The sequence below is a fragment of the Bemisia tabaci genome, unplaced genomic scaffold (assembly GCF_918797505.1).
Source record: "Bemisia tabaci unplaced genomic scaffold, PGI_BMITA_v3".
In the NCBI taxonomy this organism is placed as follows: Eukaryota; Metazoa; Arthropoda; class Insecta; order Hemiptera; family Aleyrodidae; genus Bemisia; species Bemisia tabaci.
In genome coordinates, this window is record NW_027311749.1 from 3,424 (window position 1) to 147,602 (window position 144,179).

The following is a 144,179-nucleotide window of genomic DNA, read 5'->3' on the forward strand; positions in this document are numbered from 1 at the left end:
ATTCCGTGACAATTTTGAGAACGGAGAAAAAACTACGTTGTTTTGAACGCAAAATAAAGTTCTGCGTTGATTAATTTTTCCCCATTATCATCACATTATAGACGCTCTTGTTTCTGGAACATTCTGGAACAGTTCATTTAGAAATTTCCTCTCTTTTTCGCCCCTCCCCAAAGGGTTTTGGGTTAAGTATTTTTCTTTTGTTTTGAACTTTTACGGACTTTTACCCCTCCCTTCCCCCAAAAAATACATCCTCACAGCGTTCTTTTCGTTTCTTATTGTTTACACAATTTAATCCTTTTTCATTGTTTTGTAGTCTCGAAGTTTCTCGAAGAACAGAACAGGGATTTTCAAATCCTGTTTACAATAAAGAGGTCCCTCCACCTCAATGGAACAAAAGGGATGCATTTTTGTCCTTTTGTTCCGTAAAATTCGGGTTTCCCGCCACAGGACAACGAGGAAATAGTTTCTAAATTACATCCTAATTGCAGGAGGGGTCAGCAGAGGGGGGTGGGAATTTTGGAGGTGGCTACAGACCAACCGAGCTTACAAAAGGGAGACCCCTTCCCTAAAGTTCAATCAGTGTGAGTTTAGAAAGCGAAGAAGTTCCATGGGTGAACAGGTCAGAGGGTCAGTGGTTCAGTGGCTTAGTTGTTTAGTGGTTCAGTGCTTCAGTGTTCAGTGCTTCAGTGCTTCAGTGCTTCAGTGCTTCATGTTCAGTTTCAGTGTTCAGTGTTTCAGTGTTTCAGTGGTAGTGATTTAGTGGTACACTGCAGTCAGCAACCGGAATTCCAACATTTGTAGTAACTCAATTTGGATTAAGCTCCTAATATGTAAGTGAACCTTATAGCTTACTCATACCTTCTATTTTTATACACTTGAAATTTTGATAGTTTTAATTTTAAATTTTTTATTTTTCAAATTTTTATTTTTCCAATTTAAACATTTCAAATTTAAATTTTTAATTTACAAATTTCAAATTTTGAATTTTCAAATTTTTAATTTTTATTTTTCAAAGTTAAATAAAGCAGTCATTTTTCAAATTGAAATTTTTTCGCTTATAAATTATAAATTTTAGGTATATTCTATAGTATTTTATCATTACTACGGCCGTACCAGGTTTAAATTTTTATTAATCATCGTTTTAGGTACTCGTATTCTCAGAAAAAAGATAAAGGAAAAAAGAAGGTAAATAAATAAAAAAGGAAAAAGGAAAGTAATAATATTTTATTCCAATTCATTCGAATTCTATGGATCAACAGTATATTAAGGTGATTCGATGGACGCCATATTTTGTGTCAGAACGGCATGCGATATATCGCATCAATTAGTTCCATTTTTTTAGGTACTTGTCATTTTTCTCCAATTTTGAGATCGCAATTCTGTTGTCAGGAGACTAAAGTACTCACTTACCAATTTTAACAAAGAAATTCAACGTAATAAAGGCGTGGTTTTTTTTTAGAGAGAAAATATCGCATTCGAAAGCAGTTTCGATATCAGTATCGAATGCGATGTTTTCTCTCAAAAAAAACCACGCCTTTATTACGTTGAATTTCTTTGTTAAAATTGGTAAGTGAGTGCTTTAGTCTCCTGACGACAGAATTGCAATCTCAAAATATAGAAAAATGACGAGTAGCTGAAAAAATGGAACCAATTGATGCGATAAATCGCATGCCGTTCTGACACAAAATATGGCGTTCATCGAATCACCTTCATTGTTTTCCTGCAATTTGCACAGATCTACACAACCAAAAAAACCCTTAGATTGTGAAAACTTTCTTGAATTCTTGAGTAATTTTCAGCGCTTATTCTGAAAAAATAAACGAGAATCAACCCTCAAAATCGCAGATTTTTTAATAGAAGTGAACATTCGTTTGGTTAAAGTTTAAAAGTAATCAATCAAAGTATTTATTAATTGGACTGCATTTTGCAATATGGAACTATAAATTCTAGCCCGGTTTAAAAACAACGTATGTGCCATTAGTGTGCACTATGCACATAAGTGTTTTTTCAGATGAGCCAGAATTTATAGGTCCAAATTGCAAAATGTAGTCGAATTGTCCAATCGCTCTCATGCTTTTTGACTTATATTATTGCTATTTTTCTTTTAGGTCATTTTTTTGCATTCTTGAATCTTGAGTAATTTTTAGCGCCTAGTCAAAAAAATAAACGAAATCAAAATCCCAGAATTTTTAGAAGAAGGTCATATTTGCTAGGTTAAAATTGATTAATAATCAATTCAATTATTCATTAATTTCCCAATTATTTTCATGCTTTTAGACTTTTAATAATTCTTTTTTTTTATTTTTGTTTGTTTCAGGTCATTATTTTGCATCCAGAATCGCATCAAAATACATTGATTAAATAAAAAATGCGCAACTACACCTCCACGTTTGAAAATCTCCGATGGTGTTCCACTTTCAGAAAAGAAAAGTAACCGAGGAATCTCCCTCAAATTCTCCGTAAATATTATAGAATGAGTGAAAAACTCATATTAATGAAAAACTCATATTAATGAAAAACTGCTGATTAGTTCTGGTTGAAAATAATAAAACAAGAGCAGAGATTTGCGACGTCACAGTCAAAGATAAGTATTTTCAACCTTCAGCTATCGATATTCGAACTCTCGTTAAAGTTTTAGTAAAAAAAAAATTGCGCACAGGCTATAATTTTAATTTACATTAGATCTTTAGCAGCTCTGCTTCCTTCATTTTTCTATTTTTCCAGATCGGCAAAACAGTAATGAAGTTTCCGGCATTTTGCTTTTTGAATGAAATCAACTTATTTTATGGGACTAAATTTTTATTTTTCCTCTTCAAAGGCTTCATGCTAATTTTTCTTTCTCCTTTCTCGTGTATTTATCTCTTCTAAATTGACAAGAGACAGGGTCAGAGCACAAGCTACTTTCAGCATACTGATCGCGGATAAAATTGCTTTACAGAATTGGTAGTTTTTCTCAAACATCATATTACTTTTTCTCTCCGTGTTTTTTTCAAATCTTTATCATGTTTTTTCTTTATCTATTTCTTTTTACATCGATAAGAAACGAACACAGTGAAAGTTGTTTCATCTTCTTTTATTTTTCTTTTTTTTCTTTTATATATTCTAAATACCTCAAACTAATTTTCCATTTTTTCTTCTTCTTTCAGATTGGCAAGAAACGGGTGCAGTGAAAGCAGTTCATACCTAATTTTATTTTGCTCTCTTCATTTTATTTCGTAACTACCTCTTATTAATTTCTCTTTCTTTATTTATTCTTTCTTCCATCTTTCATTAGCGTCTCCTCTGAAGACCCAGATACACCTGCGAATTAGAAGCGCTTGTTGAAAGTGAAACACCAATAGGAAAGGAAGATTTTGATAGCTAGACGTCGAGCGATTGAAATCCCGGTTTCCTATTGATGTTTCACTTTTAACAAGCGCTTCTAACTTGCAAGTGTATCTGCCACTTTACACCATTTGCAGTTGAAGTACATATTGTAATTGGACGTATTTCTGTCAAACGGAACTATGTGCCTTAAGACATGAGCCCTGAGACCCATAAAAATACATGCATAACAGGGCTCACGTCATAATGCACATAGTTCCGTTTAACAGAAATACATCCGATTGAAACTACTAATTCTTTTTCCCTCACAAAAGCACTTATCTGCAAACTGCTAATATTTCTGAAATAAGACAAATTATCAATTCCTCTACTGTACAGCATGGTCCAATTTAGACGTATCATAAAGTCACATTTTGATCATTGAATCGCTCATTAATGATGTTTGATATTTTAAGTATTTAAAATCAGAACAATTATAATTGGACTGCATTTTGCAATTTGGAACTATAAATTCTGGCTTATCTGAAAAAACACTTACGTGCATAGGGAAACTAATGGCACATACGTTCTTTTTAAACCGGGCCAGACTTTATAGTTCCAAATTGCAAAATGCAGTCCAATTATGCTGCGTTCAAAAAGCCACTTGAAATGACTAATTATTTGCTCACAGAATAAATAGCTCAGGAGAACAAATAGCGTAAAAACAATTGCACTAAGGTGATTCGATGGACGCCATATTATGTGTCAGAGCAACATGCGATATCGCATCGACTGGTTCCATTTTTTCAGCTACCCATTATTTTTCTCGAAGTTTGAGATCGCAATAATGTTGTGAGGAGACTGAGGAATTCACTTAACAATTTTGACAAACAAATTTTACTTAATAAAGCCGTGGTTTTTTTAGAGGAAAAATATCGCACTCGATACTGATATCGAAACTGCACTCGAGTGCGATATTTTCTCTCTAAAAAAACCACGCCTTTATTACGTTGAATTTGTTTGTCAAAATTGGTGAGGGAATTCTTCAGTCTCCTGACAACAGAATTGCGATCTCAAAATTCGAGAAAAATGACGAGTGGCTGAAAAAATGGAACTAATCGATGCGACACAAAATATGGCGTCCATCGAATCACCTTAAGTTCCAAATATTTGCACGGAATGAATTTAGCATTAGAAAAGAGGAGGTATGAGTTTTGACAAATATATTAAGCAAAAATCAAAACTAATTTGTTATAAAAGTTTTTATTTTCAAGTTAGGTTTAGGTTAAGAACTAATCATTCCTTTTTTTTTCTTCTTAGTCTGTTTCAGGTCGGAAAGAAACGAAGAGGATGGATGCTCCGCATGTTGAGTCATTGAGGACGGAAGTAGTGCCCTCCTAAATGTGTATTATTTCCATATAATTTAGAAAGTAGTAATTACTAGTATGATTGAAATTTTATCCAATCAATTTTTAATTAATTTCATTCATAAAATCCATAAAAATAATTATATTTTAAACGTGTCGTATCCTTAAGATGATTCAACGGACGCAATTTTTTGTGCCAGAACGACGTGCGATATATCGAATCGATTCGTTCTGAAATTTCAGCTACCTGTCATTTTTTTCGAATTTTGAGATCGTTCTTCTGTTGTCATGAGTCTGAAGAATTCATATTCCAAATTTGACAAACAAATTCAACGTAATAAAGGCGTGGTTTTTTTAGAGGAAAAATATGGCATTCGATACTGACATCGAAACTGCACTCGAATGCGATATTTTTCCTCTAAAAATACCGCGCCTTTGTGAAGTTGAATTTCTTTGCGAAATTTGGTACATGAATTCTTCAGTCTCATGAAAAGAGAAGTGCGATTTTAAAATTCGCAAGAAATGACGAGTAGCTGAAATTATGAAATGAATCGATGCTATATATCGCACGTCGCTCTGACACAAAAAATGGCGTCCGTCGAATCACCTTAACTTGAATGCCCTCAGCTGTTTAAAGGGATATAAGAAGTATTTGCTATTCCTTCCAGTTCTGCGCATGGTTCTCATTTAATTCAGTCAAATAATATTGCATTTAACTGGGAGAAATTAAACTGCATTACGCAAAAATAAATTATCTTTTTCGGTTCACCGTAGAAAAAACACGAGTTTCATTTTTCCAACATAAGTAGGTGAATTTTGAAGAGCCAAGAATATTAATTCCTTTTTGCGTAATGCAGTTCAATTACTACAACTGAATGCAAACTTGTAATTGGATTACACTTTGTAATAAGGAACCATTATTTCTTGCCAATTTTAGAAATAACACACATGCCATTGGTTTCCCTATTCAGATATGTGCTTTTATGAGAGCTAGAGATAGTGGTTTCTCATTGCAAAATGTGATCCAATGATGTTGCAAGTCCAAAGAGAGTATGAAACTGCAATTCAAATTAAAGTTTGGAAAAATAAACGTTTGATTCATTATGGCATAATGCATCGACTAAAATCTTGGCGAGAGAGAACTGGACACATTTAGGCTAGAAGCAACTATGTTGCAGGCAAATCCTAAGCACATAGTTCCTTTTAGCATACATGGGTCCAACTAATTTAATTGCTGATAACAAGAAAATTTCTAATTATAATGAGGGGTTTTAATAGAGAATTCTGAAAAGCCAGTTTTGTCACCCATTGCAAACCATACTAATAACTCTCGATTTATCTTGTTTGTTCCAGAAGATGCGGCAGAAGAAGCGGGGGTTTTGGGGGAGGGCTCGCTGAGGGGGGAGATTCCCGGGGAACGGGGGGTTCGTGGGGTTGGGAAGAACCGCGAGACGAGGATTCCCAAGGGGGGGAGGATTCCCGGGGAAAGGGGGGCTCGTGGGGTTGGGGGCGGAATCGCGGAGTAGGGTTTCCCAAAGGGGGTTCCCGGGGAGAGGGGGGACTCCGTTGGGTTTATGTAGGATCGCGGAGCAGGGTTTCCAAGGGGGGAGGGGCCGCGGAGTAGGATCACGGGGGGAGGACTAGGGTTTTTTTTTTTTTTTTTTTTTTTTTTCTCCGCGACTGGCTTGCTGAGATCCTCCGGGGCGTTACGTCCCGGGGTCTGCCGTCGCCGGCAGGGGCGCCCGCCGGGACCCCGTGGGTCCGTTGGGTGCCCCTGCCCCCGACCCCCCGCGAGGGGGGTCACTTTGCCCCCCCGCAAGGGGGGGCTTTTTGACCCCCCTCGCGGGGGGTCGGGGGTGGGGGCGCCCAGCGGACCCTTATGGGGTCCCGGCGGGCGCCCCTGCCGGCGACGGCGGCTCCGGGGCGTTACGCCCCGGAGGATCTCAGCAAGCCACGAGTGGAAAAAAAAAAAAAAAAAAAAAAAAAGGGAGGAGGTGGGAAAGGAACCGGGACGCTGGAAGCCGGGGTTGGGGGAGGCCGCTGCTGGTGGACACCGTCGTACCGGGATCGTCGCATTTTTTTTTTTTTTTTTCCCTTCTTTTCTTTCTTTTCTTTTTTTTATTCTCTGTTGCAGGTGCTGCTGCTGGGTGCCATCGTACCGGGATCGTCGCATTTTTTTTTTTTTTTTTTTTCCTTCTTTTCTTTCTTTTCTTTTTTTTATTCTCTGTTTCAGGTGCTGCTGCTGGGTGCCATCGTACCGGGATCGTCGCATTTTTTTTTATTTTTTTTTTCCTTCTTTTCTTTCTTTTCTTTTTTTTATTCTCTGTTCCAGGTGCTGCTGCTGCTGCTGGGATCTTCCCGCAACCGAAGGTAAGATACTGTTTTATTCCTCCTCCATAATCAGTTGCGGAGGGCGCTACTTTCGTCTTCTGCGGGCACAGCTGTTTTTAGGAGTATCAAAAACGGCATGGAGAAGTGACAGGTGGAGATGCATCGGCGTTGGTGAGTGTATTTTTTTGTTTCCTCTTCCCCTTTCCCTCTTCCTCTTTCCTCTCCCTTTTCCTCTTCCCTCTCCCTTTTCTTCTTCCCTTCCCCGTGGATTAGGGCTCTTGGCGACACCACGTTAAAAAAAACGCGCCGTAAGCTCTACCTCCAGGAGCAGCACCGTATCCTCTACCTGATCGGGCTTTCCTAAGGTGGTGTGGAAACGAGCTTGTCAAAATATGTTCCTCTATTCCTCCTCTGAGTAAGTAAAATCAAAACCTGAGAATCTTTTCATCAAGTGCTTTTTTATCTTTTTTATAGGGAGAGCATAAATTCAAAACCTGGCAAGTGCCCCCAGGTGTTGCTACGATTGAGCACCAGTTTCTATAAGGTCAAAGTTCATAGAACATTTCTTCACTAAAATTTAATGAAGGGAAGTATTCAGGTCCTTTTACGCTACGGAGCAAGATGCACAATTTTAGCAATACCGGATGACACTTTCCAGATTTTGAATTTCCACTCTTCACGTATCAATGGCTAAAGGCGAAAAAGTAAAACCTCAATTGTAACGCTTAAGGTGATTCGACGGTTGTCATTTTTTGTGTCAGAGCAACGTGCGATACATCGCATCAATTCGTTCCATAATTTCAGCTACTTGTCATTCGTTTCGAATTTTGAAATCGCACTTCTATTGTCATGAGACTAAAGAATTCATGTATCTAATTTCACAAAGGAATTCAATGTATTAAAGGCGTGGGTTTTTTAGAGGAAAAATATCGCATTCGACTGCACTTTCGATATTAGTATCGAATGCTATATTTTTCTTAGTCTCCTTAGAATTCTTTAGTCTCATAATGACAACAGCAGTGCGATCTCAAAATTCAAAAAAAATGATAAGTACCTTAAATTATGAAACGAATTGATGCGATATATCTTTCGTCGCTCTGGCAAAAAATAGCAACCGTCGAATCACCTTAAAAAACGTCCGACTCGATCTTAATCAAAGAAAACTAATTGAAATGTTTCATTGCAATTGGCTGTGATTTATTTAGAGAAAGCGATGAAAATATACAGAGAATTTCAATAGGATCTAATGGTTGGTTATCCTTGAAAACATTAAAAAACATTGAAGACTTTTATCATCGTAATCTGAAAAACGCATTTCCGATTTTTATCAATGCGTAACCGTCAATAGAAAGCGAAACATTAGTCGACGAAAACAAAATGTTTAGTGGAGCAATTTCTGTAGAGTTCCGTTGAATGATCAAAAATGGAGAATCCCACATATAATTTGGTTGAAAATTGAGAATCCCGCATATAATTTTTTTTTTTTTTTTTTTTATTAAACATATCAACTTCTGTACAGAAATAAGATATTTAGATGTAACTTAAAAATAAATAACGGTTATCGACTGAAAATATATACAATTATACAGACTTTTTCCTAACTTGGATGCCCTGGGAAACGGTATAGTTCCCGGTATCTGCGGTGTCCGACCCCGAACAACCGGAACAGCATTATACTAACCACACAGTGATGAGTATAAACCTAACATTTAACAGTGAAATTTTGATACCATGTACTTTGTACAGGAAAAAGAAGAAAAAAAAAAAAAAAAAAAAAATTAAGACATACTAAGAATAATACCAAACATATCACTATAGTTTAAAGCCACCCTCAATCAAGGGATTTTACGATGATATATGGGGGTTAATCGGGTACTACGGTTGCCAGCTCAAAGGGTGCATATAATTTGAAGACATCTAAGAGCACAAGTATCTACTTTCCATAATATAGCTACTTTTTTTTTATTTTCTAAATTTTTATAATTTATTTTTCTTAAAATATTTTCATTTTGCTACTTGGGTATGTTTTTCACGTAATAATATCACGAAGAGCACTGGAGCTACATTGAAAATGGAAGTTAAAATCACGAGTAAGATACGTATCAACGTATCCTTACTCTATCGATGCAGCTCATTGTCAGTCATCCGGCTCTCCGCGTGATGACCGATGATGGTACTGCCGTGATAGCGAAGAGAGCCGTAAGTGGAAAATTTTCGAAATCGAGTTTGATTCAAAATTCGTCTAAACTCTTTTAGATGAAATTACTGAGACAGCTAAAACAGCAAAGTTCATCCTAATTTAATGAAAACAAATCGTATGAGAAAGCCGTAAGTGCACAAAAAATTACATAGTTTTTTTCCAATCAGCCGAAGGTGCATATGAGAGCCAATGAAAACAGTGCTTTCCAGTAAAGTGCCGCCCTCTTCTGCGGGGATGTGTTTGTTGTGCGTCCAAAACGCAACCACGAAAAGTATGCAGAAGAAAGCACTTACGGCTGTCTTGCCTAACAATAACCTAGCATGAAAATGAAAAATACCCTTTTTATGTAATGGAAATAAAATCAGTCGATTTTTAATCATCCGGGAGTCTTCCGGACGATTAGTGGCAATTTGACAAAGAACGGAGGCTTCTTTCAATAAAATGTTCTTGTCAGAAGCTTCTGAGCCCGTTTTCTCGAAACTTCATTTTTGCACTTACGGCTCTCTTAGCTATCACGGCAGGGTAGTCAGACGACCAATTAAAATTATTTCAGCATAATTCATAATCCATTGGTTCGATCTCTCAATGCAATAAATCCTTTTTGTGACAAATCTGAAAATCCAGTGTATTAAAGGAAGACGATGTCTCGAAACCTGGCTACGGGGTGCTTTGTGGAACGTATCAATTTATTCTCAACGGTCAATTGGACTGCACTTTGCAATTTGGAGCTATAAATTCTAGCTCTTCTGAAAAAACACTTATGTGCATAGGGAAACTAATAGCACATACGTTGTTTTTAAACCGGGCTAGAATTTATAGTTCCAAATTGCAAAATGGAGTCCAATTGAGGGGCTTCGAGGACAAAACGCATACGTGCAGTTTTTGAAAAAAATGGAGATATTCATAAACTCAACTAAAACTAGTTTTCAAGTATATTCTGCGGTGGCGTGGCGTGAATTGCGATGTATCGATTGTTATGCCATTTAAACCTATGGTAAAGAATCGATTATTAAGGTGTTCGCTGCCAACACCCAGTTTATCGATCATGTGCAATTTTTGTTCAACATTTTTCTGATTTTCGCGTGAGATTCGAAGGAAAATCAGTGAAATTATCAGTTAGAAAAGCCAAAGGTTCTCAATGTAATAACGCAGTTTGTAAGGTTGAATTTTGTCACACTGAATTACGCTCTATCGTGAGTAGAAAGACGATTTATGCTGACTCAAAAATGGAGAGCGTTTTGCAATTTGGAACTATGATTTTTGGCTCACAGAACATGAACTTTCTATCCTCCGTAAGGCTTAATGTAATTTAGAAAATTTAAACACGTTTTTCTTGAAATAACAAAAACTGCACTTATACGCCTTGTCCTCTAAGCCCCGCAATTATTATTTTATCTTATTTCCGAGAAATATTTAAGTCCTTACAAACCAAGGGTCCTAAAAGTGAAGTTAAAAAAACATATATTTTTTTACTGAAAGTATCAAGGGCCAGGGTCTTGAAAGTACAGAGAGAAATAGTATTTTTTACCAAGAGTATTCCTTCATAAATGTAGATCACTTCTTCGTTAATATATTATGCCTTTGAAGTAAGATGGTAACTTAGAACCCACTTAACGTTAGCTGTCGGAATTGAAGTGCACTCTGTGAACCGAGAGATTTTTACGGAATTGCGCGGAAATTTTATAAATGATTACTTGAATGCATTTATTCATTTAATCTTGACATGCTCATAGAATTTTTTTTTTTATCTTCGTCACTGTTAAATTCACCGGTGAACAGTTGCAAAATCCTCCGTAATGATCTAGCCATTCCGACAAGTTTGTGCTTTAATTCATGACTGAAGACAAAAATAATTCATTTATGTTTGCAAAGGATGTTAGGTTCAATTGGACGTATTTCTGCCGAACGTAACTATGTGCATTGAGACATGAGCCCTGAGACTCATAAGAATATATGCATAAAAAGGCTCACGTCATAATGCACATAGCTCCGTTCAACAGAAATACGTCTAATTTATAGTCCGTACTTATATGTTTGAATTCGATTCAGGTGAAGTGGCTCAGGTGATACGTTCGATAATTGCACGTCGATAACCGTTATTTATTTTTAAGTTACATCTAAATATCTTATTTCTGTACAGAAGTTGATATGTTTAATAAATAAAAAAAAAAAAAAAAAAAAAAAAAGATAATTGCACGTTTGTACACTGTTTTGTACACTGTTTTGGACTGATTTCAAGAGCAGAAATAATAATAAAAGGGCATGTTGAGTGGCTTCGTCGGTGAAATGTATACATTAGGTAAGGTACATCACAATAACGCACACACGAGACAACATGCTGTAGTGCCGCAGAAAGGAGGTGTTTGCATCTTGAGGATTGTGTACCCTGTGACGTAGGTTGGTACAACCTGGCCAGCAAAATCCGGATTTCGAAGTATGAAAAACGGACCATACAGTCCGTTTTTGTGTGCTTAAATCAACTCATGATAAATGTCAAACACTTTATGTAGAATGCATTTTTTCCATAAACTACACCATTTCCAAGAAAATCGATGATAAAAGTCGCCGTACCGACCTACGTCATCAATAAAAGTCCAAGATGCCCGAAACGCAAACACCTCCTTTTTTCTCTCTATGGTTCCGCAGGTTGCACATGAAATTTGACAAAGAAACACTTTGAACTATCTCTGGAAATACGCACCGAGTGAGTACCGCAAATCGTTTTGTCTTTCGATTTGCGTTATTCACTTGGAATGTAGGTATAAAGCTGTTTCAACATTTTTCTCCGCTAAATTTTGTGTGAAAAAACCTGACGCTGAATGCGCGTAATGTGTTGCTTAGAAATTCTTACGAAATAGTCTAAGAGCTAGAAATGATCAATTAATCGTAAATCGTCGATTAGTCGTTAATTAATCTCGCAAAAATGCTGAAGAACCACCCAACAAAACGAGGTAATTTTTTCGTTTATTCTGCGTGGAGAAACTGCAACACATCACGACGCTATCCACAAGAGAGATAATTGTCTCCACCAAAATTCCTTCAAATGCTGGTGTGGACCACCTGCTGATGCACGTGCACGAATAGTTGTATCTGTGACTTGAACCTAAATCTACAACATGTAAGTACAATTGGACTTAATTTTGCAATCAGGAACTATAAATTCTGGCTTATCCGAAAAAACACGTATGTGCATAAAGAAACTAATGGTTCATACGTTGTTTTTAAATTGAGTCAGAATTTATAGTTCCTAATTTCAAAATGTAGTCCAATTCTGCCGTGCTAAGGAAGAACGTCGTATGAACATTCGAGAGATGCCTAATTTCCCTTGATAAAACGTGTATTTTTGACGGCACTCATGCACATTTTTCTTTGAAATTTTCAGATATTGTAGATTAAATTTCGTACAAAATTGTCTAAAAATTTTGGGGGAAAATATTCACATCTTTCCCAGTAAATTCGTTTTTTATCGACGGAAACTTGGCAACGTCTGAAGGCTCATGCGGCGTTCCTCCTTAGCATGGCAGAATTGTACATATCCGAAGAGTACAGCAGATGATAGGAGATACTTCAACTCTTTCAAAGGCGCTATATTAATGAGGGCCACTGGGCCAACATATTTCGATGGTGAAAGTGCAGAAGTGCGTATCTCGATTTTTGACAGTTTTGAGTTAGCTGCATAAACGATTTGTTACGAGCGACGACGGAAATAATTAATGAATAATGTCAAAACCTGGGAATCTTTTCATTGAAGGTGGTTCGATGGACGCCATATTTTTTTTGTTAAAACGACATGCGATATATCTCATCGATTGGTTCCATTTTTTCAGCCACTCGTCATTTTTCTCGAATTTTGAGATCGCAATTCTGTTGTCACTTTGTCAGGAGACTAAAGAATTCACTTACCAATTTTGACAAACAAATTCAACGTAATAATGGCGTGGTATTTTTAAAGGGGAAATATCGCATTCGAGTGCAGTTTTGATATCAGTATCGAATGCTATATTTCTCCTCTAAAATAACCCGCTTTCATTAAGTTGAATTTTTTTATCAAAATGGGAAAGTGAATTCTTTAGTCTTCTGACAACAGAATTGCAATCTCAGAATTCGAAAAAAATGACAAGTAGCTGATAAAATGGAACTAATCCATGCGATGTATTAGTAAAAATATAATTATTTATTGATTATTGTTATTTATAATTAAATATAATTATTATTTAAGACCACAAGAGCTAAAACCTATACTTGCACGCATTTAAGCACTTTTGTATTTTCTCGATTTGAAGGAAAGATTCCGACTTGGCGAAAAATTCTGATGAGGAATCCAAAAGAATTCAATAAGTTCACTCATATCACTCACCACAGAGGACTAATAAATCCTATTTGTCAAATTGAGACAAAATTTTGAACAGAAAAATTCTAGTAACGTGTCATACAAAAACAAAAGCCGACAAAAGACATACCTCTGATGGAAAGTGTAAACCAGTAATCATTTTGATTTAGCATCCACGATGGATTTTTGTTTTAGAGGGAAAATAACATTTTGAAATGCAGCTTCGAGCTTTGTGCATAAGTGTTATGACTGCTAGCCAAGTCAAATAGTTTATTGAATCGCCTTCAAATCACGAAAATACGAAAGAGCATGCACGCATGCAAGTGGCTTATCCGCTGGCACATCTGGCACCGCTCGAATCAAAACAAAACGGTTCTAACCTCAAAATAATATTGCCGTTGTTTATTAGCAGCATGAAGACCGAGATTTTCCTTTAGTATATTCTTGAGACCACTTTGAAAAGAATCGCGTTTCATTTTGTGCCTTGAGAAATTTAAAATAATCGTACTCCTTTTTTTTGCAAATGAAATTGTGTGCATTTTTCTCTTGCAAGATATGGTGAAACTTCTGTTTCAAGTTGTCTCGAAAAGTGTCCCTGCTTGCAGATTTGTAAGTGTCAAATGGATGTACTTATTCTCTAATTAATTTAAGCACGTCAGAATATGAATTTGGAAAATACAAATTTTAAAGGAGCACCATTTGTTCCGATTTGAGAGGTAACTTTTCTGAATTTCTCGGAACATGTGAGAGAGAGCAGAAAAAAAAAAAATCTGGAGATTCAAAAGTTTCTAGCAAAATCTAGTGATTTGTTCACCTCTGGTAAACACTCTTACTGCCAATCACTATAGTTCTATTTCTCTTACATTAATATTGTACTGTAGATGCCAACTTTTATGAAAGTGAACCAGTCCCAACTGGACAGGTTTAGACCGTTGCAGACATAAGTAACATGTATTGCTGCTATCATGGACAGGCAAAATCCACTGTTTACTACTTAGGTACTTAGGTACTTTGGGTTATCTTCACATCTGAAACCGTTGCCTACAAGAATGGAGAGGCCATAACTAGTCAGTTTTGTGACATCAAGCTAGTAGATATTTACCGAAAACAACAAGCATCTCCAGTTCATCGGTGCATCAATGAGTGAGACAATCGCTGCGTGGACCAATCAGAGTGGCCCTTGACAGCAGAACTTGCGTGATCGGCACAATTGAATCTGAGTGGAGTAATGATTATTAACTTTCATTTCCTCGATTAGCAGACAATGTCATAGGTAAGTGGATTAGTTAGTTTTCTGGAGTGAAATTTCATCCTCTTTTGAAAAGGTTCTTATGAATATTTGCATCAGATCAACTCCCAAGAAGATATCGGAGCGAAAGGAACACGTGCAAGCGTTATCCCATAAGAACACATGTTAAACCGTGGTCGAGTTTCATCCACTAGTGTGACATCACAGGAACGTAGTTACGGCCTCTCCATTTTTGTAGGCAACGCTGAAACATGCAGAAGTTTGTCATCGTTTAAATCTAAACTGATGGTATCAAATTGAATAAATCTCAAGTACAGCATCTACTGTACCACCGATTTAATTATTTGATACCTGCCTGATGATATCAGATCACATCAATCGAAACAATATCATTACCTCTATCAATGTTACTAACAATATCTAACTTATGCATATTGAATAATTTGTCTCAGGCTTGGAAAGTAGGTCTGAGTGGGTCTAGTATTGCAATAGTCAACACTGGAACCAACGCGTGTGCGTTGTGCTCCCGCTTCGCGAAATGTTTTCCTGAGTTAATTTGATAAGTTAAATATAAAATTGCTACCCAAGTGTGCGTTGTGAAATTCTGCATCTTTTAGTACTAAAATTGTGACTGTGTGTGGTGATTGTGCTGTGAATCTGGGAAATTCTTAATTGCACATCACTGCTGGTCCTCCGAAAGAATTTAAAAAATTTCAATCATTCTCATCCTAGCTTGTAAACAATCAAGAACAACGCTGCCATGTCAATTGAAAATAAGCTATCACCTCGTGTCACACGAGCCAGTGTTTTGAGGCAGGACACTATCAACAAATTACGGGATAAACACCAGACCAACAAGAAATCTCCCAACCCTGACATTCTGAAAGGCGTCCGAAATCTCGCCCGTCCACCGACTGATAAAGCTGGTGTATCTCGAGCTAGTAACAACAAGAGATGTCATCTCACTGTGCACAACGACATGTTGCCAAATCAACGGAAGAAAGCGTCAAAAAGGGCCGTCGGGATTGCATCATCTTCCCTCCCCAACAAGAAACAATGTTCCACTGCACAAGGGTCAACATCTCCGTCTCGGTCCCCCCCGTCTCCATCTGACTTGCAAAAGGGAATCCAGACTGATGTTTCTTTTTGGGACCTTACCCCAACTTCCGGTACCACAATATCATCAACATCACCATTGTCGGACTCCCCTCAGATTAAAGACACTGATCACGAAAGGTTCCTACATCGGCAGGTGGGTGTCCAAACTGATGCTAGTCTAGATCTAACCACTCAAAGAGACGCTTTAATCTGTGAGCTTGTTGAGACGACAGGAAAATACAATGCAGCAAAGTTAGAGATAACTAATATTTCTATTATTAACAGATCTCTTGAAGAAAAAGCAAGATTTCTCAGTGAGGAGCTACAGAAAGCCAAGGAAGAACTTCTCTACCTCCAAAAAGCTAAAAATTACATGCTTACTAAATTAAGGAGAAAAAATTCAGATAAAAAAGATATCTGTGACTTTAGTCTCAGAAATACTTGTATTTTTAAAAAATTTAGAGGCATAGGTGAACAGATCTCCTATAATCTGGGTAAACCAGAGATCGGAGAAGGTACTATTGTAAGGAATTATAAAGAAGTTACTACCGTAAGAAAACGTAAAATCTTAATCTTAGCAGACTCTCATGGCCGCAAGGTCTCAGAAATATTGAAAAGTAAATTAGGCAATAATGGAGAATTTGAGATATGTTCCATCATAAAACCTGATGCACCTCTTAAGCATGTAACTACGCACATCAAAGGCTTGTCAAAAAATTTTTCCAAACAAGATATTATATTAGTTTTAGCAGGCTCTAATGATATTCCCCCTCATCCTCATGTCGGGAGAATGACAGACTATGTATTATCAAGAGAATTGCACCGACTTGCCATGGATACATTGCACACTAATCTGTTTATCCCAAAGCTTTTCCACAGATACGATTTACCAGGCTCGATAACTGTTAATTTTAAAAGGTACTTTGACTCACAAATTGAGCACGTGGCTGGTAAATTTTCACATATTACGGTATTTGACGTAGACATCTTTAAAAGAGATATGTTCACTGCTCACGGTTTTCATCTAAGTTACTCAGGCAAAAATGAACTATTGAATATTTTTCTAAAAAAAGTAAGTTCCTCTTTAAACTTATTTTAAATGACGCAGCAGGTCTCGCTGAATGTGAAGAAAAAAACGAAAACGAAAATGTAATTTTTGAAAATTTAAATCGCAAAATCAATTTTAGCAACACTAATGATATCGGTCAAATATTCTCACTGTTAAACTTCAATATTAGAAGTATTCAAGGCACTGTAAAATCCCACCTGCTGCACTTGGAAATCTCTAAGCTGCAGAAACTTCCTGACATAATCTGTATCACCGAACACTGGTTTAAAAACTTGGCCCCAATACCTATTAAAGACTATGTTTGCGCAAACTTCTATTCCAGAGATAAAAAGAGGGGGGGAGGCTCCTCAATCTATTTAAGAAACAGCCCCGGAGCACCAGTTATTCTGTTCTCACCCTGTGAAGAATTGACTAAACTCGCAATAGAGTCAGCTTTTGAAATCAGTGCAGTTATTATAAAGAAAATCGACCAATGGGTCCCAAGTGCCCCTTTCCTTATAATCAATATTTACAGCACGCCCTCTTGTGACACTGAACTATTCTTTCATAAGCTTGAAGAACTGCTTTCTATAATCGTTAAAAAGAAAGCTCATTTTTTAATATGTGGTGACTTCAATATTAACTTATTGGATAAAAATTGCAAAGAATCTTCCTATTTTCTTAACATGCTTTCTTGTCACAATCTTGAGCCTGTATTCAAAAATACTCCATCTCGGATCTCCAAAGACTCTAAAACCTTAATTGACAATTGCATAAGTAACTTTCCAATTTCTAACGCGATAACTTTTGATCCTGGTCTTTCAGACCATAGGGCGCAAGTAATATCGATCGAAAAGAAAGTAATTGCAGTAAAATCTGAAAAAAATAGGGGCTACCGCTCCTGGACAATTGTAAATAAATTCAATCTCAGAAGTCTCCTAATTTACTGTATGTCAATTCTAATGTTATGTAAAGATAATGTATCACTTGAATTTAATAAGTTTAACTCACTTCTGTACAATGCAATGGAGACCTGTTGTCCAATCAAACCCAATATGAAGGATAAAAGATCAAGAACTTTCAAATATAATGATGAAATTTTAGCTTTAAGTGAGAAGAAAAAACATCTCTATGAGAAATACAAGAACACTGGCTCTAAAAAGTTCAAAAAAGCTTGGAACGTAGCAAATAAACAATGTAAAAAGTTATTGTACACTTTGAAGAGAAATTCTAATGATTTTAAATTAAAGAACTCCAAAAACAAAAGCAAGACAGTTTGGAACATCATTAAAGAGGAAACAGAGAGGTTTCAATCTCCCTTAATTGACATTGTTGAGTCCGATGGTCAGATATTCACTGATCCCTACGACATAGCAAACTCTTTCAATAAATTTTTCACTGGTCTTGCCTCAAAATTTAATGCTAATGCTGACATTCCTGCAGCCATGAACTTATTGCGAGACACCATCCCTATAAGTACATCATTAGAATTTTCCTTCAAACCAATTAGTTTGGAAACTCTTTCCACTGTTATTAAGGATCTTAAAACAAACAATCAAGATACCTTCGGAAACATTCCCACCAAACTACTGATTGAGAACTTTGATGTAATAGGAGACCCTCTCTTGAAACTTGTAAACCTCTGCATTACAGAAGGTGTCTTTCCTGAATTCATGAAAAAGGGAACTGTCACCCCTCTCTTTAAAAAGGGTAATCGTAAGCTTGTAACCAACTATCGTCCAATTACTATAATTCCAACCTTAGCTAAAGTTCTAGAAAAAATCCTTTATAATCAGCTTTACAGCTACTTTGAAACCAATCAGCTGTTTGACGACCACCAATTTGGCTTTCGCAAAAAAAAATGCACCACTCAGGCTATTCAAAAATTAGTGGACAACATTTATTCGGCCTTTGAAAATAAATCCCCTATAGCAAGCATCCACTTCGATCTATCTAAAGCATTTGATACAGTAGACCATAGCCTCCTTTTATACAAACTTCAACACTACGGCCTAAACGAATCTTCAATAATGCTTATACGATCATACTTATCCAACAGGTTTCAATCGGTCAAAATAGAGACTGTGGATGGCCCTGTCTTCTCTGAGACATTAAATGTCAATTTAGGAGTTCCCCAAGGATCATGTCTCGGACCCCTGCTCTTTATAATTTTTATCAACGATCTCCCAGGTTTTCTAGATGCCCTCACTTTCTTATTCGCAGATGATACCTCTACAACAGTCAGAGGGGAAGATGTACTTACTCAGTTAAAAACAACTTATAACCAAGCACACAATTGGTTCAAAGCGAATGGCTTGTCCTTGAATGAAGATAAGACTCAATTAATTTCTTATGTTCCGTCTAAAAGAGTCAAACAACCTACTGATCTTACTTATGGAAATACATTTGAAATCGACGATAACACCCAACTTAATTTTCTTGAATCCACAAATTTCTTAGGAGTATTTTTAGATCAGTACCTTACATGGGAATCCCACATTGATAATATAATTAGAAAACTCCAAAAGAGCAAATGGGCAATAAGAAATCTTGTGAAAGTTGCCTCTCTCAGTTCTGCTCTCCTATATTACCATGCTAATGTAATGTCTCACATCCGCTATGGAATCGCTGTATGGGGCAGGAGTAGCTTTACAAAACGTGTTTCCAAAGAACACCTCAAGATCATTAGAATTATATACAACAAACCATATGGAAGTGACTGTAAAGAAATAATGTCATCAGAGAGACTGTTTACAGTGACCTCTTTATACATCTATGAATGTATTAAATATGCAGTAGAAGGAGAAATAATAAAGCCGGCTGATCTATTTCCCACACACAACTACAACAGCAGACACTTCTTCATCCCCAACAATTCCACCAAGTACAAAATTTCTGAAAACAGTGTTAAGTTTGCTTCTATTCAGCTGTTCAATGCTCTCCCTCTAAATATTAGACTTCACTTTAAGAACTCAGAGATCAGCAAATTTTTTTCACATTTGAAATCGTTTCTTTTGGCTGAATCCTTTCAAGATCTCTCTGAGTTTTTCACCACTGCTTAACTTCCTAACTTAATGTTCTAGTATTGATAACTCACGGTATTCACTCTCTCTGTTTTCCAACTTGCTGTTATTGCAGGTTATAAATTTATTATAAGATAAATTTGTTTTAACGTCTTTTTTGTAACTAAATACCATGTTGACTAGTACAATAGCCCCATATGGTGGCTTTATGTATGTTATGTAAAAAATAAAATAAAAAAATAAAATAAAATAGTCTCTTGGCTAATAAGTTTGCTCAGGTATCTTCAATTGACAGCCATCAAGCACCTATTATCATACCTATTCACATCCGTGACCACCTAAATTTTCCAAACAGTTTGCAATATTTGGACGATGTCAGTCCTAGCATATGGTTTCAAAAAGTAACAGCCAAGTTGTGAGATGAAATCTGTGTAGATAATCTCCAGATGATTTTGTAAGACTTGTAGTTCTATGTTCTTGCCAGTAAGCTCTTGAAATTCTAGAATATAGCACTCATTTTTGACGGAGCATTAAAGTAAACTCGAGGTTGCCCAAACAAGTTTTAGATTGGGTAGGGTCGGTTGGGTTAGTTCCGGACGCAGTCATAGCCTATGCTGCGACAGCTTTGTCTAAAGTGGTCTTGATTGAGCGTCACTCTCAAAATTCGATTTTTACCGAAAAAAGAAGAAAAAATGAGATTAATTTCAGTTATTTTGCTTTGCATACTAGATTAATCATTCGACTTTACACTATTCCTTACTTACCTCCAACATCTTGCAATTTTTTTTTCCCCGCCCCTCTGTTTTGACTAAATTAAGCTGTTTGTGCTTGTCAGTTACTTTTTTGTTTCATCAGTCAAGTTTCAGTTTGATGTTTTGTCGATAGTTTTATCATCACCTTTCGGTTCTTGAATGAAGAAGGAAATCCCAAGGGAGGTAACTTTTCACCTTCATTAGTCCATTGTATTTTTTTTCCTCCCCAAATATACTGATTAAAATTATAAAAAAAAGTACAAAATTAATTCTTTTCAAGAAAATTGAGCTGAGAAAAGGAACAGTTAGAGTGGAATTGACAAAACCAATAAATAATGGCGGTAAATTTGAGTCATAAGGCATAAAAAAAGTAAAACAATGAGAAGGTGAAAAATTTACCTCAGCTCCGAGATATATTTATTTTTACTTAACTCGGCGAGGCTCAGCAACAGAAAGAGCACCAAAAAAAATAAAGAAGAAGAAAAAAAGAAAATATATTAAATTGTCAGAGGTATCTCTCCACATATTAATTTCTAACATTTCCAACCGGTGCTAGTGAGTGATGCTTCAGAGATAGAAAATAAATCAATCAGGGATCAAGCAACAGACTCTAAAGATGACCAAAGTTGTAGCAAGACACAAAATAATCAATCCATAACAAATGATAAAATCTCACCCATTTTGATTTTTAGTCATGATAAGTGAACTAAATCCCAGGAGAAGCCATCATAACACTGTTATGTTTCTTAATTCATGCACGTTATTGGTGATCTTAGTACCTACTGGACGTAAAGTTTTGTCAACAAGAGACCATTCTATTTGCTTCAGGATTTTTATTTATCGACCCCTCCCCCCTTCCCCCCAATTTACCACCGTCAAGCAGTTATTGTTACATGTGAAACATAGAAAGACGTCCTCTATTATTTTCTTTTCCAGATATTTGACTCATCTGCAGCATGGTGTATTAGAAGGAAGCATCAGTTTATTCCTGCAAAATATCTAAAATCCCAAGCTGAAGCAAGGAAGGAACCTGCCATCATGAAATTGGATACACCAGAATTTCATTCTATATTCACTCCAGAGCTTGAAAAATTAGTGTCAATTTTTAACAAGCATTCCTATGAAATTCGCATCGCAGGAGGAGCTGTAAGGTATTTTATTTTTTCATTTAAAAGATGAACCATTGCGTTTGATTGTTACTAAGGATTGACTCAATAGTGCCAACCTGCTCTCATCAGCAGTTTTAGTGCCAATCATTCTAGCAATTTAAAATTGGATTACTCAGGATAATCGATGTGAAGAATAGAAATATCTTACTGAAAAAATCCGCTCTGGATTCTGAAACAGAATTGAGTCAGCTATTCTGAAGCCAAAGACCATGGTGTCCTTTCAAAGTAAGTGAAACAAAGGTATGCTCTTCTGCGATTCAAGCACCCAAAATGACAAAACCCTCAGTCCCGTTAGTTTTTTTTTCAGTCTTTACAGGAAGTTTGGCCTAGGCATTAAAGTGGACCGATGAGAATTGAATATTGCAGAATTGGAATCCTGTTCCCAACTTCCTGCAAAGGCTGAAAAAAAAAACAATGCGATTCAGCCTGGCTGAGCATATCTTAGTTTCACTTACGACCTTGGTGCTGCTTTGCATTCAATGCAAAACAGAGTTTCTTCTCCGTTGAGGAAAATCTTACTTTTTACATGTATTCCCTCCTCAGCAGTATGCTGTCTCCCTTGTTACAAAGCCTGTTTCTACTCTTTTCATCTGCCTGCATTATGGTGTCTGTAAGTGGATGGAAAAGGTAAACTTATGTGACACAGGGTCCCCTTGCTTGTTTGTAAACAGGCAGCTGATGATATAGTTTTGGCCAATTAGTTTTTATTGGTCTATCATCAATCAAAAAAACAAAATTCAAACTTTTTTTGTACTCATTCTAAAATACTTATCCCAACTTCACAGAGATCTGCTCATGGGCAAAGCTCCTCATGACTTGGACTTCGCAACTGTCGCTACTCCTGATGAAATGAAGTCCATGTTCACCACTGAGAACATCAGGATGATTAACAATAGAGGCGAAAAACATGGAACTATAACTGCTAGGATTAATGACAAAGCAAATTTTGAAGTGAGTTTCAGATTGAAATTTTTTTCATCATATCAGTTCAATTCCATCAACTGTATTTTTTTTTTCAAATCATAATTTTAGTACTGCAGTTGACTACCAAGATGTTCGGAATTATTTTTTATTGTATGTCTATCTGACTAGCTTGGAGCATTTAATGAAGTGGTCTGGAGGTGTTAGCAGAAAGGAACCAAGCCACATGAGCCATTACCAAATTTTACTGGGCAATTTAGTTTTTTACTAGAGAACGTTTGTGCGGATTAAAAATGTTAAAGAATTTGCTTTGTACTTTGCAGAAAATTCACCGACATTTGCACCAAAATCTGTATATCTGTCCTCATGTAAGAAAGTAAACTACCCAATTAAATTTGGCTATAACTGATGTGGCTTGGTTCTTTCCTGCTTAACGAGGTCCAAGTGATGGCACTTTTGACTGATTTCATTTTGTCCCTTATTTTGAATTTCGATTTTTTTTTTTTTTTTTTTTTAAATTAATTTGTAATTGAACTTCAAAAAATTGTGCTGCAAGCCTAATTTATTGTTCCTGTAAATGAATGCATGCTCTACCATGAAATTTTTTCCATTGACGGAACAATAAAAAGTATCAACTCATCTCTCTTGATAAAATTGAAACATGCTTGCAGATCCCATCTTTTTTCATCCCAAGAGATTGTAATTTTGTTTTTGTTTGTGTAGGTTACAACTCTAAGAATTGACATTTCCACAGATGGAAGGCATGCAGAGGTTCAATTTACCACCGATTGGAAACTAGATGCAAATAGGAGAGACTTGACCATTAATGCCATGTTTCTTGGTACGTTGGCTTTTCTTCTTTCATCTTTGAAGGAAATAGTTATCATGTCCTCTGTTTTCCCTGATGAATGTCAACCAAATCGTGTACAATAATCACGAGCAGTAGTGAGAAACTCCAGTAAAATTTTTGATAGTCCAGATATTTTCTCCTTATTTAGCTTTTCCTGCGATAGTATGTATCCCTCAAAATAAGTGTTGTGCTTATACTGACATCCTACTAACATTCTTGCTAGAGTTCAAAGCATTTAATAAATCGTAGAAATCATTTGTCAACATATCCCTTCTCAAAAGATGCACTCAGTTAACTCTTATCCTAAAACTATACACTTATTAAATCGTTAAATTTTTTCGTTTTCCAGGTTTAGATGGAACTGTGTATGATTATTTTTATGGATATGAAGATCTGCAAAAGAGGAGAGTAAGATTTGTTGGGGACGCTGTTCAACGTATCCAAGAAGATTATTTAAGAATGCTTCGATATTTTCGGTACACTTATTTTTTCACCTTATTCTCACCCTCTGGATATAAATGAAAGACTTGCGTAGTTAAAGGGAGATCCAAGGGTTATCTTTTGAAATTGAACAATTCTTTTGAATAATCATGTTTAATGGAAACAATGGTTTTGAGAAAACTGAAATTCTTGAGCTTTAAAAACGGCAATAAAAGGCACCCTCTTCTTCATTGATTGGTACAAAGAACAATATTTTAAAGAGATTACTTTAGAATTTTTGGAGATCATTTATACTGTTGATCCTGCCTAGCTGTAAAAAATAAGATGAAATCTGGAAAGAAAACAATAAGCCTAAATAGAAATTTGAAGCTCACAAAAGTTTTAGTTATTATCATCAAGTCATGTCTTATATCTTTGTTCCAACTATAAATTTCCCGTACTGAAACAGGGTTGCCACAACCAGGGAGTACCAGAAAATCTTGGAAATGTCATGGAAACATTGTTACGCCACCCTTATTTGCTTTGTAGAATGGGTCTGACGTCTTTCAGAACAACAGAGTTTGCGTAAAAACTATTTCAAATTGTGTCTTTTGAACTATTTGGCATATCTTCACGCTCAGGGAATTTTACCTTAACGCGTCAGAGAAATCTTGGAATTTAATTTTCCATTTTCTAAACTCTGTAGCAATCACGTAGAAATTATACGAAAATATATGTTTGCAGTTTATTTTTTTAGATTCCCAGGTATTTTCCCCTCTTATGAAATCTCATCAGGATTGTATATTGGTGTGGTCTGTAATATTCTTCTTCTAATTTTCAGATTTTATGGTAGAATAGCTGAACATCCTGATGCTCATGATGGTCCGACTTTAGAAGCCATGAGACAAAATGCATCAGGTTTAGATAGAATTTCTGGAGAGAGAATCTGGGCTGAACTATCAAAAATTTTAGAGGGCAACTTTGGAGGTGAACTAATGGCGAAAATGCTAAGTTTAGGAATGGGTCCTCACATGGGTAGGTTTTTCTAAAATTTGTCATTCATCAATCAATATTCTTGGAACATTCAAAAGAAAATGATATAAGCCATAATAATTGTTTAGCTTCTAATAATTGTTGGTGTTCTTCAATGGACTGATTTCTCCGCCAGTTCATATTTACGTAATGAGAACTTAAGAAATACCCATGTTATACTTTTAACAAGATTATTTAGCAAAATTATTTTGTCACAATTTCAGTGATTTACATCATTTTTAAGAATTTTTCCCGATAATGTTGAGGGATAGTGCTGCCTGCTTTCCTTCCCTAGAAAAGTAAATTGAGATTGGAATAGTTATGTGTAATTTTGCAGGGATATTAAATCATTGATTTATATTTTACATAATTGTCATTTTCATTTAAGAAAAAGAGATCTGCATACATGATGGGAAAGTCAATCAGTTTTTTGGAGTTTTAAGTTTTATCTTTGGACCCTAATTCTAAATTATGAAAATACCTACTTTAATAGTTTATTGGAAGGAACTTTGTCTTGTGAGAATCGCATCTAAAGTTCTAACTCTTTCAGAGGCATGGAGTTTTTTGCAATGAATCAATCTATCTGTCATTTAATCCTATGGAGAAGAATCAATTATCAGAGTGTTGCAAGGACCACTTTAATGTTGGATTTTTTACCATAGTTTCGAATAGAATATTATTGATAGCAGATGTTTTATGCTTCGCCACTGAACTCTTCGTGAAGCAAAGCTATGCACTAATTGAAGCATACACTAGCCCGTGCATTCTCTCCTCATTTTTTGGAAATTATTTATGTGCTCAAACTAAAATTTTACTCAAAATTCTATGTTATCTAATTCATTTATTGGAGAATCATCTTATCTGAACACTCATTGATACCAAATTAATCAAATAAAGATTCTTTTGAGCAAGGTTTTTTGCCCCAGATCAACTTTTAATAATTATGTTTGTAATATTCTCCTTTTTTCCTAAAGTTTGGTTAAGTTAACACAGCCAAAAGTATTTTGTTTTTGTTTTTCTCAGAACTGACGTATCAGTTACTGATTTTCTCACAGAAATAGGTCCATGTTCATCTTTTTTCTTCTGCCAACATTAAGATGTTTCATGGTCTATATTGCCCGCAGGTTTTCCAAAAGATTCTAATGTGGATGAATTCATGAGAATCTGGAACCAAAGCAAGAATATTAAGTTGAAACCTCCTTCATTAATAGCAGCTCTCGTGAGCAGTATAGATGAAGTAAGATATCTTTCCAGTTTTCCTTTTATCTACATATTTTATTGCATCACCTCATAGTTTTCTCCCTCATATTTTTCATTAAGTATGACATGAGAAAGTTAAGTTTCTCCAATACTTGGTGCTGTCTGATGATAAAATGCCCCCTACTTTTGGTGCAAAGTAGGTTAGAGTGAAGTCTGTCAAAAATATTGCAGGGTGAAAATATCCTGAAGCCCATTTCTCGCTCACATTTGATAAACTCATGCTGCTTGACACTATGTAAGAGGAAGATAAACCCAAAGCCCTTCCTCCGAGCAAGTATTTTTTTAAAAAATACTATTGATGGTGTCAGATGTCGGTATCCAACAGCAGTTTTAATTTTGGACGCTTAACAGTACCAATGTACTTGACTTATAGAATGATCAGTCGGTTGAATCACAAGTAATGTTTTTATACTAGTGCACTAGTTTTCGTGACTAGTGTTGCACCGAACAGCACATCTTTCTGGGAAAATTGTGCTCGAATGAGCTTTTTTCCCCTTTGTATTGAAATGTTCGGTCTACTGAATTGTGACACACGTTGGTTACATTTCCAACTCTCTGCCTAATATTTTTATACACAGGTATTCAGTCGTGGTAGCAAAGAGAGCTTCCAGTAAAAAAATGAAGTTTTTAGAAAATGGGTTCAGTAGCATCTGAGTGGAAAATTTCATTGAAAGAAGCCTCCGTTTTTTGTCAAAAGGGCATCCAAAAGACTCTCAGAAATTTTTTGGATGATTAAAAGTCGAAGAAAGTTTATTTCAACCATATATGGAGGGTCTTTTTCATTTTCATGTTAGGCTAGTGTTAGCCAAGACAGCTGAAAGTTATCTTCTGCATGCTTTTGTCATTGAGTTTTTTACACTTCGCAAATGAACTTTCAGGTTAGTAATTGGCAGAAAAAAGCGCCATTATTTTAGTTTTAAGTAAAAGTAAAGTAAAAGTTTTAGTTAAAGTACAAGTACAAAGTATGCAATAAAACGCCCAAGTAAGCCATTTAAAAGTATAACTTTCATTGACTCTTCAGCGGAATAATACCGCTTACAGCTGTTTTGTCTGGAACAGTACCAATTTTTGCGTACTCATAGCTTTCTCGAATGTCTCGTTTTTGTATACAAATAAGAAGAATTTTGGCAAATAAGGCAAAGGACCCTGCACACCTCTTATGGGAAGCTGCACCATGACCGATAGCCTTCTGACTTATATCATTCGATTCTCCTCAAGATGCTGATCAAAAGTTATAAATGCGCCAACTTTCTACGATGCACCGTTTTCGTAAAAAACCCAAAAGAAGATTTAATTATTCGGCGATAAAAAGCCAGAAAGATTCCTCATTTCAGTACTCGAGTGAACAAGTCAGGGGAACTCCCGCACCGACCGGCAATTTTATCTCGGATTCCGCACGCCGTTTTGCTCGACCATCCAAATCAGATTCTTGAGGAGCATAAGAACAGGAAAGTCGGAACGTCAACCGGACGAGAGCGGGAGGGAGATAGCCCCAGAGTCGGCAGGTTTAGATATGAAGATGGACACGCGCTACGTTTTTTCCTTATTTACATCGGGCCTGTTCTCAAATGCTTTGTTAGTTTTTATTCATTGTCGCCGAATAATTGAATCTTCTCTTAAATTTTTTGCGAAAACGGTGCATCGTAGAAAGTTGGCGCAATTATAACTTTTGATCAGCATCTTGAGGAGAATCCAATGACATTAGTTAGAAGGCAATCGGTCATGGTGCAGCTTCCCATAAGAGGTGTGCGGGATCCTTTTGCTGTTTTAGCTGTATCAGTAATTTCATCTAAATTAGATTAGATTGATTTGGAAGGAAACTCAATTTTGAAAGTTTAAGACCCGTGATTCTCTTGGCGATCATGGCAGTATTGTCTTCATACGAGGATCATCCAAAAAGTAAGGTTCCCTACCTTGTATCTTCCGAACGAAAAGAGATAAATCAAAGTGGTAAAAACATACATATTAGGCATACTCTAAGCTTTAAAACATGCTCAAGTTTTTGAAAATCGGCCTAGGAGTTCGCGAGAAAACTTAATTTTACTGAGACAACCTCCTATCTCTGCGTGCCCACCTCTGGGGTCAGGATGCTTGGAGAATCGATTATTTCAGACTCGGCTTATTGCCGCTAAACATCAAATCAAAAAGGAATTTAAAAGATTTTATTGCGTAGGCGTTACCTTACTTTTTGAGATAGTCTGCGCATCTTTTTTGACATTTCTGGTATCATTACAGCAGCTTTTTCATGCCTTTCGCATAGAAGCTCTGGTCTTGGCTCCAAAACCAGTCATTGCCAGAGATCTGCATATCCAAATCAGTTGCCTTGCGTAGTAAAATTTTTCCCCAAGCCTCCGTACTCTCTCAATTTAGCCTCAGGTGACTTTCATCTGTTCCCAAGATGAAAAACTTCCGCGGTGGAAAGTGATTCCCAACCGATTCAGAAGTGCAGATCTATGGTAATGACTGGTTGTGGAGCCAAGACAAAAGTTTCTACGCGGAAGGCATGAAAAAGCTGCTGCAATGATACCAGAAATGTCAAAAAAGATGCGCAGACTATCTCAAAAAGTACAGTAACGCCTACTCAATAAAATCTTTTAAATTCCTCTTTGATTTGATGTTTAGCGGCAATAAGCCGAGTCTGAAATAATCGATTCTCCACGCATCCTGACCTCAGAGGTGGGCACGCAGAGACAGGAGGTTGTCTCAGTAAAATTAAGTTTTCTCGCGAACTCCTTGGCCGATTTTCAAAAACTTGAGCATGTTTTAAAGCTTAGAGTATGCCGAATATGTATGTTTTTACCGATTTGATTTATCCCTTTTCGTTTGGAAGATACAAGGTAGGGAACTTTACTTTTTGGAGGACCCTCGTAGATTACTTCAGAAACATATTTTCTGGTTTTCATTCCCTTTAAATCATGATTCAACCGTCCTTCCTTGTTTTTCAAAAAGTCATGCCCTTGTCCTTAAGTTGAGCACCAAGGGCAAATGTGCAGGGTTTTCTTGAAAGTAAAATCCTTTTCATAGCGCTTCTCAAATTATTTAACAATCGACTAATTTTTTAAATTTATTTTCAGGTAACTGAGCTTTATGGCCGATTAAAGTTTTCTGCGCTAGAGAGAGATTTATGCTATTTTATTGTTGAACATCGAGGAGCTCCAGAAGCCGTCAATCGTTTAAGGTAAAAGCAACCAACATACCAATTTTTCTACTAACTTGTTTCGCAATGATTTTTATTTTTGTTTTTAACACCTCAACAAAATTTGTTACCTATCAAGTAATGACTCACTCTCAAATTTTTTTTTCAGGCCTTATCAGTTATTAGAGTTGCATTCCAGATTCAAACCAAATGTAGCTCATGATTTTGTTATCGAGTTATTGAAGTACAAAAATGATTTGGAATTGTTAAAAGAGTTTGAGCCGTGGCGATGTCCCAAGTTCCCTGTCAACGGTATCATCCTTCGAGAAAACGGCGTTCCAGGTATGTTTACTTCATACACTTAACCTGTCCAAAAAAGCCCTTTCATGACTAATGTCTCAAAAGGACCTAGAGTGCCTTGGGACTATCAGATTCGGATTCCTTTCAATTGATAACCTTTGAATATACATACTGTCTGGATCTCTCCTTCAATTTAGTGACCTAGCATATTATCTAGGGTAGCTCTGTGTTCTAACTTTAAGGGTCAACATTTCAGGAAGAGACAGGCCCATTTTGGACTTAGTTAGGATTGTCACGGTCAAGGAATACCAGGAAATGTCAGGGAATCTTAAAAAGTTCGGGAAAACCTGGGAATGTCAAGGAACATGAAGGATATGTGAGGGAATAATCGTTATGTCACCTTTATCTGCTTTCTAGAATGGGTTTGACGTTCTGACCAACAATTTTCTGTAAAAACTATTTCAAATCATGTCTTTTTACCAATCTGGGACATATTCAACCGTAAGGAATTTTCACAAAAATATGTTTGGAAAATGCAGCCCTGCTTAGTGGTATTAACTCAGTCAAAGTTTTCCATTCTATCTGATTTTGATCAAATAATTTGAAAATTGTGGTGAGGACCCTGCTTTTCTAAGTCAGAACCCACCTTTTAGTTTCGAAGGGGCACAAGGGGAGCTTCAAGATCATGAAATTCAGATTCACTGGGGTCAATTCTTTGTTTATCCCTGAGGTACCTGATTTGGTCCAACTACCCAACCAACCAAAAAAAAAAACACCGAGTAAAAAGTCTGGTTCAATAGGGCCTGGTAAGTCTGGTCTGTATAGGGTAACTCTGTACGGGGATCATTCTGTTAAGAATTTTATGCTCCCTTGATAATAATGTTAAATCCATTTACAATTTTATTAATTTCATTCCCAGGTGGACCATCAATGGGTATGGCCATGAGCAAGCTCAAAGCTTATTGGGCAGACCATGACTTTAAAGCCACCGCGGAAGATATCATCAAGCAAATTCCAAGAATCTTAGATGAAATGGGTGTGGATCCTTCTGCGGAGCCACAAAAAAAGCCGAGTCCTAAAAAGTCACGTAAATCTTAGAATATCGAAGTCACCATTTCAAAATATCTATCATAAGATATCTTGAATTCCCAATTCAATTATTATTTTTACTGTTGTAAATTAAATGTATATTTTTTTGTTAGGTCGTAAGTTCAAACATTGTTTCTGTTACCATCCAAGGAAGGAGAAGCAAAAACAGAAATAAATCATTTTTTTTTTAAATTCAGTATCTGTTCTTATTTATTTCCTTTGCATTTGCTCTCTCTTTTTAGTGGAAAATATCGAGAGCGTAAAATTAAGTGAGGAACTAAAGAGGGTAGATTTGATGAAAAACAGATCGACTGATAATCTAACAAACACCACCAGTAGTAAGAATAACTATATTAGGTGAAGTAACAAATTCCCAAGACCTTTATCATCATCAGATTTATTTGGATTAGTGCAGGGACTCTTTTTAAATTTGTACACTACAAAATGCTGGAGACTTTAATTTTATATGTCAGTGAAAAAGAATGCTGCAGAAGATAATGTATATGTGCATCAAAATACGTCCAGGGAATCTCAGTATAAGTGATAAATTGCATATTTTCTTTTTTATTCTAATAGATCAATTGCGCTAGTGGCAGAGTCGTGCTCTGATGGTTTAAGCTCATAGATCAGCAAGAAAATAATGAAATCCGCTCAAATATCAAGTTTCCATGTCAATATCAACAGAGATATTGCTTATCAAAAAACACATCCTGACATTATCCTCTGCAGTAGTGCATACCATAGTTTCTTCCACCTTGATTATATTCGCGTTTTAAGTCATGCGGCCTGCGCAAATGAGTGTATCACAGATGGATGAAACCAAAATGGAAAAAAAAAAACTATGGTATGCACTGCTGCGGTGGATGACGTTACAAGCTGTATTTTTCGATGAGCAATATTTCTGTCATTATTGGATGTCGAAACTTGGCATTTGAACAGATCTTATTATTTTTCATTAATCTGTAAGCTTACATCATCAAAACTCGAATTTTTGACCAGCGCAACTTACCCATTGCATTGATGTGGAATGAATGGAAGTGAAAGACAGAGTCTCCAGCAGTCTAGAAAACCTGAAGTCAGGAAGTGTATGCGACTTTGAATAGTCGGGGTATTATATGAGAAGCGCATTGGCTCAGGAACTTCAGCTGTTGCCATTCAAGAACAGCTTATGAGTGCCTTTTTCCACAATTTGAATCTGTAGAAGTGGAAATATCGTTGAAAATTCTACAGAGGCCAGCATACTCTGAAGAAAGTAATCCAAATGAAAGGTTTGTTCTCAGGGAAAGTTAGAGAATTCGGAAATTTTGAAGTGAGGAGAGGCAAAAAAATTCAGGAAATTGGAAAATTAAGAAATTATGGCAATGTAAGAGAAAAAAGAAAATTCTGAAGAGAGCTCTGTTTTCAATGGCAGTATCAATGATATTCCTTTGCATTAGAATATCCTTAAAAGCGAAGTTATGTAAGGAAAAACTGGAATTTAACCAAGAGTAATGAATAAAAGAATTATCTTAAGTACCTGTGAAAATCATCAATTTTACTCTCATATGGACGTATGTATTTCTATCAAACGGAACTATGTGCATTATGACGTAAGCCTTGTTATGCATATACTCTTATGGGTCTCAGGGCTCACGTCATAATGCACATAGTTCCGTTTGATAGAAATACGTCCATATTATATTAGTTGTTCCAATTCATGTTGAACCAAAATGTTTCGTTAATCACAATGTAGAGTGTAGATAGATTGCCCTGTGTTTGCCCTCTCTGAAAGCAGGAGCCAGCTCTGACCACTTGTCATGAATGGAGGCTCTACGAATATTTGCCCAGTTTTTCCCACCATTCTAGCACCTAGTCATCAAATAAAATACCCTGCAAATTTATCCATGACTTTCATTTGACTTCTCAGGAAAGCAGTGGAAGTCAGCCTAGTCCATGTCCAATTCAGAGCTGGTTGCTGTAAGTGACTCCAGCAGGTCGATTGTTGAATCTTCATTAAATGACCTTGGTCGGTAACTCCCTATATCAACAATGCTACTTATCGATCTAGGCCATTCAATAGCAATTCAACAATCACCCGCAGGTCTTCGCCCTTCACTAGCTCCATCTATAGGAATCAATGAATCCTAAATATTGGTCTGAAGTTAAGTTAATACAATCGTATTTCTTTGAAATTTTAATGGGATTCTGAGGTTTGAAATTTATTTTCCAACACTTGTGGATGTATAAAAAAAATTTATTCTGGTTTTTTCAAGAGTATCAAAAAATCTCTTTTCATAACATACTACATACTTTTCCTCTACTACTAAGTATTGTTTCAAAATTGATCTATCAATTTTTCAAAGCTAAGAGAGTCTACAAATGTTCCCATGATTTAAAAAACTGAACTTTCCTTTTGTGCCCTATAATAATCTATTATGTTTTCCATGTCTCAGGTAATTAAAAACTCATTGCTGAGGAGTGTGTCATTTCTAAGAAAACTTGATTTGAATGACTGCGCGATGAAAGTATCCTCTCCCAAGGAATGACATCAACAACCGATTGCTCTTGTACATAGTATTTCGATTGCCCACTCCTCGGAACATCAAACCTTCAATCTAAATTGTGCCAAATGGCTGAAGTTCGTCCTCGATTGCAGCATATTTTCTTGACTGGTCCTCCGGGTAAGTACCAAAACTCAACCACTCAGTTTTTCTTTTCTAATTTTAATGGCCTTTTCTCCTCGGGATGTTTCATGGGATATGTCCCAGGGAAAAATCTCACTTGCGAAGTTGGGAAATATATTGAGTTAGTAAATACTAATTGCACTATCAAGCAGAGTCCTTGTGGGGTCCTAAGAGCGACTCAGAGAGTAGGAGATGAAATTTTATTGCTGTGTTTAAGGGGAATGAAGCTTAGAAGTTTCTTTCCTGCAATTCAAACCTCAGACAGATCCCATGAAACGCCCCGTGGAGACTAGGCGTAAGGTTTCATGCGTACGCAGAGTTTGAAGGGTTGAATGATAATTGAACCGCATTTCGCAGAAGGGAACCAACAGGATTACAGTGTTTTCAAAATTGCACCATTTTTTCTTTGCTTTAAAAAATACTAAATATACAAAGATACAAAGATAAAATTAACACAATAGCTTCCCTAAAAATTAAAAATTTCGTTGGAGAAAAAGGAAACCTATTTATCACTCCATAGGATGTCTCTTTTTTTAAGACTAAGATGAAAATGTTTCATTTTAACAGCTCCGTAATCGCTTTGGTTCCTTTCTGTTAAATGCAATCTAATCTTGAAACTGTTAAGTAACATCTACGTCTTTAATAGCATCATCTTTTTCTTTCAGTTTTGTTATGTAATCAAATTTTCATTTTCATAGTCCAATTTACAATTCCTCTCATCCATAATACATATATATAAAGTCGCTCTACAACGCACTCTGGCGTCCTGCGACACCCAAACGCCACATATGCCTGTCTCATCCATAATCAGTTTCTTTTTATTCTGTCTAGGTGTGGGTAAAACTACTCTAACTAAAAAAATTTGTGAAAGGCTCAGAACTAACAGAATCAAAATTCAAGGATTTTACACCGAGGAAAAAAGGGAACATGGATCTCGCATTGGCTTTGATGTTGTAAGTTTGGACGGAAAAAGAGGACCACTTGCTAGAATAACGTAATTATCTTTCATTGTTTTATTTAAAAAGATCATTGCGCAGAGAAGGACCTCATCTTATCTAATAAAACGCCCTCTGGTGTACTCATGGATCAGTCAATTTATAGACCAATTTGTTTTACATTCTTCAGGGAATGGTTTTTATCTCAACTTTAAAATTTTGGAATACAAGATCTCTCTCTGCACCTTTACAAATCTGTACACGAAATTATTTTTGAAGCTGCGTTGTTGCGAAACAAAGCATTGAGATGAAGTAGCACGTTTAGTGTTTAAATGAATAACTTTCTTTGAAAATAATCCATCTGTGACAAAGCAAAATGACTCTCAGTGCATATTGCTTGAGAGTAAGTGATGAGAAATTTTCAATCGCAAGAATGAAGCACATCTGAAAATTACAACAATGCCATCGAAACATATTGTTTTCTACGCTAGCTTATAGGAAGTCCATGGATAAGAACCAAAATTTTTCAATTTGTCCAAAAAAATATTCATCAGAGACAAGTTTACCGTATGTTGCAATTGTTACTATGTCTTCTTCAAATTTTTTTCAGATCTCAACAATGTGGGAACTTTCCGAAAGTTGGGAAGTATGCTGTCGATATTCAGGCTTTTGAATCTATTGCTCTGCCCATTTTAAACAATCTTCAAGTAAGACTCAGATTTTATTCAGTCCCAATACTACTTTTTGGTACAGACATTTAACAATAGCTCATGCAACAACAAGTAATATTTGAGAGTAGTTTAGCATAAAGATACTGCACAGCAATAAAATAGGATAAATTGGTAAATTGACTCTGAACTTTCACAATGAAATTATACACTTTGTTTCTAAATTCAAAATAAATGTGTGAGTACAAACGACCGGGTAGTCTGTAACTTATCTAAATGGTTAGAAATAATTGGTTACTAAAATTAATGGTTCAAACCAAGGGGCTGGCCAGTTCCCACGGTTTCACCCGTTTGAGGCGTCTAAACTCATTTGAGTTGTCAAGTAATAGTAAAGCCTCGGTGTTAGGATGGTGATGGAGCCGTCTCTCATAGTTGGTTGCAACTTTAGTTATAAATTGCGAGACGGTCTCCATCCCCAGGTCTCTATGGATATCAGAGTTACGTTCATACCATCGTGCTCCGACTATCTGTCTCAGAGCACGATTTTGGACTCTTTGTAAAATTTCTATATTGGACCGTGCTGCACACCCCCAGATTTGAGCTCCATATGCCCATGTGGGTCGTACAATTTGTTTATATAATAGAAGCTTATTACTAATACTTAACTTAGATTTTTTACCTATTAACCAATACAATTTTTTAAGTTTGAACAAGCATTCTTCTCTTTTGATTTTTATGTGTTCCTTCCACTTTAACTTAGTATCTAGGTGTATACCTAAATACTTGGCCACTTCTGAAGGTTTTAATAGGACTTTATTGAATATAATGTTAATGTCCTTGATACTACGGTTAGAGAATATCTTATAAATAGTTTTTGCACAATTAAGTTTGATGTCTTTTTCACTCGTCCAGTTATAGAAATTTTGAAGGTTATCTTCAAGTTCAAGTGTAGCTAATTCCTGACTTTTATTGCTAGACAAATACGTAGTATCATCAGCATACTTTCCTAAGAGGGATTTTCTGGTTGGAGCGGGAATATCTGAGGTAAACAGTAAATATAGCAATGGGCCTAGAACTGAGCCTTGCGGGACTCCTGCCAGAATTGGTTTTTCGTCCGACAGTGCCTCACCTACTCTAACTCGGAAAGTTCTGTCAGAGAGATACGATTGGATTAATCTAACATGACAAGCAGGGAGAAGATTTGCTAACATTTTAATAAGGAGTTTATGAGAGACTTTATCAAATGCTTGTGCAACGTCTAAGAATGCAGAGACGCAATATTCTCCTTTTTCAAGGGCTTTTTCAATAAAATTGGTTACTCTATGTATTTGTTCAATGGTAGAGTGTTTAGCTCTAAAACCGAATTGAATATCTGGCAGTATGTTTTTAATATTGATTACTTTTAATAGTCTAGGAAGATAAAGTCTTTCCCATAGTTTTGCTATGGATGAGAGCAAAGATATTGGACGATAAGAAGAGGGATTTCTTTCGGGTTTGCCTTTTTTATGAAAAACTATTATTATTGCTTCTTTAAATTTGCTAGGGACATATTGTAGATTGATTATTGCATTAAAAATTTGGACTAATTTATGAATTGCTTTATCAGGTAATTTTTTAAGGATGAGGCCAGTAAGTTGGTCTTTTCCTGGGGCTTTTTTTGTTTTGCATTTGCTTATTAATTTGGTAACTTCCCCAAAAGAGAAATGAGGTATTTCGTGCTCTGTTTCTATCAGATCTGTTTCATTTAGATGCAGGAGAATATCGCATTTCGTAGCATTGGGTAGTGAATTGGGTTTAAATACTTTTTCGAGGTGGGTTGCGTGTAAATTTGCTTTATGGAGGTCAGTTTTGGCCCATTTCCTTGTATTATCATTAAATAAAGGGGCATTATGTAGTGGTGGACGTTTTATGTAACTGATCGCTCTCCAAAGGGAGTAGTCGGTTGCAGGTGAGGCATCTAATGTTTTAATAAATTTTTCAAGTTGATTATTTCTAATAGTCCAAAGCTCATTTGTTAGTTCTCTTGAGATGGAGTTAAAATAGGCTTTATCTTCGGGGTCTCTGGAGCGCAGCCATCTTTTCCTAGCTTTTCTTTTTTCCTTTATGATTTTGAGGATGTAGGGGGGGGTTTTATATCCGGCTTTAATGTGTTGAATAGGGGGAGGGGTGGCATTTTTCGCCGCATCCTGTATGATTTTAACAAGATTTTCTAGTTCAGAGTCGATTTTTTGCGGAGTGTCTAATTTAGGGTCTGCATAAAGTTTAATTCTTTCATTAATGTAATCCTTAAAACATTCCCAATCAGTGGCTTTATTTATAAGTCCAGTAGGAGGTGTTGTAAAAATTGGAGAGGCTGCTAAATGAAAGTGGACGGGGATGTGGTCAGACGAAAGTTCATCTTCTATTAATGACGTATGTATATTTTGCTTGGAAAAGCCTTTATAAATTCCAAAATCTAATACATCGGGGTTCTTAAGTGGGTCTGTAGGGTAATGCGTAGGGCGTCCTTGTGATGCAATGCTCGCGTGAAGCGAGTCAATTGCTTTCAATAAATGTCTGCCTTTGGTATACACAGATTTTGATCCCCAGGCAAAGTGCTTCGCATTCCAGTCTCCGGCTATCAGGAAACGCGTGCCTAGTCGATCAATAAGATTAGCGTAATCTATCTCTTGGGGATTATGATGAGGTGGAGAATATATAACTGCGATTGTTAGATCCTGTTGTTGTAAACTAATGGTGATTGATACAGACTGAAACATTTCCTTTACAATTGAGTCGTTTAAGAAATGCTTAATTCTACGTTTTATCAGCACGCCTGCGCCAGCGTGCGCTGTGTTGTCAGGGTGCAATGCATGATAAAAAATGTAATTAGGAATAGAGAAATACGATTCTTTTGTGAGCCTTGTTTCAGAGATAAGCATGACGTCAATATTATAATCATTAAGAAATTGTATGATCTGTGCTCTATGATTTATAATGCCATTAGCATTCCACGCAACTATTCGGAGTGTAGATGCATTATTTAATAAAGATACATTTGAAACATCTAAAAAGAAATTTTTACTGGCTTTACAGGAAATCTGAGTCGGATTTGTCATCTTGTGTGCGAAGTTGAGGATCCGCCCAAAGCAATATCATGAGCATTTAATTTGGTTTCAAGAGTGGTCATACGACTAAAAATTTGATTTAATAAGTCCATGACCTGTGTTAAGTCATTTTGAGGGGTGGAAGCAACTGATGCATAGGATTTTAAGTTACAATTCTTTGGAGATTTATAAGAATTGTTGGCGTTATTGGCGCCAGTGGGTTTATTAATAGGTTTAGCATTCTCTTGTGAAGTTATTTCAGTTTTTTTCTGGAATCTCTCCTCAAGAGCAGCTTTCCTAGCAGGGCAATCCCTAAAACTGGCTACGTGGCCAGCGTTGCAGTTAGCGCATTTTGGGTTCGAGTTATATCCAGGAATAGTGCATTGAGAGGATGGATGATTACCTGCGCATTTGACGCAAGCCCAGGGCTTATGACAGTAGCTTTTCGAATGCGAAAATCCCTGACATCTGTAGCACTGCATGATTAACTTAGGTTTGGATTTACAAGCTTCAATTTTAACCACTTGATTACATATAGTTTTTAAGTTAAATACTCTTTCGGGGTCTTCCCCTTGAGCAAAGGTGATTTGATGTAAAAATAAAGGTTCTTTTTTTACGGGACCTCCCTTGCCATTTTCGGGTTGGATTTTCTTAAAAATATTGACTACACTGATAACATTGAAATTTTTTCCCTTAAGTGAATCTAAAATATCCTCCTCCGAAGTCTGAGGAGACATGCCTTTGCACATAACTCTAAAGTCACGTGTATTTTTATTTTCGTGAGTATACCAATAAATTTCTTTGTTATTATTTAATTCTTTAGTTAATACACGATAATGTTCTTCTTTCATAACATTCACTTTCCATACAGCTTTAGTACCCACAGTTGTAATCGCCTTCAGCGAAAACTGTGAGTCATCCTTAATTACATTTTGAATTAAAGTACGTAAATTGTTGACATCCTCGACATTACAGATTTTAATGGGCGGAGGCGGGTTTTCCTTTAAAGCTGCTTGTGCGTCCTTAGGTGTTGAGCCAGGAATTAAAGTTGACTGTTTCTTCTTGTTCGGTTCTGAATCATGCTGGGTAATAATTTTGACTTTCTTACCAGGGGTAGAATTATTGTTGGTGATAGGTTTAGAGTTAGGGGATGCGGAATCTTCCCTCTTACGTTTGTCCTTCCTGGACTGGTTGGAGGCGCCTTTGTTCCTTTTCACCTTGGTTTTCCAGGCCAGAGTTTCAATGTCAACTATGCGTTCTTCCTCATCCGAATCGGGTAATGCAAATGTAGTTGTGTCCATATTCTCCTCATCATTTAACGTAGGTTTTAAGGTTGATTCACTGTTCATAGGATTGCTATTATTGGAATTATTAGCATTAATATTTGAGTTGAGATTAGTTTGAAGTAGGTTAATTTTTTCTTCCAGAATTCTAAATTTAGCATCTGTCTCTTCATCTTTTTTAGCTTGATCAGCTTTAACTGATATAAGTTCGTGTCTAAAATTATTTGTCTCATCAATTGATTTCTGAAGAGCATTAGATAGTTTGTTTGTGAGATTTTTATAATCAAGAAGTGCTTTTACAGTGTCATTTCCTAAGTTATCTGTAGGTATAAGGGTAGCAATAGCTTTGTTTGCTTCTAAAAGTACCTCATTATAGTTTATACAATTAGAGTTAGTAGATGGAATTTGATTTAAAGTTTGTTCACTTGTGATGTTTTCAAGGTGAGGCTGAGGAATTTCACCTGATTGTAGCCTTATCACGTGTTTGTCCATGGTGCCACACCGACGTGGGCACCAGGGAGTTGGTCACAATACACTTATCACATGTCCTAAAGTTGCTTGGAGCACGATTTGGCACAATGATTTTAGGATACACTCAGTACTAGATTAGATAGGAGTTGAGATTAGAGAGAGCAGACGAGCGCAGGAACGACCGTCACGGATCACGCCGATTACGCGACTGTAATGACTCTTATTGGAATTTTGCGTAGTGTATAGCTAATAGAATTTAGAGGGCAGGGAAGACTATCTTTCTAAAGTTATCAAAAGAGAGGAAAGTAAGTAAATTAAAAGGGTCTTGTGACAAAAAATTTACCTTTCTAGAGGTGTCAATGATGAAAATTATAAAATGTCCTTTTAGCATTGTAAGGTTTAGAGCTGTTTCATCCTATCATTTCAGTCAGTCAATACATGATTTAGCCAGTGAATTTAAAATGTCCAATTCTTCTAGCTTTGTTATCTTGGGTTTTTCTTTTTCTTTCCTTTTTTAGGGTTCGCCTGTCCTAATACTGGATGAAATTGGAAAAATGGAATTATACAGCAATAAATTTAAGCAGAAAGTTAGTGAAATATTTCGAAACTCGGAAACAGTGATTCTTGCCACCATACCCTCTCGACCAATGCCAGTTGTAGACAGCTTACGAAAACTTCCATCAGCGAAAATTTTTACTGTAAGTCATCTGCACCTATTTTGTTAATTGCTCATCTTTATTTGCGCCAATACTTCTATGGGTCAGGTGACCTGAAGTTAAATGGAAGCTCTTTTTAAGGGCTAAAAAGTTGCAGGGCAGGTGGGGGTAAAGGCCGCGAATTTCGTAAAATCCATTTTCTCAGACTGAATCACTTCTTTACAGCAAAAAAGTGGTGGCGCAGCAATTTCTAACCCAGGAGCACAAATTTTGATGATTGTCCGACTTTAGGAATGATACCAGCGATCAAGGGATTTTTTTAAAGAAAAATTTTTAGCGGCAGCTTACCCCATCAAATTGGTCATAAAGCTGCAAATTATAATCATTTGTGTTTGCAATGGGTGCTGCAAAAAGCCATATATTTTTGTTTATCGCCATTTTGTGCAAATTATTTATTTCTTAAATGGTAAAAATTTTGACAGACTTCCGGAAAGGATTTAGTCGGAAACTAACGGTTTCTTATCACTTAATTAAAATGTAAAAGACGATTTTTGAACTTCATCTTTTGCCTCACTAAACCACCCTTTTCAAAATAATCCTCTGGCAGATTGTAAACAGCAATGGTCCTGAATCAACAGCAAATTAAACTCTTACTTAACTCATTCATACCCTGTATTGATATTCAGCATTAAAAGCTTAGTAGTTAAGTTTAGAAGGCTGTGAAAGAGTTTATTAATAATGATTTTTTTGTCGGAAAAGCAACCTTTTGCCTTGCAGAAAGAAATTGCCTTACCATTTAAAAAATTTTGTTAGTGTTTTTGCAGCTCCCACCATTGATGAAATTCTGTATGCCCATCACAACTTATGTGGTTTTGTCGCCAATAGAACGTTTTTTCAACAAAAATGAGAAAATGTAACTCATAGCTCTATGGGGCCTTTTACTTTTACTCCCAACTGATCGAACATTAGCCAGAAAATACATGGAGACCGCGCAAATTGCAAAATTTTACTGCTTAAGCGATGGAAAAGATATTTTTAATTATTTCTTTTACAACAGACGGCAGTAGCCACTTGCCGTGGCCCCTTGAGGGCGCCTTGCCGGTAAGCCCGGCCTGTACTACTACAACAGACGGAAGAAATAAAAAATTTAAAAGTGCCGAGGACAAGTGGACTATCACATAAAAAAACATTGCGAAGAAAATCGTCGACGAAGTCAAAATTTTGAAGTAAAAACCCTGGGGAGTCTGGGGCCAGACAGGTTGAATGTTGTGCTCTGCTCAGTAAAACGCTGTTTCATGAAACATTATAATGAGAGGCATCTGTATGGATTTATCCAAGGCTATAGCTCTTTTCTTACTTTTACTTTCTATTACTATTAGGTATCCATGACTTCATTTTTTTTCTGTTTACAGCTGTCGGTCCAAAATAGAGACGATTTGGAGGATGAAGTGATGACCCATTTAATGGCTCCATTGGCTACAACATGATTCTTGGAACATAGATAGGTTACAAAATTAGTGGATCATTATCTTCCAAACAAAATTCTGTTACAACGCAGTTTTGCCTATTTAAAAAAAAATGTTTTTACCGCAGTTTCCAAATGAAAACAAGTATATATAAGAAATAAAAAAAATTGAAAAACTCAGGAAGTGATTCATTTCTTTTGATACCTATGTTGATATTAGGGTTGCCACAAAAATGTATAACTCAAGATGTAAACATTTAGTAAAGGATAACATTTTTTTCACCTATTCTTTTATACTTAGACTTTTTTCCTTTTAAAAAATTACAGCCATTTCAAGCTTATGCCCATCGTCAGGTTTTAAAACACAAATGACGTTTTTTTTCTTCTTATTTTTTTTTTATGAAAAAAGGAGCCTCAAACGGCCATGGTTTTTTAAAAGGAAAACAAGTCAATAAAAAAATTGGTAAGAAAAAGTTTTATCCATTCTAATATGTCAATCCACTCATACATCTAAGAATGCTGATAAAGTTACACCTAACTCAAAGAAGTTGTGAAAATATTGACTTAGGTCAAATTCAAAAGAATCCTGCTTTCTTCTTGAGTTGGTTAGCTTAGCAATCAATCCGCAACTCTGAGTGCTACTCAGTTTTTCGTCTGTCATTAGGTAATGAAAAACGAAATTTAGAAAAATACTGAAATAATTCAAAAAGACGAACTTTTAAGTATATGGCTATAAGTGACGCTTTTGGTAGTCAGAGTAAAGTATTTTTATAAGAGGATGCTCCTCGTTTCTGCTACATGAGTTTTACTAGCGTGCAAGAATTTTCTTAAACATGAAATTTTCAAGGAAAAATCTATGAAAATTGTTGAAAAATAAAAAAAAAAATCTTCGTTTGATGTTATTCTGCAGTAAAATTAACGGCTTATAGAAGACAGCAGTTTAAGGAAGCTGCTCTTACGGTCACCACCTTTGTTAAAAATCACCTCATCATAGAGGATGAGTTCAAACAATTTTTTTTCGGTCGTCCCGTGCATGTAAAAGTTTTTCCTAGATACTTTCAGTGCAATACAATACTTATGCATTTGAATGGTCAAATTCCCAAACAACGTATCTCGGTTTGTGACATTGTAGACTTCCTGTTATACTTTATTTTCTAAACCAAAAACTGGTCAATGGCAATTACTTAAATCCTCTAGGATTTTTCTTCTCTGTTGTAAAAAAAATTTTGTGAAAACTTCACAGAATGATGTTGAATTGATTGCCTTTACGAAAATAAAATAGGAGCAGATATATAAAACTCCGTAGACAAGATACTTACATAGGTAGTCTGGGAGTTTCACCGTGTATTGGGATCCAATGCTCCCTTTTGCTGTATTGTTAACACAGGTGATTTACAAGGGGATAAAAAAAATCTTGTTTTCTAATTTGTTTTTTAAAAACTTCAGATACTTTTCTGGAAAAACTCTTTATCAAATATTTCATTTTTTCCTCTTTTCAAGCAATGTTTTGCCCTACACGAGGCAGTACTTGATCCCCTCCCCTCCCCCTGCAAAGTACCTTTTATCCCCCCCTCTCCTCTAGGTGCCTTGCCTTACGTAAATTGTCCCAACGAGCCATAGAGAAAAAAAAGGAGGTGTTTGCATTTCGGGCATCTTGGATATTTTTTATTACGTAGGTCGATACAGCGACTTTTATCATCAATTTTCTCAGAAATGGTGTAATTTATGGAAAAAAGTCATTCCATAAAAAGTGCTTGAAATTATATCATGAGTTGATTTAAGCAAAAAAATGGGACATTAAGTATGGTTCTTTTTTCATACTTTGAATTTTGGATTTCGCTGGCCAGGTTGTACCATCTACGTCACAGGGTAAACAAACCTCAAGATGCAAACACCTCCTTTTTTTTCTCTATGCCAACGAGCCTACGACTCGCTAGACTTGTGTAGCCTTTAGTTTTTGATAAACCAACAAAAGAAACAGATTTACGGTTCGACGCAAGAGAGGCTCCCGCTTTTTTTTTCAAAGAGGGAGGGAAAAATTCAAGCGGTTCTATGTTTCGTCTGGTTTCGTCGCCATCAACCAATCAGAATCGCAAGTTGCATTAGTTCACGAGTTCTCCGCTTAACCTACAAACAACAACAACAAGCCCATGAGTAATCTAACCTCTTCCTCGAGTGAGGCACGATTCTGAACTCGGTGATAATGATATTGATAACGTCTCTCATTTCTTAAATTAATTTTCCATCGGTTTGAAGAAAATTTCCTCGCCGTTCTTCTTCTGATTCGAATTAATATTATTATTTTCCAATATGAATGGTGTCGATAAGCCTGATATTTCGCCGGAAGCCAAAGAACAGGCTGAGAAATTCAAAGCTGAAGCGAACGAGCTGTATAAGAGTAAGTTTTTACACCTCATTTCCTCTCATTCCTAAAATCAAAACCATTCACATCAGTAGTCAATTCCGCTCTTTACCATTGAACATAATCTGAGTGTTGAGGGTGTTCATAGTTTGTTGTGAAGTCTTGTTCTGTAACACTACTCAACTCCCCGAAGAGCCTCTATTCTTCGTGATTATTTTCCGCAACAGTTGAGTGATGCTTCTTCTCACCTTTTCACCATTGCTTCTAGACAACCACTTTCCTAAGATGAGATCCTGATAATTAAATTCAATGGTTATTTACTATCCTGAATGACAATGGGAGAAACAACACAACGATAGCTCTGTAGCCTGGTTGCATGTCAGCGGACCCTAGGAAGGGATGCATCTTCTTGGAACTTATTGTAATCCAATTAGGTTTTTCTATGACCCATAGTAGGGAATCCTCTTGATAGGCAGATAGAGGTTGAACAACTACATTTTGAACGGACTTTTGTCCAGCAACGACCATGTCAGAGCAGAGGAGAAAAAAGTGGCCAAATGATGTATATGATGATTATTACAGAGAGTTACTTTCTTGGATACATTTCTGGCAGTGTTAATAGATTAGGAGATGTACACCTGTTGGAAGCTAGCTGCGCAGAGCCGAGTTTTGCTACAGCTCTTCTGCTGCTAAGTACTCAGGAACTAATGAGAAGATAGTTGGTCTCGAATAAAATAATAACTATTTTTATGAAGGTTGAATCATGTCCATAGCGATTTTACACTAAAAAATAACAGTATACCAGGAAGTATGCAATGCCACAAGGCCAAATATGCTTTTCTGCAGTTTCACCATGTATATGTTGTTGGCCTCCTGCGGTGTTATTGTCGTGCTACCCCTGCAATCAGAAGGTCCCAGGTTCAATTCCTGATCAGGCAACCTGAGCTGGATGGTCTCAAGTAAGAGTCACCTGGGGCTGGGTGCAGAATAGGAGATTGAAGGATTAAATGAAGGGTTAGCCTCCTAGGGATCCATGAAAATGGTAAAAAACAATTTTCAGCCAAAGCGAGTGATGGGTTTTACATGAAAGGGATTAAGGTTTTTATTTTTCCGAAAAAACAGTGTGACTCTGAAGTTTGAAATCACAGGAACTTGAAAGAAAAATGTTGTCTTTAGCTGTAGGTTTGATCTCAAGTATCATTGCTATATTTTGATTGATTCATGTACGTAAGTAATAATTGGGCGGAATCAAATATCCAGACTGTGAAGGGTGTTTACAATTAGTTAAACATGATTGACTTTACTTATAATTGTTAAACAATATTTGGTTTTGTTTGATCCTAAGGTAAAGTGTGAAACATACTTTCCATTCAAACCAAGCCTCTAACCAATTTCAACTTGTTTTAGAAAATTATCGAAGCAAAGGCAAGACTCTGAAATCTGGTTCGTCTTCATTTGGAATTGGTCAGTGAAGTTCTCTAAAATTTAATCAGATGTACTTTTGGGATTTTGTATTGATTATCCACTTAGTGGTGGTGCAGTGCCATCTGATTTTGCCAAATTTTTCCCATTACCTACTTCTGTTTTTTTAAAAAAGAAAAAACAAAGAAAAACGAACCTATCGTGCAAGTAGGTATCTCTGGTTGTTTTCAGAAGTTCTCACGAATATGATTTTCCTTTCTTTCAGAGCAAGACTTCAATGGTGCTATTGAGCTCTATACCAAAGCAATAGAAACAAATCCTTGCTCAGCCATCTACTATGCCAATCGAAGCATTGCTAACCTCAAGTTAGAAAACTTTGGATATGCCTTAAATGATGCGTCGAAAGCAATTGAAGTAGACCGCAATTACATCAAGGGTTACTACCGGAGAGCAGCTGCATACATGTCTCTGGGAAAATATAAACAAGCATTGTCTGATTTAGCAACTGTGAGTAGCAATGGAACTATGTGTAACTTTTAACATTTTGATCAAACTATTTTCGAATCACAAGAGAGTCTACTCTCTGGCAGTTCTACAGCCCAACTCCCAGGAAGAATTTTTTCCAAGGCTTAGCTTTCTGATGTCATAATGATATCCATTCAAGTAAAATGGTTATATAATGAAATAGATAAGTGCCAGCTATCATGAAGAAAACATCGCCTGAAATTTTTAGAGATGGGTTTCATGGTTACTTATGCTTTTTATTTTGTTATTACTCAAAACCACTTTGGATTTTTTCGTTATTTTTAATTCCATAGTCTGTCGCTTTTTTTGTGTTTTTTCTTCCCCATAATGTTAATGTGTGTATATTTTGTTATAGGTTACTAAGTTTCGTCCAAATGATAGTGATGCTAAAATGAAATACAATGAATGTAATAAAATAGTCAAGAAATTAATGTTTGAGAAAGCAATAGCTGTAAATGATACAAGAAGCATTGCTGATTCCATCAATTTCGAATCGATGAGTAAGTAATGAAAATCCCTGGGATTTTTTGTTTCGTGTGTGTGCAAGTTGCAAGTGTTTTTAATTGTATATAAGTATTAAGGTAAATTTTAGAAATCATAATAAGTGTTTTTGATCAGGAAAAAATTGTAATATCCTTAAAATATAACTCAACAACACTTCAAGAAAGGAGGACAACCTCAAATGCTTTGCTTCTAAGAATTTTAACATGCAAGTTGATATTGTATGAATTTTACACATTATTACAGAATTATCTCACTATTCATTTTTCCAAACAATACTTTCAATGTTAAGTTTCAAGGGGAACAAATTATGATAATCTCAACTATATTCCTCACTGACTTAGGTGCCAGCCATATGTATGGTAGACTCAGCTAGAGTACTTAAAATTGAATCGACCACATTTCTGGCTGTCCAGTGCAACCACACCTTTGCGTGGCACAAAATCAGCGAGAATTATAGTTAATATTGAATGTATTCTACGGAAAAAAACTTCGTAAAAAGAAATGAAAAAATAAATAAAAAAATAAAAAGATAAATAAATAAATATTGACGCAAGTATGATCACTGTCACACTTGGAATGAAAAACAAATTTTCTTATTTTTTTAAGCTATCGAAGACGACTACTCTGGGCCTGCTCTCGATAATGGGAAAGTGACAAAAACTTTCATGGAGGAGTTGCTGAGGACATATAAAGACCAAAAGAAGCTTCACAAAAAATATGCTTATTCAGTAAGTTTTTTTTTTTATTTTAGCCAAGCGTTTTAAAATTCCACCTAACCCAAGTTTTATTTTGCTTCACATTTGTCTTCCATCTATGCACAGCGTTCACAAAATGCACAAATGAACTTAAAAAACAGTTTTTTCCTCTTCTCTTTTTCAAGTATATCTTCAAAACTCTTACTCTGAAATATATCTCTAAGCTCTAGCACAAACATTTTGGATTATTTCCGTTTGAAAATTGTCCGTTAAGAGATGATGGTTAAAAGAATGTAGCAAGAGGCCTCAAGAGTATGTCATCAAATGTATTTACTCAGTTTTTTAATCAGTTATATTGGGTGGATGGTTGGTAATCGGAACAACTTTTCATGCTATAAGTCACCTGAAGAGACCATGTACAGACTGGCTCATCATTGAAGATGAAGTTGGGATTATTTCAATTTCATTTTTAAATATTTGCTTCCAAGAAATAGTATGTCCATGTTTTATGAACATGTTGCCTGCCCTGTCGGAGTCAAGGGCTCGACACTAAAGTATTCATATTATGATTCATTCAGCTCATAAGACCAACATGGGAAAGCTGATTTCGATTGACACTAATTAAATGGTAACCATGGTTCAAGAGCTGTTTTATTATTGCTATAATTTTACCTTCATTTTGGGAGGTTTTTTACAGCGGGGTAAAAACAATTTTACTGTCAATGTCGGCAGGCAGTGTATTAAATATTAGTTTATTTTTGCCATCACCCCTTGTATTTAAATTCGAATGATTACTTTCCTTCCTCCTCTTTTTTTTGTATGTTATCATATTTTTTAATTTTTTATTTTTACAGATCTTGCTGCAAGTAAAGAGCTTATTTGAGAAACAACCCACCCTAGTAGATATAAACATTCCAGATAATGAAAAAATTACTGTCTGTGGTGATATTCATGGTCAATTTTATGATTTACTCAACATTTTTGAAATTAATGGTCAGCCTTCCGAAACAAATCCGTATCTATTCAATGGTGATTTTGTTGATCGTGGTAGTTTTTCAATTGAATGTATATTCACCCTCTTTGGTTTCAAATTATTGTATCCGGACAAATTTTTCATGGCTAGAGGAAACCATGAGTCAGACAATATGAATCAAATTTATGGCTTCTTTGGAGAGTGCCGAGCAAAATATTCATCAGAAATGTGCGACCTGTTCACTGAGGTTTACAATATGTTACCCTTAGCTCATTGTATCAATAAAAGGATTCTAATCATGCACGGTGGACTCTTTTCAAAGGATGGAGTAACTCTGGATGATATCAGGAACATTGATAGAAATCGGCAACCTCCTGAAGAAGGTAATTAGTCCATCTTTTTCATCTGTCTCCCAAAAATGTTCTTTACCATTTCTAACAGTTCACAGAAAAGTTTTAAACATACTTATTTTTCATTAGATTTGACTTATCAGTTTTCAAGAAAACTGCGGAGATTTTGATGCCAAATACCACATTTTTTGCTCCTACCTTGAAGTTTTTCTTAAACTAAGCATATGGGTTGTGCTTGATTTAAACCATATTTTCCCAGATTCATATCTGCTCTAAACTTTGGAGGGGGGGGGGGGTGCAAGGGAGGGTCAAAATTTAAATCTTGGTAGCCTAATTACTTTTGAATGGAAAAATATAATGATTCCAATTATACCAACAATCATTTACAATTGGACGTATTTCCGCCAAACGGAACTAAGCGCTACTTTGAGTTCCTTTTGAGGAATGTAGAATCCTGGATAGCGCGTTCCGTCAAACAGAACTAAGCGCCATGGAAAAGCATTGCGAGTATAGGAACGAGCCCGACGCCCGGTTCCGCCGCCAATCCAAGCCCCCCCTCTACCTTCCTCCCCCAATGGCGCTTAGTTCCATTTGACAGAAATACGTCCAATTGTGATAATAAATATTACATGGCCTGAACATGGGCCTAACGGCCGGTTTTGGTGAAGAATGCTAGTTCTGAGGGCTTGCGATCAAGGACTGGAAAATCTGCATTTCTCGCCAAAATCTGTCCTCAGGCCCATGTTTTGGTCAGGATGAGACCTATGAATAGATCAGCAATGATCAAATCTTGATGCATTGTGTAAGCTATAAACCTTTAATGAGCAAAAATTTTTAAAGTTGAAGGAATTCAGGTAGGGTAGGTAGACCCAAAAAAGGCCCATATCCATACCTCTCCTTTGAAAATCTTGCGAGCTTTGTGAGAGATTGAGAAATTCCTCTGGAAAAATAAAAAATCATTGCTTCCTTTGTATGCAAAATTATGCTTTGTCTCAGCAAAATTCCCCAACAATCTCCTCATTTCCAATACAAAAAAAAAGAGAGAAAAAACTCCTCTGCAGCCAGTCAAGCGCAGTCTTTTTTCTGTTCTATTTCAATGTTAAAATATTTTTTGGCTGAAGAGTTTTGGAAGCAAAAGTAAAAACCCCTCTCTCAAAAGCTGTGTGAATTACTTTAAAATCTTAATATATTTTCATCATACTTTCCAGGTCTAATGTGTGAGCTTTTGTGGTCTGATCCTCAAGATGGTATGGGTCGAATCCCAAGTAAACGTGGAGTCGGAATTCAATTCGGGCCTGACGTGACGAAAGCTTTTTGCGATCACAATAATCTCGACTTCATCATACGGTCGCATGAAGTCAAACAAGAAGGATACGAAGTTCAGCATGATGGTCGATGTATCACAGTCTTCTCCGCTCCCAATTATTGTGATTCGGCCAACAACAAAGGTGCATTTATCAAATTGAAAGCCCCTGCTCTCAAGCCCGAGTATGTTGTCTACAATTGTGTGCCTCACCCCCCTGTGTCAGCGTTAATGTATGCTCATAATTCATTTTTGTCTTTCTTCAATTAAAACGTTTCTGGGGTTGTCGCACGTTTTTTTCCATAAAACGTGTTCTTCCAAGGAGCAGAAACCAAGTGTGCTTTCTAGGAACGCATCAAAGATGTTTCTTTCTTTTTTATTCAGTGCTTTGATCCTCTCACAAATCTTGAAGATACTCATGACTGCACATACAAGCCCTACGCGCATTTGTTGAGTTCGTCTGTTTCCTTTTCAGCTGCTTAGATTAAAAGACTAAGACTTCTATTTTGGTGAATTTGTATATACTTTTTAAAATTTGCCTTTAATCAAGAAACTCTTTTTATTTTACTTTCTCAGTTTCCATAAAATTTTCTCAGATTGCTTTTTTGTCCTCTCGTTGGTCTCTCAGTTTGAAATTATTCTTTATTGTTTAATCATAGTCAGCTTCAATTTGAATCCCAAATTCTCCCAAGATCTGTTAAATATCAACACATTTTGTTTAATTGTGAGTAGAGAGCTTAAATTTGTACAGTCTGTTTCATTAGAAACGAAATTTCTAGGAAGTGAGATAGTAGATAGTGTTAGATTAATGATTAATTTTACTCGTGGTATACGTACCTGTGTGAATGGTGAAAAAAAGAAATTTATACCTTATCAACCGCTATTTCATGAATAAAATATTCAATTTTTACTGCCTCGTACCTTATTTCAAAGGACAAGACACACTCTTCAGTTAGATGTCTCTCTCTCTTTATTTTTAAGTTTACACAGTTTTGCACTATCTAAACAGATAAGAAACCAAGCACCCAAACAAGGGTGGCTAAAATCTAAAAACATGAATCTCAAAGTGTCATGTTTTGCAATTTCCTCTCATTTGTATTTATTTTTTAAAAAGAAAAACATCTTATTATTTCTTACTTTTTTTTTTATTTTTCTTTACCCTCTTATAACTATTCTGAAAAAAATTGAAGCTTTTCTTTTTAAAAATAAATACGATCAGAGATTTTGGAGACTTTTGAGTTTCAGGTTTTCAAGTTTAGCTACTAGGATACGTTTTTTCATGAAGTATTTAGGTATGTAGAATATGTTAGAATTATCAAAAACTTCCAAATTTCAATGAGATATGAAAATAAAATTGTGGTACTTGTATGTTTTTCTCTAGATCAAAGCATTTTATGAAAAGAGTCTAAGAAAAGGTGAGAGCTTCGCAAATTTTGGGGGAAAAAAGGCTTCTTAAAATGAGAAGGCCAGTTCGAAAAGTGGGATGACCAGGAACTTTTTGCAGGCCCAATTATACGTAAAAAAATTAATGTACACAAAAACTTAGCTAATTTTTTTATTAGATACAAAATAATCTACAGAAATTATCACAGACATTTTTGTAAGGTGATGCTAACTTTTTCATATAATTCAAATACTTTGCGTACGATTATTGATGGGGAAGAAACTATAACTTGGTTCTCCACTAAATTTTAGTAAAGTAGGTCCTTATCTTGTAACTGATTAAAACAACAGTCACTCTGAATCACTGGAAACAATAATGATTCTTGACTTCTTAGGTTTGATAACATTTTCATTACACGCCACTCCCCCTGATCGCTTAGTGGAGACACCGGTTGCGTTATCAGGTTTATTTTTGGATTGGGTATGAGAACCACTGTTGCTTTTTGAAGCAAAAGAATCTGGTACCCTGTCATTTTTGTCATTTTGTGAGGAAGTTGACTCAGATGAAATCCCTTTGATGGGCATGGTGACTTTTTCTCCTCGGTGTAATACTGATGCGTGTTTTGGACCTGAAAAAAAGAATCATGACTTTAGTGAGTTGAAAAAGTTAAGTTAGTTTTAAATTAAGTAGTTAGTACTAAAAATGTGTTTCCTCTGACCTTAGAGCACTCACATAAAATTCTAAGTTTCTATCTAAATTTTTCCAAAAGTTACAGGAGTATGCCTGATGCTGGTGTGATGGGACTTTATAGTGATAAAACCTGTATAGTGATAAAGATTATCTAAAAGTTGAAGATCGAATCACTAGCTCCGTCTAAAAGGAAAGGCTGGTGTTCAGAAGACAAGAGGCCATCAACACAGCTGTGGTAATCACAAACCGAGCCTTTGGGCATCAGGATCGTAATCATTATGAAAAGACACAGAAAATAGTGCTTTTTAAAAGCTAAAAATTTAGCCCCTTTGGAGTTAAGGCGATGCACCTGTGCATTTTGATGGTTCAAGAACTTATCATCCTTTCTATTATAAAATAATTATGTAGAGGAATTGTCTTTTTTCAGGATGTCTACCAGTTATGAAGAACCAAAATGGGGGACTTTTTCCCCTGCAATAGTAAGAGAAAGGGAGCTAGTTAGAGCGTTAAAAGGCTTATATTTTACACGTCATATTGAACCCATGAAAAATACGAAAAACTGAGGAACACTTCAGCTTTTTATTCCTGGATATACTGCGCTGCCACCGCTGGCAGGAAAATTTTAAAATGCCGGTGTTTAGGACGATTTTTGTCATTTTTTGGGGACCTGAACAAGAAAATTGGGGACTTTCGGGGATATCGGGGATAACTGGGGACTTTTGGGGACCGGCAAACACCCTGTAAAACCAAATGACTTGAGATTAAAAATGCTACTGCAATTATTTTAGTAAAAAAAATACACTTTTTATGCTCATCTCCCTGTGCCCAGGCCCTGGGTGCGTCTCGAATAAATATCATTAAGGATAATGAAGATTTCAATATTTGATTTGCAGAATCAAACATTTTCCCATTATTTTCGTTTTTAAGCAAGACGTGAGCCGAGAAGCGCTTCCAAGCGGAAGATGGAAAAACAGAGAAACCATTTCATTGTAAATTGACTGTCTCAAATACATATGTTATTGGAATATCTATGAAATGTTTGAAGGATACATCTGTTTTGTGAATGGTTGGAATAAGTTAAAGTGTAGGCAGGTTGAGAAGAAGGAAAATTTAAGACTATACCTGCTTTCATGTAACTAATTGTAGAATACGGTGTGAAATGGAAATCCTCTTTAAGAATTCCTTTGATAAGTAATGTTGCTAAAATATTCTCCGCTTTTTCGCGAGGAAATTTAGGAGTTGCTACTTTGCACTTTATTTTATTGTTCTTCCCAAACCAGATGTCGAGAATCATTTGAGCTGAAAAGAAAAAAAAAAATCATGGAGTCAACGAGGTTGGCTAAGAAAAGAAAGCAGGCTCGGAAAATATTAGTTCAAAATGAGCTGAAAGAAATTTAGATTTTTTCTTGGATGTTGGCTTTCAACTTACAAAAGACAAATTATTTCAAGCTGCACTGCATTGATTCAGGTGGTGGTTGAAATCATGATTAAAATCTCACAGCATAACTTTATACGTCAGTTTTCAACTTGTTGACTCAAATTTACACTGCACTTGGTGAAAGAAAACCAAACAGCGAATAGTTCATGCATAATATTCCTGTTACATTTTACAACTGAAGTTAGAGAAAGCACAATTCAGATTCAGATAGGAGAATAATAATTGGTCCCAAAATTGTATGAATACGATCAGTCATTTTCGTCAACTTACCAGTTAATTTTGTGTCTTCATTAATTGCTGTTTCTATTATTTTCAAAATGGTTAAACAGTGGGGAGTTATGTCCATATCGGTGCTTTGTCTAGATTTCTTGCAATTGTCGCACATTTTATCGCAGTCTGAGTAGTCCCAAACTTCATCAAAATGGGATGCAATAATTGAACGCCGACACCTGGACAAAAAAGGAGGACAAGTCCTAAGATACATACTAATTTTCAACTTTTAAACCTAATGAGAACAAATTACAGGACTCGAGTAAATTTTTTCTTCAAACAGTTCCACACACTCACATGATACTTCCTCAGCCTTTTTTCCCCTTCTAATGGGTGGAGGTATAAACTTTTTTTTTATTTTTTTTATTTTTTTTTTCTTCCTTTTAAAGATTTGCATTTATTGTTACCTTCCAGAATGGAAATATCAACAATTATTTCAAGCTATGAATAACAGTATAATAATGTCTCAACAGGATGAAGACATATAGTTTTAAGGAGAAAAATTAAAGCGCAGATACACAAAGGAAGATACATACTAAGACCTCTCTTTTCTGAGTATATATTGTAGTCCTACAATACTCATTAATCTCGATTTGAAGAAAAAAAATTGTCACCTGTTTTTGATATGTATACTTACCGACTTGGTTCGAGGCAGTATTTAACGATAGAGTATAAATTTTCCAGGCCAGTCTGCGTGGAGAAGACCATTGTGCTTAATTTAAAAACATCTTGAAGCCTATAATAGAGAATACAATGTGCTCGTTGCCCATCTCTTCCTGCTCTTCCACTTTCCTGAAAAAAAGAAATGTTATGCATATGCTTTGAGCTGTATGTTGTGTTAGCAACATTCACTTTCTCAGAACATTTACTTTGAAAATGTATGATTGAATGCAAAAACCACCATCAAAATCTAGAGGTAAACTACACCAATTTTCTATTTTTTCCAATAAAAATTTGCAGCAAAGGTTACCCAGAGATTGTTTTACTGATAATGGGTCTGCTGGAAACTTCTGCTAGAGCAAAAATAAGAGTTGTATCTATCAGTAAATGTCTTACAAATTACGATGAGGGCATTGGCAAAGTTTGAAATGCACTGTTAACTTCACAATCTGCTTGAGAAATTTGCGTTTTTTTGAGCTTACCGCTTCAAAAACGATACTACGGCACAGGTGAACAAATCGTTAGTGTCGTTCTATCCAACCCTAGTGCACTAGGATTGTACACAATATTCAACATGGCTGACACCAATCCACCAAAAACACATGTGCCTGGACGAAATTCTAACGATTTTTTAATAACCCAACGTGCTTACATTCACCATTTCTTCCCGTTGATACAGATTTGTTTTGGTCTTGTGCTCCCGACTCTGATTTGAGCGCAAAAGCGTTGGCTATGCTGAGTATTGCTATTGCGAAAGGGTTGAATGGAACGACTCCTCTAACGAAATGTTCATCTGTGCTGTAGTATCGTTTTCGAAGCGTTTTTGCCAATGCGCTCATCGTGATTTTTGAGACATTTACTGATAGAAACAGCTCTTATTTTTGCTTTTGCAAAAGTTTGCAACAGGCCCATTACCAGTTTAAATTTATTCTGCAGCTAACAAAAATCTACTGGTGCTGATTGAGCTTATCTACAGGAGCGTGCAGTGTCCAAATACAAAATGTCCGACAGAAATTAACCTGATAAAAGTTTTCCATGGATTTTGATAGACAATGATGGATGACAAAACGAACGTTAGGTTTGTCAATGCCAAGACCAAAAGCTATGGTTGCCACAACTGCTTGATATTCTCCTGTCAGCCATTTCTGGTGAACTTTTGAACGAATCTCAGGTTCCAGCCTGGCATGATAACCACTAACTTGTAAATTGCGAGCTCTGGGAACATGTAAAGAAAGATTCAAAGTTAAAAACTAACAACAAAGCAAGAATCCACAATGCGTTTTGCATGAACATGCAGCCTCCTTTTAAGATAATCATCTGGGTTTCTCATCATTTAAAAAGTTCAATACCAATGGCCAAAGTTCAAAACCACGTAACTCTGTTTGCGACGTTGCAGACTTCTTATCATACTTCATTTTTTCGGTGGAAGACTAGTCACAGTAATGTCATGAAAACCTCTTATATATATTTCTTTCTTTGTTACCAGAATGATATTAATATAAAGATATAAAATACATTTACAGCTCTGAAATTGACTGGTTTCTCTTCCAAATATTAAATTAGGAGCGGAACTTTTGAAAAGCCACAATGGAAATTTGTGGTTTTGCACTTTGGTTACCGGTATGAAACTTGTTTGATGAATAGAGTCTGAGATGGACAGACGGATGATATGAAAAAAAAATCATCTTATCAGAGACTTTGATTTGAATTCTGTTCAACTGCAGGAATGGAAAATAAACCCAAATGGTAGAATAATTAAAACCGATATTTTAGGATGGCCAAATTAAAGAATATGAAAGTTGAAAAAAATAAAAAAAAGAGGTCTCTTCTACGATATAAGATAAAACATTAGATGGTAAAATTAAGTATGCAGAATACTACATATTTGTAAATTTTGAGGCATAATATTTTTCTTCTTAATCATAATTATTTAATTTTTTCAACTTTGTCTTCTCTGATATTACAAATAAATGGAGAGTAATTAAGTGATAGAGGAGAAATAGTGAAAACTTCCTGATAAAATATACCTCAGTTCTTTTCGTAAATCTTCGCAGTCTTTAATGGACGTTGTGTAAATAATACCGGATTGATTTTTAAAAGTATTTTTCAATAAATACTCCAACTCATCTATGCATTCTTTCTGGGCTGTAGGTTTGATTCGCACCTATGGTAAAAGAGAAATATATTAAATAACCAACAGAATATTTGAGGCACCCTCTCAAAAATTCATAACAACAGAACTTGGATCGTAAGACTTCAAAATCTTAAAAATGAAACACTTTCTTCGAAGATTCAAAATGCTCTTATATTAAAAAAATTACAATCAAGTCAACCTGAATTGAACATTAGAAGCATTTAAAGAGACAGAGAAACTGTTAAAACTAAAACTGCTGCTGAGACGGTGGTTTTTACAGTGCTTAACTATTTTGACCGTATTTCGTTTAAAAAGGATCCGTTGATCTTTCAGGTCATTACAGACAAAAACAGCATGCATTCTTCTTCAAGGGGATTCATGGATCATTTTAGGTAAAAAAACGATTGTTTTGTGTTTTTTCTAATCAAAGTCTACACTTTAAAAAAATTAAATTTAAATCATTTTCAATCAATTTCAAATTATTTAAATGAAATTAAAATAAATATTTCATTTCATAAAAAATTTAAATGTTCGGAATTTTTAAAAATTCTCGCGTCTGAAGCTAGACAAAGACTAAAGAACCACACACAAAAAGTTGTTGAAAATCCACTCAAGAGAACCTGAGAAAAAGTGTACCTTGACAACAGTAAATTTTAAATGGTGAAGATAGGAACTCATAAGTTCCCTTAAAGTAACGTTCTGCCTTCTTGCACATAAAAAAAGTCTCCTTCCTTAAAAAGATTGTTCCTAGCATACTTCAGCATTTAAAATAAATCTATCTCATTCGGCCAGTATTTGTAAGAAATGAGTTGGAATGGAGAAGGATTTTTGTCACTGTCCCTGGTCAAGCTTGATGATCAGTATTGTACATGACCTGCGCTTTAACATTAGATTTACACGGAAAAGCGAATAAGTACAATTTTTACCTCGTAATAAAGATTTGGACGATTGAAAGAGGCTTTGATAACCATACATCCTGGAATACTCAACATTTTTTGAACATCAATGATCACTTTAGTTGTTGCGGTTGCTGTTAGGCCCAATATTGGCACCTCTGGGAACATGTCTTTCAAAACGGACAAAAACTGATAATCTTTAAAAAACAAAGAGGGAAAAAACAACAAATCAACAAAAACTCATTATTTCAAAATAACAATGGGTCAGTGGTAAGGAATTTTTCCAGGGTTGTTGTATCATTTTTCTCAAGTAAAATTTCGTGAAGAAACCAAAAAGTTAATTAAAAAGTTAAAAAATCATTCCTCCAGGGAAAAAAGCTAATCAAAATCCGATCAATCAGAAGTCGACAATCAAATTGACGTAACCAGACTGAGCCTGAATACATATTCAGCCTGCTGGCTGAACATGAACTTTACAGAACATGTATCACTCTCATTTTACTTCATGAAGGAGGAACAAGCGATATTACCTTGATTATGCGATGTTAGGAGATTTTTTAAATTTTCAGAATATTCTCAAAAAATTACTTTTAAAAAAATGGGGATACTTTATTGAAATAATAAACATATGCAAAAATTTTGAAATTTTGCTTCAAGAGATTTGTTTTTCTGGTTTCATCATTGGAATATTTAAATTAGAGAATGTTGCCTGTTGCAGAGGCTATTCGACATTTTTAAATCTGTAAATCTTGACGAGCGCCTCCCTGACGTACACAGCGTGCGAGAGGAAAAACAAATTCTTGATAACTATGTGCTGACTTCAAAATTCACCTGGCCTAAAATCATGGCCCCACGTTGAGCAGCAGTGGACTTCATCGATTGCAATCCTTGACAATCTCCCCAACTCGTGTGCTTTTTGCAGTTTGCTCATGAACTTCTTGCTCTTGGCAAGTCTCTCAGGGGCCACGTACAGCAGCTTGAGGGACGATTTTGATTCTACCATTCCCTGAAAAGCAAATCTGGGGTAAGAGACGACAATGGACAAAATAGCAATTAATTCGTTTTTCCGTGAAGTCTGAAGTTGGAACTTCATACCTCTCATCGAAACTCCACCTAACTTCATTTCCATACAAGAAAACGTAAACACATTTATGATGAGATATTGGTTGGCAACACTCCTTTTATTTAAGAATTACTGTTAAGTGATAAAAAGAAGATACATAAGGAGAAAAAATTACTTGAAAAATTCCATTCGATGCTTTAAGATTCGTCTCTGATGAAATCATTTCAGCTTTCACTCCTAATTTATTCAGATGCATTATTTGATCTTCCATCAATGAAATCATTGGTGAGATGACAAGGGTGAAACCTGCAAGTTAGACAATAAAAACAAAAGATGAAGTTGCAAAAATTAAATTAGGACAATTTATTTAACAATGTTTAAAAATAACTGAAACAAGATACTCATAGATGACCGATGTGCAAAACAACGTACCTCCACTACGATGTTTCAAAATTTCCGCCCCTGTTTTATTTTTTCGAGGAGAAACAAGCCAGCGTTGGTGCTTTTTTATCTACTATCATTCATTTCAATAATTATATTCTTGCAAACAGAGTACCTAAGTACATGGAAAGAAAAGAGATTTTGATTTAATATTCTCAATTGTGGAAAACTGTGAGGCACACAACATGCTGACAATCATACATCCTAAAAATACTAAATTGACTTTCTAGACCGTTATTTCACATCTCAGGGAGTAGAATTGACTTCTTAAGGTGTGCCATTCTTCAACATTCAAGGATATAGAATCGACAACTGTTTTTCCCCTGTGTATTGAAGCTTCACCTACACACTCTGATAAGCATCAAGACAAAAGATAAGTTCTTGTGACCAGAATACAGATTGTACTTTTGAACCACATATTTCTATGTAATTTAACTTCCATTACCAATGACTCGACCAAAACTTTGGTTGGGTCTCACTTAGTTTCGACTGAGTCAGCCAGAAAATATATTTCCAAAAAAAATTTCACACAGTTATTTTAATCCTTAGTTTAAATTTTTGAAAATTAAGATGCAATTAAAAGATAATGAGGGAGAGACATACCTACTTAGTGTTCCATCCCGTATTTATTCTTCACTTTTCATTCTAGAATCTTAATTTTTCAATTCATGGGAACTGTTGCTTCAGAAAATTACCTATTGTGTCTGTAGACGTATTTACATGAGTGTGTGAACACACATGAGCAACATTAAAATTTTAAAAGCCTTTTTCAATTCAATTTTTTTTTATTAATATCAGTCAGAAGTTGCATTCTTTCTTACCATCTTCAATAAGAGCCGGTAGTTGAAAGCAAAGAGATTTTCCTCCACCAGTAGGCATGATAAGTATGCAGTCTTTTTTTGCGAGGGTGATATTGATCGGTGATAGTTGATACGGTCGAAATTCACTTATTTGGAAAGTCGATTTTAAGATGGCGCGTAATTTGGATGACCATTCAAACCCTACAATAAAAACAAGATACATGAGTGTATTGAGGGATTTAAAACAAAATAGATGAAGATAATAAAAAGGAGAGGGAATTTTTGTTGATAAGAATTACTTATAGAGGTGTCACATTTGGCGAATGGTTTTGCAATTGGATAAATGAATTTCAATTGAAAGGCTTTGTTGCAAAATCTTCTAATTTACCTAGGTAGCACTTTTGTGGGTTAAGTGAAATTATGCTTTGCTCTTAGATTATTCCTTCCTCCTCCAATAGCGATACTGAAAAGAAACACACAGAGCACTTTGCTTGAGTAATGGCTAAAACTCTTCAAGTACTGCTAAGCAGTTTAATTGCAGAGCGGTGCACTAATACAAGATTCCAGCAAGTTCCTTATATTATTAAATATGCCTACTTTCGGAGGAGGTGCATTTAACCCTTACATCATAGACCCTGCTGAGAAATTACCTTCATGGTTCCAATCCTCTTCTTTGGTTTGAGATTTGCTCCGTTTCAAGGCACAAATATCTTTCAGGTCTTCCTTCCGCCTTAGGAGACTATTCTTCTTTGCTATCAAAGACCTTAATTTAGCTTCCACAATAGCAAGCTCATTTTCCACATGCTGTAGTTCTTCCTCCTCAGAATCTTTCAGCTCCTTGGATTTTGTACTATTATCTGTTGAAAGAAAAAAGAATTAAATTCTCTGATACCAAATGTTGCAAGGCACGTGCAAGAAAATGAAACAGAGGAGGATTGAGCACTGCAAGAGCGAAAAACGCTACAACTTAATCTATAAAGAGCATATCGACGGTGTAAGGCAGCAATCACGTAACTCGTTTGCGGTGTCTGAAAATCTCCGGCTCCATGTTATTTTTAAAGGAGAACAAATTGACATCATTCCTTGAAGTTTTCGTAGAATTTTCTTGGCACAGAGACGAAAAATCGGCAGCTTTAAAGAATTGCCGTTGAGTAGTTTTCCGACTTACACCGTCGATTTGCATAGTGACAGTAAATAATATACTAGATTGTATCAAGCTACCTGGTTATTCTGACCAGAGGCATAGTGGTTCATTACAATTTATATGCCTACTAATAAGCTGTAAAAACACTCAGTCTGTAATTTTGAGAATGTCAGTGCTAACGTCACTCTTCTTGTAATAACGGGACAGGTTGGGAACAAATAAGAGATTGCATGTAAAGTTACTTTACATGCAACTTGCAACCGTTGCGGGACTGAAAATTGATGCCGCAACAGACTGAGAGCTGGGGCTCCAGCATCAAAAGGTGAAGCGTATTTTGGTCCCTTACGTAGCATCAAACCTCAGCATCAGCGCTCCATGCTGACCTGGCCGGCACGTTAGCATTGGGCATCAATGCTCAAAGCCGGCGGGTTGCGCGCATTAAGCGCAGGGCCACATGCCCGCTACCTGGGCATACAGCATTAATGCTGATGCTGAGAGTCGATGCTGTACGGCATAACCTCAGGCCCTTCAAATCCCTGGAAAGGTAGTCTGCAACATCGCAAACGGAGACACCTACTTAAGTGGTTTCTACTAGTTTATTTGTTGAGGAGAAAACAAAAAAATGAAGGAAAATATAGATCAAGACTTACGAAGTGATTCCATTCTCCGCAGAAAGGTAGTAAATGATGTGATCTATAATTTTCTAGTTTTAGTCATAACTACATAGATTGTTTTGAGTACGGCGGGCAGATGCAACAGTCATTGGATTGGATGCATTTGGCTATTAATGAAAGTACTTAAGAAAGGTCTTCAGAGCGTTTCCTAAAATTCTTTGAGACAGTAAAGAGAGTCATAAAAGTAAAAACGGGTGACAGTCTAAATTCAAAAAGCTAGCGGCGGCAAAGTCAGGGGCGGCAGTTTCAGATGTTGAATGTAAACATAAACTTAACCTAACTTAACTGAACTTTACAGTGTTGTCAAATTGCAATTTTGCAAAAATAAAAATTAATATGCAGAAAACAGGCAATGCTGTGCCGCGTCGGCTAGCTTTGTTTGTGCTTGCCTCACTGCTGGGAAAAACAATGTTGCAAGCTGGGCAAAGTTGTTGCAAGTAGCAAGTTGAAGTTTCGTAAGTTCTGTCTGGATTCGTCCTCCATTTTTTCTCCATCGCCGTCACCGTGTGCAGTTGCATCGCTCGCGGCGGGTCGAGTCGCGATAGTTTCGTGATCGAGTGGACTTCGAAAGCTGTGCCGCTCCAAAATGTCGTCCTGTAGATTGTTCGGTGTCTCTGAAAAGCTCTCGGAAGTGAGCATTAAATACCTCAGCAGCCATGGTGAGCCTCTGTCTTTCAAATTATTTCCCCCAACACAGAACAATCCACCCTCAACTTTTGCCCGCTGGCTTCCGGGTTCCGGAGGTTCGTTTCTCAATCATCCCGGACTTTGAACTGATAGTGTTGCATTAGCATGAGTATTGGCTAAGCACTGCTTTCTTTCTTGTTTCCGCAAGGTTACAAGCAAGCAGCTTCAATTTCCGGGTTTTCTCTGAACCTAAGTAATTCTGGTCTTTCAGGAATACTTAGGTGTCATTCCCTTACTGTCATCTGCCAAGCAGGTTATGGAAGGGAGAGCACTGCGACTTGCATCAGACATTGCCCTTCAGTACCTACATTTCAAAATACTCACTCAAATGATGCTAATTTCTCGTCCAGGGCTGCTCCAACCAGTGTTCTCTGAACATGTAGTCGGCTGAATAGCTTTATCAGTAGCCTTTCAATTCTTTTGAAACCACTGCTTTTTCTTTATCAATCGTAAGGTCTCAAAACGGCTATTTTTGTTATTCCCACCTCTGAAGTTTCAAGGAAATTTTAATCAAAGCCAGTGGATGTCTTATATTTTAGATTGTAAGTCTGTATGTATTTTGCGGAAGATTTTAATGTAAGTAAAAATGATACTCGTGAACTTGAAGATCTATATATTAGTGAGTGAGATGCAGGAGGGAACCGGCGAGCAGCTATTGGCTTCCTTAAAATGCGCAGTAGAAACTCTAGTACCTACTTAGGTGTCTTGTTGATATCACCAAGGCCTTTTACAACTATTTGTTCATATCTTCATTGATCTCCTAGAGATTTGGAATAGGTATCTATGAATTTGCCGTGAACTTCCTGTACACCACCTGAAACCTAATAGTCACAGTATCCAATGATCTTTACGGAGTAATTGAGACCCTCCATTTCTCTCCAAGGTGGATACAACCTTAGTTTCAAAGGAGCAAATGGTGTAAATGGGGAAGGTAGTCTTTCTTGAGCTACACTCAAAGATACGATAATTATGGTTCTTCCCTTTTTGCCCGGAAATTGTCCTTCATAACCTTAATTGAACCATACGTAACTGTGCCCTACAAATCTCTGTAGCTGAAGCAGTGGAAGCTGTTGAAGTTTCCAATTTATGAATCAGTAGTCTTAATTGTGCGATATGTTGATTCGGAGCAATCTGAACTTCAATGTCAGGTTCTTACAAATACTATAAATGGATGATTTTGAGGAAAATTTTTATAAATATCTAAAATAAAAGACTTTTTTAAAATGCTGAGTAAGTATGTTTATTTCGTTACCACTAATATGAACGTCACCAACAACAAGGGAATGACCTCTTTCAATGCCACCTATGTTGTCATGTTCTCATCATTAATAGCATCTATGAGTCCCAGTAAACGAGCATAATGTCAAGGAGTTTTTGGAAAGTAATTTGTGTGTGCAAGTGGCAACCTCTTTTTGAAATCTTTGAGCCATTGAGTACAGTAATGGATATTAGAAAGTGATTGCTTAACCTTTAAGTTCTTTGCAGATTTCCGACTGCTATGTTAGAAGTGGTCCTTCACATCATGGATACTTTTTCATTTCTCCTACCATTAGGGTTTTGTAGATCTTGTATCCTTCCTCCTTATCAAACTTATCAAGTAAAATATTCTCTCTCATTGATTTTGCAGCTCCATTCCAACAAAGATTTCTATCTACTACTGCTGTCTCCAAACAAGCAGAGGCGGCTCCCTCTTCTGATGGCAAACACCTGAGCGTGAAAAAAGTCGGCAATGTTGCTGTCATGACATTAAATTCACCCGGAGCAAAGGTATAATCTTTGTGAACTCAAATAAATATTTTTTTTTAACTTTAAAAATTAGACCTTCAATAGTTGAAGTAAAAAAATGTGTAGCAGTTTAATTGCGGTGTTTCATGATTTAACTTGAAAAGGAAACTGAAGCATACTTTAACCTGAAATGTGTCCTGTTCCCTCTCTGAACAGGGAACAGAGTCTTCAAAAAATTTCAAGAAAAAGTATAAAGTACTTAGTTTTCCTTCTAAAGCGAAGTGTAGATGAAAATTTACAACATTGCAAAGAGAGATACACACTCTTCAATGAAGGCGCTTAAAATATTTTTCTTTCACTTGATCAGCCCTTACTAAAAAACGAAAAATCAAGGTTGTGGCTCCTCTAACGTCTACAAACATCTTTGTGAAAGTCTAACACTTTTTTACCTCCTACATACAAAAGTTTTATCTTTCAGTCGTTGAAAAATGACAGTTTTATTAATTGAATCTCATAGTACCTAATTACGTCTTCTCATATTTTGAGATCACTGAAAGTGTGTTTTGACAGCTTTTGTTTCACACTGATCATTTGCAGTTTCATAATTCATCAAGAAAGATGCACCAAGAACCCTGAATTTCTGTACTGACAAGAATAAAGTCCAAAATTTTCACACGGGGCAGAATGTTTGCAGTCCTCCTATTTTGTAAAACCCCCTATTTTCGAAAAATTTCCAAGCCATAATCTTCTTTTCATCCTTTATTTACAATTCATGAAGAAAAACTGTAAGAAGTTTACAGTGTTTCTTCCAAATACCCACAAATTTAACCATCTCTTTTATTACTAGCTAGAGTAGCTTTTTAAAATAACAATCCCGTTTCTTCCAGGTGAATTCTTTAAATGCAGCTGTCATGAGTGAATTTGGAGCAGCCGTCGAGGAGTTCCAAGGGGACTCTTCTGTTTCATCAGCCGTTCTTATCTCGGGCAAGCCAGGTGTTTTTATTGCCGGTGCAGATATTACAATGTTAGCTGCATGTAAAACAAAAGAGGAAGTGAAGAATATCTCGGTATCTGGTCAAAATTTATTGGCAAAGGTTGCGGCATCTAGGAAACCCATCGTAGCTGCTATAATGGGGCCTTGCTTAGGCGGAGGGCTTGAAGTAAGTTTACTCATAGTTTTATCTACCTTCCTTGCTAATTAAATATTCTGTTAAATCATAATGGAAAATTAAAGATCAATTTAAAAAAATTGAAACAAGGTGGAGAAATGGTGCTGGGTCCACACCATTTCGCGAGGAAAACAAAACCAAGAAGTTCCAAAAATTATAATTAGAGTCAAAAATAAATTGTTTTAAACTTTAATGAGCACTAGTGCAAAACTGAGGGGGAGAGTGTTCAGCTCAGGCAGTTTGCATTGGAATATTAAGTTGGAGTCATGCCGAGAGATCTATACCGGTTTGGGTCTTTTTAGACCTCATCAGCAGATCACACTCGTCAGTGAACCCCTCAGTTTTGTACTGGTGCTCATTAGAGTTAAAAAAAAAAAAATATTTTTGATTCTAATTATAATTTTTGGAACTTCTTGGCTTTATTTTCCCCGAGTAATGGTGTGGACCCAGGACCATTTCTCTACCTTGTTACATCCAGTTTGGGCCACTTCTCAGTGTTTTTTCTCATTAAACGAATTGATAATAAATCTTCATCCTTACTTTTTAATTTTTTACTTCTTTTTTGCTTATTTTTTAAATTAATACAATGCAGTGCGATTTAAAAGTTTGTATTATTCTGACATGAATAAGTTTATCATTTAGTAAGCATGGCAAAGTAATAAGCAATAAAAGTCAGATAATGTGGTATTGCTGTCAAGAGGGTGAGACCTCATTGCTCCAATAACATAAGCAAAGAGGCATTTTTCCAAAATATTCCTTTCCACATTAGCCCAGAAGCAAGTCTTCAATTTTTTCTAACTGCAGCCTGATTGTTGAAATTTTTTGTTTGTCGGGACGACATAGATGACATAGGTTAAAAGGCGGTGCAAGATTGATCGGTTATGTCTTAGGGCTGCTTTGTCATGCCTATGTCTGGTTGAACTCACGACAAGCTAACGGCACCTCTTAAGTTTCGGACAGTATGTTGTCCATTCCAACTGACAAAGGACGACAAAGCAGCAGTAAGACATAGCCGACCAACCACGCTTCGCCATTTAACCTATTTCATGTATGTCGTCCCGACAAACAAAAAATTTCAACAACCAGGCTGCTGATCTGATTTGTAAGTAAAAGATACTTTTTCTTCTCTTTTCTGTAGGTGGCTCTATCATGTCAGTATCGTATTGCTGTTAAAGATCGTAAAACAGCTGTGGGCCTGCCAGAAGTGATGCTTGGTCTTTTGCCTGGAGCTGGTGGGACCCAACGGTTACCTAAGTTAACCTCAGTTCCTACTGCTCTTGATCTTGAGCTAACCGGTAAGTCAGTGAAAGCTGACAAAGCCAAGAAACTAGGTATTATCGACCTGTTGGTAGATCCCCTTGGGCCTGGATTAGCTCCTGCAGAGACTCGGTTAGTAAGCTTTTACTATTTTAACTTCTGGAGACTTAAAATATGCCTATCTCTAGAATCTTAATTTTTTTTTTTATGCATATAGACTTATCTTAAATGAAGTTCTTTTTCTGTGTAACACTGGACAGTACTAGCTTTAAATTGAGAACTTTTTTTAGCAAACCGATGCATCCTGAAACACCACATTTCTAAAAGCCGTATCAGTTTTTCTGATCGGAGTCTGAAAAGCGTTTTTACCAAACCTTAAGCTATCGAATTCCATGCTACCTTGCAAAGCAATTTCTCTTTTAGATACTCACCCAGTTCACACAATGGATAAAAAAAAAATGAAAAGTTTTAAAAAAATAATTTTACTTAATTTATTTTTCTCAAACTGACTCTTCTTCTCTAGTTGGTTTCTTTTCTGTCATAATAGTAGTATTTTAAATTACTATTGCTCAAGAGTGCCAAGGTGTCTGAATTATAAAATGAAATTAAATAAAGGAAAAAACAATGTGAGCTCTCAGTTGTTTTGTGTTCCATGTAAGAATTTGCACCAGTGCTCAAACTTGTCACCAGAAATAAAGGAGCAAAATTATTACATAGTCATAGCCTAATGAGAGCTTTGTAGGAGGGGAAGGTGGCACTTATTTTACTGTGCTCAGCAGTGTCTCAAATACCCGTAAAAGTGGAAGTCTAAGACCTTAAGGGTTGCAAATTTAAAGTACCAGGCATTTCTTACTCTGAAAACTGGAACTCTCTGAAAATTAAATAATGGAAAGGAACTTACTTTTCATGTTGCATTCCAAGTCATCAGTGGAATACATAATTAAAATTGTTTTATCTGGTTTTGAGCTCTTCTAAAGAGACAAATCGGGATTTTTTTTTTGTTTTTTTTTGCTTTCTTGAATCTTATCAGAATGTCTTGTGTTCTTCAGAACAATGGAATATCTAGAAGAAGTTGCTGTCAAAGTGGCACAGGATATTGCTGCTGGTAAAATTACACTCCAAAGGAAGAAAGGTTTAACCGATAAAGTTTTGAATTTCGCTCTTGGTTATGATTTTGTCAAAGATAAAATTTTTGGCAAAGCCAAATCGTCTGTCATGAAAATGACAGGTGGATTATACCCAGCACCTTTAAAAGTAAGTATAATCCAAAGGTAGAATTCAAGTTTATGTCGCAGGCAAATAATCTAATTGGGCATTTTGTCAAATGCTGAGGCCGATTTTGAATCTTTAAAATTTTTACGGTAAAACATAGGAGGCATTTAGGAAGAAAAATTCCAGGAAAGTTTGTAGATTTTATTAAAGTTCTTGCTAAAAAGTGAAAAACTTGAAAGCTCTTCGTCGAAAACATAATAAACTTCGATAATGGTCAAAATTTGACTATCTGCTCAGGCATTTTATCAAATCCCTGTTTTGACTATTTGCTTGCGGCATATATTCATAACTTAGAATTAATTTACTTTTTTTTTTATTATGTAGTTTGGCAAGTAGAACAAGATTTAAACCCAAAAAATAAGATGAATTAATTGTCATGTATGGACTAGGTATTCATCTATACTGTCTTAAGCATTGATATTGTGAAACAAAGAAAAAAAATTCACAAAAAAGGAGATAACATTTTACCTCTGGTGATACTTTCGGGTTGTCAAGCATGCATATGAGTATTCAGTTGCTGTGATCCATTTGTTTGGCCGCAACAGGGCAATTACGTAGTACTTACAGTGAAATATCCACTATCCCACTGATAACAAAACAACATATCCCATAACAAAACAATTGTCAACTTCTAGCAGCCGCATCAGATTAAAAACCATATATGAATCAAATTCAAAGCCATTAAAATCCCTATATTCGTAGCTCCAAAATCACTGATGACCTTAAACTTTACATGTTAGGATAGGATTTTTTATTTCATCCATTAGACATAAAATTCGAATAGAGAGAATTTTTGTTTGTTTAACTCCATGGCTAGACTGGGTACAACAAAAGCTGTACGATACATAATCAGAATTTAGTATCAGGATGTAGTCAAATTACTCAAGAAAACTTTTATCTTTTACATGTTTTTTCACTGCTAAATCAGGTCAGTAATCTTTCCATCCATCAAAACAAGCACTTATCAAGGTTGTCACAGTTAACAAATACGGGAAAATGTTAGGAAATTTTGAAAAGTCAGTGCGAACCAGGAAATTTAGAAGAAGAGTGTCAAGTCACCTTTATTTGCATTTAGAAAGAGTTTGAAGTTTCAAACAACGAATTTTTCCTAAAAACTATCTCAAATTATGTCCTCGCATCTCTTCAATTGTCACTGAATTTCACCAAAACTTACAAGAAAATCAGGGATGTAATTTTCTAATTTGGTGGCAATCCTGACTGAAACTTTGGTGAAATTAAAAGTCCCCTCAGAATTATGCTCAGGTGTATGTTCAAAAGAGGGCCAGATAACAAGTAGTACAGTAATTTTTATCAAGCATAGTAATCATATTTTACTGTAATTTAATCAATTCTGTTTAATAAACTTATTGTACAGCTAATTTTCATAATTTTTCTCGTCTTTCTAATCAGATCATCGAAGTAATTCGAACTGGCATCGATAAAGGGCCTCGAGCAGGGTATGAAGCAGAGAGTGAAGGCTTTGCAGAGCTAGCGATGACTCCTCAAAGCAAAGGTCTCATTGGTCTTTTCTTTGGACAAACCGAATGTAAAAAGAATCGTTTTGGCAAACCACAAACACCTGTCAAGTAAGTTTAGACTCATGAGTGGTCTTTTCTCTAGCTTTTTTTTCTATGGCAAAATTCTTCCAGTGTTTTGCATATATATGTGCGTTTTTGTTAATTTAATTGTATTTTGTAATCGTATTTTATTTTATTTTTATATTTTTTTGTATTTTGTCATACATGTCAGCTAATTTCCAAAAATATGTGGCCTTTTCACCGTCTTTAGTGTTGGAGAATGACAGGAAAGTTTGAAGATCTCAGAAAATTGGGGATAAATGGTAAAATTTCTCATTAATCTCTCCAAAGTTCAGGAAACACAGAATTGTTGCACAGGGGTTTGAATGTTGACATTTTTTGCTCAAGTATTAAAAACATCCCAAGCAGAGAATGGAAATAGGTATCCTTGCCTTTCAAACACGGAAGAAAAAAAAGTTGCTGAAGTAACATCCTGGATGTCAAAAATCTGCGCGTCACCTCTTGAATGTTGTCATGGACACTCCAGCTGTTAAAGTAACATCCGAGGTGCGTTGAATTAACAACTGTAGTGTTCATATCAACTCTCATAAGTTGTCGCGCAGATTCTTAACATCTGGGATGTTACTTCAGCATTTTTTTTTTCCTGCGAAGCAAAAAAGCATCAAGAGATTTATGATTAAATACGTAGATGTGTTGAAATACTCAGTTTTAAATTGGAAATTCTGCCCAGTGGCGTCTCAAAACGATCCATATCTCAACTTTAAAGCAACTTTCCTCTGCCATCCTACGAAAAAATTCCTATTTTTTTGCGAAAAAACTTTTTAGGAAGCTCCCACTAAACTCAGCTTATTTAATACTTTTACATGAAGCAATACAATTTTCTTATGCCACTGATCCATTGGAGCTGTAAATGTTAAAACTGGAAATGTCTATTATCTGATGAGTCCTAGAGTACATACTTAAAAGCATTTTTATGGAAATCAGGGCCCATCAAAAAATGGACTATTTACGTCTAAACTTAGATTGACCCAATTTTCTTCAGTGTTTTGGAGTGGAAGTAAATATTTTCAGAACTTTTCTGTAAGTGTTTCTCCAATTTTATGTTAAGAATAGATATTCCTTCTGATGGTTAATCTTCACATGGAATTGACATTTTAATGATAGGTAGAACAAGAAATTAAATCTGTTGTAACTTCCGTCATTTTTCTTTTAGAACTGTTGGAGTTCTAGGTGCCGGTCTCATGGGAGCAGGAATTGTCCAAGTCAGTATTGATAAAGGTTACAATGTTATAATGAAGGATGCCACAGATAAGGGCTTAAGAAGAGGCGAAACTCAAATAGCGAATGGTCTCATTAATGGCGTTAAAAGGAAACGGCTGTCTGCGTAAGCTTCTCATCAAATTTTCTCCAGTTTTTTTTTTCTTTGTTTCCTTTTTTCATTAGTATAATGTTCAGTAATATTTCATGAGGCTGTCTGAGTTTAAAAAAATGAAGTATAAGACGGAAAACGTGAAAATTTCATGGGAAATAACAAAAATGTTAAGGAAAATTGTTTATTCACCTTTGTTTGCTTTCTATAATAGGTTTAACATTTGAACAACATATTTTGCTTTAAAGCTATTTCAAATCATCTCTTTTTAACCATCTAGCATATCTTCAATTGTCACAGAATTTTATCAAAAGGTATCAAGGAAGTTCATTTTCTGAATTCTGGTTATCCTGTAAATAAAGGGATACTATTGGTTTCTGCACTGATTCATTTGTAAGTTGGACAAACATAATTTTTTGTGGTTCATGCTAGGGAGCAGTCTCTTCAAGCACTCTATAATTTGTCCGTTTTTGCTTTCAGGCTGGAGAAGGACAGGTATTTAGCAAATTTAGATGCAACTTTATCCTATGATAGTTTCAAAAAAGCTGATCTCATCGTGGAAGCAGTATTCGAAGATATCAATGTCAAGCACAAGGTTATCAAAGAACTAGAACAGGTTGTACCTCCTCACTGCATAATTGCTACAAACACTAGTGCTATACCAATAGCTAAAATCGCTGCTGGTAGTTCCCGCCCAGAAAAGGTTTGTATAAATAATGCTCCTTTTATTTTTTTGTCTAGGATATTATTCTCATGAAATCACTTGGATTATAATTTGTCAAGAGTTTACCTAGAGGCTCAAGTCTAACAATAAGATGGCAGACATTCTGCATCAAGTGATGAACGAAGCTTTCATTCGATGATTCTAGTTTTTTGCTTGGTTTAGAAATCTAGCTGTCGACCATCCAACCAAAGTCTAAGTAAAATTAAACTGGCCTAGGTCGTCAGTTGCACATAGACCGGCTTTTTTGTCTATAATGTAAAAATTCCTGCTTTTGTCAGAACTGCCGCATTTATTGTGACAAATTTTCCATTCCAAACCGATGTAAGCAAGATTGTCCCCTACAATTCATTTCTGTATCGAGTTGTGAAGCTGTTGCGCTGTTTTGATGTGCATTGAGTGACGTAGGGTGAGAAAATAAAAATCAAGAACATAGTCAAAGTAAGATACGAATGTATTCGCAACTACAAGAATTTTTGCACAGTTTCAGAATATTCTGCATTGCATTTTGGACCTAGACTACAATGAAATTTTATTTTCTTCTGCAGGTTATTGGAATGCATTACTTTTCACCTGTAGATAAAATGCAATTGCTTGAAATTATCACACATGATAAAACCTCAAACGACACTGCTGCTGCTGCTGTTTCAGTTGGTCTAAAGCAAGGGAAAGTAGTCATCGTCGTTAAAGATGGTCCTGGATTCTATACAACTCGTATTCTTTCAACAATGTTATCGGAAGCCATGCGGCTTCTTCAGGTTGGTTTTTTTTCTATTTTCAGGCTGTCTACCGGTTCCCAATGTCCCCGATTATCCCCAATTTTTGAAGGGTGTCCCCGATATCCCTGAAAGTCCCGAATTTTCTTGTTCAGGTCCTCAAAAAATTACCAAAATTGTCCTAAACACTGGCATTTTCAAATTTTCCGTAAATATTGAACTGCGAACTGCAAATTCTTTTTGTCTGCAAGTTACGATTTCAAAGCTTCTTAATCTCAGAAAGACGTTTTCAAGCTCTAGATTTCACGGTTAAACTATTTCTGACATGAGTTCCCATGTGAGCAGAATTTTGTTTTGAAGACTAATCAGGTGCTGTTGCCCTTAAGCAGGGTGTCTACAGGTCCGAAAAGTCCGGAAATAGTACTGATTTTCTAAGGGCGGTCCGGAAGCACTGAAAAAATGCAGAAATTCTGCTAAGAGGTCTGGAATTTTTTTCATTTTTGTCGTAGTTTCAAATTTTTGAAATTTTTCTAATTTCGTCAAATGGAGGTACTGAAAAAGAAAGGAATTTTTCTGATGGAGGAGGTACTGAATTTCTCGAGAATGCACTGAAAAAGTGCTGTAAAAGTACTTATTTTTGACCAGCCTGTTTTAGTAGACACCCTGTTAATGTGGCTTGTCTGCCAAACATGTTTCTCAAGAAGCACCTTTGTCGGTTAGGTGATTTCCTGTCATGATTCAACTTCAACTTAGTTTTCCATGAATTCAAAGTGGCAGGTCCTCTTTTGAACATTCTGTATTTATGCCTGACATACAGTAAAACTTTGATATAACGAATTTCTGGGGACCGGCGAAAAAATTTGTTAAATCGAAAATTCGTTATATCGAAAACCGCGGAAAATCCGATTTTAGGCCACAAATTGTTTTGAAATGTTCGGTTTTTTCCAGTTTCGTCTACCTCCCACCCCCCTCTCCCGTCTTAAACTATGACGATATGTTACGGAAAATCGGCGGGGAACATTCGGTTAGCACTTGATCAGTATACTGCCCAGCAGTAATGAGGAGCCCACGGCAGGGGTTGAAATCGTACTCACGACACTGTTCACGTTGCTCCTTAATCACCCCGTTTATTGGAGGAAACATGTGCGCCTGGGAAATTCCCAATCCTGCCGTATCGGAAAATGACCTTTGCACCGACACCGACATACAATACACAGGTCAAGACAAGCATGCTTTCTCCCCCACGGTGTTACCGGGCGCGCGGAAATTCCAGTGCATTCGTTAAATCGAGTTCGATTTACATGGTAAAGTTCGTACTCAGACCAAAGATTTCCTTCGTAAAAGCGAACATTCGTTATACCGAAATTTGTTGTATAGAATTTATTTTATATTGAAATGATAGGGATTTTTTCAGGACCGCAAAAAAAATTCGTTAATTCGAAGAATTCGTTATATCGACGTTCGTTATATCGAAGTTTTACTGTAGTTGCAGAATTTTGCCAAAAGTTTTCAGTTTCTGTTAATATCTCTTTTAACATGGATGCATGCCTAAAATGCTTTTGATCATCTTAGTTATAATACTTTTACTTTTGCTTTTTTAGGAAGGAGTGAATCCAAAAGATTTAGACAAACTCACCAAGCAATTCGGGTTCCCAGTAGGAGCAGCGACTCTGTCGGACGAAGTTGGAATTGATGTAGGATCTCACATTGCAGCGGATCTTGCTAAAGTGTTTGGTGAACGTTTTGCTGGAGGTAACCTTGGTATTCTGCAAGACATGGTCAAACAGGGATTCTTAGGTACTTAATTTTGTATTATTCTTTTAAACTGAAATTATTTCAGTGCTTGATTTGACTTGAGTGGACTCTGGTCTTTCTGTGAGCATGGAGTGTGAATTGACATAAAATGAAATTTTTATTTTCTCCGACAGGGTGAATTTGAAAAGTTTTAATGCTTCTTAGCATTCTGCAAAGAATGTCGATAAGGAAACATTTCTTGTGCTTCATAGTTTTGTGATTTGTCTAGTGGTCTATTGGAAATGAAGGTGCCTTTACCCTTCTGTTATCAAAGCGTATATTGTTTATCATTTAGCACTTTTATTTGCACACATGTAATTTTTTTTTAGATTACATGTTCTAAATTTAAGCAAGGCACAAATCGATTGCAAAAGTGTAAAACCACTTACCTCCATTGCCTTGTTTCTAAAGGACCCCGCACACCTCGTATGGGAAGCTGCACCATGACCGATCGCCTTCTGACACATGTATTTCGATTCTCCTCAAGATGCTGATCAAAAGTTATAATTGCGCCAACTTTCTACGTTGCACCGTTTTTGCAAAAAATCAAAGAGAAGATTCAATTATTCGGCGACTGTGAATAAAAAAGAGCAAAGCATTTGAGGACAGGCCCGATGTAAATAAGGAAAAAACGTAGCGCGTGTCCGTCTTCTTATCTGTACCTGCCGACTCAGGGGCTATCTCCCTCCCGCACTCGCCCGGTAGACGTTCAGACTTTCCTGTTCTTATGCTCCTCAAGAATCTGATTTGGATGGTCGAGCAAAATGGCGTGCGGAATCCGAGATAAGACTGCCGCTCGGTGCGGGAGTCCCCATGATTTCCTTGTTGACACACAGCTGCTTGTCAATCGAGCACTGAAATGAGGAATCTTTCTGGCTTTTTATCACCGAATAATTGAATCTTCTCTTTGATTTTTTGCAAAAACGGTGCATCGTAGAAAGTTGGCGCAATTATAAGTTTTGATCAGCATCTTGAGGAGAATCGAAATACATGTGTCAGAAGGCAATCGGTCATGGTGCAGCTTCCCATAAGAGGTGTGCGGGGTCCTTTCTGCTACTATTTTATTTTTTTGAACAGAAACAAGTCAATTTTATAGCTTGAATCATATACTAAATACTCTGTAAACAAAAAGGAAAATCAAAGAAGTTTTCAAGAAATTACTGCAACTAGTTTTCCAAAGAAAAAACAAAGTATAACAGGAAGTCTGCAATGTCACTAACGGAGATACCAGGTTTTGCACTTTGGCCATCAAAATGTGCCCAGGCAGTTAGACATATCCTAGATAAAGGTGATGGCTGACGTATGAATGACTGCTGAGTGTGTAATTAAGTCACTGTATGTAATTAATACAAGTTTCACACAGCAATAGTACTCGTAATTCTGGCTGCATAAGGAAAATATTGTAGGCTCCTTGTAGTCATTCATCAAGTTGGTGCAGTGATCTCAGCTTTAATTTTGTATCAATAATTTAATTTAATTTTAATTTCTACTATTTAATATTTTTCTTTCATTTACTCTTTAGGACGAAAATCAGGCAAAGGCTACTTTGTCTACAAGTCAGGCACAAAAGATCGCCCTGTTAATGATGGAGCTCTAGGTGTCATCAATAATTATAGAACAGACCCTAAGGGAGAGTTCACAGATGAAGATAAGCAATTACGTTTAGTATCTAGATTCGTCAATGAAGCTGTACTCTGTCTACAGGAGACTTTGTTGAATGGACCTGTAAGTACTTTTTCAAATCTATTTTTTCTGTCGTAATCAATCTCAACCAATGGTCGCCTTAAGAAAATTCTTCAGGCGTTATAGCTCTTGCCAAGTTGAAGAAAGTTAAAGAAAGTCTGGGAATTTCTGACTTGCATAAAACATATCACTGATCCTTCAACTGTTTAAACCCTCTCTGGTCATTAATGAGGCTTATCATCTTTTAACCAGCTAGAGACTGAGTGCCTTTTCCCAAAATTTGATATCGAAGCAAGGAATTTCGTAAATTTTGTTCAAAGGTCAGGAAAAATCAGGAAATTAGAAAATTTTGGATTCAGGGAAAAGTCAGAGGAAGTCAGAGAATTTCAAGATGAAGATATTGTGGCAATCCTGGAGGCAAAAAACAAAATGAAAACTATTTGTTGTTCAGAAGAATTATTCCTTCTCTTGGAGTGGACACATAGTCCAGGCAATAGAGAATTCTTGAGGGAAAGTTTAGTTGAACTAGCAATTATGGGCTAACTTTATGTTTTTTGGGTCGTAGAATCCGAATTTCGACTTGCCTGACAGATCCGACCCTCCCCCCGGTCGCCATTTTGAAAAAACGACTAAAATTTACGGTTTTTCCCCATTTTTCGCTCATAATTTTTTTCTGTTCAAAATATCAAAAATCTCGACACTTCTGTGGAAAGACGATTAAATTTGCAAGAGATTGGTATATACTTATGTACACTTAACGCGAAAATCGCGAGAATGGGAGCGCGAAGAGGGCAGCAGGAGATATCGATCTTGCGCCGTTAGATACTTAACACCCTGCATCCCTTTACGTGTAAGTCATATTAAACAAGCGGTTATTTCAATGTATTATTTTATTAATCCCATTACATAAATGACTGGTTACGGATTTAGACAAAATCAAAAATATTTTCAAAATGTGGACATGTTTGATAAGTAAGTGAGTTAGTCCAATCGTGGGCGTTTGGCAGCTCGGTGCAACGAAGTTCTAATTTTTGGTGACGGACAGGTGGATGGGCCTGGTTCTCCTCCATAGACATCACGGCCGGCGTTGATCTTCGACTCTAACACAGTATCCAGAATATGAAGCTAGAAGTCAGACGAAAAAAAAAAAGAAAAGAAGAGGAAAGAAAAGAAAAGCAAAGGAAGGAATAGAAAGGAAAGGGGGGGAAAAAGGAACCTAAATTGAAGGAAGATTAAAATTTTCGCATCACTAATCCCAAATAGAAAAAGCATTCTGGTTTACTGTATCAAGCAGTCTGGTGTTCATATATATGGTGTGTATATCTGATAATCCTGCAAGTCCAAAACGAGTTGTCGAGGCGCGTGCGGTTGCAGGAAATGTGGGCTTAAATGCTCTGCATTGTGCATCAACTGCAGTGATACATTCGAAAACATGCCTGAAATTGCTTTAGCGGACTCAGAGGACGAGGATGATGTTGAAGCTTATGACTTTTCCGACGAGCCAAGTACAGAAGAAGATTTTGAAGCTGTCATGACTGAAGTTCAAGACCTTCCAGAAAGCCCACATTCAGAAATAAACAATGAACCTAAAGGTTTGTTATTTCTTTTACACTGCTCGCTTGTTATCAAAAACTTCTTGCATAGAAAAAATACCATGGCAAGCTTTATTAAACAATCAGGTGTTCGTTAGTGACATGTATTCCTATGATAATCATTCAAAAACTTCGGTAAGGATTATCAGAAATACACACCATATATGAACACCAGACTGCTAGATACAGTAAACCAGAATGCTTGTTCTATTTGGGATTAGTGATGCGAAAATTTTAATCTTCCATCAATTTAGGTTCCTTTTTTCCCCCTTTTCTGTTCTTTCCTTTTCTTTTCTTTTTTTTTTCGTCTGACTTCTAGCTTCATATTCTGGATACTGTGTTAGAGTCGGAGATCAACGCCGGCCGTGATGTCTATGGAGGAGAACCAGGCCCATCCACCTGTCCGTCACCAAAAATTAGAACTTCGTTGCACCGAGCTGCCAAACGCCCACGATTGGACTAACTCACTTACTTATCAAACATGTCCACATTTTGAAAATATTTTTGATTTTGTCTAAATCCGTAACCAGTCATTTATGTAATGGGATTAATAAAATAATACATTGAAATAACCGCTTGTTTAATATGACTTACACGTAAAGGGATGCAGGGTGTTAAGTATCTAACGGCGCAAGATCGATATCTCCCGCTGCCCTCTTCGCGCTCCCATTCTCGCGATTTTCGCGTTAAGTGTACATAAGTATATACCAATCTCTTGCAAATTTAATCGTCTTTCCACAGAAGTGTCGAGATTTTTGATATTTTGAACAGAAAAAAATTATGAGCGAAAAATGGGGAAAAACCGTAAATTTTAGTCGTTTTTTCAAAATGGCGACCGGGGGGAGGGTCGGATCTGTCAGGCAAGTCGAAATTCGGATTCTACGACCCAAAAAACATAAAGTTAGCCCATAATTGCTAGTTCAACTAAACTTTCCCTCAAACCTCCTATTTTGAGCTCTATTGCCTGGACTAACACACAAATTCCCTACAAGCTCATGTATTTAATGATTGGTTAATCTGACTGTAAGGCACGTTTTCTGTCTAAGACAGAATTAACTAGAGAGATCAAAAATTATGAAGCAAAAATTTAACAGGTTTAGTCATTAGTGATAGGAAAAATTAATATGCCCTTTTAATTAGTGATGTGCACAAGAGTCGTCTAAAAATTTAAGTTACGCAGCTCATATTTCAGGAACTAAAAATGACAGTCTGTAAAAATAAAATCTGTAAATAGTTCTTAAATTGTTATAACTAGAGCTCTCCAAAATGCCAGAGGTTTTGAAATCTGGACCTGCGGTTTGGGAAGAAATCAAGTTTTATGCAGGATCCTTCGGGCGAGTTCCATTCAATTTGTGTTTGTTTGTGACCGAGTGCCAAATGAATCGCTTGGTGCTGGTTATGAAGCTGAAACTAAATCTTAATTGCATTTTGTTTTCCCTCAAAGTTTAAATCATCTTGTTGGTATAATTTACAGGTGGAAGGTGACGTCGGCGCAGTTTTTGGATTAGGATTCCCTCCTTTCACTGGTGGACCATTCCGATGGGTTGATCAGTATGGAGCTGACAAACTCGTCAAGAAAATGGAGCTCTACCATTCACTGTACGGAGCACCTTTTGAGCCGTGTCAACTTTTGCTGGATCACGCCAGGGACAGTTCAAAGAAATTCTACCCATCTTAATTTAATACCAAGACTGACCAGAGTTAGAGCTTCAAGAACACACCTCTGAATCAGAGATTTATTTCTTGTAGTTGTATTCACAACATTTTTATCCAAATTTTATCTCTCTCTCTATCTCTCTTCTTTCAGGGTGAACTGTCTTGAATACCTTTTCTCTCTGATATGTGTAAATCTAAGGCTATTTTAAAATCCAATTTTTTTTTTTTTTGGTGTTGTTAGTTTTTTATTAAACAAGTTAAGACTGATACTGGTAATTGGGGTGAATGTTAATGTGTGATTAGTGCCTCCCAAATTGTTAAGTCGATAGTGCTGACTTTATTTTTTTACTTCAAATGCCTAACTTAGCTGTCGAATGAGCAAATATTTTTGTCTACATCAGAAGTACTCAAATAATAAATGATTGAAATGTATCCACTCCCAGTAATTTTTTGTTGAGTGTCCTATCAACGGAACATGTTATGCTTAAGGACCTTCATTTAAGCATGACGTGTTAGTTATAATTAGTTCAAATTTTAAATAGGCTCTCAGATTTTGAAAGAAGAAGAAATTTCCAGCTGTGCTTCGAACATTTTTACTTAATCTATGTTAGTTCTTCAGTTAGCGACACCGAGGTCTTGAAAGAAAGTTTCCCTACTTTAATACATACAACCATTTTAAAATTCCTAACTCGAACAGTGTGAAATACTTGAGTCTGCTCAGAATCTCTGTAGAAGTTTAATCAAAATGCAAGCAGTGGTTTTTTTAAACTAGATTTTATTCCTTTTTTCTCCCACCTGATGAGTATCCAAATATGTGTTTTCTGGAAAATCTTTAATTTCTGAGCACTACATATCATGGAGTTTTAATTGCAATGTAAGCTTTGTTTTGTTGATGTTATTTTTAATGTTCATGATGACCTTGTGATTGCGAAAACCTTGTGGTTATCTTTCAAAAGTCCATAGAGTAACATTACTAATCATTAAATCATCCCAAGCATATGACTGCTGCTCATTAAAATAAAAAAAAATGCAGAAATTTCCAATGCAAATTTATTTAATTTGATGATGATGAGTAAAACTTACGATCAGCTGAGAATTTCATCATTTTTTGATGTCTAGTAGTTTGCAGGTAGCATTTGAAATCTGTTGCAGGTCAACCTTTGAGATGAGCAGAGATTTCTCCTTGTCAGATGCGTTTACTACTAAGCATCAACATTATCATACCAATTTCTTTTTTACTGTACCATTTCTAACTTGATTTAGTAATTTTGTGTAGGCACCATGAATTACATTAGTTCAAAATGTTGTTTGTAATTACCGTGTTAACACCTTTGTAATTATTTTTACTCAAGTTGTTTTAATGTTATTATTCTATAGTTTATTTCCAACATGAATGACTAGACAATATTTTTGTACCTCCAATAAAAAACGAACCAATTTATTTTTCTAACTTTACATGAAATCTCTTATTTGTTCCCAACCTGTTCGATTATTACAAAAACAGTGATGTTAGAACTGACATTCTCAAAATTACAGACTGAGTGATTTTACAGCTTATTAGTAGGCACATAAATCGTAATGAACCACTATGCCTCTGGTCAGAATAACGAGGTAGCTTGATACAATCTAGTATTTTAATTACTGTCACTATGCAAACGACGGTGTAAGTCGGCAATCACATAACTCGGTTAGCGACGATGTAGACTTCCTGTTATACTTTGTTTTTTAGACGGAAAACTACTCAACGGCAATTTTTTAAAACTGCCGTGATTTTTCTTTTCTGTGCCAAGAAAATTCTGCAAAAACTTCAAGGAGTGAAGTCAATTTGTTCTCCTTTAAAAAAATAACATAAAGGCGGAGATTTTCAGACACCGCAAACGAGTTATGTGATTGCCGACTTACACCGTCGAAATACAGGGTGATCTCAAAGCTTTATCTTTTGCCATATTTTTGAGGGGGAATTCAAATTTTTGCGGTTATTTTTAGGTCAGTAGTGTCTACTTTTTGACACATGAAACATTTGGGGACAGCATCCTGAAGCAACAAAAAATGGGTTACAGCTCGAGCATTAACGGTCAGGGTCCGCAATGATAATTTCTGAATTTTTAATATGATCAAAAGTGAGTTTCAATGACGTAAGAAAAACTCCGAAGTCACAAGTTTCCAAGAAATGAAACTGTTCATAAGTTAGCAAAAAGAGTGTGGACTTTTGGATTATACCATGTACCATTATTATGTACAAGAATGTTCATGAGTGCTTAACTGTTTTCACTCTGTAATTTCTTTTTCACACTAGACCTAGGAAGTTTAGATTTTGGTTTATATCCAAGAGCATGATGGAGGATATTTCCTATAGGGTTAATGAAGTTTGCCCGACTCAGACAAGACGGGAAAAGTTAGGGAATCCTGTTGCAGAATTTTTTCTCCCCCAGCCTCAACATCGTATTTTTTCACTTATCAAATATTTTTCGCTCCTAATTGTTTGGGATTGGAATCTTTTATCAGGATCAATGCCAAAAAACAAGCTGAAAAGCGTAGAATTGATTTGGCAAGGTCGTAAGGCTCTACAGTCGGCAGGGTCTCCTGAGCCGCAAAACTAGTGTTATTGACCGTTTTTTAAATTGAGGGGCTTGGAGGACAAGGCGCATAAGTGCAGTTTTTGTTATTTCGGGATGTACGTGTTTGAAGTTTCGAAATTAAATGAATCCTTATGGCGGAAAGAGAGTTCAAACCGACTTTTTGATTCTTAAAACTTGGAATATACGGGAGCGAATTTATCTCAGACTACTTTTACATGAAATCATCAATATCTCAATTTTTTAAGAAACTGCACTCATGCACCTGGTCCTCCAATTCCCTCAATTCAACTTTTTCGCCGATGGCGCAAACCCAGCGGACTCGTGGAGCCTTCAAGATCAGGGAATTGGGCTCCTCGGGTCATTTTACAGGGTTCAATCTTGCTTTCAGCCCGATCGGAGAGCTTTAAATTTTCCCCCCGAAATTTTAGTCCAGTTTCTCTACTTTGGACGGGGGAAAAAATCTCGAGATTCTAGTCGAATCCTAAGCAGTTTGAAACGAAGAATCAATTGCGCGTGGTGAAAAATCGTGTTTTCCGAGACACGCACTTCTGCCCTTTCACCATCAATATTGGTTGAACGGAATTGACAAGTAAGTGAGAAAAACACAAATGAGAGATTCAAATGTGAGCAGTTTTGACAAAAATGTATGGATATTTAAAATTTATGAACAGAATTAAAGGGCACACTCCTTCATCGATCTGCTTGAAGAAAAACACTTTAAAGTTACTTGCCACTATATAGTTGCGAGAGCTGCAAGGTCAGTCATACGTGGTTTTTACTGAGAACCACTTTCGCTCGTCAAAAAAATCACGTAGATCATTGATTTTAGCACAAAGATGACTGGAATAGGTATATAAGAAAATATAGTGCACTGCACAGAAGGATCATTCTCACGAATTATTCGAGGGGCAAAAAAAAAAATAACTGTCTAAAATTATACAAAAAAAAGAGCCAGACATCCCCACACCATCGAAGTAAGTATCTATTAATGCACAACAACGAGCTCAAAAAATGTTCTTCCGACTAGAATAGGTGGCTGTCGTCTTTTGACATTTTTTTTGCCATCATGACATTGCGACATTCACTGGGAAATTTAGAAATAGACCGTACCTATCTATTTAGCTTATTGTTAGATCACTCTCTAGTTGAAGATCTTTTTCCAGTTGAAGAAAAGAAAAGGAACAATTGCGACGTCAGAGAATTTTGATAAGATTTTAGAATGAATTACGGTAATTTTGAAACACCGCAATGGAAATACGTGGTTTCGCACTTCAGTCGGTGCGATACGGACAGCCATCAAGTTTAAAAAGTTGCATCAAGTCCCCGTCACCGCCGCCCAGCGCGTTTGTCGATCGAATCAACTACACGCATTATGAGCAGGGAGTCAAAACGCCTTCAATTTTTTGAACGCAATACGGACATCCGTCGAGGTTGTATAGTTGTATCAAGGCGCCGTAGCAAACGCGTCCCATTGTTTATCGTTACAGACGAATATAAGTTGAGAGAGGCCAGTCATAATGCCTTCAATTTTATACATACATATTTTTGGGCAAAAGGAGAGACGGCGTTTCTCCATTTGCGACGTTGCAGACTTCCTTAGAAATTTAATATTTCTTTCGAGAAGCTGGTCAACATAAAACTTAAATTTTCCATGATTTTTCGTATTCGATAGCAGAAGATTTGGTTCAAAATTTAAGGTCGTAAATTTGGATGGTTTCTCATGTCATTTATGAAATCACAAAAAAACTTAAAATGTGTTGGAAAAAAAAATTGGCGAAATATAAACGCCTTCTTAAACGATACATACAATGGTGAAAGCAAATGATTTTTCAATTTGTTTCATTTACTCATAGTAGTATTGGATTTGAAAAATAAATCCCATCATGGTATTGCTGCCATGCTAAGGAAAAGAGCACTGAACAGATTCTTTTAAAAAATAATCCAACCTGCAGTCTTCGTTCTGCAGACTATTAAGAATTATTCTTAAAAAAACTGAGAAATGCATATATATTTTTTTAAATGAGCGTATTGTCCAGGGAAAAAAGGCAGAGTTACAAAAAAAATAACCTCTACCTTAGCATGCAGACATAGTTCTCAGCTAAGCGCAAGATATCTTAGTGAGTGTACTTGAAACTTTTACATTGAAGATTGAGGGTTACCCGATCGAAGAGCATAGGCGTAGCTAGGTTATTTTGCTAGGGGGGGCCTGGCCTCCCACCACCGGGGAGTCTGGGGGGTATGTAATACCCCCCAGCTCAGGGGGGAACTTCGGGGGGCCTCCCCGGAAAATTTTTGAAATTTTAACTCTACTTGAGCGCATCTCGAGGCACTTGTGGCGCTATTCTTCCTTCAATTTCTGCCTAAAAATCACCCAGTTTTTTACATTTTAAGGTTAAAATACTTTGAAATTGTTGCATTCAACAGGTTTTTCTATTTATAGGCATCCTCTTACGGGTCACGGCGCTCGTCTCTGTCGCCGCGGCGACTTACCGTTGAAGAAGGTCTTTTTGCTACATCCAGAATTTCTGGGAGGGGGGGGGGCAGATGATACTATTTCCAATTCTAGGGGGGGCCAGGCCCCCCTGGCCCCCTTCCTACGCCTCTGTCGAAGAGGAGTGAAGAGGAGTGGCTAGCTCCTGCGATCTCTTTTTTCATTAGACGCAACCGGTCGCACAAGATGCCCCCATCATTATGGCTGACCTGCAGGGGGAGCCACCGAACACTTCCGAGTAGTTCCGATTCGTTCCGAATGCCGATAAAGAGGATGAGTTGGCGGAAAATTCAAAATACAACGAAGGAATTGCAATTTCAATTTTAATTATTTTATTTTTATTTGTTTACTTATTAAATTTTTTTTCTCAGTACTTGAAAAAATTCCAGACTTTTGGAGCGAATTCCCTGACTTTTCCATGTTTTCCAGGCCATTTTTTTCCCCTGACTTTACAAGGTTTTCCAGGTTTTCCAGATCGCTGGGAACCCTGGCCATGAGCCATTGAAGTCAAGGATGCCCAGACTGGAGACTCTTAGCATCTGACGACGGAAGAAAATGAAACGCAGTAACTAAAAATATCCCTCTGTACTGAAAATCTTGAAAATAGATAGAAATTTTCCAAGAAATATACTTCTTTGAAAATTTAAGAAGAATTCTACAGTGCCCAGGCGTGTTTCTGAAAATCTATTCAACTTTTGCGAAATTTTTGGGGTAAATTTTTCACCTTTTCTTACGAAACAAGGGTTGCATGTGAATTCGTAGTGGTTTTTCACGGGTAACACGGGCCCCGGTACTAGGAACCCAGTATCCCCCCCTTGTGGCGGGCCTGCTTTCATGCACGCTGGGCTTGTCGATTTCCTCTGAAACTTTTGCAGTGGTGAACGCATAGCTGAAGTGCGCTTCAGCTAGAATTGCATTTACAAATAGGTGGTTTTTCTAGGAGGATTAAAGCAAGCCTCGGATCAATTTGACCGGGCTTGAGCATTTAAGGAGTGAGATGTTTTAGTATTTTTGGGCATTTCAAAAAGATTTGAGTACCAATAGGAACTTCAGAAATAAAGTTTTTGCATGAATGTTCAGCAAGTTTACTGTTCCTTTGGTGTGGAACATTACGCCATTTTCCAAAAAAATATACTAAAACTCTAAAGCTAGGGGATTTTAAAAACACATTTTAGCAATAAGTTTCAACACTTTGGAATGACTTCACTCCTAACGACCAAAATAGAAAATCTTATAATTTAAGCTGATTTATGGACCATCGAAAAAACGCGGTCCTCCGTTCCTCCTTTTACACCCCAACGAAAATCTCGTCATATTCTATGTTTTTCAAAGACAAAAAATTCGCGATTGTTTTTTCAAAGGTGTGCTGAAATCACGGAAACTGCCAAAAGTGTGCGGAAACGTCCTCTCTAGGTAGAGCCGGATGTATCACTAATACGGTGGTAAAATTGACCAAAAAGACAAAAGATCCGGGATTGTTGTATCAAAAGTGTGCAAAAATGAGGATTCTGCGAAAAGTGTGCGGAAACGTCCTCTCTAGGTAGAGCCGGATGTATCACTAATACGGTGGTGAAATTGACAAAAAAGACAAAAGATCCGGGATTGTTGTATCAAAAGTGTGCAAAAATGAGGATTCTGCGAAAAGTGTGCGGAAACGTCCTCTCTAGGTAGAGCCGGAAACAGCGCTAATACGGTGGTAAAATTGACAAAAAAGACAAAAGATCCGGGATTGTTGTATCAAAAGTGTGCAAAAATGAGGATTCTGCGAAAAGTGTGCGGAAACGTCCTCCCGAGGTAGAGCCGGAAAGAGCGCTAATACGGTAGTAAAATTGACAAAGCTGCTGCATGCGGACAGGGAGAAGCGCGCAGCGAACTGAGAAGAGCGCAGAAAGGCGGCAGCTGAGTGTCACGCTATCACTGTTTTATTTTTAAATACATAAAGCGTATTAATCAAAAGCTTGGGGAAGTTTAGCGCGCGCAGATATTCGTGGAAGGTGAGTTTCTGTTTTATGGGAGATAATAACTTAGCTGAAGGGTGGCGAGCTCAGGAAGCGCGGAAAATTGCCGCCATTATTTAAGATTAGTGTTGGTAGGCGCCTTGCCTTACCTTGGCTTCATTGCGTTCAGATCTCGCGCGAAACCGAGATAAAATTTAGTCGGGGCATTCAACGATACAAGGCATTTACTATAGAGCATAACGGCCGGAAGTACCGAGACCAATTTCCAGAGGATGCAGCCTTAAAAATAAAAGGCTATTGAAGTAATCTGTAAAAGCTATGATAAAATATATGAGATGTGGCTTAAGCGACATTTTGTCGTTAAGTCATGACTTTGGCATGGGTCTTTATGGGCTTCCAGCAAGCACTGCTCAATTTATGGTGCTGACAGACATGTATCCGCAGCAGCGGTATATGCGATGGGTATCGTGTATGTTTTTGTCGCATTATTAAGGTGTTATGCGTCACTTCATTTCTTAATCTGCTCTAGTTGTCATTGATGGAATTCTTGCCCTTCATTGAAGCAAGAAAATATTAGCTCTAAACATGATATTGATGGATGCTAACCAACACTCTGCAGCAATGATGGAAAGGTTTTTACTCCAGCCCAAAATTTTAGAAGGTATGAGGTCATATATTCCTCCTAGAAAAAAATAGAAAAAATAAATACTCATGGATAAATAAGCAAGAAGTTTCAACACAAAAAATTTGGAAAGCACGCCTATATCGAAGTCTAAAGTAGCTGAGAGTACATCGATTTCGATACTGGACAGAGAAAAAATAGAAGTCTCGATTTCAAAGTAGGCTACTTTTGAAGGGGTCAAGATAGCATTTTAGGCCATTTTCGCCGTCTTGGATTTTTTCATTTTGAAAATTTGACTGATAATTTTTCTTTCAAGTCAAAAAATACTATCTAGCACCCAGTTTGACAAAAATCGACCGAACAAAAGCCGCGAATTGTACGATCAGTAGGACTCTACATAGGGCGATGATACCAGTCAATTTACGTACTTTGGTGCGCCTTCATTTTCGTCTGATACTGTGCAATACCCTCGTGGTGGAATAGTTGCTCGGAGCGCCTTCAACAGTTACGCTTCGACGAATATACATAAAAGCGTTTTCAAGCGATGGCATCGATATTAACCTCAATGAGCCGTAGGTGTGTTGAAAGAAGCTATAATGTGAATGAATAAAATAGGGAAAACACCAAAATGGACGCAATCATTGGTTTAAACCTATTTAAAAATTGATCTTTTAAAGTCAAATACATCCAATTTTGAGCGTTTGGTTGCGCGCACACCACGCCGCAGCACAATAAAAGCACAAAATATAAAAGACAAAATTAAAGTGCTTTGAAAATCATTAAATTTGGCACAGAGCCACCTTAATATTTACAAAACACACACTATATTTTCCTCAGAAACATTTTTTTTTCATCAATATAAATGGGAACAATCTAAGCGGAATGTGTGAACATTTCAAAATTATGAGTTGAAAAACGCGGAGTTCGCGAGTTTAAACATTAGAGCCAAACACAGAGCGGATGCGGCGTGCTGCCAGCGCGACATGCGCACTGGCGCCTACAAACCTAACAGGGATACTTCACGCATTGCGCAATGCGTGAAGTATCCCTGTTAGGTTTGTAGGCGCCAAGCGCGTGTCACGCTGGTCGCCCTCGCCCGCCACGGCGCTTCAAGCAACTATTTCGCAACAGAGGTGTTGCACAGTATCATACGAAATTGAAGGCGCTTCAATCTATCAAGAATGACAGGCATCCTGTAAGAGTGCGGAGCTCTCCTCGCAAAATAAATCAAGATACTACGGCAAAAAAGAGAACGGCAGTCCAAAAACTCACTAACACTGGATGAAGTGTTTATTGCCTTTTATAAAAATCCACCTTCTTCGCCGATCGCGCAAATCAGCAAACTCTGGAGCTTTTTAAACCAAGTAACCGACTCCTTGGGTCATTTTACAGAGAACTAGTTTTATTTTAGTCCGATTGAAGAACTCTCGATATTGCCCAAGAGTTCATGGAATCCTATGTCAATTTTTCTCGATTTTTGATGAGGAAAAAAAAGTAAGATAACCGACTAATCCTGTATACGTGATGTATCAAACTTCCTATTCTGATGTTCCAATGCCTCGTAAAATTTAGTTTTCCCTCAACCCAGCAGATGTTTGAAAACTCATTTTTTTCTTATATAGGTTTCAGATAAAAGAGTCGCTCTCATAGCGCTCTCTGGCGTTCTGCAATGCCTAATCGCCACAAAACTCGGTTCTTCCACAAGTAATGAGGGAGATAGCACTCCCTCATCTCATCCAAAACCCCCTGTCGCCCCTAGTTCCATGCACACCTTAATTCTTATAAAAAATTAAATGATTTGAATCCGTAACGGAATAACGTTACTTGGTCTGTAAAAACGAGCGAATAAACCGTTCGAAATTCACGCTGAGCTTTCCCTACCATACCCAAGAGTCAGTATTGCAAAATATATGCTGTCATACTGCCGTGCTAAGGAAAAATGCCGCATGAACATTCGAGAGTTGCCATATTTCCCGGATGAAACATGTTTTTTTGAGAAAAGTTGTGCAAATTTGAGGGGCTTGGAGGACAAGGCGCAGAAGTACAGGTTTTGCTATTTCGAGAAATACGTGGTTGAAGTTTCGAAATTACATGGATCCTAACGGCGGGAAAAAATTTCAAACTGATTTTTCGATTCTTTAAAATTGAAATTTTGGAGTGGACTTTTCACACAATATGCATTAAGACTCGCTTTACTTGAAATAATTAATCTCTCAATTTTTTCAAAAATGCACTCATGCGCCTTGTCCTCAAAGCCCCTCATTTTACCTTGAGATTTTTAGATATCTTATATTAAATCAGGAATAAAATTCTCCGAAAAAACTAAAGAATAATATTCACAATTTTTCTCTCATGCGCCTTGTCCTCCAAGCCCTCATTTTACTTGAGATTTTAGATATCTTATATTAAATCGGGAACAAAATTCTCCGAAAAAATTAAAGAATAATATTCACATTTATTCCTGTAAATTCTTTTTTCATCGAAGGAAATATGGCAATGCCTGAAGGCTCATAAGGCGTTTCCCCTTAGCGGGGCAGTTGAAGGCACAGCAAAGAGCGACGCCAAAAACGACCGTTTTTTGGCACAATTTGGGCCAGAAGGGATTTTTCTGAAACCGGGCCCAAACGATACCTTATGATACCCTAAAACTCTGGTAAAAATTTTAGCTTGAGTATACGCACGGTTTTTGAGAAATGAGGGGGCAAAGTTGCCAAATCGCCATCATTCTGGACAGCATTTCTACAGCAAAAAGACGGGAAAAATGGACGAAAAAGTTACACCTTTGATGATTTCGGCTGTAAATGTTCTCATTGGGTTCCCAAGCATTTAACTGTGTTCAGTTTCAAAAATTTTGGTCGCACAGTGGTCCAAAATGGGGAGAAATCGTCGACAAATCAGGATTCTTTGTCAAATTTTTAGAAATGGAAGTAAAATTGTCGGTCTGCTGCAGTTTTCATGGCTAACAATGTTCTTATCGGTCATCAATGCATGAAATTGTGTTCAGCTTCACAAATTTACATCGCACAGTGGTCAAAAATGAGGGAATTAGTGGACAAATTAAGATCCTCTGTCAAACTTCTTAAAAATGAAGTGAAACTGTTGGTCCCCAGTAGACTTTAGATCCCGGAAAAATTCTTTAAATTCTTTTTTTGACTATTTAAATCTTTTTTTAATTTTTTCTCTCCATTTTTACTTCTTTTTTTTAAATTTCTGAAAATTTGCATATTTTATTGAGATAATGCTACAAAGTCTATTCTATAACAACATTCTATAGACAATACGGTCTGACATGTAGTAATAATTAAAAAAATTAAAAACATGAATTTTTCCGGGATCTAAAGTCTACTGGGGACCAACAGTTTCACTTCATTTTTAAGAAGTTTGACAGAGGATCTTAATTTGTCCACTAATTCCCCATTTTTGACCACTGTGCGATGTAAATTTGTGAAGCTGAACACAATTTCATGCATTGATGACCGATAAGAACATTGTTAGCCATGAAAACTGCAGCAGACCGACAATTTTACTTCCATTTCTAAAAATTTGACAAAGAATCCTGATTTGTCGACGATTTCTCCCCATTTTGGACCACTGTGCGACCAAAATTTTTGAAACTGAACACAGTTAAATGCTTGGGGACCCAATGAGAACATTTACAGCCGAAATCCATCAAAGGTGTAACTTTTTCGTCCATTTTTCCCGTCTTTTTGCTGTAGAAATGCTGTCCAGAATGATGGCGATTTGGCAACTTTGCCCCCTCATTTCTCAAAAACCGTGCGTATACTCAAGCTAAAATTTTTACCAGAGTTTTAGGGTATCATAAGGTATCGTTTGGGCCCGGTTTCAGAAAAATCCCTTCTGGCCCAAATTGTGCCATTCTTGGCGTCGCTCTTTGAAGCATGGGAGTGTCTAATGTATGGGTCAAGTAATGTTGGAAATACTTAAATCAAGGGCTCAAGTCGGACTTGGCACTGGAAAACGGAGGAAACTAGTTGTGACATCTGAATTGGGAGGAGGAGGAACCAACGGCCAGGGTCGTAGAGCCATTAAGTGCCCGCCGTGGCGCAGCACTCGGAACGGAGCGTCGCGCCGGTGGTGCGGCTTCCAAGCCCGATAATTTAAAGCGAGGGAGCTTTCAGTGAAAGGTAAGCCGTGGTCTCCGGGTCGAAGGTCTCCGCGAAAGCATTCGCATTCGGATATTGCAATGGTTATTTCTCCTAGATTACCCTGTCCATTTTGAAATATCGGCCGGGCGCCCGGCTCTAGCCGGCACTCCTACCGCTGCACCGGTTTTATCACGAGCCCGTCCAATCCATGGATTTAAATTAATCTTTCTCTTTCTCACTCCTGCTCTACCGCGCCAAGGAAGAACCCCATACGAGCATTCGAATATTGCCAAATCATCTCTGAGGAAATATTTATTTTCGAAGATATTTACGAATATTCCTCCTCGAGATTTTCAGGAATTTTAGGTCCAATCACGAACAATATTCTCAACAAAATTGGAAGAAAAACATGTACAAATATCCATTAAAATTCGCGATTGGCGGAGGAGATTTGGCAACGTCTTACCCGCCGCCCAACACGAAATATTGCAGCAATATTGCAGCAATATTGTCAATATTGAAACAATATTGTCATGTAAATATTTCCTTAAATACACTGCAGAAATATGTTGACAATATTGCTAAAATATTTCATGACAATATTGTAACAATATATTTATAAAAATGTTTTAAATATATTTACAAAATATATTTATGTAATTACTTTTAAAACAGTTTGTAAAATATATTTACAAAATATTTTAAAATTATTTTAGAAATATTAGTTTAAAAATATTTGTTTAATATTATGTTAAAAATATTTTATAAATATTTTTGTAATATTTAAAAATTAATTGCTAAAATGGCAAAAAATGGTTTGCGATTTCTGCAATTTGCTTTTTTTGCTAAAATGCCCACCCTCGTGGCGAGAACGACAAAACAATTTGCAAAAGTGGTAATTTTATTGTGCGAAAATGGCAAACTATACTTTTGCGAAATTAACATTACTAGTTTATGCTATTATGGCTAAAATTTTTGCTAGATTTTCAAAATGTTTGCCAAATTAGCGTATGGTTTTGCTCTGTTTACCAATTATTTTGCGGAACTTACTAAAATCAATCGCTAGAAAAAAGAAAGGGGGGGGGGAAGAAAAGACAAAAAGAAGGGAAAAAAATAAATAACATAACATAAATACATCGACATAAATTCAAACTAGGAAAAAGCTCAAATAATTAAAACTGGAAAAAGACGCAATTATAAAAAACAGTAATTTGGTAAAGAAAAAAATGAGAGAGAGTTAAAAAAAACGAAAATTTGTAATACATGAATAGGAATATGTTGAGTACAATTAATAAAGAATTTGAAACACAAATTACAGGATGAAATAAAAAATAATAAATAAATAATAAATAATAAATTCTGGTAAAATATTATAAGAATCCGTCAATAAACAAACATATTACGGACTCAGAGGCCTGCGATAGTTAAGAGATTGAATTTACGGGCCCATCTACATCAAGCCTGGCTGGTCTGGTGGTAAAGTACTGGACTTCGGATATCAACTCCACCCCGAGGCGTGGGTTCTAATCCCGACTAGGACGGCGCGGATTTTAAGGTCAGTAACAACTCTACGATCCACAACCTGGACGCATGTGTACATTAGAAAGAAAATTAGTACCAAAGACGTCTCCTAGAGTGCGCGCACACGGATATGGAATATGATAACCTCATCGCAAGTAAATATTTTTAAAATATATTATCAATATTACCTTGACAATATTGCTGCAATATTGTCAGGGGGGCGGACAACAAACTATTGCAGCAATATTATTTCGATATTGTTAAAATATTGTTAAAATGTTTTTGACAATATTTCAGCAATATTTTTAAAATATTTCCGTGTTGGGCGAGGTAGGGCCTCATACTGCGTTTCTTACCTCAGGACGGCGATGGTCCCGTTCGGTCCCCGCTCTCAGCGGACTGGAACGCGACTACTTTGGGCTAACTCCCTTTAATTCCCATGAAACGGCGCTCCGCTTATCAGGTTATCACGGGATCCCGCCTCCTCTTGACTGCGTTTGTTCGCGAGGGATCAGAATGATCCCGAGGTGTAAGTGCCCGGCCACCGTTTCTTATTGCTCCGAAGGGGTGTAGCTGTGTAGATGGCACACGAGACAACCAGTGGCGTCGCGTGCTTCGATATATACCGATATTCCCCTATTGAAGCTATGGTAAAGAATCGATCATTAAGGTGCTCCTTGCGAAAACCCTGATAATCGATCCCTTTCCACAGGTTTAAATGGCAGATCAATCGATATATCGCAAAGCACACGCGACGCGCGATACCGCCAGCACAGCTGAGCACCGTTTATTCTATACTGTCCCATGAAAAATGTCGCAAGGAAAGGACTGAGAAAGAGGTAAAATGGACCACTAGACAAGGCACGAATTCAAGCATTCTGATACATGTTTCTTAATCAGAATTTCACGTAGAACACGATTCGCGCAACGAAAATTACTGAAACTAACTCCTGACGAAGATATTAACCTTTTTATTTCACATTGGTTACGCGGATTTTGAACTGCCCGCTCACAAGAAACTCAAAGCTCTACGTGAGTCAAATCGCGCACTACAACAGTTTCAGCAAGCCTCTCAATCGAGCACTGTTCATTTCCCACCATGTGTTGTTCAAATTATAAGCAATTTGCTATAGCTGAGCCAAAGCGTCAAAATTGTGGTTGCCAGATTTTCATATCGCAGAGACTGTCACGATAATATTCAACGCGCGATGTGAATCACGTAGAGCATTGAGTTTTATTGAGCGGGTGGTTTGAATTCACGCATCAGGAATCATTAAATATCTTCGTAAGGAGTTGATTTCGGTAATTTTTGTTGTGCGCATCGTGTTCTACGTGAAATTTTGGTTAAAAAACATGTATCAGAATGCTTAAATTCGTACCTTGTCTAGTGGTCCATTGGCCGGGGCATGACTGGATTCGCAGGGAGGCAATTGCTTCGCGGTGGTAAATTACCGAGGCGATTGGGAGAGTTTTGCGATTACGTTTTTTCATCTCGTGGATTGTGCAGTAGGATGCCAAGTAAAAATCACAGGATCGAAAATCATACCAACCCCCCCCCCCCTCCCAAAGAAAAAACAACACAAGGGCTCTAGCTACTGTTTCGCCACGGAGGTGTTGCACAATATCATACGAGATTGAAGGCACCCTAACGTGCCCACCGTGTCATGATTGATGACATCTTTCAAAAGCACGAAGTTCCCTCGCAAATTAAATCGAGCAACGACAAGACTAAGAAAGCGGTAGTCAAAAAACAAACTAAGTCCTAGTATCTGTATTCAATAACGTATAGTATGATTTTTGAACTTTACTAGAGGAAAAAGTGACTTGATTTAAGCAGAAATATGCTCAAATTTCTTGCTGAGAAGATTTTCTTATAAAGCGACAAAGAAAAATATGCTTGTTTAAGGAGGAAAAGATGATTTTATAAAAAGAAAAGTCACTTACATCAGGCAGAGACCCGCTTTCATTCAGCTATTTTCTTCTGGATTCAAAATAAAATCTTCTTGACGGCATAACAAGAATGTTTCTGCCTAAATCGAGTGTTTTTTTCTTTAATGAAATTCAAAAATCATGCGAAACATTAATAAATAAGGATGCTAGGACTTAGTGAGTTTTTGGACTACCGCTCTCTTTTTTCCCCCGTAGTATCTAGATTTATTTTGCGAGGAAAGCCCCGCACTCTTAAAGGATGCCTTTCATTCTTGATACGTTAGAGCGCCTTCAAATCCGTATGATACTGTGCAACACCTCTGTTGCGAAATAGTTGCTTGAAGCGCCGTGGCGGGCGAGGGCGACCAGCACGACACGCGCGTGGCCGCGTGGCGCCTACAAACCTAACAGGGATACTACACGCATTGCGCAATGCGTGAAGTATCCCTGTTAGGTTTGTAGGCGCTGGTGCGCATGTCGCGCTGGCAGCACGTTAGCCGCTCCGCCTTGTGTTTGGCTCTAATATTTAAACTCGCGAAGTCCGCGTTTTTCAACTCATAATTTTGAAATGTTTGCTTACTCCGCATAGATTATTCTCATTTATGTTGATGATAAAAAAATGTTTATAAGGAAAATATAATGTGCGTTTTGTAAATATTAAGGTGGTTCTGTGCCAAATTTGATGATTTCTAAAGCACTTTAATTTTGTCTTTTGCAGTTTGTGCTTTTACTGTGCTGCAGCGTGGTGTAAGCGCAACCAAACGCTTAAAATAGGACGTATACAGGGTGTCTCACGAAAAACGAGCCACCTTGAATATCTGCCGAACGCGTCGGAATTTCGAAAAACGGTAAAAGACGTGTTCGTTTATATCGAGGGGGACACCTTTTGGCGTATTCGACATTTTCCCAAACCGCGGGAGGGGCGCGGGGCGGGGGGTGCCCCACCCGTAAGTCGAACTTTTCAAATGGCACCCCTACTTTTTTATTTCAGAAATCAATTCTACGCAAAAAAAACAAGCCACCCTGTCCAAACCGAATGTAAATCGGACAATTTTTTTCAGTGATTGACAGAGTTTGAAACATTTTTTCATGCTCTTTTCAAAAAGGACCCCGCACGGTTCTTATGGAAAATTGCCCTCGGTCAAATGCGTTGAAACTTCAGTATGTTGTGCAGCATGTCATCATGAACAAAAGTTCCAATAGGCCAAACAAGATCCCATGTGCGGTTTTCGAGATATTCGCCGTTTTATGTGCGTAAACGGAGGTTTCGCGCGCTCCCGCCGGAGCCATACCATTGTGCGGCGCCGCTCGTGCCCTTCCCTCCCAGTCACTCTCCGCTGCCCCGCCGCCCATACCTTGGCTCCTCTATCGCTCCAACTCCGACGCTCACGAGGCTGCGCCCATCATTACCGCACCGCACCCGCACGCCGTCTTCTTACGCGGACTCTTCTTCGGCCATGTCGCCTCTTTTTCTCATCGATCCTTTCTCTAAGTCTTCAAAAACGTTTAAGAAGTCCATTTTTACTAAACATGATAATGCTAATAACACAAATAATACAAAAAGAGAGGAAAAACAAATGATAATCCATGCGAAAGTACGTAGGAGAGTTGGAATGCCTAAGAGACGTTAAATAAAACAAACTTTTTTTTATTTTCTTCCCTCTTCCTTTCTTTCTTTTTTTTCTTCATTTTTCTCATGTGGAAGCAGTGAAAGTAACTTCTGTTGGAAGATGATGTTGATGTTTTTTCTTTTTTTTTTTCTTTCTTTCAATAATGACGTGGCGGAGGTTGAGGGTAATTAGTCGGCTGACGATGCTCAAGTAGGAATTAAGTTTGCTTTAGTCTTGACTTAGCTGAACCGCACCAATGGAGGAGGAGAGAGGGATCATTAATAACTGAACTCAAGGAAGAGAGATGTCCATTTAGGCGTAAATGGTCACATCTTAAGTCGCTCCAACTTGCAGCACCACCTTATCAGCCATCTTATTATATGCTGATCGTATCCTCTAATCAGATCGTACATCCAAGACAAACTCCATAGAGATGATGAAAAAGAGTTGCAGGTCGACCGTAACATTCATGCGCGTACGCGGCTTTTTGTGAGTACGAGTTTTCTCCAGGTTCCATAAAAAAGACATTAAAGATGCGGCTGGAAGACCATTGCAAGAAAATCCCTAAGTAACTTTCGAAGGTCGAGGGTTCTGATCGCCGATCGTAATCGTCATTATTGAAAGAAAGAAAAAAAAAAGAAAAAACATCAACATCATCTTCCAACAGAAGTTACTTTCACTGCTTCCACATGAGAAAAATGAAGAAAAAAAAGAAAGAAAGGAAGAGGGAAGAAAATAAAAAAAAGTTTGTTTTATTTAACGTCTCTTAGGCATTCCAACTCTCCTACGTACTTTCGCATGGATTATCATTTGTTTTTCCTCTCTTTTTGTATTATTTGTGTTATTAGCATTATCATGTTTAGTAAAAATGGACTTCTTAAACGTTTTTGAAGACTTAGAGAAAGGATCGATGAGAAAAAGAGGCGACATGGCCGAAGAAGAGTCCGCGTAAGAAGACGGCGTGCGGGTGCGGTGCGGTAATGATGGGCGCAGCCTCGTGAGCGTCGGAGTTGGAGCGATAGAGGAGCCAAGGTATGGGCGGCGGGGCAGCGGAGAGTGACTGGGAGGGAAGGGCACGAGCGGCGCCGCACAATGGTATGGCTCCGGCGGGAGCGCGCGAAACCTCCGTTTACGCACATAAAACGGCGAATATCTCGAAAACCGCACATGGGATCTTGTTTGGCCTATTGGAACTTTTGTTCATGATGACATGCTGCACAACATACTGAAGTTTCAACGCATTTGACCGAGGGCAATTTTCCATAAGAACCGTGCGGGGTTCCTTTCCCACGCCCAATGGAATTGCTGTATCAAACCAAACTCTCCGCCAAAAAAAATTCTTAAACATGGCACTTTCGATAAAAAAATAAAAAAAATCTGCTGCACTCGAAATCTGGAGCACGCGGAGCCCTTCTTTGCGACATTAAAATTCGTTATACCGAACATTTCCGAGGGGCGCTCATCGGGAGGGAGTAGTAAGTTTTAGACAAGAATTATTAATCTTTTTTCTGAAGCATAAGAAACCGTGTCCACGAAGAAGCAGTTAAGTAGAAAAACAAATGGATTAGCTTTTTTTTTTGGGGGGGGGGGGGGGGTCAATGACTTGAGCCGGACCTTGATACTTCTGAGGACGCTATTTTTCCGCGGTACGTTGTTTTTCTACTTAACTGCTTCTTCATGGACACGGTTTCTTATGGTTCAGAAAAAAGATTAATAATTCTTGTCTAAAACTTACTACTCCCTCCCGATGAGCGCCCCCCGGAAATGTTCGGTATAACGAATTTTAATGTCGCAAAGAAGGGCTCCGCGTGCTCCAGATTTCGAGTGCAGCAGATTTTTTTTATTTTTTTATCGAAAGTGCCATGTTTAAGAATTTTTTTGGCGGAGAGTTTGGTTTGATACAGCAATTCCATTGGGCGTGGGAAATTTTTGAAAAGAGCATGAAAAAAATGTTTCAAACTCTGTCAATCACTGAAAAATTGTCCGATTTACATTCGGTTTGGACAGGGTGGCTTGTTTTTTTGCGTAGAATTGATTTCTGAAATAAAAAAGTAGGGGTGCCATTTGAAAAGTTCGACTTACGGGTGGGGCACCCCCCGCCCCGCGCCCCTCCCGCGGTTTGGGAAAATGTCGAATACGCCAAAAGGTGTCCCCCTCGATATAAACGAACACGTCTTTTACCGTTTTTCGAAATTCCGACGCGTTCGGCAGATATTCAAGGTGGCTCGTTTTTCGTGAGACACCCTGTATGACTCTAAAAGATCGATGCACGTATGGGTTAAAACCAAATGATTGCGCGCTTCTTGGTTTTTCCGTATTTTATTCATTCACATTACAGCTTCTTTCAACACAACTACGGCTCATTGAAGTTAATATCGATGCCATCGCTTGAAAAAGGGTTCACGTATATTTGCCAGGGTTTAAAAATGTAAATGTTTTTAAAATAAAATAACAATTTTTTTTTCTTGCAATTTCGTAAGATCTTTTTGGAATGAGCGGAGAAAATTTTTTAGGAATTGTCAGTAGAGACTGTTAGTTTCCTCTTAAAAAAGAAGAAATAAGCGGAGACTAACAATGCCGTAATCTGATATACTTATTTATTTATATTTGTCATCGATATTCAGTTAAAGTTCCATACAATATAGTGCCCATTTATTATTAATTTAAAAAAAGCAGCAGAAATACTGAGAGAAAGCGAGAGCGAGAAGCGAATACTGAGAGAAATACGATAGAGCAAAAAACAGCAAGGGAGAATTGCGAATTTGAGAAAACTGAGGAAGCAATCGATTTTAGTAAGTTTAATAAACAGCAAAAACTATAAGGTCCTTATTCAACAAAAGTTTTGAAAAATATGATAAAGTAATATTGCTATTTGAACAGAATTACTATTTGCCATTATCGCAAAATCACATTGCTATTTTTGCATCATTGTTTCCTAATTCTCGCCACTAGATGAGTCTTTCAGTAAAAAGAACAAATTGCAGAAATCACAAATCACTTGTTCCTATTTTGCATGTTTCTCCCGAGTGGGGTTTCGGTTTTTAACATCGATGTATACTTAAGTATTCGAATACCTCTATAGTCTATAGTGACCATAAATAAGCGAACGAAAAGATTTCGGCTCAATTTAAGTTACACGACCACTATTTGGACGCATTTCTACCAAACGGAACTATGTGCATTAAGACATGAGCACTGAGACCCATAAGAATGTAAGCATAACAGGGCTCACGTCATGATGCACATAGTTCCGTTTGGCATAAATACGTCCATCTAACACGAGCGCAAGCTCCGTCTTCGAGTGACCTCCTGTGGGAGGTAAAAAAGAAAATGTCTGTTGGGATTTTCTTGTTTATGGACGCGAGTGACGCGAAAAATAAGATTAAGACGACCAGGGTTTTCCTTGATCGAATTGTCGATTTGAAAGTCTAATGCGTGGGGCGGGGGCGCGCGAACCCCAACTATTTTATTTATCTGCATTTCAATAAATCATGGCCACGCTCTGAGACATCACCATTACAATTACGAGACGTACGTCTCAAGGCACGAGAACACAACTGCCGCGCTAAGGAAAAACGCCGTACGAACCACCAAGCGTTGCCAAATTTCCATTTCTAAAACACGAATTCCCTGATTAACTTATAAATATTTTCCTCTCAATTTTTCAGATGATGTTGTTTGTATTTTGATCTAAAGTTCCTGAAAATTTCAAGGAAAAATATTCATAACTTTCCCCAAAAATAAACATTTTATCGAAGGAAATTAGGCAACTCTCGAATGTTCATACGGCGTTATTCCTTAGCACGGCAGAAAAAGCAAGGAGACGTCCAATTTTTATGTCCGATCGTGTTTCGAGTACGATATAATGTTCCTCATGTAAAATATAATATTTAAATTTAACATCTCGTGCTGGGTAATTTCTATGATCGGTAAATGGGTCATTATTTTTAGAAACAAATTGGAAACTTTACAGTGATGCTCTGACTGCGCAAATGTGATTATAACTCGACGAAGCAAGCGAAACAAACATACATGCTCATTATTGTATCCGAAAAAAATTAGTTTAAAGGCGGAGGCCTTGTTTAGAACATTTTTAGTAGAGTCCTGGTGGGGGCCAATCATTGCAATCCCATGTAATTTTGAAGAATTCATTCCTGGAGTTAAAATACTGAATTTTACTAGAGATTTGCAAAAATTGTCGATTTTATTATGCTATGTTCAAAGCTTTCACAGTGTGAACCATATGGACCGCGTCAAGCAGAAAGGAATTGAGCCACGTCAGCTATTTCCAAATTAATCTGGCAAATTTAATTTTTTACATGAAAATGGTTGTGCATATTTTTGAGCAAATTTCAGTGAAATTCCTGCATATTACGAAGGTATTTCCTTAAAATATTCAAAGGAATCCACACAAACGTACTCTTGTAAAATATGAAATGATCCAGTTATTCGGCAATAGCTGCTGATGTGGCTTGGTTCCTTTCTGCTAAACGCGGTTCATATGGGGCCAGGGGTCCTCCTGAGGAAAGGAGCTTTTTGAGGAACGACCGGTGCCGAGGCGTGAATGATCGATTATCGATATTTTTCCATTTGAGTCTATTGTTAAGAATCGATTATTAGAGGTGTTCGTTGCAAACACCTTGTCAATCGATCCTTTGCCACGAGTTTAAATGGCAGATCAACCGATAAATCGCAAAACATGCTACACCACTGGAGGCGACTATGAATGCGGCTAGGAATACGGCCCTGATACAGGCTAAAATACGATTCTCGGAAGCGTTAGAGACGAATGGACCCCGAAAAGCCACGCAAGTGGATATTTAATCCCGTTCCGATTGATATTCGAAGGGCGTTGACTAGACTTGAAAAACAAGGATCGTTCAATTGGTTTTAATTACCAGTTGATGGTGGGCGCGAGGCAACGGGCACCCGGGGGGGGGGGGGGGGGGGGTCGCGCAACGCGGGGTCACCAATTTCAGTTGTCTCAAGTGCATCGTTAGTCGAGTCAGCGGCTTCAAATCCCCACTTTAATTCCGAAAACACTAACGCATCCAGCTTGAATGTCCAATTGGTGACGACAGCGTTTTGGTGTGTTGCGTACCTTAAATTCAATTACTACCCTTCTGCAGACAGAGTTGAAGGACTTCAAAACCTTAGTCAAAAGACTCAGATTACTTCCGCGTATGGAAAGCGGGGGATGGGAGAGAGACGTTATGTTCAGTGGCCAGTATTCAAACTTTTTCTTCTTTTTTTAAAGTTATTTGAGGTTTTTAATCCATTCGAGGATTTTGCAACCTTGAATGAGCATCGGGTTAGGGTTAGCATTCACATCCATAATTGAGGACACCGCACCAAGAAGAGCCTATAGGCGTGTAGGTCGTTATTACGCCCATCTGCTTTTCGGATTCTACGTACCCTGGACTATGCTGTGGTAGCGATAGAATATAGATAGGTAACGGCTCGAGGTCGAAAAACCTTTTTTTTCCGAGTTAAGTCAGGCCTCTGGATCGATGGGTGCAAGAACGACCTATAAACGGGCCTATAAGGTGCTAGTTACCCCTTCCTTTACTCACTATCGATATTCTTTCATTTTGCGTTAATCATGAGTGATTAAAATGATTTATAATTCATATTGCCACCAAAATAACTGTTGGGCGTAATAATGACCTATAGGCCGCTTTTTTAATTAAATATATGAGAGTATAAACCCAAAATGTACCGCAAAATCTACCCGGCATCCTTAAATAGAAGGGTTAGGTCACCCAAAAACACCAAAACAGGGCACCTGCATAGAAAAGTCTGCGCAGTACATCAGAAAAAAAACTTTAAATGCGTTTTTCTCAAAACACGGTTTCCAGTTATAGGCTGTTCTTGGTGCGGTGTCCTCAATGCAGGATTTCAAATTTTCAGGAATTAAGGTCGAGTTGAGTCTGTTTCTGCAGATCCCCTCGTCAGTTCCTTGAAAATGTGTCGCCACCACCGGGATTCGACCCTGGGGCCTATTGGTCCACAGTCAGACGCGCTGACCGCTAGGCCAACCTAGCTGGCTATGTTCAAACTCTTTTGACGTTTAAGGATCTTATAGAGCTCAGAATGATAAAAACTAACCCTAATATTTTTTACGCGTAGCAGCATTAATACTGAGTAGCATGACATCAAATTTGTGTAGATTCATTGTAAATTAATACCTGAAACTGCGATAACGGACGTGGCCCATTGACTCAATGTGTAAGAGAGAGATAGCGCTATTATGACTCTCTTACACATGTGTGAGAGAGAGATAGCGCTATTATGACTCTCTTACACATTGTCAATGGGCGACGTCCGTTATCGTAATGGGTCACTAAACTATGAACGAATTTTGACTTGCGAATGCATTTGTCTGAAGGTAAATGACGCGAAGAACACGATGCGCACATTGAAAATGCGAAAAAGTAACTCAATAACCGAAAAATACGCAGTTCAAATCGCGCAACTCATCCGCAAATTTAAAACGCCCCAGTTTCGCGCCGCGCCGGATGATGTCATCCGGCACTGATCAGAAGCGAGCACGGGTTTCTACGACTTCTGTCAAATGTCTATCTACTCCTCGTATGTGAGAACAAAACTAAAGTCGTACTTATATCTTTAGAATTAAAGAATCGAATCTCATTTATGTTATCTCTAGTGGACAAGCAATAATTTCACAAAGAAAGACGTTTTATTTTAACACACGTCGGTGGAAAATGAGAGAAGATTGCAATTTGACTACCGCAGTACATCACCACCGTTAGTTTCCCGCCATTCGGGTGCGTTTGAAATGTCTTCCCGTTTTTTGAGTTTTCAAGAGCGGTTTTCTCCGCGATCTCGGCTCCATAAAAATTCGGAAAAAATCACCACATTATCTACTCACCTAGTACTTTCAGAATATTAAATAAAATAAACAAGGTTTAGTGACCCATTTCAGGCATGTTACTACAAGCTACGCGTTATGGATCAGTATCTCGCATTATCTTATACTTTACGACAGTTATTGCTCCTCGAATACGTAAGCCGTGAGGCAGTGCAGCGTGGTTGCGGATCACGTCCTAGATCACGTAGAATCACCTTAAAGCTGTAGAAACTAGTAAAGGAAACTTTACAGTTTTTAAAATAAAGCTAGTAAAAATCTTGCGGATCGGAGATCGAATCTCAAACAGAGGTGAGACCTCTAGTTCATCGGAGAGAACATTATAGCCCTTGAACTGATTTTCTCGAAGCCGGGGAGCTGTTCTGTCGCGCTAAGGAAGAACGCCGCGTGAACATTCGAGAGTTGCCAAATTTTCCTCGTTAAAACATGTATTTTTGACGACAATTATGCACATTTTTCTTTGACGTTTTCAGATATTTTAAATTAAATTGCTCACAGTATTGTCTGAAAAATCTGGAAAAAAATATTCACAATTTTCCCTGTTAATTCGGGTTCAATCGAGGGAAATTTGGCAACGTTTGAACTCTCATAAGGCGTTTTTCTCGGGCAGAGAGGTACCTGGATGCTGGATCCCTCTTCCAGCGTATTCTGCCGTCCTAAGGAGAAACGCCGTATGAACATTCAAGAGTTGCCAAATTTCCTCCGATAACATTTTTATGGTTGAGGAAAACTATGAATATTTCTCCTTGAAATTTTCAGGAGCTTTAGTTGAAATTGCTCACAATATTGTCTGAAAAATCCGGAAAAAAATATTCACGCAATTTTCCCTGTAATTCGGTTTTTATCGCGGGAAATTCGGCAACGTTTGAAGGCTCATACGGCTTTTTTCCTTAGGACGGCAGTGTTGTATAGGTATCGTATCTGTCCAGCGCAGATGTTAACCAGGAGCCAAGACTGAATGCAATGTCACTCACTCTTGCGGACCAGAGAGCAAAGGCCTCAAGTAGGGTGCGAGGGAGCGAGTGAGCGAGTTGTGGTCGTCTGCTTGGAGCATCTCGGCATTTCTCGGCTCCTCTCGCGTAAAGGCGTAACTCGATATCCTCGTGAGCCCTGCCCCCCGTATAACTCCACGCTTTTCGGGGCTCAGAGGGAATTAGAGTTGCGCCCTTACGTCGGAGGAGTCGGGACGATTTGCGCCAGCTGGCAGCTCTGATGAATTAATCTCTCAGGTTTGCCGAGGTGGAAATCGTCTGCCATTTATCTCGCTAATTAACTTCTTGAACATCGATTAACGACTTTGAAATGTTTTTGTCGACTCCGAGCCCGATCGCTCAAGATGTGTTCCACCCCGCTTAAATGCATCAATTTTCGGTTTGTTATGAGATGAGAAGCGCGCCCTCTGTCCCCGATGACTCGGATTAGAGATTCATCTCACTATATCCCTCCGTTTTTAAAATTCAATTTTTACCTCCCCCACCCCCACCCCCCTCTATCAGTAGAAAAAGTGTTATCATCCTAATTTTCTCATTTATTGCTCACTTCAAATAGAGAGGGAATATTCCACGCGATAATATGTAATAAGAACAGGGCAAAATATGTAATATTAGGTATGTCGACGGTGTAGGTCGGCAATCACATAACTCGGTTTGCGACGTCGCAGACTTTCTGTTATACTTCATTTTTTAAACGGAAAACTACTCAACGGCAATCACTCATAACTTCACAATCTGCGTAAGAAATTTGCGTTTTTTTAAGCTTCCCGCTTCAAAAACGATACTACGGCATAGGTGAACATTTTGTTAGAGGAGTCGCTCCATCGTCGGCGATATTCATCATGGCCGACGCTTGCACGCAGTTCCGCGCGTAATTCAAGGAGAGTTCAAGGTCAATCAATTCGGGCGTGGAAAATATGAACGTTAACACACCGATTGTTATCTGGTCTAATCCAGTTCAGGTGTTATCTCGTCCCATCAAACGTGTTTTGGCGGATTGGCGTCGGCTATGATGATTATTGCCGACGATGGAACGACTCCTCTTACAAAATGTTCACCTGTGCCGTAGTATCGTTTTTGAAGCGGGAAGCTCAAAAAACCGCAAATTTCTTACGCAGTTTGTGAAGTTATGAGTGCTCTTTAAAACTGCCGTGATTTTTCCTCTCTGTGTGAAGAGAATTCTGCATAAACTTCAAGGAATGATGTCAATTTGTTCTCCTTTAAAAAAATAACATAGAGGCGGAGATTTTCAGACACCGCAAACGAGTTATGTGATTGCCGACTTACACCGTCGATGTATGATACGTATATGTAATATTCGTCACACATAAGTATATTCGACTTGGCACATGTCGTCGCTTCTCCCACGGAGGAACGTAACTATATTTTAGTATTGCCAAAATTTTCCGCGCAAATAGCATTTTCAAAATGAGAATTTTGGAATTTCTGACTAAAAATTTCACTATTTTTCTTCTGATCTCATGCAAAAATCAGGTAAATTTTCAACGAAAACTATGCAGGTTCATTCATGGAAAATTGAATCGTTTGAGCCAATTTGGCAACCTTGGAATACAGTTGCATTCTCTCGTCCAGGAAACGACAACATTATCTAAGGGCCCCACAGTTGGACGTATTTATGCTAAAAGGAACTATGTTGCAAGCAATTCCTATGCACATAGTTCTTTTTAGCATAAATATGTTCAGTTTTGATTAATTGTAATCGACATGAAGCTATGCTATGCGGCCGTGCGAAGAAAAAGCGCAGTATGAGCCTACAAACGTTTCCATTACGAAAAATTTCCTTCAATGAAATACAAACTTTGAGGGAAATTTGTGAATATTTTGTAGAATTTTTGGATAATTTTATTCGTAATCAGATCTACAGTATTACCAGAAAATTTCAAGAAAAATATACATAACCTCCTCAAAAACAAACACTGTATTGGAGGAAATTTGGCAGCTCTCGAATGTTCATACGGCGTTTTTCCTAAGCATGGCAGTATTATCGTCAAACAGAACGACCTAAGGGATGGTGTATGCTTTTTCTTGCTCCAAACTGAGTAGTAATGAGTTAGTGTTTGCACTAAACATGTACCAGTGTGGTTCTACCGGAAACAGTTAAAGAAACTAGAAACATGAGTTTCTTAATAAGTTGCGAGGGCAAATAGTTCGGACTAAGGATGGTCATATTTATGTTCGTCCGATTTAAGGACGCGTCAACACTTCGGGATAATTGAGAGGTCAATATAGTTCCATGTTCTTAGAGCTCAAGTTAAAAATAAGTTAGTTTTTTCGTTATCGTGAGCGAAAATTTGGATAAATTTGAGCCGTGTGCAGGATCTCATCAAAAAGGATGTTGAAAGGAGGAAATACAATCAATCGTAATTTGTGAATATTTTCAGCAAAGTAACTGAATGGACAAATTCTGAGGTGCAATAACAGACCAGTGGCCTAAGAGCTCTGCAAATAAGAACGAACGATCGTGTTATGTTCGATAAAACGGAAAGCGATAGTATAACTCCTTGCAATTTTAAAGTCATGTTTACCTGACGTGATACAAATATTTTAACTCTGCGGACGTGCGTGAAGTATTCAACTATTTGAAGGCTCTTTCGACGCACTGCCACCTGCAAAGACTGTCCTTCGACTTTAAGTGTGCGATTTTACTCAAGTAGATGCTTGTTTTGTTTTTGTTTTTTTTTTTTTGGAGCGATAAGTTTGAATTTATGCATCCAAAAACGTTAGGAGTTACTTCCGGTAACTTTCATTGCACAAAATGTCCCCTACGTATTTTGATGAGAAAACATACTAATGATGTGCACCTTTTCTACAGTGGTCTACTCGACGTATTGATGCTAAAAGGAACTATGTGAATAGGGTCTACGTGAAAAATGACTCACTACAGCATAAGTACGATCAAAATTTCACTCTTTTTCTCCTAATAAGCAGTCTTATGGCGTGAATATATTGCAATTTTTTCTAAACAAAATTTATTATCATGTCGGAAGCAAGAAAGTAAGAATTGAATAAAAGAGGAGAATTTAGACGAGTGTTTGATGGTCAATGTGTGGACCCCATGTACATCTATTGCGGTGATTCAAGATTTCCGCTTCTATTTTAATTTTTTGAAAAGAAACAAATTGATTTCATAGTATGAACTTTATGCAGATTATATTCTATTAAAAGAGAGAAAAAGTCAAGGAAGTTTTCAAGGAGGAAAGTTGACGGCCTTTCCAAAGAAAAAATTAAGTGGGACAGGAAGTCTACAATGCCACAAACAGAGATAAGTGTTTTCGTACTTTAGCCATCGATATGTCTCAAGCGAATAGCCAAATTAGGCATTGAGTCAAATACCTAGGCAGATACTCACAATTTTCAGAGTTTACGAGGTTTTTTATGTTTTTAACAAAGACCTCTCCAATTTTCAATTTTTTGAGACTAAAAATCCATCAAGGCACAAACTGTTCTTGTATTTATCGTTCAAAAATGCTCCTCATATTTTTTCAACCGTCCATATCGCGAAAACTCTCTATTTTATGAAATGCTGCATATTTTCAGATACATTTGCATTTAAGGACGAGAAAAAACTTATTCGTGATCGTATTGAGCAAGTTTTTAAAGAGAATTCTTTCCCACATGATCAGCGAGAATTGTTTTGTCTACAGTCAGCAAAATAATAAAAATGTCAGTCTCAGTAAGTATATTTGACTATTTGCGTAGGCATTTACTAAAATGCTTGATTTGGCTATTTGCCTGCGATAGATATAGAATCTAGATGAGTATTTTCATTGGTTCATCGTGGATATGCTTCGCTTGATTCCGGCTCCACTTCTGCCGTCCTAAGTAAATAAAAACGCCGTATGAGCCGCCAAATTCTGCCGTGCTAAGTAAAAACGCCGTATGAGCATTCGAATGTTACCCAAAATTTCTCTGAGAAAATGCTAAATTTTGAAGGAAATTATAGACGATTCTCCCTGAAATTTTAAGATTTCTTAGATCAAAGTACGAACAAAATCCTCTGAATAATCGGAGAAGAAATTTTCACACATTTTCCTGAGAAGTCCCGATTTGTCGAAGGAAATTTGGCAACGCCTGATGGCTCATACGGCGTTATTCCATACTGCCATGCAAAGGAAGAACGCCGTATGAACATTCGAGAGTTGCCAAATTTCCTTCGATAAAACGTTTATTTTTGAGGGGTTATGGATATTTCTCCTTTAAATTTTCAGAATCTTTAGGTGAGATTGCGAACAAAATTACCTGAAAAATTGGGAGGAAAATATTTTTAAGTTTACCAGGAAATTCGCGTTATATGAAAAGAAATTCGGCAACGCCTGAAGGTTCATACGGCGTTTTTCCTTAGCACGGCAGCCTAGGGCGGGATACTTGGGGACCAGCTCCTTGCGGAACAAGAAAACCGTGCTGACAACGTGGCGACGAAACGGCTGCGACCGGCATCTGCTATTCCGAACACGAATGTCCAGCTCAAAAGTAAAGGGGATGGGGGTAGGTAATGATCTTACCCCTCTCCTCCCACCTTCACCTGTCTATGGCCTGAATAGGCTCATCGCATCCTGCACCTATGACGAGACATCGGAGCCGCTGCGAAACCCGGTTCCGAAGCTACGCTCCCAGATCGAAATACAGAACACGTAGATTCCTTGTAAAGCACGTTGTTTTACACATTTTCCAACTTGACAGAAACGGAGTCTCGCGTCAACTGCGACAGGAAACTGAGCATTTTGACGGCGGAATATTATATCAACAGTTCCTAGACTCAGGTTTCATCGATTCCATGTATGGAAGGGTATTTCCTGCATGGTGGCTCGACAATATAGTCTAAAATCAAAAATAGGTCGTACTACTTCCCACTACCAATGAATGAATATAAGTTTTTAAAAAATGAATGAGAAGATTAAAAAAGGAAAAGTCTGAGCACGCATCTCCAGCTGAAGTACCTGTACTGCCGTGCTAAGGAAAAACGCCGTATGAACCTTTGGACGTTGCCAAATTTCCTTTGATATAACACGAATGTTCCGGTAAACTTAGTAATATTTTCTTCCCAATTTTTCAGATAATTTTGTTCGCAATTTCCCCTTAAGTTCCCGAAAATTTCAAAGGAAAATATTCATACTTTACCACAAAAATAAACGTTTTATTGAAGGAAATTAGGCAACTCTCGAATGTTCATACGGCTCTCTTCCTTAGCATGGCAGTATATAGGGAAAGCACGAACATGTCAACTCCTAGAGCTCTTAGGGACCAAAAGGGCAGGCAACCTACCAACACAAAAAATGTCACTGCCAAACTTTAGATTCTAATATCAAACCGATACGGCCAAGAATGTTCATACATATAAATAAGCGTTTCCCCTTAACAAAGAGTCAATTTATGCGAAAACTGAGTCAAATGCGTGCTTTACAAACGACGTGTCCTAACAATTGTAATGATAAATCACTCTGGATAATTGAATTCGTAGGTTGGCTGCTCTTTTGGGCCCTAAAAGTTCCATTACCTAACCTCTAAATTACCGACAGGTCCGTACTCTCCTTATGTAGGTACTCCATCACAAGGATGACGTCAGATGACGTCGCAGGGTGGCATATTTTCTCACTTTTAAATCTCTTTTTCCACAATTTTCCATTTCGAAAAAAACCATAAAAAATACTGCAAACTTAGCTCATAAGCCTGTGTCATACTATCCAAATCCTCCATCAAAATGTCAGGGTCAAATGCTGTGATTGGTCCAAGTCATCGAATCAGTCAATCACAGCACCTGATCTTGATATTTTGATGGCTAGCTTTGAGAGTGTGACACAGGCCAATATACATTATACACTCTCAGATGAAGCAATAAAAATGTTTTGTGCAAATCCTCCATCACACAGTGATATTCTCATAAAAAATAAAATTGTTTGAGTCAGTTTTGAGAACCTTGGAATGAAGTTACGTTCCCGTCCGCGAAACGACGGAATATCCCTTTTCCTTGGACGGTTTTCAGACGCGTTCACCACTTCTCCATTTTCCTTGGAAGGCGTCGCAATTTAAACTCGTTTGCGGGCCCATTCATCGTGTCGACGAGGCGCTAGGAAGCAATCATCATAGATAATTTCATCCGCGGTCAATTAATTCATCTAAAAAATTCCCGAAGATACGCGGCGGGCGGAGGGGGTGGAATCGCGGAACGGTCGTCCGGGGGAGGAAAAAGCTGTCTGAAAAAAGTGGGCGTCCAGGTTTATTAAGATGATGGTTGATATCGTCTCATGAATATTAATGGTCAAAACTTGTGTTAATTGCGCTGAGGAGCGTCAGCGGTAGCTTGGGTGTTGAGTTACGGCTGCGGCCCCGTCCTGTTATTGGAGGGCGGCGGAGGGAGGGGGTGGCATTCGGGCGAAAGATGCACCGGTCGCTAATGGCCTACGGTATCAATTAGGAAAACATTAGCGTCCTTCATCACCAGGATTTGCATTTTCTCCTGCCCCCGACCCCAACGCTGCTCCGCTTCCCCGGTGCGGGTGAGGGTGTGTGGGTGTGTGGGCCCGTGTCTCGGACCCTCCTCTCAACGGCTCGATTGCCAGGTAATGCTACAAAATCAGCTTTTTTCACAATTTTAACTCGTGTAAAATACCCGCGTTTCACCGCACGATGTGGCGACCATGTTCAGGGGTATTAAGTGCTCAAATTTACGGTGCATTTGATGCGTTGTTCCGGCAAAGAATCATTGCCTCCGGCCGAATAAACGCATTCTAACTCCGCCTCCTTCGTTGACGATCAAAGTTCGCGCTCAAGTTTTGTCGCCAGGATAAATGGACTAAACTAAGCAAAGTGGAGCCGTGCCTATGGTTTGAGGTAGATTTTAGCTCAACCGGTCATGGACATTTTCTCCTGTTAAAATTAAAGGTAAAGATAGAATCATCTCGGAAATTTCATTTATCAATGGGTACCCTGGTAAAAATTGGCAGTAGAATCTGTGTTCCAAAATACCATAGACCTACAGCCGGCTGTAAGATTTCCAATAGCTTCTATAGCCGGCAACACAATTTCTTATAGCCTTTTATAGCCGCTGGCGATTAAGCAACAGCCTGGCGATAAAGTGTATGCTAAAAGTTACTAATTACGGATGCTAGGACTTGGTGAGTTTTTGGACTACCACTCTCTTTTTGGGCCGTAGTATCTTGATTTATTTTGCGAGAAAAGCCCCGTACTTTTGAAGGATGCCTGCCATTCCTAATATGTTGGAGCTCCTTCAATTTCGTATGATACTGTGCCATACCTCTGGTGTGAAATAGTTGCTTCAAGCGCCGTGGTACGCTGCGCGCGGCGGGCGGGTAGTCAGCGCGAAACGCGCATTGGCGCCTACAAACCTAACAGGGATACTTCTCGCATTGCGCAATGCGTGAAGTATCCCTGTTAGGTTTGTGGGCGCCAGTGCGCCGCCGCGCCGCTCCGCTCCGCTCCTTTTGTATTAGGCTCTAATATTTAATCTGGCGGAGGCAGCGTTTTTCAACTCATGACTTTGAAATGTTTGCACACTCTGTATGGATTATTCTCATTTTAATTGATGAAAAAAATATGTAGTAAAGGAAAATATAATGTGCGTTTTGTAAATATTAAGGTGATTCCGTATAAACTTTAGGATTTACAAAGCACACGAATTCCTACACAATTGCTTATAGCCTTTTATAGCCGATGGCGAAAAAGCAACAGCCAGGCGATAAAGTGTAAAGCCCGGCGATAGGAACTATAGCCCGGCTGTATAATTTTTTATCGCTTTGTGTAGCCCGGCCGTATGATTTTTCCCACTTTCTACAGCCAGCTATATGATTTTCTATCGCCTTATTCAGTCGGCTATAAGAACTCCTATGGTATTTTGAAACGCAGCTTCTATCGCCAATTTTTACCAGGGTAGCGTCTGTTTTGAAACTTTTCTAGTTTCGCCTTTCCTCCAATTCTGTTTTTCTTGGGTTTCATGACGAACGGAACCAACGCAACGTAAAAACAGAGCAAGAGACAGGACGCGCGTTGATGACGGCGCCTGGATACAACTATTCGTGCTTGATGGATGTCCGCGTTGCGTCTGCAGAATTGAAGGCGCGATGGCGTAAGGCATGAACTTGCAATGCCTCGCTCCATGCTGCTAGCGAGTTGTCAATCGGATTCTGTAGAAAAGTTAAAATTCTCACTCCGTCTCGTGAATCATTCCTCGTAACCGGACGTATTCTCGGCCAAGCTGGAGATTATCATAGTATAGTTCAGTCAATCTAGCAATCGGCCACCAGAACAACATATCAAAAGTTTACCGGAGTCGGCTGTCCGGTGAGGCCACCATCTTGCAAAAAGGTGGGTTGAAGGGCCAAAATACGCCGCCGGAGACCAACTTTCTCTTATATCTAAAAAAAATTACCTTTTATAAAGAGCACAACATTTCCTGTGAGAAACACTACACATTTATTAATTTGTGACCTCCAGTTCATGAGATATTGCGGTAGTTCTCTGCCGAATTTTGCTTAAAATTGCGTTTTCCCCTCAAAATTTGCAATTATATTAAAAACGGCAAGACTGCAGGAATACTTCACGCATTGCGCCTAGCACAGTGCGGTTGCTGCGCTGCGCTGGTCGGCGCGAAGAGCATATGAGCGCCTACAAGAGTGCAAGAATACTTCACACATTGCGCCAAATACAGTGCGGGCGCTGCGCTGATCGGCTCAAGAAGCAAATGAGCGCCTGCAAGATTGCAAGAATACTTCACACATTGAGCCAAACCCAGTGCGGTCGCTGCACTGGTGGGCGTGAATTGCATAATGACATTCTACGAAAACCGTCCCATTTGACCTCCAAAAAACTAAGAATTCAAGTTGATTATTTTGGATCGAGGGTTTGTTTTCCCAGTCAAGTATGGTATCAGGCTTAAAAATTTATTACGGGTTCCTTTTTTCATCAAGCATTTGTCTTCCCCTCTTTTTATACGCAAAATATCGTATGCGGCGTGACGGTACAATTGTGATGGTACAACTGTGACGGTTGTGACAAATTTAAATAAAAACGGCGGGTATACTCAACAGCAATGAGGCACAGTCTCAAAAGTTTGTGCAATGGCTATAAAGTGGGCATAAAGATTTTTCAGAATATCACACGCTTCAAAAATAAAAAGCGTTAACCGATCTCCCAGAATCAAGCGCCAAATTCTGTGACCAGCGCAACTGACCCATTCGTAACCTCTCTTTTTACGTCAGATGGTAGCCCGTTTATCCGATTGGCCGATCGTGCGGATGGGCACCCGTTTATCGAAAAAAATCGATTATGTATCGAAATGGTGACCCAGCACCGCACAGGAGCCATTAGATTCGGTGACTGGAAAATGCTCAAAAAGGGTGCCAGTTCCTCCACTCTCATTACGACTCTATGCACTCTCACGGCATCAAAGGGTAAATTGTTGGATCGTTATCGAACGAGCTTGATCGATATATCCATACCTCATTAATGCTACATATCGATCAAAGGTTATTCGATAGAGATCCAATAATCAACCCGCAGGGTGGCCCTTCTACGGATGCAGTCGGCAGTGCAGTCCAAACCGAACTTCCCTGTCGGTGATTGAGAAGAATACTGCCATGTTAAGGAACAACGCCTTATGAACATTCGAGAGTTGCCAAATTTCCTTCAATAAAATGTTTATTTTTTTGGTAAAGTATGAATTTTTTACTTCGAAGTTTTCGGGAACTTTAGGGAAAATTGCGAATAAAATTATCTGAAAAATTGGAATGAAAATATTACTAAGTTTACCGGGAAATTCGTGTTTTATCAAAGGAAATTTGGCAACGTCCAAAGGTTAATACGGCGTTTTTTCCTTAGCACGGCAGAATAGAAAGACACCCTTGACGGAGGTTTCCATGCTGCCGTGCTAAGGAAGAACGCCGTATAAACATTCGAGAGTTGCCAAATTTCCTTCGATAAAATGCTTATTTTTAAGGAAAGTTATGAATATTTTTCCTTGAAATTTCCAGGAGCTTTAGGTGAAATTGAAAACAAAATCATCTGAAAAATGGGAAGAAAAATATTCATAAGTTTACCGGGAAATTCGAGTTTTATCAAAGGAAATTTGGCAACGCCTGAAGGTTCATACGGCGTTCTTCCTTAGCACGGGAGCATGGAAGGCGGCGTGAGATGTTGCTTGGTAACAGGAATCCATTCGGCGGAAGGGAACAGAGGTAAAATAGGGAAATGAAAACTAATTTTAACCCCTCTCATTGCACCTCTAATCAAGAATGATGCCTTTTGCGTCCAGCGAGCGTGAGATTAAGTATAGCTTATTCGCAGTTTACGACAGATTACTCCGTTTTTATTGTTATTACAAATTGGATTTCTTTTCTTCGACCTGATTTAATTCCCAGGCTCCACCCGAACACACCGTCCCGACGAAATTAAACATCGATTCTACTACGGCTCATTATGTATAGTATAGTTTGTCCATATCGGAGTCGTTAATGGGAATCCATATGAACTTCATTTTTATCCAAAGATACCCTAGAAAAATAGAAAGAGTAAAGAAATTTTTCATACTGGATTAAGTATTGACAATATCATACAATGGGGTACACCGCCTGGCCGCTACACGGCCCAATCCGCAGGGGGCGCTTCGCGCCTTTCAAGGCACGCTCCGCAGGCATCTGCGAATAAATCTACACAGAGCGGGCTCGTTTAGAGACTATATTATGATCGATAGCTATAAAAATCACGAAAATCGACCCGGTAGATCTTTCGAACGAACAATGAGAAAAAATTAGTCTCTACATTGTGGGAATGGGGTGATTAACAACTTTACCACGAAATATTCAAAAACTTGGGTCATATTTTCAAAATCTAAATAGAGCAGGCTCATCTAAGGACCGTTGCCCGTTGATAACAGCTAAAATCTTGAAAACTGACCGAGTGAACTGTGATAACAAAATCAAAATTTAGTGGATCAGAGAGCCTGCAGTAATGACTGCGCTAATTTTTTCTAAAAAAAAGCAACTCTTCAACAAAACAAAGAAGAACAAAATTTAAAAAATTAGAATTTTACAATTAAATAAAGTCAACTTTTAAGAATTTAGTTACAACCAAATTTCAATATTGCTGCATTTCCTCTCGCAAATTTAATTTTTACCAGGAGATTCTTTGGCATATCTTCAACCGAAAATTTCTACCGATTTTTCCTCCTGTCTTCTGCAAAATTTAGAAAACTTTTGGACAGATATTGCACAGGTACATTCTTCTAAAATATTGAAACGTATGAGTCAATTTTGCAGCCTTGCAATGCAGATACGTTCCTTCGTTCGAGAGGCGACGAAATAGGACAAAAGTTTGATTGGTGAGCATACGTGCTAACAAGGATCGTAGCATAAATGAAAAAACGTTTCTGATATTTTGGCCTTATCCAAAGACATCCTTATATCAAAGACATCCAATTTTGAGCGTTTGGTTGCGTGTTCACCACGCCGCAGCACATTAAAAGCACAAAATATGAAAGACAAAATTTAAGTGCTTAAAAAATCATTAAATTTGGCACAGAGCCACCTTAATATTTACTAGACACACACTATATTTTCGTTACAAACATTTTTTTTTTCATCAATATAAATGAGAACAATCTAAGCGGATTGTGTGAACATTTCAAAATTATGAGTTGAAAAACGCGGAGTTCGCGAGTTTAAACATTAGAGCCAAACACAGAGCGGAGCGGCGTGCTGCCAGCGCGACATGCACTGGCGCCTACAAACCTAACAGGGATACTTCACGCATTGCGCAATGCGTGAAGTATCCCTGTTAGGTTTGTAGGCGCCAAGCGCGTGTCACGCTGGTCGCCCTCGCCCGCCACGGCGCATCAAGCAACTATTTCGCAACAGAGGTGTTGCACAGTATCATACGAAATTGAAGGCGCTCAAACGTATCAAGAATGATAGGCATCCTTTAAGAGTGCGGAGCTCTCCTCGCAAAATAAATCAAGATACTACGGCAAAAAAAGAGAACGGCAGTCCAAAAACTCACTAACACTGGATGAAGTGTTTATTGCCTTTTATAAAAATCCACCTTCTTCGCCGATCGCGCAAATCAGCAAACTCTGGAGCTTTTTAAACCAGGTAACCGACTCCTTGGGTCATTTTACAGAGAACTAGTTTTATTTTAGTCCGATTGAAGAACTCTCGATATTGCCCAAGAGTTCATGGATCCTATGTCAATTTTTCTCGATTTTTGATGAGGAAAAAAAATGTAAGATAACCGACTAATCCTGTATACGTGATGTATCAAACTTCCTATTCTGATGTTCCAATGCCTCGTAAAATTTAGTTGTCCCTCAACCCAGCAGGTGTTTGAAAACTCATTTTTTTTATATAGGTTTCAGATATAAGAGTCGCTCTCATAGCGAAAAAACGTTTCTGATATTTTGGCCTTATATTCTAGAATTGACCATCAACAACGGAGCGCCTAAACGAATGACCGTAAGGGGCGGAAAGCATGGAGACTGAAATCAATATTTCCCTCGTTTCTCATTGCATCGACGGCAGTAGCTGAAGTGTCTTTATCTCAATTTGAAGTCCCGGACTGTACCGAGGAGGCTTATTCCTGAAGCTGTTTTGGACAACCATGAATTGGGTAAGACGCAAAGAGGGCTACTCACCGGTGCTATTAGAATGGGATGCAGGTTTGTGACGGTATAAAATGACCGTCCGATACCGGGTAATAACGAGTCCTCCCGGTGCCAACGTCCGTTTTATATCCCTGAATAAATATGCCCATAAAATAGCCCTGAATGATGTAATCTGTATGTATATCATTTCTTGCCCAAATGCCAGGGCACTTATCCCTCCCTCATCCTCCTCCTCGGTCAGCGTCTTGCCACGAGTGGAGCTTCCAAGCGCTTTCGCCGGGCTTAAACCTTCATTCAGCTCCCAATTCAATTTATTTTATCAGCCATTATCGATTCCAACTTCAATTTTATGTGCTTTAGCGCATTCGCGCTCCTCTTGATATTTACGATCATTCACGAATTAATATTATCATGTGTCACGATGTCGCGTCGGCCATGCGAATGGACCACTAGATAAGGTACGAATTTCAGCATTCTGATACACGTTTCTTAACCAAAATTTCACGTTGAACACGATGCAAACAACGAAATTTACCGAAATCAACTCCTTTCGAAGATATTTAATGATTCTTGGTGCGTGAATTCAAACCACCCGCTCATGAAAACTCAATGCTCTACGTGATTCACATCGTGCGCTAAACGTTATTATGACAGTCTCTACGATACACAAATCTGGCAACCTCAATCTTGACGCTTTGGCTCAGCTATAGCAAATTACTTATAGTTTGAACAACATATGGTGGGAAATGAACATTGCTCGATTGAGAAGCTTGCTGAAACCGTTGTAGTGCGCGATTTGACTCACGTAGAGTTTTGAGTTTCTTGTGAGCGGGCAGTTCAAATTCCTCGTAACCAATGTGAAATAAAAATGTTAATATCTCCATTAGGAGTTGGTTTCAGGAATTTTCGTTGCACAAATCATATTCTACATGCAATTCTGGTTAAGAAACATGTAACAGAATGCTTAAGTTCGTACCTTGTCTAGTGGTCCATTCAGAACTCGCCAGTGCTCCCCATTCCCTGGCATTAGTTTCGAATCTGGAAACTTTTACAACCCCTCTGAACTTTACTCGGAATCTTCGAAATTCCCGGAATATCCAGCTATTTTCTGGATTTTTTCCAAATTTTTGGGTTTTTTTGTGACAGTTACCAATTATTTGATCACATTCAATGCTTTTTCGACAAAATTCGATGAATTTTTTATATCAAAATTTAACATTATTTGGTGCTAAATCCGGGGGTGTTTCGGAATTTTTCCCGGAACTTTTGGAAATTGGAATTCACTCCGAGAACCCGAAATCTTTGGTAAAAGAAAGGTAGGACTGGAACTTAATCCTAAATATCGATAGACAAGATTGAGACTGCATGTCTCCGTTTAGAGAATTCCTATCATACTTATTTTTTCATTGACAAAGAGCCGTATGCAAAAACGACATTTTTCGCCCCCCCACTAAAACTTATTCAAACTTCGTCTATCAGTTACTAATACTGGAGCGCTTCTTTCCCCAAATTTTCAGACCCCCAAAAAATTTTGGGGGGGCGCTAGGGGGGGTGGAAGTCAAAACCTGTGACCCTCGATATCTTTCGAACGAAACAAGATATTGAGGCCCGGTTTGGACGAAAAATCGTCTAAAATTGCATACTTTAAGATTCTAAAGGTCAAAATCCCAAAATTAAATTTTTAACTTAACTTATGTGCTTTTTTTCAGTTTTTGAGGAAAAACAATTTCTTTTAAACAGATTAAACTGAAATTTCACATTTTTTGATTTGAACCAAAACCAGTTTTTTAAATTGTTCGTCTTTTTCCGCATCCAACGAGTGGTCGTATAAGCTGGGGAACCGAACGGTTCCGGAGTTATGATCGATTGAAGTTTCCGCTCAACGCGCGCCGACCGATTTTCGCGCGCAAAAAAGTCGGATTTGACTGTTATTAAATCAGATTTAATGTTCAAACTGAGCAAAATGCATTATTAGGGACCCTTGAGGGTCGCTGAGTCCAGAAATTACAGATACTTCCAAAAAATTCACGTTTTTAAAATTACAGCTCCGTAGCGCTATTTTAGAGGCCCACTGAGCGCCGACCGGCCGCTCAGTGGTCTTGTACGGAGCTGTAATTTTAAAAACGTGAATTTTTTGGAAGTATCTGTAATTTCTGGACTCAGCGACCCTCAAGGGTCCCTAATAATGCATTTTGCTCAGTTTGAACATTAAATCTGATTTAATAACAGTCAAATCCGACTTTTTTGCGCGCGAAAATCGGTCGGCGCGCGTTGAGCGGAAACTTCAATCGATCATAACTCCGGAACCGTTCGGTTCCCCAGCTTATACGACCACTCGTTGGATGCGGAAAAAGACGAACAATTTAAAAAACTGGTTTTGGTTCAAATCAAAAAATGTGAAATTTCAGTTTAATCTGTTTAAAAGAAATTGTTTTTCCTCAAAAACTGAAAAAAAGCACATAAGTTAAGTTAAAAATTTAATTTTGGGATTTTGACCTTTAGAATCTTAAAGTATGCAATTTTAGACGATTTTTCGTCCAAACCGGGCCTCAATATCTTGTTTCGTTCGAAAGATATCGAGGGTCACAGGTTTTGACTTCCACCCCCCCTAGCGCCCCCCCAAAATTTTTTGGGGGTCTGAAAATTTGGGGAAAGAAGCGCTCCAGTATTAGTAACTGATAGACGAAGTTTGAATAAGTTTTAGTGGGGGGGCGAAAATGTCGTTTTTGCATACGGCTCTTTACCAACTTAATTTCTCGAAAATTTTCTTGATATTTCCTCTCGGTCAATGGAATATTCTGTAGGAATTTCGAGTTGTTAGTTTGTCGTCTCCTTCCCCCTTGATCTTTTACGGGTATCATTAGAGCTCCAAATTTTCGACTCCAATTGAAATTGTTGAACTTTTTTGGCCTTGTTTTCCCCGCAGAACAAAGTAGACCCAGCACCATTTTACCACTTTGTTACGTACATGTAAAATATGTTTGAACATTTTTCGATTTTTGCACGAGGTCAGAATTATCAGGGAAATTTTTAACTAAAAATGCCCAGATTCTCTTGATTGAAATCCAATTCGTCAGGTGGAATTCGGCAACACTGAAATACAGTTACGTCCCATATCGTGAGGGAATCGACAATTTGATACCTGATTTGATCGGTGCATTTCCAACCTCCTCCTTTCGATGATCCCAAATTGAAAGTGTTAATTTTTTTGCTTTCGGGCGATGCAAAACAATTAACTGAACGATCGCAGCGAAAAGTACACGGTGTGAATTTTTTTCCGGCGACAGAAGTGGGGTTCGGCGTGATTCATTGTTGCCGGGCTGTGCTGAAAAATCAGCGTTTTTTCCCGTTTGACCCCGTGTAAAATATCCTCATTTCATGGACTAACTTGGCAACCTTGGCGTGATTATTCAACGTCAAGCAGGCAGGAGTCAGCGGCCGCCAGAGCCGGAGCATGAAGTTGCAGCATGTTGGACCAAAACTCAGAAGCCTCGGTCGTTGGTATATGTGTTGGTCGCAGGAAATTGGAGCCGGGGATTTCACATGGATATTCCGACCCCCCAGCCCCCCCAGCCCCCCAGCCCCTCCAAGCGCCCCCCCCCCCCCAGATCCAGAGGCCGACTTCATGCGTATCGCTGCGGAAGCCGAGCCTCGAACAAAATCTTCAGGCCTCGACGTCGACGGACGGAGCCGGGGGTGGGGGGGGGGGGGTGGCGCGGCGAGGGGAGGGTCGAACGCGACACGTTCAAATGACGTGCAACGTAGTGGAAAATGCAATCTATCAATGTTCCCGATGCAATATGCAGTTGAATCGCGCTGTGATGGATGCAGTTGTAGCGCCCATCAAAATGTTAATCACTTGGGACGGACGCGATGCGGGCACAAATTTGTTCCGTATCAATCATTGGTAGACTTGAACAACTTTCAACCTTCGACGCCCAACCCCTCTCCCCCTCGATCCCGGTCCCATTTTTCAACTTCCCCTCCAATTTTCAACTTCGCCATCGACGAAGTCTTTTTCATAATATTTCAGAGGGCCGACATCCGCGCCGTATTGACATTGTATAACGGGAGGCCTTGATAAATGGTCACACTCGTGAGAGGAACTCTGGATCTGCTGATTTCGACGTCGGAGATGTAACACGCAGGGAACTAAATAAACATAGTTCTGCCGAACGGAACTAGAGACGTGTGGGAAATATGAGGTGTCCTCTAGAAGCATTGAATGGACCACTAGATAAGGTACAAATTTTAGCATTCTGATACATGTTTCTTAACCAAAATTTCACGTAAAACACGATGCACACAACAAAATTTACCGAGATTAACTCCTTACGAAGGTATTTAATGATTTTTGATGCGTGAATTCAAACCACCCGCTCATGAAAACTCAATGCTCTACGTGATTCACATCGCGCGCTAAACGTTATCATGACAGTATCTACGATGTAAACATCTGGCAACCTCAATCGTGACGCTTTGGCTCAGCTAGGTATAACAAATTGCTCATTTGCGAACAATACATTGTGAGACATGAACATTGCTCGACTGAGAAACTTGCTGAAACCGTCGTAGTGTGCGATTTGACTCACGTGGAGCTTTGAGTTTCTTGTGAGCGGGCAGTTCAAATTCCTCGCAACCAATGTGAAAGAAAAATTTTAATATCTCCGTTAGGAGTTGGTTTCAGTGATTTCCGTTGCGCGAATCATGTTCTCCGTGAAATCCTTGCTAAGAAACATGTATCAGAATGCTTAAGTTCGTACCTTGTCTAGTGGTCCATTCCGGAATGTATTCTTTTAAACCTAATAAAAACAGCTCTACCGCACGAGACCCACCGAGGAATCAGCAAGGAAGTTGGTTGTGGACCACACGCTTGCGAGTCCGTAACTCGTAGAGAAACGAGTTTGATATCAGTTCAATCATCAAATTCAATTACTCCGCGGCAAGATAAAGTCTATCAATGTATGCAATCACAGCCCTTAAAGGATTCTCTCTCCAGCTTCGGAGCTGCGACGTTTAGGCTATTGCAATTCCTCTGAAATTGGACAGTGTAAGAGGAATTTTGTGCTCCCCAAGTCATGAGACTCTTCCTCGCCCCCATCCCCCCTCTCCCGCCTCCACCTCTCGATCAGACGCATTGCCTTCCTGCCCTTTATACCCTCTTTATTATCGTTTGCCACGCTAGAAATTACTCTCATTTTCTTTTATTTCTTATCTCTCTTTTGGACAGTTGTTTTGTCGGTTAGGATTAAAAAGCTACATTAACCTTTCATGGTTTTTCCTTCCCTTCCTGTCTCATCAGTAATATGTTTTTACCGTAACTACCGTATTTGTATAGTGATCATTGAAATTGATAGACAAAGCTATAGACAGCTGTAGCATGGCAAGAACATGACTCTTGACAACATTGCAATTTGGAAGTTAAAATTGTTTCGCGTATTTCATCGTGAGCCTTGTAAGGACTGGGCTATATAGACAAAAAATGGACCAAACTATAATTGAATATATTTAACCCTTTGTTGCATGAGTCAGTCACCGATTTCAGAGAAAGAAATTACATTGTACAGTGTTTTTAGGATTATAGGAACAGATGCGGTTCCAATTTATAAATTTTTTTTGGAACCTTTGGAGATCACACCCCTTTCCAAAAACTATGTGTTGCTTTGGCGCAATTTAATGCCACAGAGGATCAAAGCCAAAAAAACATTTGTTGCTTTCATGCAACGCTATACAACAAAGGGTTAAAGCTCTCAGATATTTATAGAAATTTGCACATGCAACTTGACAGAATAATTACAAAAATCTGTGTCACTTATCTTATGAGCGGCCCCTAAAATCTTCGTTTACCTCATAAAATTTCGATCCTGTCTGAATCTAACCCCGTGAGCACTAGAAAACAGAACTTTGAACAAAAGTCTCTGCAAGCCTCGCTGATTGCACCGTGTTCTTCCACTCGATTAAAGATGTGAAATGACCCTGGCCTTACCTCCTTCGGAAACCAGCGGCGAAACTATCGAAAGTATCCCATATAAAACAATGGTAAAGAATCGATTAGCAAGGTATTCGCTAGGGACATCCCGATAATCGATCCTTCTCCACAGGTTTCATTTGTTGATGAGTCGATTCATCGCAAAGCATGACACGGCACCGCGACCGTATGTTCGGACGACCGAGCTGAAAACTAGTTAAGATAAAGTAATAAAGAAGAAAAATGCGGCTCCTTTATTCCCGCGTTGAGATTAGCTTCGCCGGGTTCATTTTGCAAATTAGAGGATTTAAAAAGCTCGAGATAAACTGGAGTAAAAATCTATCCATAAACTGAAGGCTACTGGAATTCAAACGCTCCACGCTCCGCTGAGCTTTAATGGGTTTTATTGTTACGCGTCACTTTATCGCAGCAGTGAAGAATCATTGCTGATGTTAAATGTTCTGCATCTATTGAGGCAGCGCTACAGCAGGCGCTTTTATCGCATCCGAAACTTGCCTCATCGCTTCATTAAATCATTATACCATTCACGGCCTATGTGGTGAAGTTTTTACCAGTCTTGGCGGGTCCATGCATATTTTTAATATAGGCCGCGTTTATTTTAAAATGATGCATTTCTTGGATTGTTAACTGGGCTGCTTCTTTAGGACCTAAAAACCATCCCTGAGTTTCGCTTAAAATTTAGTTTACCTAAACCAGGCCTGGTGTCAGCGCGCCTGACGCTAGAACCTAAAGTTCAGGTCAATAGATCGCCGGTTCGAATCCCAGCGATGGCAACCAATTTTCATGGACTGACGAACGGTGCTGCTGAAACAGACTCTACTCAGCCATATTCCCTGAAAATTTGAAAGGCTTAGAGCTCAGGTGTGTTTATCGCCCTGATGTCTAAGGACAGAATAATTAATGTCTGAAGATAGCTGTAGGTTTCCTCCGAATTATTGGCGAAATAACCAGCAAAAACAATACAAATGATCAAAAAATAAAGATAAATTGAATATGATCTTAAGCAAGGGGACTGCTTTTAAGACATGCAAGTCGTGTAAATGGTTAGATGTTGCTGAACGGACGTATTCGTGTCAAACGGAACTAAGCGCCAATTTGAGTTCCTTTTGAGGAATTTAGAATGCCGGATGGCGCGTTCTGTCAAACGGAACTAGGCGCCATGGAAAAGCATTGCGAGTATAGGACGGAAAGAGCCCGACGCCCAGTTCCGCCGCCAATCCAAGCCCCCCTCTAACTTCCTCCCCCTATGGCGCTTAGTTCCGTTTGACAGAAATACGTCCAAATGTCCGCTAATATAAAAAAAACAAATTTTCTTCTTCAAAATGTATGTATGTTTTTCTTTGGATTTTGAGCAGCACCTTATTCTAAAGCATGTATACAACGAAAAATAAGTATAAATTGTATATAACAGTAAATATGTACACTTGCTTTGCCAATTTTATCGGATTTTAAACTTAACTTTTTTCTATAACATTTTTTTTTTCAGAAGAAGTTATGAAACATTTGAAAGTTGATATTACGTTTCTTTCTTGGCACCGAGCAATTCATTAAAATGTTGATTTATTTGTGCAGTGTATTTTTCATATTATTTAATGCTCAAACCAATCTCTATATTCTCTGTCTATCGGTCGCTGGTAACAGAACGGCAATACTGATGATGATCGATTTTCAAAGTTTTACTCCGACATGAGCAGGTCTCGTGGACAAAAAGCGAGATTTAAAGAACTTACTATCTAATTTATTAGCTAAAAACTAATTTATTATCACAGCTTATTTTTGCTAGTTTTTCATTTTGAAACCAATCTCTATTTTCTCTGTCTATCGGTCGCTGATGACAGTACGGCAATACTGCCCTGGTAAAAATTGGCGATAGGAGCTGCGTTTCAAAATACCATAGGAGTTCTTATAGCCGGCTAAAGAAGGCTACAGAAAATCATATAGCTGGCTGTAGAATGCGGAGAAAATCATACCGCCGGGCTATACGAAGCGATAAAAAATTATGCAGCCGGGCTATAGTTCCTGTCGCCGGGCTTTACACTTTATCGCCTAGCTGTTGCTTTTTCGCCATCGGCTATAAAAGGCTATAAGAAATTGTGTAGAAATTCGTGTGCTTTGTGAATCCGCAAGTTTGTACGGAATCACCATAATATTTACAAAACGCACATTATATTTTCCTTTACTACATATTTGTTTTCATCAATTAAAATGAGAATAATCCATACAGAGTGTGCAAACATTTCAAAGTCATGAGTTGAACAACGCTGACTCCACGAAATTAAATATTAGAGCCTAACACAAAGCGGAGCGGCGGCGCACTGGCGCCTACAAACCTAACAGGGATACTTCACGCACTGCGCAATGCGTGAAGTATCCCTGTTAGGTTTGTAAGCGCCAATGCGCGTTTCGCGCTGGCTGCCCGCCCGCCGCGCTGCGCCGCAGCGTACCACGGCGCTTGAAGCAACTATTTCACACCAGAGGTATTGCACAGTATCGTACGAAATTGAAGGCGCTCCAACATATTAAGAATGGCAGGCATCCTTCAAAAGTACGGAGCTTCCCTCGCAAAATAAATCAAGATACTACGGCCCAAAAAGAGAGCGGTAGTCCAAAAACTCACTAAGTCCTAGCATCCCTAATTAGTAACGGATAGCATACACTTTATCGTCAGGCTGTTGCTTAATCGCCAGCGGCTATAAAAGGCAATAAGAAATTGTGTAGCCGGCTATAGAAGCAATTGGAAATCTTACAGTCGGCTGTAGGTCTATGGTATTTTGGAACACAGATTCTACTGCCAATTTTTACCAGGGTGATGATGATCGATTTTCAAAGTTATACTCCGACATGAGCAGGTCTCGCGGACAAAAAGCGAGATATACAGAACTTTCTAACCTTCACCCGAATGGCGTGCAATGCCTCGGCAAAACGAGGCCCCTATCCGGGTTGAACTTAAATCTTGGCGACTCGACGGCCTGAGAGGTTTTTCAACTCTGAATCCGGACAAAAACTTCACAAGTGCCTTGCGCCTGGCGCTTATTCCGTTTAAATCCAACTCAAGCTGAATAACTTAATTATGCTCACCTAGCCGCGTGGTTTATCAAGCCGACGGTCTCCGCCAAAGCCGCACTTCATCATTCGGAGCCTTAAACTTTTGCTGCTCTGCATCACTCCTCCCTGGAAAACCGCCTCGGAAAGAAATCGTTTCCCGACTTAGCCGGATAACCGTCTAAGATATAAGGGGACAGATTTACCGAGGACACTATTTAAAGCGGACTAAACTTTCTCAGTTGCCTACGGCAATTCATGAAGGCTGAGCAAGTTTAACCTCAAGTTGACGAACACGGTGGTTATAATGATAAGGTGTTTGGTCTTATCCGCGTCTTAATGAGAGGGAATTTCCCCGAGTTAGAAAGAGAGATTGAACCTCCGTTGATTTAGGATACAGGTGCTCGCCTCTCTTTAGTCTGACGCCTGAAAATATCGAGTAGACTTGACTACACTTTGAGAAATCTCCGAGTAAAATCTGAGGTACTCTCCGAAGCCTGTTTTGCCTCCAAAAAACCCACGTATTACGAATCCGATCCGTGAGAGCGGAGTTTGCTTCACAAAAAGAGTGGATTCCATTCCACTTTCGAATCACTCCGATTTCTTTGGGGCGATATAGGTTCTGGAGTGAAATTCACTCCGGTTGTAATCTGAGGTTTCTTAATGTGTACATACGATGCGTTTAGAGTCTTGAAGCTATGTTCCCACCTCGCCCAAACCCATCGCGTTCAGTTAGAAAATATATTTGAAAAAAGACACCTCCCCAAATACCAGTGATCGCAATAAGTTGCGATTTGATCGGAAAGGGTATCGCGATTTTATCGACGTCGATTTATTTTAATATTATTGGATGAAAAATTCGGAAAAATTGCGATTTCATAACGTAAATTTGTAATAAAATCGCGATTTATAGACGGCGATTTATTGCAGTATTGTCGAACAAAAATTGTGATAAATTGAGGTAAACTCGCGATTTTATCGAACGCGATTTTATACAGATAAAATTAGTGGCGACATGATTGAGAATACTTGCTCAGATGTTGATGATCCTAGCGTTAGTATCACCAACGAATCGTATAAAAATATCAACTTAATTTCAAAATATCGCGATTTTTCCGTTAGAAAATGCTACTTGGGTAGATGAGCTTTCAAAAAATGGAATGAAAATACGAACACACCCTGAAAGTGTGACGTTTCGTAGCTTGCAGTTCAAAAAATTTAGTTGTGAGAAAAGCTATTTAAAGTTGATTTTCCGTGTTCCGATTGGCAGGCAGATTGTATCGAAAAATTTCCTTTCCGCCTTCAATCGTCACAAAAATTTGCAACTTATTCTATGCAGTTTTACGTATTATTTTTAAATACAAATTGATCCTAAGTTTGAGGAAATTCGCCCAACTGAATACTTAATTACATTTGACGGAAGGTGATTTCCGCCATTGGACGGTGACACACTTATCGTCGTTTTCCTTACCAAAGAACATAACTTCATTTAAATGTTGCCTAATTTCCCCTCTCGAAGTGCATCTTAACCAGGTAAATGTCTGGCAATTCTCAACAAAAATTTTACAGATTTTTCCTCAGATTTCATGCAAAAATCAGAAAATTTTTGGTGAAAATTGCACAGGTAAGTTTTTTTAAAATACATTGACTATTTGAGTCAATTTGGCAATCTTGGAATTGAGTTACGTTCCTTCGCACGGGAGACGACGTCATGCGCCAAAAAAAATAAAATCAATTTATTCAATAATTATATTTCATTGACAGAGATATCTCTACGCGCGTCATAAATGCTCAGAGCACTCGGTTGAAAATGCAGGATTTAAAGTCCTTGTACACCCGAGCCCGCCCGCAATCATCCTCACGCCGTTTCTCTCATTACTTCTGCACATTAAGGGTACTTAAATTCCGGGGGCACAATGAAAGGTGCCAAAGACAGGCTGCGGTAATTAAACATTCAACCGTTCATGCACTCGTGGTCTCAAAATCTTCGACGTATTCTCACCAACAACCTCGGTTCCGCACATCCTTTTATTCCAATTCAATTCAGAGGCGTTTGGCCCTTCGGTGTGGAGACTGGAAAGTCATAGAACTCGCGCATTCGATGCTCATGAATTATGATTTTCACGGGCCGAAGACTGCTCTCGAATTTCCGTTGTATTTTGACATTGCCGGTGATTTACTGGAGTCCGGGCTGTTAGCTTCGGATTTCTCTGCCTTGTAATATTTCATCGCGTCGGGGTTACCTTCCTATTTGGTCTCCATCTCGGCTCTAATTACGTCCTTAATTTACTTTTAATCTCTCTCTTTAATCTTTGATATTTAAATCGCAAGAAAAGGAATTGAGTCTGAGAGTCATTATGTATTTACGAGTGGGGCTAATTTTTGCCACGGGAAAGGAGGAAGGGAAGAAGAATATAAGAGACAGTAGGAGAAGAAAAGAGAGGAGTAGTAGTAATAGAATGAGTTTATTATATATTGAGGAAAGAACAATGCAACTTGGTAGATTTACTGAGACATTTCTTCCCAAAAAAAATTGGAACTTGGTGATCTTTTCGTCATAAATTTAGAATATTTTATCTAAATTTGACTATCTGTGTGGGCATTTGATAAAATGCCTGATTTTGACAAACTAGCTACGACATATCGATGGTGAAACTGCAAAAATGCGTATCTCGGTATGGAGTGTTTTACAATCTCCGTTCCTTCTTTTTTTTATAAAAGAAGACCGAACCAACAGCATAGCTTGAAATTTTCCAAGAATGTTCTTTACATATAGAGGAAAAATCACTGAAGTCTTCGAGAAATGAAGTATAGTGGTTTTCCATGTAAAAAATAAAGTTTGAAAAGTTGTGGAGCCGCATGTTGCATCTAATTATAACTATGAGTGAGAAAAACGTGTGCCAAAGATGCATAATTTTTACAATTTTTTTTCAATTACGAGTGAGAAAAAACGTGCGCCACCTAATTATAATGATGGGACTGAGTCCTGAAACGCATGATTAGCGCATCCAAAAAGAGTAGATTTGTAAAAATTTATGCATCTTCAGAACTACGTTTTTCCTCATTCATAAAAAATAAAGCATGACAGGAGGTCTACAAAACCGATATACGCATGTCTGCCATTCTCAACATGGAATTCCATTCTGCCAAGAGCCCTGAGATCAATAAGAATGCATGCATGACAGGGTTCATGTTATTATGGAAAAGTTTCTTTTGATTTAATGCGTCCATTCTTTATCCTACTCAGTGGAAAGGAGTTGCGGGCGCAGGGACCGGAAACCGGTGAGATGAATTTGCAGGACGTCGTCATTCATGGGCGAGAAGAAACAACAACTTGGTGGGAGTACGGGAAGGCGAACAGAACTCAGTGCAGTCGAGAATTCTTGACAGGGAAACAGGAATGGGATTGGGTCTAGGAGCGGGGCATTTTTCGTAACTAATTCGTTATCGAGCGCTCAAACTTCAGACTTGCCGTTTGTTGATTTGAGGCAAATAAAATAATTAAAACTTTAAAGTTTATCAGGCCGGGCGTATGGCAAAAGTTTTCGAGCCATTCAAGCGAGCCAAAGGGGAACGTCAGTCACGAGAACGGGAGGCGGCAACGTGTCAGTTTTGCGATAAAATGCCGATATTCCACCTGTAAAGTGGTTTGATTTTCGAGCCACCTATATGACTACTATGGGAAGCGGGGAGTTCTTCCGGATCTGTTTATTCGCTCTACCGCCCTAAGGAATAACGCCGTATGAGATCCAACCTGCCAAATTTTCTCTCTCAAAATATTTATTCTCGAGAGAAGTTCAGGATTACATTTCCTCAAAATTTACCTACATAATAACATAGTTTCGTTCGACAGAAATACGTCCCAAATGTCACTGGTAACTGAGGATTTACAGTCTTTGATATAATTTACTATAAGTATCATGAGTAACACGTAAAATCATAATGCATGAGGCGCAAAAGCTCTTCAAGGGATATGATAGCCTTAGGGACAAGGGCGTCCCCCCAATTGTTTTGCAAATCCCTCATCATTTTGGCTAGGACATTAACTATTGTTAAATATTTCATGTGACCAAGTTAAGAAAAATTGACTTTTTTGTATCTTTAATACTTAATCCGTAAATTATTTTTAAGTGAAAACATTTACGACCGAGTATATTGTCTCTTAGTAGTCACGAGATATATTTATAAAGTTAAAAAAATAGTGACGTCCAAAAGAAAAAAAAAAAAAAAGAAACCTTAATTTGGAGAGACAAAATCTTTTGAACCAGAGCTACTTTTTTTGCACTAGATGAAACCATTTTAGTTTCTTTATTGGGAAAACTAGCCCTAATGCGTCCTGAGAATAAGGTTGCTAAATTTTAGTACCGTTTCGCTTCAAATTAGTGGGGGGGGGGGGGAGGGGGTATTATAGGATCTGCATCATCCCCACCAACAAAATCTACCTGATAATGAGAGATCATAATTTTTAAAAAGCTTCTTCTCAAAAAACTACGGGTATTTGAAACTGAAAGACCTCTCAAAACGCCTTAAATATGGTTTTCTTTCGAGTTTTTGGCGTTGATGGTCCGTAATGTTCATAAAACATGCTCCAGTATCGCTTGTAGTGGCAAAAGCGTGAATGATCGATTATGGTCATTTCTGCATTTGAGGTTGAGAGGTAAAAAATCCAATAATAAGGTTTTCGTTGCGAACACTTGTTTTTCGATCCCTCTCCTATGGCTCAAACTTAGATTAACCGTAGTATCGCAAAGCACGCCACACCATTGATCAATGACCAATGGTCCACTAGACAAGGTACGAATTTAAGCAATCTGATACATGTATCTTTTTTCCAGAATTTCACGTAAACACGATTCAACACAAACCGGAAATTTACTGAAAACCAATTCTAAACGAAGATGTTAACGTTTTTATTTCACCATTGGTGTACGAGAATTTGAACTTGCCCGTACATTAAACTCAAAGCTCTACGTGAGTCAAATCGGGCACGAGACGGTTTCAGCAAGCTTCTCAATTGTAGCAAAGGTTTTTATTTCCCACCATGATGTTGTTCAAACTATAAGCCAATTTGCAATAGCTGAACCAAAGCGTCAAGATTGAGGTTTGCGATTTTTTTAATATCGCAGAGACTGTCATGATAACGTTTATGCGCGCGATGTGGATTCACGTAGAGCATTGGTGTTTAATGAGCGGGTGGTTTGAATTCACGCATCAGGAATCATAAATTTTTCGTAATGAGTTAATTTCGGTAATTATCTGTTGTGGCGCATCGTGTTTCACGTAAAAATTTTGGTTTAAAAAACTGTTCAGAATGCTGAACCTCGTACCTTGTCTAGTGGTCCATTTTGAGGTCTGAGCACGAAAGCCGATTGCTCCAAGTATGATGAAAATTAGGTTTATATCGAGAGAAATTCGGCAAGATCAAGAAGTTGATCCGTCGTTTTTCCTTAGCATGGCAGCGCTCTACTTCCTTTTCCGGCGAAGAAAAGGGTCTCCGGGTCCCACTATAGCGGCTCCACAACTTTTCCGCCAAACTTTTCTTACATGTCTGGCATTGCTCCGCCATTCCACCCTCTGCCAACCGCGACCCTCCTGCCCCCTTCTCCCCTTTCTTCCTCGTCGTACCTCTTTGCTTCGGACTGTGTCCATTTAAATAAATTTAATTTTGAGATAGGGCACGGCTGGCTGGAAGACAGTTGATCGTGGCGGATGGCGTAACACTTAAACCCGCACTTTTCCGCGTAGAAACTTCTGAGAACGGATTTCTTTGTCATTCCTTCAAGTGTCTCGATAGGATCCGGTTCAGGCTCTCCGAGAAAATAAATAACCAATATTACAGGGATAACCCGCACTATTATCTGAATGACACAATTATTTAACCGCGCTAGCCTGCCAAAAACTAGTAACCTGATTACCACATTAACAATTTTTTATATGGAAAAAATATAGCATAATTAAAAATAGCGAAGTTAGTTTTATCCAAGGAGATTAAATATAGAATCTTACTCTATCAAGATTACCAAAAAATTGAAATTTATCAAAAATGGAAAGGGAAAAGACCGATCTTAACCAATGGCTGAACAATTAATTTAAATCTGTAGATGTAATACCTATTTTGAATAAATGAAATCATGTAAAAATAAGTATAATTAAAGAGAAAATTACTTGAATGATAAAAGATTCCATTATTTTTTCACTAATGATCTCATTTGATCATTCCATCAATGTAATTGACATCCTCCTATTTAGTCATTTACCTATTTTTAAAGATTCTGGTTCTGGTGTTCTGGTTTTCATCACCATGTTCAAATATAACGAAGAAATGAATGTTAAGTATGATCATACGGCAATCTGTAACCAAATCATGATATATTTTAAAGCGTATTTTCAGAGACCATTAACTTATAGTTCATTCACTCATTTTCGAGCCCGCTGGTCTTCTGAAAAACTTATTTTGCTAGAAGTCGATGGCTAAGGTGCGGAACCAGATTATGTATCGTTTCCGTCAGTTTTATTCGTACTGGTGCTTCAAGGGATGCGTGAGCAACACAGCCACAGATAGAAGATATGTCATCCGACCTCATTTTTTAACTTCCCTCCCGAATCGGAGTGACACCTCACTAGTATCATGGAGAAGAGCACTGCGAGTTTACGTCTCGCGCCATGGCGCCTTCAATTTTGCGCACGCAACACGGACATCCATCAAGTACGAATAGTTGTATCTCTGCGCCGTATCAACGCGAGTCCTTCAACTTACCGTTACCGTATACACCATGTATCCAATTTGCGGTGTTTCAAAATCTCCGCTCGTAGTTTATTTTTTCGAAAGGGAACAAGTCAACTTTTTAGCTTGACATACAGAATATTCTACTTATATTAACAGAGCGAAAAAATCAAGGAAGTTCTCAAGAAATTAGGCTACCAGTTAACTTGCATAGATTATTCTTAACTTAAGTTAAGTTTTAAAAAAATGACAAGAGTAATTTTCCATTTTTAATAAAAAGTGAAGAATGGCATGAAGTTTGCAATGCCGCAAATCGCGATACGCATCTCTACAATTTCAGAATTGATACGCTCTATGGCATCTTAAATATTTAATCTCCTAGTCGCTGAGTCGCTATTGAGTCGCTGAGGATGGTCTCGTGATGAAACCGAAACGCGTCCAACCGATATAAAGAACATGCAAGTGAGTTTTTTTTTTTTTTTTTAATTTAAATCAAAAGTTCTTGTGCGACCCGAACATTAACGTTATATTTAATTTCCTAGTTCGAATTAATTCGATTTAATAAGATTTTCTGGGCCCACTTCAATGAGTTTTTTAAATATTAGCGAGTAGATACTTGATAACCTCTTAATGCGTTGACTGTCCTCCAGTTGAGAACCTCAACTTTTTGCACTGGACGGATTTCTAGAGAATTACTTCATTTCAAGTTGTCCAATTTCCTCTCATGTCTTATTTTTTGTGGTAGAAAAGTAAGAAATGGACGCATTCAGATTCGCTGTAAATTTTTCCACGGTTATGAAGGCGAAACGACTGTGCTGCCGCGCTAAGGAAGAACGCCGTATGAACATTTGACAGTTGCCAAATTTCCCCTGATAAAACATATATTTTAGGCAGCATTCATGTATGTATTTGTCCTTGAAATTCTCGGATAATTTAGATTCAATTGCGTGCAAAATGATCTGAAAATTTTGGAAAATAATATTCGCAATTTTCCCAGTAAATCAGGTTTTTATCGGAGGAAACTTGGCAACGTCTAAAGGCTTATACGGCGTTCTCCCTTAGCACTGCAGTGTGGATGAGTGATCCTGGCACCACCAAGACTTCTTAGGCCTTGTCTCCACGGGCCTTTTCACGAGATTTGTCCCAGGGAAAAATCCCACTTACGAAGTTGGGAAAAATATTGAGTTAATCAATATTTTTTTCCAGTACCACGTATGGTCCTTTTACTCCTAGGACCCACTGAGAGAGGAAGAAGAAGTGTAAACGAATTGTGCGATATTTTCTTGAATACTCCATTGTTCATGTTTGTTTAGTTAAAATAATGTGTCTAATTGTCAATTGAGTGCAATTATTATTTTAATCCCGGTTAAATACTCGACTTTATCTAATTTATCTTCCCGCGCAAACTAGTCGCAGGACCGTATGAACCTCGTCCCGTGGAGACGGTAACTGGGAAAAATCCCAGAAGTTTCATTCCTGCGATTCGAGCTTGGGACAAATCCCATGAAAACGTCCCGTGGAGACAAGACCCTAGGAGAAGACCCAGACGCGAAAATCGAAAATATCTCGCGGATCCACGGAGACAGAGTAGGTGGAGGGGGCGGGAAAGCGGCGAGGAGAAGCTCAATCTGTTACCGTAATTTTTCACGGTGCATTTTATACTATGCAACTTAAGAGCGGGTGGCCGCCGTACGGCGAGGGGTGCAGTAAACTCTCTCCGACGTCAGCAATGACAGCTGCATTGCGCCCGCCGGGCCCCGGTCCCCGGGCCGCCCCCCCTCCCCTCCCTGGGCCGCCCCCGCCCGAAACAATTTAGAATGTTGGCGTACTTTTATGCATGTGGAACGTGATTGGCATCGCGATTTGAGCCGCGCTGTCATTTTGTCTTTAATACGATTATGAGGCGGCCTCGGAATATTAAGCAGGAGGCTCCTGCTCTAGTTCTGCCTCTGTCGTTTCCCTCCTCTCATCCTGGCTCCCAACTGGGCTGCCAACCTTTTAACACCTCCACGCAGCCCAGAGACCCGTTTAGAGTACCTCCATAGGGAGAGTATGGACAACTCGATTTATGCAGCTCTTAGGGCCCAAAAGGGCGACATCGTGAAAAATGAAAATCACTAGAAAAGTGCCGCTGCTAACCTGAACGTTTGAAATATTAATCAATAGAAGAGTACCTGTATAGGGAGAGTATGGACAGATCGCTTCATGGAGGGCTTAGGGCCCAAAAGTGCAGCCACCCTTCTAACCAACTTCTGACGCACTAAATTCCACTGCCAGTCTGTAGATTCCAATTCTAACGAAGATGGCTAAGAAAGTACATAAATGAGCGTTCTTCCACAAAAATGAGTAAATGTATGCAAAAAAAAGTCAAATATGTGTTTTATAAACGAACAATTGTATTAATAAATCGTTCTGGATAATGAAAATTCATAGGTTGGCTGCATTTCTGGGCCCTAACTTTATTCGCGGAGGCATCGGTGAAGGCCTGATGGATTTTCGGAGTTTCACATCTGTCTATACTCTCGCTATACAGGTACTCTAATCAATAGGGCCGACGGCGCATTGTAAACAAGCGTTTTTAAGGATTAAAGACTTTTAAACTGAGAAAATTTATGCGAAATCAAAGTTTTATACGTGCTTTTACAATTTTTGAAACGACGGGTGGTAAGAATTGTGAAAATTAGTACCAATGGATAATTCGAATTCATAGGTTGGCTGTCCTCTTGGGCCCCAAGAGCTACATGACCTGATCAAACCTAACCCTTAAATTTTCGAGTTGTCCATATTCTCCCCATGAAGGTGCTCCAGGCCCGTCCTCCCGTCCTAAGGAACAACGCCGTATAAGCATTCGAATGTTGCCCAATTTTCTCTCATGAAATATTTTTTTTTGGAGAAGAAGAAGAATGATCGCATCGGAGAAGTCTGAAATACAGTCCTTACTTCACAATCTACGTAAGAAATATGCGTTTTTTTAAGCATCCCGCTGGCACCGAAGGCACAAGGGAAAGATAATGAAAAAATTCTCATCGGTAAATGTTCCCGTATGTATGAAGTCCCCTGTATCCGACGGATAATCACAAATATTATTTTTATTCTAATTTATCGACCATCGACGAGGAGACAAATGATTGAATGTTGCAAGGAGGAGTAAAAATTACTTTGACCGCTCCTTGTGAAAAAAAAAAGTATTCACAATGCTGTGCCCTGCAATTTCCATTGCTGTGCCATTCCATATAGTTAATTTAGCAGTAAGAAAACACTGTTAATTTGTAAATTGAGTTTTTCTGGATCAACTCAGCCCCCCTCCCCTCGCCCCGCCCCCACCCCCGTCCAATGCTGTTTCATCAAAAAGCGGATGCAAAATATTATATAATTATTATATTACAAGAAGAAAAGAGGTTAGGTATGGTAGTCCGAGACATATACGACAAAAACACAAAAAATCAGTGGGAAACAAGGCTAGAAATTAATGAACACAAACTGCATATTATTATATTATTATTAATTTTTCACGCGTCCAAGCGCTGCAAGCGCAACCAACCCCCCTACCCCCCACAGGTGAGAGAATGGAGTTCCCATCGAGGCCGAATGGACGTATTTCTATCAAACGGAACTATGTGCATTACGGCGTGAGCCTTGTTACGCGTGCATTCTTATGAGTCTCAGGGCTCATGTCTTATGGCACATAGCTCCGTTTGATAGAAATCCGTCCAAATTCATGACGGGGAGCGTTGGCTGCACGGGGGAACGTGTTCAAATAATGGTCTGGAAGATGATACAGGGTGGAGCGAGATAAACAAGGAACTCGAGGCTCGCCTCCGCCGCTACCCACGCAACGCGAGCATTAAACATTTTGTCAAGATGCTCCGGTGAGCTTTATAAATTATTCCTCATGTTTGGCTTGCGTAATACTTCAAAGGGCTCCCGCGCATCCTGCTCCTCGGATGACACCCGCACCCACACCCCACACCCGTCCGTCACCCGGACTCATCCGCGGCCCCTAATACTTAATTACCGCAACTCCCGCCCAAAGTCCCGGTTACGACTTTTCACTCTGTGTAACTTTGAGTTGCACAGGGTGATCCAACGTGAAACCGCCGTCATACTCAAGGGGTCGCCTTTAATGGGTCAAAATATGACTTTATTCTATTGTTTTGAATTTGCGGGCTGATTGATGAAATTGATAGACATAGCGATAGACAAAGAGGACTCCATGAGTATGGAGCAATCCTATCGGTTGATTCGGGTGGTTTCTATTAGAGTATCTATATTGAGAGAGTATGGCCACTGGGCCCCATGGAGAGGCTTAGGACCCAAAAATGGCGGTCAAAAAGGGGGGTCATTGCCAACTTTTGACGGTTATCACCAACCGCACTTGCTGCCAACATTACTACATCTGAGATAATTTTTCTCAAAAATTGCACATGATTAGCCTTTAAAATGTGTAAAGAAGTCGCAGTAGTGCATTTGGGTAAATTTCTCGTTACGATAAGCAAAGGAAACTACATTTTGAGTCATTTTGCATAACATTGATTTGTGGCGTCCGCCATTTTTGGGTCCTAAGGACTCCACTGCTAAGATGGCTGAGCCAATCAGAGGTGGTAACACCAGTGGCCATACTCTCTCAATATGGGTACTCTAGTTTTTATAGATTAAGGGAGTAAATGATTAATTAAAGGACTAAATAAAGGGTCTCTCGTAAGTTGCCGTTACTTTATCAATTACCTGCCTCCTTCGTCCATTGCACGCCTCCCGCTTCCACCAATAGGATCCCGCCATATTCTGTTTGTCTTCTTGTCTATAGCTGTGTCTATCAATTTCAACGATCAACCCGCAGTTCCTGGTTTAACAACACCTACTACTATGTGTTTTGTTGGGTTAGCCAAGGTGTTGTACGGCAATTACTACGCGTTATTCAGCAGAAGTATAGTACATAATGCATTTCGACTTTTCGCCATCATCAAAGGATTTTCACGTCACAAAAAAATATAAGGTATATAACACAAAATATCACAATTATCACCTCTGTTTAATTTCATGGTCGTCTGCCATATAACACATGACAACACAAGCCGAAATACAATTTTTTTTATATTTCAGTATTAACTCAAGTGTATTATGAGTGCATTCCAATTTTTATGACATTCGGTAATTTTTTTCAGTCGTGGGGCTCGGAGGACAAGGCGCATGGGTGCAGTATTTGAAAAAATTGAGATATTAATGATTTCAAGTAGAACTAGCCTTAATGCATTTTCTGTAAAACATTTTCTCCCAAGTTTCAATTTTCAAGCATCAAAAAGTCTGTTTGAACTTATTCTCTCCGTCATAAGGATTCATGTAATGTCGAAACTTCAACCACGTATTTCTCGAAATAGCAAAACCTGCACTGTGAAACCTGACTTGTAGAAGAACCGAGTTTTGTGGCGATTAGGCATCGCAGAACGCCAGAGAGCGCTATGAGAGCGACTCTTATATCTGAAACCTATATAAGAAAAAAATGAGTTTTCAAACATCTGCTGGGTTGAGGGAAAACTAAATTTTACGAGGCATTGGAACATCAGAATAGGAAGTTTGATACATCACGTATACAGGATTAGTCGGTTATCTTACATTTTTTTCCTCATCAAAAATCGAGAAAAATTGACATAGGATTCCATGAACTCTTGGGCAATATCGAGAGTTCTTCAATCGGACTAAAATAAAACTAGTTCTCTGTAAAATGACCCAAGGAGTCGGTTACTTGGTTTCAAAAGCTCCAGAGTTTGCTGATTTGCGCGATCGGCGAAGAAGGTGGATTTTTATAAAAGGCAATAAACACTTCATCCAGTGTTAGTGAGTTTTTGGACTGCCGTTCTCTTTTTTTGCCGTAGTATCTTGATTTATTTTGCGAGGAGAGCTCCGCACTCTTACAGGATGCCTGTCATTCTTGATAGATTGAAGCGCCTTCAATTTCGTATGATACTGTGCAACACCTCTGTTGCGAAATAGTTGCTTGAAGCGCCGTGGCGGGCGAGGGCGACCAGCGCGACACGCGCTTGGCGCCTACAAACCTAACAGGGATACTTCACGCATTGCGCAATGCGTGCAGTATCCCTGTTAGGTTTGTAGGCGCCAGTGCGCATGTCGCGCTGGCAGCACGCCGCTCCGCTCTGTGTTTGGCTCTAATGTTTAAACTCGCGAACTCCGCGTTTTTCAACTCATAATTTTGAAATGTTCACACAATCCGCTTAGATTGTTCTCATTTATATTGATGAAAAAAAAATGTTTCTAAGGAAAATATAGTGTGTGTTTTGTAAATATTAAGGTGGCTCTGTGCCAATTTAATGATTTTCAAAGCACTTAAATTTTGTCTTTTATATTTTGTGCTTTAATTGTGCTGCGGCGTGGTGTGCGCGCAACCAAACGCTCAAAATTGGATGTATATGACTCTAAAAGATCAATTTTTAAATGGGTTAAAACCAATGATTGCGTGAATTTTGGTTTTTTCCTCTTTTAGTCATTCATACTATAGCTTCTTTCAACACACCTACGGCTCATTGAGGTTAATATCGATGTCATTGCTTGAAAACGCTTTTATGTATATTCGTCGAAGCCTAACTATTGAAGGCGCTCCGAGCAACTATTCCACCACGAGGGTATTGCACAGTATCAGATGAAAATGAAGGCGCACCAAAGTACGTAAATTGACTGGTATCATCGCCCTATGTGGAGTCCTACTGATCGTACAATTCGCGGCTCTTGTTCGGTCGATTTTTGTCAAACTGGGTGCTAGATGGTGTCTTTTGACTTGGAAGACAAATGTTATCAGTCAAATTTTCAAAATGAAAAAATCCAAGACGGCGAAAATGGCCTAAAATGCTATCTTGACCCCTTCAAAAGTAGTCTAGTTTGAAATCGAGACTTCTATTGTTTTTCTGTCCAGTATCGAAATCGATATACTCTCAGCTACTTTAGACTTCGATATCGGCGTGCTTTCCAATTTTTTGTGTTGAAACTTCTTGCTTATTTATCCATGAGTATTTATTTTTTCTATTTTTTTCTAGGAGGATTATAGTCAACGTTCATGATCTTCTTATTTTAGACGCAAAGGACAGCTCACAATCAGTTTTTTCGGAGCTTTCTCAGCCCGTTATAGAAAAATGAACTCAGAACGAAAAATAAAAAAAATGAGGCCAGATTCCGTCTCTCTTAAATTCGGTTATTTTGCGTACGTAGCCCTTAACAAGTATTTCTCAAAACAGCAAAAACTGCACTCATGTCACATATAGGGAAACGCATAGGAAAACGCATAGGGAAACCAATGGCACATACATATCGACGGTGAAACTACCAAACCACGTATCTCGGTTTGCGACGTCGCAGACTTCCTGTCATACTTTATTTTTTAAATGAAAAACTACTTAACGTCTAGTCTTGAAAAGGACGACGGACCGGTCTTATGGAAAAGTGGGCCCGGTTAAATCGGCTGGCGTTTTGATATGTTGTAGGTCTTAACCTACTGATCAAAAGTGTCAATGGGTATTTCTCCCTATCTCGAAGTTTTACCCCCCATTTTGGGGTCAAAGTTGCCAATTCGGCGTATAATTGGCAGTTTTGACACCCGGGTTTATTGGTCGCCTATGAGATTCTTTGATGGTTTCTTGAGTCTTTTGTATCCTCTGAATAGGCTAGAGACCATCCGAACTCAAAAACTGACAATTTCGCCTTATGGGTAAGGGGGGGGGGGGTGTTCACGCCACCGATTTCAGAGTCGGCGAGCCGCATTAAACCGATTCTTTCGCCATGTTTTGGAGAATTTTTTATGCAAATGATTGCGACTGCATCTAGAAAGGTCGACTAAGATGCAGCTCAGAATATACCCCCGGGCGGGAGGGGGGGGGGGGGGTGCGACCGAACTCGAGCAGCGTAACTGGCTTGTGCGGGTCGGATCAAACCGATCCTTCCATTATGTTTTGAAGAACTTTTTTGCAAGTGACTCAGGCTGCTTCTTGAAAGGTCTACTAAGATGCAGCTCAAAATATACCTTCCTCCCCCCCCCCCCGGGGGGGGGGGAAGCGAAAACTGGGCCGAAAAGCCGACCGAACTCGGGCAGCTAAACTAGCTCTCGCGAGTTGCATCAATCCGATGATTTTGTCATGTTTTGGAGTTTTTTTTTCCATCCCAATGAAACAGACTGCATTTCGAAGTGTCGACTGAGATGGAGCACGGAATATGCTGTATGAGAAAGGAGGTTTCTCAATCCGCACCCTCCCTCGCAATAGGATCTCTCAGCATAGGTCAGTGTGGCACTGACACTAGTATAGTGGCATTTTTTACCACCACCATCACTCATACATAATTCCGAGGGTCGTTTTAGCTGACACGCATTTCCGACTGAGCCCAATATTTCTATAAGCGAAAGCTAATGGTGCAGATGATTCCTACGGCTGAGACGTATATAACGTCGGTTGATTTTAGAAATATATCATCTAGGTGATTTTTTAAATGAAATCGCACATTATTATCGATCATTAAACAGTTTTGTAGAATGTCAAGAAAGGCAAGGAAGAAAGCAAAGCATTCGCAAAAAGGCAATATATGCAATGCAATCAGTTCTGAAGGTATTTGACGAGTTCTGGGTTTTTCATTATTTCTACTGGAGCTCCATAAGTAATGGATCAAATCCTGGAAGCTCTCAGTGCAGAAAGTGAGGCGAGCTCGCTGAGATTTTTTTACGTAATCAGAAAATCTAAGAAAAAAACAAGGTCATGTACTTCTTCTTTTTAATTTTTTTCTTTTCAAAAGCAAATAACCCCTCCCCTCGTCGAACTTCTGAAATGCATCAGGATATGCTGAAAATTGAATGATGCGTTAAACGGTATGAAGTTTTAATCGTCCTAGCCACATTCAAAAGTGTCACTCTACTAGTGTCAGTGCCACACTGACCTATGCTGAGAGATCCTATTGCGAGGGAGAGTGCGGATTGAGAAGCCTCCTTTCTCATAGAGCATATTCCGTGCGCCATCTCAGTCGACCTTCCGAAATGCAGTCTGTTTCATAGGGATAAAAAAAAAAAAAAAAAACTCGCTTTTCGGCCCAGTTTTCGCTCCCCCCCCCCCCCCCGGGGAGGGGGGGGGGAGGGAAGGTATATTTTGAGCTGCATCTTAGTAGACCTTTCAAGAAGCAGCCTGAGTCACTTGCAAAAAAGTTCTCCAAAACGTAATGGAAGGATCGGTTTGATCCGACCCGCGCAAGCCAGTTACGCTGCTAGAGTTCGGTCGCACCCCCCCCCCCCTCCCGCCCGGGGGTATATTCTGAGCTGCATCTTAGTCGACCTTTCTAGATGCAGTCGCAATCATTTGCATAAAAAATTCTCCAAAACATGGCGAAAGAATCGGTTTAATGCGGCTCGCCGACTCTGAAATCGGTGGCGTGAACACCCCTCCCCCCCCCCCTTACCCATAAGGCGAAATGTCAGTTTTTGAGTTCGGGTGGTCTCTAGCCTATTCAGAGGATACAAAAGACTCAAGAAACCATCAAAGAATCTCATAGGCGACCAATAAACCCGGGTGTCAAAACTGCAATTATACGCCGAATTGGCAACTTTGACCCCCAAAATGGGGGGTAAAACTTCGAGATAGGGAGAAATGCCCATTGACACTTTTGATCAGTAGGTTAAGACCTACAACATATCAAAACGCCAGCCGATTTAACCGGGCCCACTTTTCCCATAAGACCGGTCCGTCGTCCTTTCTGTGATTTTTCCTCTTGTGCGGAGAAAATTCTGTGAAAATTTCAAAGAATGATATTGATTTGGTCGACTTCAAAAAATAAAATGCGAGCGTAGATTTTTAAACACCGCAAACGAGATACGTGGTTTGGTAGTTTCACCGTCGATATGCTGTTTCTAAAATGAGCTAGAAGTAGTGGTTCCTTATTGCAAAATGTAATCCACAAGAGCTCTCATGAAGCGGGATTAATAAGCTTTGAATGCAAAACAAAAGTTGAGACATTCCGCGGATGCAGGGGAAGAGTTGTATCCCGTGGAAAAGACAAATTGAGTGCAAGTGGATTGATCCCGTGGATACACTGAGTGCGAGGAAAGGTTGTGCCCTGCGTGGAATAGGGTCCACTGAATGTAGGTAGGATATTGTGCGAGGATTGAAGGGAGCGGGGGTGCGGATAGCGCGGGCTCGCTGCTAGTGATAAGTAAAGACATGGGTGTTGGTACCTAGCCGTTTCAACGATATTGCTTTTTAACTGAGAGCCAAGATATTGCGATTGAGATTGATGGAATTAAGGAGGAGGTTGTAAAAGGGAATGGTTATTACCCTACTCAAGTCTGTATCAACCGGGTAAAAAATGTGTAATATCGTAAACATCGCCCGGGTTTCCCCTCATTTTCCGACCACCTTCCTCTGCATCCACTCATTCTCTTCTTTTGCCCTCGCTCACTTTTCTCGTTTTCCCCATCATTTTCTCACGCTTTGCGCACTTTCATGTTTTCATTCCTGGACCAGACGTTCCGATCTTTATCCTTGCGATCAGCGGATAGGTGACGAGTGAAGGTGACTCTTCAAACGGGCGAAAATATCTTTAAGGCTCGTCTCCTTGTACAACGCATGAAGTTTAAAATAACAAGGATATCATTTCATGTAATGAAAAGGGCGTAAAGGCACTTATGCGGAGACTCGCACAAGAGCACCGATAAATAGTACCCATTAAGCCGCGTCTAAAGGCATAACAAGAAATTGGCAATAATTACGTCAAAGGGACACTTTATACCACATTTTGTTTTAAATGTTCAAAAAATAAGAGCTATAATTGAGTGGTTTGGAGAGTAAGGCGCATAAGTGCAGTTTTTGATATTTTGAGAAATATGTGTTTGAAGTTTCAACATTACAAGGATCCTTATGACGGAAAGAAGTTCAAACTGACTTTTTGATGCTTGAAAATTGGAACTTGGGAGCTAATTTTTCGCTGCATATGCATCATAAGTCTAGTTTTACTTGAAATCATTAATATCTCAATTTTTTCAAGTACTGCATTTATGCGCCTTGTCATTCGAGCCCCACAATTGAAAGGGATTAGTTCACTTAACTGTGTTTACTGAGAATTTTATAATTCTCCTCCTTCCACATTAACTGTGTTTCCCAAAACCAGGTCGACCAGGTGAGGTTACACCATTAGGATGTATTTCTGTCAAACGGAACTAAGCGCCAATTTGAGTTCCTTTGGAGGAATTTAGAATGCCGGATAGCGCATTCTGTCAAATGGAACTAAGCGCCATGGAAAAGCATTGCTATTATAGGACGGAATGAGCCCGACACCCGGTTTCGCCGCCAATCCAAGCCCCCCTCTACCTTCCTCCCCCTATGGCGCTTAGTTCCGTTTGACAGAAATACGTCCATTAGAATGTTGGGATCAAAAGAGCGCCAGCCCTAATGAGCTTTATAATAGTGAATGATAGTTGGGATGAAAATGGCACAGTTCCATTTTTCCACCTATAGGATATCCACGTAATACTAACTACTTTAATTTTTGGCATTTTCAGGTCTAATCACACTGATCCTAAGTCGGAGGTAAAACTTTACTCAAAAGAATTCATCATGCCGAACAGAAGTTACAGTTTTTCACAGTTCTCTGGAAGGGTAGAAAAAGTGATTGTGTTCCCTTTCAATCCTTTATTCTTCGAGTCTACTTCCTCGGAGGGGAAAACATTTTTAGCGGCTCTGGTGCTTGCACTAGAGCTGCTATTCCGGACGGTCCCAGCTGGGGAGTATCAATGCAGCATGTTACATTGTAGAGACCGCGCGTTGGTTGATGGGAATCGGCGCCATTTTCGGCTATGTTCCTTGTCATGACTTTATTTTATTGCATACTGTTTTATTGTTAGTCAATGCTATGTTGTGTATTGTATTTTTGGAATCATGGTGATACAGTCAACAATTCAAAACTTGTTTGTGCTTTTATCTCGTGATGGAAAAAATGTACTTTACGTTCAAAATTTGAAAATTTGAATTTTAAAGTTTTCGCGGTTAAGGAAGCTTTAACCACTGGGTTGGAGCTTCCTAGTCATATTACTTGATATCAGCTGATAGCAAACAA

The 144,179-nt window shown here is 38.2% G+C and overlaps 5 protein-coding genes and 1 long non-coding RNA gene across 7 annotated transcripts; 4 read left to right on the forward strand and 2 right to left on the reverse strand.

The window, feature by feature from the left end:
• Positions 1-13,898: 13,898 nt before the first annotated feature.
• Positions 13,899-31,074, forward strand: LOC140225845 (CCA tRNA nucleotidyltransferase 1, mitochondrial-like). Of its 2 annotated transcripts, XM_072305805.1 has the most exons (11): positions 13,899-14,140; positions 20,835-20,884; positions 21,638-21,852; positions 22,656-22,821; positions 23,515-23,632; positions 23,991-24,117; positions 24,903-25,096; positions 26,218-26,330; positions 29,428-29,531; positions 29,659-29,831; positions 30,709-31,074. In XM_072305805.1, exons 2-11 carry the CDS (start codon positions 20,861-20,863, stop codon positions 30,885-30,887), a joined length of 1,413 nt encoding a protein of 470 aa, XP_072161906.1. In that variant the 5' UTR covers positions 13,899-14,140; positions 20,835-20,860; the 3' UTR covers positions 30,888-31,074. The 2 variants fall into 2 exon arrangements, with proteins under 2 accessions (XP_072161906.1, XP_072161904.1); XM_072305803.1 differs by lacking the exon at positions 20,835-20,884.
• LOC140225847 (uncharacterized) lies at positions 15,541-20,201 on the forward strand. The gene is made up of 2 exons (XM_072305806.1): positions 15,541-16,796; positions 17,270-20,201. The coding sequence occupies exons 1-2, from the start codon at positions 15,541-15,543 to the stop codon at positions 19,986-19,988; spliced, it is 3,975 nt and encodes a 1,324-aa protein (XP_072161907.1). The 3' UTR covers positions 19,989-20,201.
• A 10,583-nt stretch (positions 31,075-41,657) lies between the features above and the next one.
• Positions 41,658-46,225, reverse strand: LOC140225846 (uncharacterized). The gene is made up of 2 exons (XR_011900744.1): positions 46,086-46,225; positions 41,658-42,116 (listed from the first exon to the last, which is right to left on the reverse strand). It is a non-coding gene; the product is annotated as an uncharacterized lncRNA (long non-coding RNA).
• LOC109036138 (protein phosphatase D3) lies at positions 44,260-51,149 on the forward strand. Its single transcript, XM_019050105.2, has 6 exons — positions 44,260-44,503; positions 46,155-46,396; positions 46,770-46,914; positions 47,525-47,646; positions 48,468-48,969; positions 50,145-51,149. Exons 1-6 carry the CDS (start codon positions 44,416-44,418, stop codon positions 50,507-50,509), a joined length of 1,464 nt encoding a protein of 487 aa, XP_018905650.1. The 5' UTR covers positions 44,260-44,415; the 3' UTR covers positions 50,510-51,149.
• Positions 51,150-51,778: 629 nt separating this feature from the next.
• LOC140225844 (ATP-dependent DNA helicase Q1-like) lies at positions 51,779-62,084 on the reverse strand. Its single transcript, XM_072305802.1, has 12 exons — positions 61,810-62,084; positions 60,666-60,872; positions 60,037-60,216; positions 58,950-59,080; positions 58,543-58,717; positions 57,742-57,908; positions 56,709-56,845; positions 55,701-55,896; positions 54,659-54,813; positions 54,022-54,200; positions 53,436-53,612; positions 51,779-52,251 (listed from the first exon to the last, which is right to left on the reverse strand). Exons 1-12 carry the CDS (start codon positions 61,820-61,822, stop codon positions 51,974-51,976), a joined length of 1,995 nt encoding a protein of 664 aa, XP_072161903.1. The 5' UTR covers positions 61,823-62,084; the 3' UTR covers positions 51,779-51,973.
• Positions 62,085-62,233: 149 nt separating this feature from the next.
• Positions 62,234-80,467, forward strand: LOC140225843 (trifunctional enzyme subunit alpha, mitochondrial-like). The gene is made up of 12 exons (XM_072305801.1): positions 62,234-62,492; positions 64,148-64,287; positions 65,133-65,405; positions 66,553-66,803; positions 67,721-67,925; positions 69,354-69,529; positions 70,695-70,865; positions 71,331-71,553; positions 72,120-72,329; positions 73,889-74,084; positions 75,604-75,806; positions 78,831-80,467. The coding sequence occupies exons 1-12, from the start codon at positions 62,420-62,422 to the stop codon at positions 79,032-79,034; spliced, it is 2,325 nt and encodes a 774-aa protein (XP_072161902.1). The 5' UTR covers positions 62,234-62,419; the 3' UTR covers positions 79,035-80,467.
• Positions 80,468-144,179: the final 63,712 nt, after the last annotated feature.

Excerpts from the sequence above, each read along its gene's own strand:
- LOC140225843 (XM_072305801.1), top strand. The coding sequence starts at position 62,420 with ATGTCGTCCTGTAGATTGTTCGGTGTCTCTGAAAAGCTCTCGGAAGTG. Across the intron at positions 64,288-65,132 it reads TAAATTCACCCGGAGCAAAG|GTGAATTCTTTAAATGCAGC; the intron begins GTATAATCTTTG and ends CGTTTCTTCCAG. Across the intron at positions 75,807-78,830 it reads AGACTTTGTTGAATGGACCT|GTGGAAGGTGACGTCGGCGC; the intron begins GTAAGTACTTTT and ends TATAATTTACAG.
- LOC109036138 (XM_019050105.2), top strand. The coding sequence starts at position 44,416 with ATGAATGGTGTCGATAAGCCTGATATTTCGCCGGAAGCCAAAGAACAG. Across the intron at positions 46,397-46,769 it reads CATTGTCTGATTTAGCAACT|GTTACTAAGTTTCGTCCAAA; the intron begins GTGAGTAGCAAT and ends ATTTTGTTATAG. Across the intron at positions 48,970-50,144 it reads TCGGCAACCTCCTGAAGAAG|GTCTAATGTGTGAGCTTTTG; the intron begins GTAATTAGTCCA and ends CATACTTTCCAG.
- LOC140225844 (XM_072305802.1), bottom strand. Across the intron at positions 55,897-56,708 it reads GATTTACGAAAAGAACTGAG|AGCTCGCAATTTACAAGTTA; the intron begins GTATATTTTATC and ends ACATGTTCCCAG. Across the intron at positions 54,814-55,700 it reads CCATGGAAAACTTTTATCAG|GAAAGTGGAAGAGCAGGAAG; the intron begins GTTAATTTCTGT and ends TCTTTTTTTCAG.
- LOC140225847 (XM_072305806.1), top strand. The coding sequence starts at position 15,541 with ATGTCAATTGAAAATAAGCTATCACCTCGTGTCACACGAGCCAGTGTT. Across the intron at positions 16,797-17,269 it reads ATAACTGTTAATTTTAAAAG|AGATAAAAAGAGGGGGGGAG; the intron begins GTACTTTGACTC and ends CTTCTATTCCAG.
- LOC140225845 (XM_072305803.1), top strand. The coding sequence starts at position 14,087 with ATGGTGAAACTTCTGTTTCAAGTTGTCTCGAAAAGTGTCCCTGCTTGC. Across the intron at positions 22,822-23,514 it reads ATGACAAAGCAAATTTTGAA|GTTACAACTCTAAGAATTGA; the intron begins GTGAGTTTCAGA and ends TTGTTTGTGTAG. Across the intron at positions 23,633-23,990 it reads CATTAATGCCATGTTTCTTG|GTTTAGATGGAACTGTGTAT; the intron begins GTACGTTGGCTT and ends TTCGTTTTCCAG.